The following is a 144,179-nucleotide window of genomic DNA, read 5'->3' on the forward strand; positions in this document are numbered from 1 at the left end:
AAATGAGCATAAGCACAATGAAATTAATGCTGGAATCATCTTCAGGATGCTAGAATACACTGAATACAGCAAAAATTTTGAGTCTACAACGTTTAGTTTAGGTGTGAGAGCCAAAATTAACTTTTTATTGCTTTAAACGCGTTTTCAGCCCCTGATTGTACACTTAAGGTGAAAATGTCAAAATCTTCAAAATGAGCATAAGCACAATGAAAATAATGCTGGAATCATCTTCAGGATGCTAGAATACACTAAATACAGCAAAAATTTTGAGTCTACAACGTTTAGTTTAGGTGTGAGAGCCAAAATGAACTTTTTATTGCTTTAAATGCGTTTTAAGCCTGATTGTGCACTTTAGGTGAAAATGTCAAAATCTTAAAAATGAGCATAAGCACAATGAAATTAATGCTGGAATCATCTTCAGGATGCTAGAATACACTAAATACAGCAAAAATTTTGAGTCTACAACGTTTAGTTTAGGTGTGAGAGCCAAAATGAACTTTTTATTGCTTTAAACGCGTTTTCAGCCCCTGATTGTACACTTAAGGTGAAAATGTCAAAATCTTCAAAATGAGCATAAGCACAATGAAATTAATGCTGGAATCATCTTCAGGATGCTAGAATACACTAAATACAGCAACAATTTTGAGTCTACAACGTTTAGTTTAGGTGTGAGAGCCAAAATGAACTTTTTATTGCTTTAAATGCGTTTTCAGCCTGATTGTGCACTTTAGGTGAAAATGTCAAAATCTTAAAAATGAGCATAAGCACAATGAAATTAATGCTGGAATCATCTTCAGGATGCTAGAATACACTAAATACAGCAAAAATTTTGAGTCTACAACGTTTAGTTTAGGTGTGAGAGAGCCAAAATGAACTTTTTATTGCTTTAAACGCGTTTTCAGCCCCTGATTGTACACTTAAGGTGAAAATGTCAAAATCTTCAAAATGAGCATAAGCACAATGAAATTAATGCTGGAATCATCTTCAGGATGCTAGAATACAGCAAAAATTTTGAGTCTACAACGTTTATTTTAGGTGTGTGAGCCAAAATGAACTTTTTATTGCTTTAAATGCGTTTTCAGCCTGATTGTGCACTTTAGGTTAAAATGTCAAAATCTTCAAAATGAGCATAAGCACGATGAAATTAATGCTGGAATCATCTTCAGGATGCTAGAATACACTAAATACAGCAAAAATTTTGAGTCTACAACGTTTAGTTTAGGTGTGAGAGCCAAAATGAACTTTTTATTGCTTTAAATGCGTTTTCAGCCTGATTGTGCACTTTAGGTGAAAATGTCAAAATCTTAAAAATGAGCATAAGCACAATGGAATTAATGCTGGAATCATCTTCAGGATGCTAGAATACACTAAATACAGCAAAAATTTTGAGTCTACAACGTTTAGTTTAGGTGTGAGAGCCAAAATGAACTTTTTATTGCTTTAAATGCGTTTTCAGCCTGATTGTGCACTTTAGGTGAAAATGTCAAAATCTTAAAAATGAGCATAAGCACAATGAAATTAATGCTGGAATCATCTTCAGGATGCTAGAATACACTAAATACAGCAAAAATTTTGAGTCTACAACGTTTAGTTTAGGTGTGAGAGCCAAAATGAACTTTTTATTGCTTTAAACGCGTTTTCAGCCCCTGATTGTACACTTAAGGTGAAAATGTCAAAATCTTAAAAATGAGCATAAGCACAATGAAATTAATGCTGGAATCATCTTCAGGATGTTAAAATACACTAAATACAGCAAAAATTTTGAGTCTACAACGTTTAGTTTAGGTGTGAGAGCCAAAATGAACTTTTTATTGCTTTAAATGCGTTTTCAGCCTGATTGTGCACTTTAGGTGAAAATGTCAAAATCTTAAAAATGAGCATAAGCACAATGAAATTAATGCTGGAATCATCTTCAGGATGCTAGAATACACTGAATCCAGCAAAAATTTTGAGTCTACAACGTTTAGTTTAGGTGTGAGAGCCAAAATGAACTTTTTATTGCTTTAAACGCGTTTTCAGCCCCTGATTGTACACTTAAGGTGAAAATGTCAAAATCTTCAAAATGAGCATAAGCACAATGAAATTAATGCTGGAATCATCTTCAGGATGCTAGAATACACTAAATACAGCAAAAATTTTGAGTCTACAACGTTTAGTTTAGGTGTGAGAGCCAAAATGAACTTTTTATTGCTTTAAATGCGTTTTCAGCCTGATTGTGCACTTTAGGTGAAAATGTCAAAATCTTAAAAATGAGCATAAGCACAATGAAATTAATGCTGGAATCATCTTCAGGATGCTAGAATACACTAAATACAGCAAAAATTTTGAGTCTACAACGTTTATTTTAGGTGTGTGAGCCAAAATGAACTTTTTATTGCTTTAAATGCGTTTTCAGCCTGATTGTGCACTTTAGGTGAAAATGTCAAAATCTTCAAAATGAGCATAAGCACAATGAAATTAATGCTGGAATCATCTTCAGGATGCTAGAATACACTAAATACAGCAAAAAATTTGAGTCTACAACGTTTAGTTTAGGTGTGAGAGCCAAAATGAACTTTTTATTGCTTTAAACGCGTTTTGAGCCCCTGATTGTACACTTAAGGTGAAAATGTCAAAATCTTCAAAATGAGCATAAGCACAATGAAATTAATGCTGGAATCATCTTCAGGATGCTAGAATACACTAAATACAGCAAAAATTTTGAGTCTACAACGTTTAGTTTAGGTGTGAGAGCCAAAATGAACTTTTTATTGCTTTAAATGCGTTTTCAGCCTGATTGTGCACTTTAGGTGAAAATGTCAAAATCTTAAAAATGAGCATAAGCACAATGAAATTAATGCTGGAATCATCTTCAGGATGCTAGAATACACTAAATACAGCAAAAATTTTGAGTCTACAACGTTTAGTTTAGGTGTGAGAGCCAAAATGAACTTTTTATTGCTTTAAACGCGTTTTCAGCCCCTGATTGTACACTTAAGGTGAAAATGTCAAAATCTTAAAAATGAGCATAAGCACAATGAAATTAATGCTGGAATCATCTTCAGGATGCTAGATTACACTTGAATACAGCAAAAATTTTGAGTCTACAACGTTTAGTTTAGGTGTGAGAGCCAAAATGAACTTTTTATTGCTTTAAACGCGTTTTCAGCCCCTGATTGTACACTTAAGGTGAAAATGTCAAAATCTTAAAAATGAGCATAAGCACAATGAAATTAATGCTGGAATCATCTTCAGGATGCCCCGCGACCCTTGTGAGGAAAAGCGGTCAAGAAAATGGATGGATGGATGGATCTTCAGGATGCTAAAATACACTAAATACAGCAAAAATTTTGAGTCTACAACGTTTAGTTTAGGTGTGAGAGACAAAATGAACTTTTTATTGCTTTAAATGCGTTTTCAGCCTGATTGTGCACTTTAGGTGAAAATGTCAAAATCTTAAAAATGAGCATAAGCACAATGAAATTAATGCTGGAATCATCTTCAGGATGCTAGAATACACTAAATACAGCAAAAATTTTGAGTCTACAACGTTTAGTTTAGGTGTGAGAGCCAAAATGAACTTTTTATTGCTTTAAACGCGTTTTCAGCCCCTGATTGTACACTTAAGGTGAAAATGTCAAAATCTTCAAAATGAGCATAAGCACAATGAAATTAATGCTGGAATCATCTTCAGGATGCTAGAATACACTAAATACAGCAACAATTTTGAGTCTACAACGTTTAGTTTAGGTGTGAGAGCCAAAATGAACTTTTTATTGCTTTAAATGCGTTTTCAGCCTGATTGTGCACTTTAGGTGAAAATGTCAAAATCTTAAAAATGAGCATAAGCACAATGAAATTAATGCTGGAATCATCTTCAGGATGCTAGAATACACTAAATACAGCAAAAATTTTGAGTCTACAACGTTTAGTTTAGGTGTGAGAGAGCCAAAATGAACTTTTTATTGCTTTAAACGCGTTTTCAGCCCCTGATTGTACACTTAAGGTGAAAATGTCAAAATCTTCAAAATGAGCATAAGCACAATGAAATTAATGCTGGAATCATCTTCAGGATGCTAGAATACACTGAATACAGCAAAAATTTTGAGTCTACAACGTTTATTTTAGGTGTGTGAGCCAAAATGAACTTTTTATTGCTTTAAATGCGTTTTCAGCCTGATTGTGCACTTTAGGTTAAAATGTCAAAATCTTCAAAATGAGCATAAGCACGATGAAATTAATGCTGGAATCATCTTCAGGATGCTAGAATACACTAAATACAGCAAAAATTTTGAGTCTACAACGTTTAGTTTAGGTGTGAGAGCCAAAATGAACTTTTTATTGCTTTAAATGCGTTTTCAGCCTGATTGTGCACTTTAGGTGAAAATGTCAAAATCTTAAAAATGAGCATAAGCACAATGGAATTAATGCTGGAATCATCTTCAGGATGCTAGAATACACTAAATACAGCAAAAATTTTGAGTCTACAACGTTTAGTTTAGGTGTGAGAGCCAAAATGAACTTTTTATTGCTTTAAATGCGTTTTCAGCCTGATTGTGCACTTTAGGTGAAAATGTCAAAATCTTAAAAATGAGCATAAGCACAATGAAATTAATGCTGGAATCATCTTCAGGATGCTAGAATACACTAAATACAGCAAAAATTTTGAGTCTACAACGTTTAGTTTAGGTGTGAGAGCCAAAATGAACTTTTTATTGCTTTAAACGCGTTTTCAGCCCCTGATTGTACACTTAAGGTGAAAATGTCAAAATCTTAAAAATGAGCATAAGCACAATGAAATTAATGCTGGAATCATCTTCAGGATGTTAAAATACACTAAATACAGCAAAAATTTTGAGTCTACAACGTTTAGTTTAGGTGTGAGAGCCAAAATGAACTTTTTATTGCTTTAAATGCGTTTTCAGCCTGATTGTGCACTTTAGGTGAAAATGTCAAAATCTTAAAAATGAGCATAAGCACAATGAAATTAATGCTGGAATCATCTTCAGGATGCTAGAATACACTGAATCCAGCAAAAATTTTGAGTCTACAACGTTTAGTTTAGGTGTGAGAGCCAAAATGAACTTTTTATTGCTTTAAACGCGTTTTCAGCCCCTGATTGTACACTTAAGGTGAAAATGTCAAAATCTTCAAAATGAGCATAAGCACAATGAAATTAATGCTGGAATCATCTTCAGGATGCTAGAATACACTAAATACAGCAAAAATTTTGAGTCTACAACGTTTAGTTTAGGTGTGAGAGCCAAAATGAACTTTTTATTGCTTTAAATGCGTTTTCAGCCTGATTGTGCACTTTAGGTGAAAATGTCAAAATCTTAAAAATGAGCATAAGCACAATGAAATTAATGCTGGAATCATCTTCAGGATGCTAGAATACACTAAATACAGCAAAAATTTTGAGTCTACAACGTTTAGTTTAGGTGTGAGAGCCAAAATGAACTTTTTATTGCTTGAAACGCGTTTTCAGCCCCTGATTGTACACTTAAGGTGAAAATGTCAAAATCTTAAAAATGAGCATAAGCACAATGAAATTAATGCTGGAATCATCTTCAGGATGCTAGAATACACTGAATACAGCAAAAATTTTGAGTCTACAACGTTTAGTTTAGGTGTGAGAGCCAAAATGAACTTTTTATTGCTTTAAACGTGTTTTCAGCCCCTGATTGTACACTTAAGGTGAAAATGTCAAAATCTTCAAAATGAGCATAAGCACAATGAAATTAATGCTGGAATCATCTTCAGGATGCTAGAATACACTAAATACAGCAAAAATTTTGAGTCTACAACGTTTAGTTTAGGTGTGAGAGCCAAAATGAACTTTTTATTGCTTTAAATGCGTTTTCAGCCTGATTGTGCACTTTAGGTGAAAATGTCAAAATCTTAAAAATGAGCATAAGCACAATGAAATTAATGCTGGAATCATCTTCAGGATGCTAGAATACACTAAATACAGCAAAAATTTTGAGTCTACAACGTTTAGTTTAGGTGTGAGAGAGCCAAAATGAACTTTTTATTGCTTTAAACGCGTTTTCAGCCCCTGATTGTATACACTTAAGGTGAAAATGTCAAAATCTTCAAAATGAGCATAAGCACAATGAAATTAATGCTGGAATCATCTTCAGGATGCTAGAATACAATGAATACAGCAAAAATTTTGAGCCTACAACGTTTATTTTAGGTGTGTGAGCCAAAATGAACTTTTTATTGCTTTAAATGCGTTTTCAGCCTGATTGTGCACTTTAGGTTAAAATGTCAAAATCTTCAAAATGAGCATAAGCACGATGAAATTAATGCTGGAATCATCTTCAGGATGCTAGAATACACTAAATACAGCAAAAATTTTGAGTCTACAACGTTTAGTTTAGGTGTGAGAGCCAAAATGAACTTTTTATTGCTTTAAACGCGTTTTCAGCCCCTGATTGTGCACTTTAGGTGAAAATGTCAAAATCTTAAAAATGAGCATAAGCACAATGAAATTAATGCTGGAATCATCTTCAGGATGCTAGAATACACTGAATACAGCACAAATTTTGAGTCTACAACGTTTAGTTTAGGTGTGAGAGCCAAAATGAACTTTTTATTGCTTTAAACGCGTTTTCAGCCCCTGATTGTACACTTAAGGTGAAAATGTCAAAATCTTAAAAATGAGAATAAGCACAATGAAATTAATGCTGGAATCATCTTCAGGATGCTAAAATACACTAAATACAGCAAAAATTTTGAGTCTACAACGTTTAGTTTAGGTGTGAGAGCCAAAATGAACTTTTTATTGCTTTAAATGTGTTTTCAGCCTGATTGTGCACTTTAGGTGAAAATGTCAAAATCTTAAAAATGAGCATAAGCACAATGAAATTAATGCTGGAATCATCTTCAGGATGCTAGAATACACTGAATACAGCAAAAATTTTGAGTCTACAACGTTTAGTTTAGGTGTGAGAGCCAAAATGAACTTTTTATTGCTTTAAACGCGTTTTCAGCCCCTGATTGTACACTTAAGGTGAAAATGTCAAAATCTTCAAAATGAGCATAAGCACAATGAAATTAATGCTGGAATCATCTTCAGGATGCTAGAATACACTAAATACAGCAAAAATTTTGAGTCTACAACGTTTAGTTTAGGTGTGAGAGCCAAAATGAACTTTTTATTGCTTTTAATGCGTTTTCAGCCTGATTGTGCACTTTTAGGTGAAAATGTCAAAATCTTAAAAATGAGCATAAGCACAATGAAATTAATGCTGGAATCATCTTCAGGATGCTAGAATACACTGAATACAGCAAAAATTTTGAGTCTACAACGTTTAGTTTAGGTGTGAGAGCCAAAATGAACTTTTTATTGCTTTAAATGCGTTTTCAGCCTGATTGTGCACTTTAGGTGAAAATGTCAAAATCTTAAAAATGAGCATAAGCACAATGAAATTAATGCTGGAATCATCTTCAGGATGCTAGAATACACTAAATACAGCAAAAATTTTGAGTCTACAACGTTTAGTTTAGGTGTGAGAGCCAAAATGAACTTTTTATTGCTTTAAACGCGTTTTCAGCCCCTGATTGTACACTTAAGGTGAAAATGTCAAAATCTTAAAAATGAGCATAAGCACAATGAAATTAATGCTGGAATCATCTTCAGGATGCTAGAATACACTGAATACAGCAAAAATTTTGAGTCTACAACGTTTAGTTTAGGTGTGAGAGCCAAAATGAACTTTTTATTGCTTTAAACGCGTTTTCAGCCCCTGATTGTACACTTAAGGTGAAAATGTCAAAATCTTAAAAATGAGCATAAGCACAATGAAATTAATGCTGGAATCATCTTCAGGATGCTAAAATACACTAAATACAGGAAAAATTTTGAGTCTACAACGTTTAGTTTAGGTGTGAGAGCCAAAATGAACTTTTTATTGCTTTAAATGCGTTTTCAGCCTGATTGTGCACTTTAGGTGAAAATGTCAAAATCTTAAAAATGAGCATAAGCACAATGAAATTAATGCTGGAATCATCTTCAGGATGCTAGAATACACTAAATACAGCAAAAATTTTGAGTCTACAACGTTTAGTTTAGGTGTGAGAGCCAAAATGAACTTTTTATTGCTTTAAACGCGTTTTCAGCCCCTGATTGTACACTTTAGGTGAAAATGTCAAAATCTTAAAAATGAGCATAAGCACAATGAAATTAATGCTGGAATCATCTTCAGGATGCTAGAATACACTGAATACAGCAAAAATTTTGAGTCTACAACGTTTAGTTTAGTTGTGAGAGCCAAAATGAACTTTTTATTGCTTTAAACGCGTTTTCAGCCCCTGATTGTACACTTAAGGTGAAAATGTCAAAATCTTCAAAATGAGCATAAGCACAATGAAATTAATGCTGGAATCATCTTCAGGATGCTAGAATACACTAAATACAGCAAAAATTTTGAGTCTACAAAGTTTAGTTTAGGTGTGTGAGCCAAAATGAACTTTTTATTGCTTTAAATGCGTTTTCAGCCTGATTGTGCACTTTAGGTGAAAATGTCAAAATCTTCAAAATGAGCATAAGCACGATGAAATTAATGCTGGAATCATCTTCAGGATGCTAGAATACACTGAATACAGCAAAAATTTTGAGTCTACAACGTTTAGTTTAGGTGTGAGAGCCAAAATGAACTTTTTATTGCTTTAAACGCGTTTTCAGCCCCTGATTGTACACTTAAGGTGAAAATGTCAAAATCTTCAAAATGAGCATAAGCACAATGAAATTAATGCTGGAATCATCTTCAGGATGCTAGAATACACTAAATACAGCAAAAATTTTGAGTCTACAACGTTTATTTTAGGTGTGTCAGCCAAAATGAACTTTTTATTGCTTTAAATGCGTTTTCAGCCTGATTGTGCACTTTAGGTGAAAATGTCAAAATCTTCAAAATGAGCATAAGCACGATGAAATTAATGCTTGAATCATCTTCAGGATGCTAGAATACACTGAATACAGCAAAAATTTTGAGTCTACAACGTTTAGTTTAGGTGTGAGAGCCAAAATGAACTTTTTATTGCTTTAAACGTGTTTTCAGCCCCTGATTGTACACTTAAGGTGAAAATGTCAAAATCTTAAAAATGAACATAAGCACAATGAAATTAATGCTGGAATCATCTTCAGGATGCTAAAATACACTAAATACAGCAAAAATTTTGAGTCTACAACGTGTAGTTTAGGTGTGAGAGCCAAAATGAACTTTTTATTGCTTTAAATGCGTTTTCAGCCTGATTGTGCACTTTAGGTGAAAATGTCAAAATCTTAAAAATGAGCATAAGCACAATGAAATTAATGCTGGAATCATCTTCAGGATGCTAGAATACACTGAATACAGCAAAAATTTTGAGTCTACAACGTTTAGTTTAGGTGTGAGAGCCAAAATGAACTTTTTATTGCTTTAAACGCGTTTTCAGCCCCTGATTGCACACTTAAGGTGAAAATGTCAAAATCTTAAAAATGAGCATAAGCACAATGAAATTAATGCTGGAATCATCTTCAGGATGCTAAAATACACTAAATACAGCAAAAATTTTGAGTCTACAACGTTTAGTTTAGGTGTGAGAGCCAAAATGAACTTTTTACTGCTTTAAATGCGTTTTCAGCCTGATTGTGCACTTTAGGTGAAAATGTCAAAATCTTAAAAATGAGCATAAGCACAATGAAATTAATGCTGGAATCATCTTCAGGATGCTAGAATACACTAAATACAGCAAAAATTTTGAGTCTACAACGTTTAGTTTAGGTGTGAGAGGCAAAATGAACTTTTTATTGTTTTAAACGCGTTTTCAGCCCCTGATTGTACACTTAAGGTGAAAATGTCAAAATCTTCAAAATGAGCATAAGCACGATGAAATTAATGCTGGAATCATCTTCAGGATGCTAGAATACACTGAATACAGCAAAATTTTTGAGTCTACAACGTTTAGTTTAGGTGTGAGAGCCAAAATGAACTTTTTATTGCTTCAAACGCGTTTTCAGCCCCTGATTGTACACTTAAGGTGAAAATGTCAAAATCTTAAAAATGAGCATAAGCACAATGAAATTAATGCTGGAATCATCTTCAGGATGCTAAAATACACTAAATAGAGCAAAAATTTTGAGTCTACAACGTTTAGTTTAGGTGTGAGAGCCAAAATGAACTTTTTATTGCTTTAAACGCGTTTTCAGCCCCTGATTGTACACTTAAGGTGAAAATGTCAAAATCTTAAAAATGAGCATAAGCACAATGAAATTAATGCTGGAATCATCTTCAGGATGTTAAAATACACTAAATACAGCAAAAATTTTGAGTCTACAACGTTTAGTTTAGGTGTGAGAGCCAAAATGAACTTTTTATTGCTTTAAATGCGTTTTCAGCCTGATTGTGCACTTTAGGTGAAAATGTCAAAATCTTAAAAATGAGCATAAGCACAATGAAATTAATGCTGGAATCATCTTCAGGATGCTAAAATACACTGAATACAGCAAAAATTTTGAGTCTACAACGTTTAGTTTAGGTGTGAGAGCCAAAATTAACTTTTTATTGCTTTAAACGCGTTTTCAGCCCCTGATTGTACACTTAAGGTGAAAATGTCAAAATCTTCAAAATGAGCATAAGCACAATGAAATTAATGCTGGAATCATCTTCAGGATGCTAGAATACACTAAATACAGCAAAAATTTTGAGTCTACAACGTTTAGTTTAGGTGTGAGAGCCAAAATGAACTTTTTATTGCTTTAAATGCGTTTTCAGCCTGATTGTGCACTTTAGGTGAAAATGTCAAAATCTTAAAAATGAGCATAAGCACAATGAAATTAATGCTGGAATCATCTTCAGGATGCTAGAATACACTAAATACAGCAAAAATTTTGAGTCTACAACGTTTAGTTTAGGTGTGAGAGCCAAAATGAACTTTTTATTGCTTTAAATGCGTTTTCAGCCTGATTGTGCACTTTAGGTGAAAATGTCAAAATCTTAAAAATGAGCATAAGCACAATGAAATTAATGCTGGAATCATCTTCAGGATGCTAGAATACACTAAATACAGCAAAAATTTTGAGTCTACAACGTTTATTTTAGGTGTGTGAGCCAAAATGAACTTTTTATTGCTTTAAATGCGTTTTGAGCCCCTGATTGTACACTTAAGGTGAAAATGTCAAAATCTTCAAAATGAGCATAAGCACAATGAAATTAATGCTGGAATCATCTTCTGGATGCTAGAATACACTAAATACAGCAAAAATTTTGAGTCTACAACGTTTAGTTTAGGTGTGAGAGCCAAAATGAACTTTTTATTGCTTTAAATAAGTTTTCAGCCTGATTGTGCACTTTAGGTGAAAATGTCAAAATCTTAAAAATGAGCATAAGCACAATGAAATTAATGCTGGAATCATCTTCAGGATGCTAGAATACACTAAACACAGCAAAAATTTTGAGTCTACAACGTTTAGTTTAGGTGTGAGAGCCAAAATGAACTTTTTATTGCTTTAAACGCGTTTTCAGCCCCTGATTGTACACTTAAGGTGAAAATGTCAAAATCTTAAAAATGAGCATAAGCACAATGAAATTAATGCTGGAATCATCTTCAGGATGCTAGATTACACTTGAATACAGCAAAAATTTTGAGTCTACAACGTTTAGTTTAGGTGTGAGAGCCAAAATGAACTTTTTTTTTTTAAACGCGTTTTCAGCCCCTGATTGTACACTTAAGGTGAAAATGTCAAAATCTTAAAAATGAGCATAAGCACAATGAAATTAATGCTGGAATCATCTTCAGGATGCTAAAATACACTAAATACAGCAAAAATTTTGAGTCTACAACGTTTAGTTTAGGTGTGAGAGCCAAAATGAACTTTTTATTGCTTTAAATGCGTTTTCAGCCCGATTGTGCACTTTAGGTGAAAATGTCAAAATCTTAAAAATGAGCATAAGCACAATGAAATTAATGCTGGAATCATCTTCAGGATGCTAGAATACACTAAATACAGCAAAAATTTTGAGTCTACAACGTTTAGTTTAGGTGTGAGAGCCAAAATGAACTTTTTATTGCTTTAAACGCGTTTTCAGCCCCTGATTGTACACTTAAGGTGAAAATGTCAAAATCTTCAAAATGAGCATAAGCACAATGAAATTAATGCTGGAATCATCTTCAGGATGCTAGAATACACTAAATACAGCAACAATTTTGAGTCTACAACGTTTAGTTTAGGTGTGAGAGCCAAAATGAACTTTTTATTGCTTTAAATGCGTTTTCAGCCTGATTGTGCACTTTAGGTGAAAATGTCAAAATCTTAAAAATGAGCATAAGCACAATGAAATTAATGCTGGAATCATCTTCAGGATGCTAGAATACACTAAATACAGCAAAAATTTTGAGTCTACAACGTTTAGTTTAGGTGTGAGAGAGCCAAAATGAACTTTTTATTGCTTTAAACGCGTTTTCAGCCCCTGATTGTACACTTAAGGTGAAAATGTCAAAATCTTCAAAATGAGCATAAGCACAATGAAATTAATGCTGGAATCATCTTCAGGATGCTAGAATACACTGAATACAGCAAAAATTTTGAGTCTACAACGTTTATTTTAGGTGTGTGAGCCAAAATGAACTTTTTATTGCTTTAAATGCGTTTTCAGCCTGATTGTGCACTTTAGGTTAAAATGTCAAAATCTTCAAAATGAGCATAAGCACAATGAAATTAATGCTGGAATCATCTTCAGGATGCTAGAATACACTGAATACAGCAAAAATTTTGAGTCTACAACGTTTATTTTAGGTGTGTGAGCCAAAATGAACTTTTTATTGCTTTAAATGCGTTTTCAGCCTGATTGTGCACTTTAGGTTAAAATGTCAAAATCTTCAAAATGAGCATAAGCACGATGAAATTAATGCTGGAATCATCTTCAGGATGCTAGAATACACTAAATACAGCAAAAATTTTGAGTCTACAACGTTTAGTTTAGGTGTGAGAGCCAAAATGAACTTTTTATTGCTTTAAATGCGTTTTCAGCCTGATTGTGCACTTTAGGTGAAAATGTCAAAATCTTAAAAATGAGCATAAGCACAATGAAATTAATGCTGGAATCATCTTCAGGATGCTAGAATACACTAAATACAGCAAAAATTTTGAGTCTACAACGTTTAGTTTAGGTGTGAGAGCCAAAATGAACTTTTATTGCTTTAAACGCGTTTTCAGCCCCTGATTGTACACTTAAGGTGAAAATGTCAAAATCTTCAAAATGAGCATAAGCACAATGAAATTAATGCTGGAATCATCTTCAGGATTCTAGAATACACTAAATACAGAAAAAAATTTGAGTCTACAAAGTTTATTTTAGGTGTGTGAGCCAAAATGAACTTTTTATTGCTTTAAATGTGTTTTCAGCCTGATTGTGCACTTTAGGTGAAAATGTCAAAATCTTAAAAATGAGCATAAGCACAATGAAATTAATGCTGGAATCATCTTCAGGATGCTAGAATACACTGAATACAGCAAAAATTTTGAGTCTACAACGTTTAGTTTAGGTGTGAGAGCCAAAATGAACTTTTTATTGCTTTAAACGCGTTTTCAGCCCCTGATTGTACACTTAAGGTGAAAATGTCAAAATCTTCAAAATGAGCATAAGCACAATGAAATTAATGCTGGAATCATCTTCAGGATGCTAGAATACACTAAATACAGCAAAAATTTTGAGTCTACAAAGTTTAGTTTAGGTGTGTGAGCCAAAATGAACTTTTTATTGCTTTAAATGCGTTTTCAGCCTGATTGTGCACTTTAGGTGAAAATGTCAAAATCTTCAAAATGAGCATAAGCACGATGAAATTAATGCTTGAATCATCTTCAGGATGCTAGAATACATTGAATACAGCAAAAATTTTGAGTCTACAACGTTTAGTTTAGGTGTGAGAGCCAAAATGAACTTTTTATTGCTTTAAACGTGTTTTCAGCCCCTGATTGTACACTTAAGGTGAAAATGTCAAAATCTTAAAAATGAACATAAGCACAATGAAATTAATGCTGGAATCATCTTCAGGATGCTAGAATACACTGAATACAGCAAAAATTTTGAGTCTACAACGTTTAGTTTAGGTGTGAGAGCCAAAATGAACTTTTTATTGCTTTAAACGCGTTTTCAGCCCCTGATTGTACACTTATGGTGAAAAAGTCAAAATCTTCAAAATGAGCATAAGGACAATGAAATTAATGCTGGAATCGTCTTCAGGATGCTAAAATACACTAAATACAGCAAAAATTTTGAGTCTACAACGTTTAGTTTAGGTGTGAGAGCCAAAATGAACTTTTTATTGCTTTAAATGCGTTTTCAGCCTGATTGTGCACTTCAGGTGAAAATGTCAAAATCTTAAAAATGAGCATAAGCACAATGAAATTAATGCTGGAATCATCTTCAGGATGCTAGAATACACTAAATACAGCAAAAATTTTGAGTCTACAACGTTTAGTTTAGGTGTGAGAGCCAAAATGAACTTTTTATAGCTTTAAATGCGTTTTCAGCCTGATTGTGCACTTTAGTTGAAAATGTCAAAATCTTAAAAATATGCATAAGCACAATGAAATTAATGCTGGAATCATCTTCAGGATGCTAGAATACACTAAATACATCAAAAATTTTGAGTCTACATCGTTTAGTTTAGGTGTGAGAGCCAAAATGAACTTTTTATTGCTTTAAACGCGTTTTCAGCCCCTGATTGTACACTTAAGGTGAAAATGTCAAAATCTTAAAAATGAGCATAAGCACAATGAAATTAATGCTGGAATCATCTTCAGGATGCTAAAATACACTAAATACAGCAAAAATTTTGAGTCTACAACGTTTAGTTTAGGTGTGAGAGCCAAAATGAACTTTTTACTGCTTTAAATGCGTTTTCAGCCTGATTGTGCACTTTAGGTGAAAATGTCAAAATCTTAAAAATGAGCATAAGCACAATGAAATTAATGCTGGAATCATCTTCAGGATGCTAGAATACACTAAATACAGCAAAAATTTTGAGTCTACAACGTTTAGTTTAGGTGTGAGAGGCAAAATGAACTTTTTATTGTTTTAAACGCGTTTTCAGCCCCTGATTGTACACTTAAAGGTGAAAATGTCAAAATCTTCAAAATGAGCATAAGCACGATGAAATTAATGCTGGAATCATCTTCAGGATGCTAGAATACACTAAATACAGCAAAAATTTTGAGTCTACAACGTTTATTTTAGGTGTGTCAGCCAAAATGAACTTTTTATTGCTTTAAATGCGTTTTCAGCCTGATTGTGCACTTTAGGTGAAAATGTCCAAATCTTCAAAATGAGCATAAGCACGATGAAATTAATGCTGGAATCATCTTCAGGATGCTAGAATACACTGAATACAGCAAAAATTTTGAGTCTACAACGTTTAGTTTAGGTGTGAGAGCCAAAATGAACTTTTTATTGCTTTAAACGCGTTTTCAGCCCCTGATTGTACACTTAAGGTGAAAATGTCAAAATCTTAAAAATGAGCATAAGCACAATGAAATTAATGCTGGAATCATCTTCAGGATGCTAGAATACACTAAATACAGCAAAAATTTTGAGTCTACAACGTTTAGTTTAGGTGTGAGAGCCAAAATGAACTTTTTATTGCTTTAAACGCGTTTTCAGCCCCTGATTGTACACTTAAGGTGAAAATGTCAAAATCTTCAAAATGAGCATAAGCACAATGAAATTAATGCTGGAATCATCTTCAGGATGCTAGAATACACTAAATACAGCAACAATTTTGAGTCTACAACGTTTAGTTTAGGTGTGAGAGCCAAAATGAACTTTTTATTGCTTTAAATGCGTTTTCAGCCTGATTGTGCACTTTAGGTGAAAATGTCAAAATCTTAAAAATGAGCATAAGCACAATGAAATTAATGCTGGAATCATCTTCAGGATGCTAGAATACACTAAATACAGCAAAAATTTTGAGTCTACAACGTTTAGTTTAGGTGTGAGAGAGCCAAAATGAACTTTTTATTGCTTTAAACGCGTTTTCAGCCCCTGATTGTACACTTAAGGTGAAAATGTCAAAATCTTCAAAATGAGCATAAGCACAATGAAATTAATGCTGGAATCATCTTCAGGATGCTAGAATACACTGAATACAGCAAAAATTTTGAGTCTACAACGTTTATTTTAGGTGTGTGAGCCAAAATGAACTTTTTATTGCTTTAAATGCGTTTTCAGCCTGATTGTGCACTTTAGGTTAAAATGTCAAAATCTTCAAAATGAGCATAAGCACAATGAAATTAATGCTGGAATCATCTTCAGGATGCTAGAATACACTGAATACAGCAAAAATTTTGAGTCTACAACGTTTATTTTAGGTGTGTGAGCCAAAATGAACTTTTTATTGCTTTAAATGCGTTTTCAGCCTGATTGTGCACTTTAGGTTAAAATGTCAAAATCTTCAAAATGAGCATAAGCACGATGAAATTAATGCTGGAATCATCTTCAGGATGCTAGAATACACTAAATACAGCAAAAATTTTGAGTCTACAACGTTTAGTTTAGGTGTGAGAGCCAAAATGAACTTTTTATTGCTTTAAATGCGTTTTCAGCCTGATTGTGCACTTTAGGTGAAAATGTCAAAATCTTAAAAATGAGCATAAGCACAATGAAATTAATGCTGGAATCATCTTCAGGATGCTAGAATACACTAAATACAGCAAAAATTTTGAGTCTACAACGTTTAGTTTAGGTGTGAGAGCCAAAATGAACTTTTATTGCTTTAAACGCGTTTTCAGCCCCTGATTGTACACTTAAGGTGAAAATGTCAAAATCTTCAAAATGAGCATAAGCACAATGAAATTAATGCTGGAATCATCTTCAGGATTCTAGAATACACTAAATACAGAAAAAAATTTGAGTCTACAAAGTTTATTTTAGGTGTGTGAGCCAAAATGAACTTTTTATTGCTTTAAATGTGTTTTCAGCCTGATTGTGCACTTTAGGTGAAAATGTCAAAATCTTAAAAATGAGCATAAGCACAATGAAATTAATGCTGGAATCATCTTCAGGATGCTAGAATACACTGAATACAGCAAAAATTTTGAGTCTACAACGTTTAGTTTAGGTGTGAGAGCCAAAATGAACTTTTTATTGCTTTAAACGCGTTTTCAGCCCCTGATTGTACACTTAAGGTGAAAATGTCAAAATCTTCAAAATGAGCATAAGCACAATGAAATTAATGCTGGAATCATCTTCAGGATGCTAGAATACACTAAATACAGCAAAAATTTTGAGTCTACAAAGTTTAGTTTAGGTGTGTGAGCCAAAATGAACTTTTTATTGCTTTAAATGCGTTTTCAGCCTGATTGTGCACTTTAGGTGAAAATGTCAAAATCTTCAAAATGAGCATAAGCACGATGAAATTAATGCTTGAATCATCTTCAGGATGCTAGAATACATTGAATACAGCAAAAATTTTGAGTCTACAACGTTTAGTTTAGGTGTGAGAGCCAAAATGAACTTTTTATTGCTTTAAACGTGTTTTCAGCCCCTGATTGTACACTTAAGGTGAAAATGTCAAAATCTTAAAAATGAACATAAGCACAATGAAATTAATGCTGGAATCATCTTCAGGATGCTAGAATACACTGAATACAGCAAAAATTTTGAGTCTACAACGTTTAGTTTAGGTGTGAGAGCCAAAATGAACTTTTTATTGCTTTAAACGCGTTTTCAGCCCCTGATTGTACACTTATGGTGAAAAAGTCAAAATCTTCAAAATGAGCATAAGGACAATGAAATTAATGCTGGAATCGTCTTCAGGATGCTAAAATACACTAAATACAGCAAAAATTTTGAGTCTACAACGTTTAGTTTAGGTGTGAGAGCCAAAATGAACTTTTTATTGCTTTAAATGCGTTTTCAGCCTGATTGTGCACTTCAGGTGAAAATGTCAAAATCTTAAAAATGAGCATAAGCACAATGAAATTAATGCTGGAATCATCTTCAGGATGCTAGAATACACTAAATACAGCAAAAATTTTGAGTCTACAACGTTTAGTTTAGGTGTGAGAGCCAAAATGAACTTTTTATAGCTTTAAATGCGTTTTCAGCCTGATTGTGCACTTTAGTTGAAAATGTCAAAATCTTAAAAATATGCATAAGCACAATGAAATTAATGCTGGAATCATCTTCAGGATGCTAGAATACACTAAATACATCAAAAATTTTGAGTCTACATCGTTTAGTTTAGGTGTGAGAGCCAAAATGAACTTTTTATTGCTTTAAACGCGTTTTCAGCCCCTGATTGTACACTTAAGGTGAAAATGTCAAAATCTTAAAAATGAGCATAAGCACAATGAAATTAATGCTGGAATCATCTTCAGGATGCTAAAATACACTAAATACAGCAAAAATTTTGAGTCTACAACGTTTAGTTTAGGTGTGAGAGCCAAAATGAACTTTTTACTGCTTTAAATGCGTTTTCAGCCTGATTGTGCACTTTAGGTGAAAATGTCAAAATCTTAAAAATGAGCATAAGCACAATGAAATTAATGCTGGAATCATCTTCAGGATGCTAGAATACACTAAATACAGCAAAAATTTTGAGTCTACAACGTTTAGTTTAGGTGTGAGAGGCAAAATGAACTTTTTATTGTTTTAAACGCGTTTTCAGCCCCTGATTGTACACTTAAAGGTGAAAATGTCAAAATCTTCAAAATGAGCATAAGCACGATGAAATTAATGCTGGAATCATCTTCAGGATGCTAGAATACACTAAATACAGCAAAAATTTTGAGTCTACAACGTTTATTTTAGGTGTGTCAGCCAAAATGAACTTTTTATTGCTTTAAATGCGTTTTCAGCCTGATTGTGCACTTTAGGTGAAAATGTCCAAATCTTCAAAATGAGCATAAGCACGATGAAATTAATGCTGGAATCATCTTCAGGATGCTAGAATACACTGAATACAGCAAAAATTTTGAGTCTACAACGTTTAGTTTAGGTGTGAGAGCCAAAATGAACTTTTTATTGCTTTAAACGCGTTTTCAGCCCCTGATTGTACACTTAAGGTGAAAATGTCAAAATCTTAAAAATGAGCATAAGCACAATGAAATTAATGCTGGAATCATCTTCAGGATGCTAAAATACACTAAATAGAGCAAAAATTTTGAGTCTACAACGTTTAGTTTAGGTGTGAGAGCCAAAATGAACTTTTTATTGCTTTAAACGCGTTTTCAGCCCCTGATTGTACACTTAAGGTGAAAATGTCAAAATCTTAAAAATGAGCATAAGCACAATGAAATTAATGCTGGAATCATCTTCAGGATGTTAAAATACACTAAATACAGCAAAAATTTTGAGTCTACAACGTTTAGTTTAGGTGTGAGAGCCAAAATGAACTTTTTATTGTTTAAATGCGTTTTCAGCCTGATTGTGCACTTTAGGTGAAAATGTCAAAATCTTAAAAATGAGCATAAGCACAATGAAATTAATGCTGGAATCATCTTCAGGATGCTAGAATACACTGAATACAGCAAAAATTTTGAGTCTACAACGTTTAGTTTAGGTGTGAGAGCCAAAATTAACTTTTTATTGCTTTAAACGCGTTTTCAGCCCCTGATTGTACACTTAAGGTGAAAATGTCAAAATCTTCAAAATGAGCATAAGCACAATGAAAATAATGCTGGAATCATCTTCAGGATGCTAGAATACACTAAATACAGCAAAAATTTTGAGTCTACAACGTTTAGTTTAGGTGTGAGAGCCAAAATGAACTTTTTATTGCTTTAAATGCGTTTTAAGCCTGATTGTGCACTTTAGGTGAAAATGTCAAAATCTTAAAAATGAGCATAAGCACAATGAAATTAATGCTGGAATCATCTTCAGGATGCTAGAATACACTAAATACAGCAAAAATTTTGAGTCTACAACGTTTAGTTTAGGTGTGAGAGCCAAAATGAACTTTTTATTGCTTTAAATGCGTTTTCAGCCTGATTGTGCACTTTAGGTGAAAATGTCAAAATCTTAAAAATGAGCATAAGCACAATGAAATTAATGCTGGAATCATCTTCAGGATGCTAGAATACACTAAATACAGCAAAAATTTTGAGTCTACAACGTTTATTTTAGGTGTGTGAGCCAAAATGAACTTTTTATTGCTTTAAATGCGTTTTCAGCCTGATTGTGCACTTTAGGTGAAAATGTCAAAATCTTCAAAATGAGCATAAGCACAATGAAATTAATGCTGGAATCATCTTCAGGATGCTAGAATACACTAAATACAGCAAAAAATTTGAGTCTACAACGTTTAGTTTAGGTGTGAGAGCCAAAATGAACTTTTTATTGCTTTAAACGCGTTTTGAGCCCCTGATTGTACACTTAAGGTGAAAATGTCAAAATCTTCAAAATGAGCATAAGCACAATGAAATTAATGCTGGAATCATCTTCAGGATGCTAGAATACACTAAATACAGCAAAAATTTTGAGTCTACAACGTTTAGTTTAGGTGTGAGAGCCAAAATGAACTTTTTATTGCTTTAAATGCGTTTTCAGCCTGATTGTGCACTTTAGGTGAAAATGTCAAAATCTTAAAAATGAGCATAAGCACAATGAAATTAATGCTGGAATCATCTTCAGGATGCTAGAATACACTAAATACAGCAAAAATTTTGAGTCTACAACGTTTAGTTTAGGTGTGAGAGCCAAAATGAACTTTTTATTGCTTTAAACGCGTTTTCAGCCCCTGATTGTACACTTAAGGTGAAAATGTCAAAATCTTAAAAATGAGCATAAGCACAATGAAATTAATGCTGGAATCATCTTCAGGATGCTAGATTACACTTGAATACAGCAAAAATTTTGAGTCTACAACGTTTAGTTTAGGTGTGAGAGCCAAAATGAACTTTTTATTGCTTTAAACGCGTTTTCAGCCCCTGATTGTACACTTAAGGTGAAAATGTCAAAATCTTAAAAATGAGCATAAGCACAATGAAATTAATGCTGGAATCATCTTCAGGATGCCCCGCGACCCTTGTGAGGAAAAGCGGTCAAGAAAATGGATGGATGGATGGATCTTCAGGATGCTAAAATACACTAAATACAGCAAAAATTTTGAGTCTACAACGTTTAGTTTAGGTGTGAGAGAGAAAATGAACTTTTTATTGCTTTAAATGCGTTTTCAGCCAGATTGTGCACTTTAGGTGAAAATGTCAAAATCTTAAAAATGAGCATAAGCACAATGAAATTAATGCTGGAATCATCTTCAGGATGCTAGAATACACTAAATACAGCAAAAATTTTGAGTCTACAACGTTTAGTTTAGGTGTGAGAGCCAAAATGAACTTTTTATTGCTTTAAACGCGTTTTCAGCCCCTGATTGTACACTTAAGGTGAAAATGTCAAAATCTTCAAAATGAGCATAAGCACAATGAAATTAATGCTGGAATCATCTTCAGGATGCTAGAATACACTAAATACAGCAACAATTTTGAGTCTACAACGTTTAGTTTAGGTGTGAGAGCCAAAATGAACTTTTTATTGCTTTAAATGCGTTTTCAGCCTGATTGTGCACTTTAGGTGAAAATGTCAAAATCTTAAAAATGAGCATAAGCACAATGAAATTAATGCTGGAATCATCTTCAGGATGCTAGAATACACTAAATACAGCAAAAATGTTGAGTCTACAACGTTTAGTTTAGGTGTGAGAGAGCCAAAATGAACTTTTTATTGCTTTAAACGCGTTTTCAGCCCCTGATTGTACACTTAAGGTGAAAATGTCAAAATCTTCAAAATGAGCATAAGCACAATGAAATTAATGCTGGAATCATCTTCAGGATGCTAGAATACAGCAAAAATTTTGAGTCTACAACGTTTATTTTAGGTGTGTGAGCCAAAATGAACTTTTTATTGCTTTAAATGCGTTTTCAGCCTGATTGTGCACTTTAGGTTAAAATGTCAAAATCTTCAAAATGAGCATAAGCACGATGAAATTAATGCTGGAATCATCTTCAGGATGCTAGAATACACTAAATACAGCAAAAATTTTGAGTCTACAACGTTTAGTTTAGGTGTGAGAGCCAAAATGAACTTTTTATTGCTTTAAATGCGTTTTCAGCCTGATTGTGCACTTTAGGTGAAAATGTCAAAATCTTAAAAATGAGCATAAGCACAATGGAATTAATGCTGGAATCATCTTCAGGATGCTAGAATACACTAAATACAGCAAAAATTTTGAGTCTACAACGTTTAGTTTAGGTGTGAGAGCCAAAATGAACTTTTTATTGCTTTAAATGCGTTTTCAGCCTGATTGTGCACTTTAGGTGAAAATGTCAAAATCTTAAAAATGAGCATAAGCACAATGAAATTAATGCTGGAATCATCTTCAGGATGCTAGAATACACTAAATACAGCAAAAATTTTGAGTCTACAACGTTTAGTTTAGGTGTGAGAGCCAAAATGAACTTTTTATTGCTTTAAACGCGTTTTCAGCCCCTGATTGTACACTTAAGGTGAAAATGTCAAAATCTTAAAAATGAGCATAAGCACAATGAAATTAATGCTGGAATCATCTTCAGGATGTTAAAATACACTAAATACAGCAAAAATTTTGAGTCTACAACGTTTAGTTTAGGTGTGAGAGCCAAAATGAACTTTTTATTGCTTTAAATGCGTTTTCAGCCTGATTGTGCACTTTAGGTGAAAATGTCAAAATCTTAAAAATGAGCATAAGCACAATGAAATTAATGCTGGAATCATCTTCAGGATGCTAGAATACACTGAATCCAGCAAAAATTTTGAGTCTACAACGTTTAGTTTAGGTGTGAGAGCCAAAATGAACTTTTTATTGCTTTAAACGCGTTTTCAGCCCCTGATTGTACACTTAAGGTGAAAATGTCAAAATCTTCAAAATGAGCATAAGCACAATGAAATTAATGCTGGAATCATCTTCAGGATGCTAGAATACACTAAATACAGCAAAAATTTTGAGTCTACAACGTTTAGTTTAGGTGTGAGAGCCAAAATGAACTTTTTATTGCTTTAAATGCGTTTTCAGCCTGATTGTGCACTTTAGGTGAAAATGTCAAAATCTTAAAAATGAGCATAAGCACAATGAAATTAATGCTGGAATCATCTTCAGGATGCTAGAATACACTAAATACAGCAAAAATTTTGAGTCTACAACGTTTAGTTTAGGTGTGAGAGCCAAAATGAACTTTTTATTGCTTGAAACGCGTTTTCAGCCCCTGATTGTACACTTAAGGTGAAAATGTCAAAATCTTAAAAATGAGCATAAGCACAATGAAATTAATGCTGGAATCATCTTCAGGATGCTAGAATACACTGAATACAGCAAAAATTTTGAGTCTACAACGTTTAGTTTAGGTGTGAGAGCCAAAATGAACTTTTTATTGCTTTAAACGCGTTTTCAGCCCCTGATTGTACACTTAAGGTGAAAATGTCAAAATCTTCAAAATGAGCATAAGCACAATGAAATTAATGCTGGAATCATCTTCAGGATGCTAGAATACACTAAATACAGCAAAAATTTTGAGTCTACAACGTTTAGTTTAGGTGTGAGAGCCAAAATGAACTTTTTATTGCTTTAAATGCGTTTTCAGCCTGATTGTGCACTTTAGGTGAAAATGTCAAAATCTTAAAAATGAGCATAAGCACAATGAAATTAATGCTGGAATCATCTTCAGGATGCTAGAATACACTAAATACAGCAAAAATTTTGAGTCTACAACGTTTAGTTTAGGTGTGAGAGAGCCAAAATGAACTTTTTATTGCTTTAAACGCGTTTTCAGCCCCTGATTGTATACACTTAAGGTGAAAATGTCAAAATCTTCAAAATGAGCATAAGCACAATGAAATTAATGCTGGAATCATCTTCAGGATGCTAGAATACAATGAATACAGCAAAAATTTTGAGCCTACAACGTTTATTTTAGGTGTGTGAGCCAAAATGAACTTTTTATTGCTTTAAATGCGTTTTCAGCCTGATTGTGCACTTTAGGTTAAAATGTCAAAATCTTCAAAATGAGCATAAGCACGATGAAATTAATGCTGGAATCATCTTCAGGATGCTAGAATACACTAAATACAGCAAAAATTTTGAGTCTACAACGTTTAGTTTAGGTGTGAGAGCCAAAATGAACTTTTTATTGCTTTAAACGCGTTTTCAGCCCCTGATTGTGCACTTTAGGTGAAAATGTCAAAATCTTAAAAATGAGCATAAGCACAATGAAATTAATGCTGGAATCATCTTCAGGATGCTAGAATACACTGAATACAGCACAAATTTTGAGTCTACAACGTTTAGTTTAGGTGTGAGAGCCAAAATGAACTTTTTATTGCTTTAAACGCGTTTTCAGCCCCTGATTGTACACTTAAGGTGAAAATGTCAAAATCTTAAAAATGAGCATAAGCACAATGAAATTAATGCTGGAATCATCTTCAGGATGCTAAAATACACTAAATACAGCAAAAATTTTGAGTCTACAACGTTTAGTTTAGGTGTGAGAGCCAAAATGAACTTTTTATTGCTTTAAATGTGTTTTCAGCCTGATTGTGCACTTTAGGTGAAAATGTCAAAATCTTAAAAATGAGCATAAGCACAATGAAATTAATGCTGGAATCATCTTCAGGATGCTAGAATACACTGAATACAGCAAAAATTTTGAGTCTACAACGTTTAGTTTAGGTGTGAGAGCCAAAATGAACTTTTTATTGCTTTAAACGCGTTTTCAGCCCCTGATTGTACACTTAAGGTGAAAATGTCAAAATCTTCAAAATGAGCATAAGCACAATGAAATTAATGCTGGAATCATCTTCAGGATGCTAGAATACACTAAATACAGCAAAAATTTTGAGTCTACAACGTTTAGTTTAGGTGTGAGAGCCAAAATGAACTTTTTATTGCTTTTAATGCGTTTTCAGCCTGATTGTGCACTTTTAGGTGAAAATGTCAAAATCTTAAAAATGAGCATAAGCACAATGAAATTAATGCTGGAATCATCTTCAGGATGCTAGAATACACTGAATACAGCAAAAATTTTGAGTCTACAACGTTTAGTTTAGGTGTGAGAGCCAAAATGAACTTTTTATTGCTTTAAATGCGTTTTCAGCCTGATTGTGCACTTTAGGTGAAAATGTCAAAATCTTAAAAATGAGCATAAGCACAATGAAATTAATGCTGGAATCATCTTCAGGATGCTAGAATACACTAAATACAGCAAAAATTTTGAGTCTACAACGTTTAGTTTAGGTGTGAGAGCCAAAATGAACTTTTTATTGCTTTAAACGCGTTTTCAGCCCCTGATTGTACACTTAAGGTGAAAATGTCAAAATCTTAAAAATGAGCATAAGCACAATGAAATTAATGCTGGAATCATCTTCAGGATGCTAGAATACACTGAATACAGCAAAAATTTTGAGTCTACAACGTTTAGTTTAGGTGTGAGAGCCAAAATGAACTTTTTATTGCTTTAAACGCGTTTTCAGCCCCTGATTGTACACTTAAGGTGAAAATGTCAAAATCTTAAAAATGAGCATAAGCACAATGAAATTAATGCTGGAATCATCTTCAGGATGCTAAAATACACTAAATACAGGAAAAATTTTGAGTCTACAACGTTTAGTTTAGGTGTGAGAGCCAAAATGAACTTTTTATTGCTTTAAATGCGTTTTCAGCCTGATTGTGCACTTTAGGTGAAAATGTCAAAATCTTAAAAATGAGCATAAGCACAATGAAATTAATGCTGGAATCATCTTCAGGATGCTAGAATACACTAAATACAGCAAAAATTTTGAGTCTACAACGTTTAGTTTAGGTGTGAGAGCCAAAATGAACTTTTTATTGCTTTAAACGCGTTTTCAGCCCCTGATTGTACACTTAAGGTGAAAATGTCAAAATCTTCAAAATGAGCATAAGCACAATGAAATTAATGCTGGAATCATCTTCGGGATGCTAGAATACACTGAATACAGCAAAAATTTTGAGTCTACAACGTTTAGTTTAGGTGTGAGAGCCAAAATGAACTTTTTATTGCTTTAAACGCGTTTTCAGCCCCTGATTGTACACTTAAGGTGAAAATGTCAAAATCTTAAAAATGAGCATAAGCACAATGAAATTAATGCTGGAATCATCTTCAGGATGCTAAAATACACTAATTACAGCAAACATTTTGAGTCTACAACGTTTAGTTTAGGTGTGAGAGCCAAAATGAACTTTTTATTGCTTTAAATGCGTTTTCAGCCTGATTGTGCACTTTAGGTGAAAATGTCAAAATCTTAAAAATGAGCATAAGCACAATGAAATTAATGCTGGAATCATCTTCAGGATGCTAGAATACACTAAATACAGCAAAAATTTTGAGTCTACAACGTTTAGTTCAGGTGTGAGAGCCAAAATGAACTTTTTATTGCTTTAAACGCGTTTTCAGCCCCTGATTGTACACTTAAGGTGAAAATGTCAAAATCTTAAAAATGAGCATAAGCACAATGAAATTAATGCTGGAATCATCTTCAGGATGCTAAAATACACTAAATACAGCAAAAATTTTGAGTCTACAACGTTTAGTTTAGGTGTGAGAGCCAAAATGAACTTTTTATTGCTTTAAATGAGTTTTCAGCCTGATTGTGCACTTTAGGTGAAAATGTCAAAATCTTAAAAATGAGCATAAGCACAATGAAATTAATGCTGGAATCATCTTCAGGATGCTAGAATACACTAAATACAGCAAAAATTTTGAGTCTACAACGTTTATTTAGGTGTGTGAGCCAAAATGAACTTTTTATTGCTTTAAATGCGTTTTCAGCCTGATTGTGCACTTTAGGTGAAAATGTCAAAATCTTCAAAATGAGCATAAGCACAATGAAATTAATGCTGGAATCATCTTCAGGATGCTAGAATACACTAAATACAGCAAAAAATTTGAGTCTACAACGTTTAGTTTAGGTGTGAGAGCCAAAATGAACTTTTTATTGCTTTAAACGTGTTTTGAGCCCCTGATTGTACACTTAAGGTGAAAATGTCAAAATCTTCAAAATGAGCATAAGCACAATGAAATTAATGCTGGAATCATCTTCAGGATGCTAGAATACACTAAATACAGCAAAAATTTTGAGTCTACAACGTTTAGTTTAGGTGTGAGAGCCAAAATGAACTTTTTATTGCTTTAAATGCGTTTTCAGCCTGATTGTGCACTTTAGGTGAAAATGTCAAAATCTTAAAAATGAGCATAAGCACAATGAAATTAATGCTGGAATCATCTTCAGGATGCTAGAATACACTAAATACAGCAAAAATTTTGAGTCTACAACGTTTAGTTTAGGTGTGAGAGCCAAAATGAACTTTTTATTGCTTTAAACGCGTTTTCAGCCACTGATTGTACACTTAAGGTGAAAATGTCAAAATCTTAAAAATGAGCATAAGCACAATGAAATTAATGCTGGAATCATCTTCAGGATGCTAGATTACACTTGAATACAGCAAAAATTTTGAGTCTACAACGTTTAGTTTAGGTGTGAGAGCCAAAATGAACTTTTTATTGCTTTAAACGCGTTTTCAGCCCCTGATTGTACACTTAAGGTGAAAATGTCAAAATCTTAAAAATGAGCATAAGCACAATGAAATTAATGCTGGAATCATCTTCAGGATGCCCCGCGACCCTTGTGAGGAAAAGCGGTCAAGAAAATGGATGGATGGATGGATCTTCAGGATGCTAAAATACACTAAATACAGCAAAAATTTTGAGTCTACAACGTTTAGTTTAGGTGTGAGAGACAAAATGAACTTTTTATTGCTTTAAATGCGTTTTCAGCCTGATTGTGCACTTTAGGTGAAAATGTCAAAATCTTAAAAATGAGCATAAGCACAATGAAATTAATGCTGGAATCATCTTCAGGATGCTAGAATACACTAAATACAGCAAAAATTTTGAGTCTACAACGTTTAGTTTAGGTGTGAGAGCCAAAATGAACTTTTTATTGCTTTAAACGCGTTTTCAGCCCCTGATTGTACACTTAAGGTGAAAATGTCAAAATCTTCAAAATGAGCATAAGCACAATGAAATTAATGCTGGAATCATCTTCAGGATGCTAGAATACACTAAATACAGCAACAATTTTGAGTCTACAACGTTTAGTTTAGGTGTGAGAGCCAAAATGAACTTTTTATTGCTTTAAATGCGTTTTCAGCCTGATTGTGCACTTTAGGTGAAAATGTCCAAATCTTCAAAATGAGCATAAGCACGATGAAATTAATGCTGGAATCATCTTCAGGATGCTAGAATACACTGAATACAGCAAAAATTTTGAGTCTACAACGTTTAGTTTAGGTGTGAGAGCCAAAATGAACTTTTTATTGCTTTAAACGCGTTTTCAGCCCCTGATTGTACACTTAAGGTGAAAATGTCAAAATCTTAAAAATGAGCATAAGCACAATGAAATTAATGCTGGAATCATCTTCAGGATGCTAAAATACACTAAATAGAGCAAAAATTTTGAGTCTACAACGTTTAGTTTAGGTGTGAGAGCCAAAATGAACTTTTTATTGCTTTAAACGCGTTTTCAGCCCCTGATTGTACACTTAAGGTGAAAATGTCAAAATCTTAAAAATGAGCATAAGCACAATGAAATTAATGCTGGAATCATCTTCAGGATGTTAAAATACACTAAATACAGCAAAAATTTTGAGTCTACAACGTTTAGTTTAGGTGTGAGAGCCAAAATGAACTTTTTATTGTTTAAATGCGTTTTCAGCCTGATTGTGCACTTTAGGTGAAAATGTCAAAATCTTAAAAATGAGCATAAGCACAATGAAATTAATGCTGGAATCATCTTCAGGATGCTAGAATACACTGAATACAGCAAAAATTTTGAGTCTACAACGTTTAGTTTAGGTGTGAGAGCCAAAATTAACTTTTTATTGCTTTAAACGCGTTTTCAGCCACTGATTGTACACTTAAGGTGAAAATGTCAAAATCTTAAAAATGAGCATAAGCACAATGAAATTAATGCTGGAATCATCTTCAGGATGCTAGATTACACTTGAATACAGCAAAAATTTTGAGTCTACAACGTTTAGTTTAGGTGTGAGAGCCAAAATGAACTTTTTATTGCTTTAAACGCGTTTTCAGCCCCTGATTGTACACTTAAGGTGAAAATGTCAAAATCTTAAAAATGAGCATAAGCACAATGAAATTAATGCTGGAATCATCTTCAGGATGCCCCGCGACCCTTGTGAGGAAAAGCGGTCAAGAAAATGGATGGATGGATGGATCTTCAGGATGCTAAAATACACTAAATACAGCAAAAATTTTGAGTCTACAACGTTTAGTTTAGGTGTGAGAGACAAAATGAACTTTTTATTGCTTTAAATGCGTTTTCAGCCTGATTGTGCACTTTAGGTGAAAATGTCAAAATCTTAAAAATGAGCATAAGCACAATGAAATTAATGCTGGAATCATCTTCAGGATGCTAGAATACACTAAATACAGCAAAAATTTTGAGTCTACAACGTTTAGTTTAGGTGTGAGAGCCAAAATGAACTTTTTATTGCTTTAAACGCGTTTTCAGCCCCTGATTGTACACTTAAGGTGAAAATGTCAAAATCTTCAAAATGAGCATAAGCACAATGAAATTAATGCTGGAATCATCTTCAGGATTCTAGAATACACTAAATACAGCAACAATTTTGAGTCTACAACGTTTAGTTTAGGTGTGAGAGCCAAAATGAACTTTTTATTGCTTTAAATGCGTTTTCAGCCTGATTGTGCACTTTAGGTGAAAATGTCCAAATCTTCAAAATGAGCATAAGCACGATGAAATTAATGCTGGAATCATCTTCAGGATGCTAGAATACACTGAATACAGCAAAAATTTTGAGTCTACAACGTTTAGTTTAGGTGTGAGAGCCAAAATGAACTTTTTATTGCTTTAAACGCGTTTTCAGCCCCTGATTGTACACTTAAGGTGAAAATGTCAAAATCTTAAAAATGAGCATAAGCACAATGAAATTAATGCTGGAATCATCTTCAGGATGCTAAAATACACTAAATAGAGCAAAAATTTTGAGTCTACAACGTTTAGTTTAGGTGTGAGAGCCAAAATGAACTTTTTATTGCTTTAAACGCGTTTTCAGCCCCTGATTGTACACTTAAGGTGAAAATGTCAAAATCTTAAAAATGAGCATAAGCACAATGAAATTAATGCTGGAATCATCTTCAGGATGTTAAAATACACTAAATACAGCAAAAATTTTGAGTCTACAACGTTTAGTTTAGGTGTGAGAGCCAAAATGAACTTTTTATTGTTTAAATGCGTTTTCAGCCTGATTGTGCACTTTAGGTGAAAATGTCAAAATCTTAAAAATGAGCATAAGCACAATGAAATTAATGCTGGAATCATCTTCAGGATGCTAGAATACACTGAATACAGCAAAAATTTTGAGTCTACAACGTTTAGTTTAGGTGTGAGAGCCAAAATTAACTTTTTATTGCTTTAAACGCGTTTTCAGCCCCTGATTGTACACTTAAGGTGAAAATGTCAAAATCTTCAAAATGAGCATAAGCACAATGAAAATAATGCTGGAATCATCTTCAGGATGCTAGAATACACTAAATACAGCAAAAATTTTGAGTCTACAACGTTTAGTTTAGGTGTGAGAGCCAAAATGAACTTTTTATTGCTTTAAATGCGTTTTCAGCCTGATTGTGCACTTTAGGTTAAAATGTCAAAATCTTAAAAATGAGCATAAGCACAATGAAATTAATGCTGGAATCATCTTCAGGATGCTAGAATACACTAAATACAGCAAAAATTTTGAGTCTACAACGTTTAGTTTAGGTGTGAGAGCCAAAATGAACTTTTTATTGCTTTAAATGCGTTTTCAGCCTGATTGTGCACTTTAGGTGAAAATGTCAAAATCTTAAAAATGAGCATAAGCACAATGAAATTAATGCTGGAATCATCTTCAGGATGCTAGAATACACTAAATACAGCAAAAATTTTGAGTCTACAACGTTTATTTTAGGTGTGTGAGCCAAAATGAACTTTTTATTGCTTTAAATGCGTTTTCAGCCTGATTGTGCACTTTAGGTGAAAATGTCAAAATCTTCAAAATGAGCATAAGCACAATGAAATTAATGCTGGAATCATCTTCAGGATGCTAGAATACACTAAATACAGCAAAAAATTTGAGTCTACAACGTTTAGTTTAGGTGTGAGAGCCAAAATGAACTTTTTATTGCTTTAAACGCGTTTTGAGCCCCTGATTGTACACTTAAGGTGAAAATGTCAAAATCTTCAAAATGAGCATAAGCACAATGAAATTAATGCTGGAATCATCTTCAGGATGCTAGAATACACTAAATACAGCAAAAATTTTGAGTCTACAACGTTTAGTTTAGGTGTGAGAGCCAAAATGAACTTTTTATTGCTTTAAATGCGTTTTCAGCCTGATTGTGCACTTTAGGTGAAAATGTCAAAATCTTAAAAATGAGCATAAGCACAATGAAATTAATGCTGGAATCATCTTCAGGATGCTAGAATACACTAAATACAGCAAAAATTTTGAGTCTACAACGTTTAGTTTAGGTGTGAGAGCCAAAATGAACTTTTTATTGCTTTAAACGCGTTTTCAGCCCCTGATTGTACACTTAAGGTGAAAATGTCAAAATCTTAAAAATGAGCATAAGCACAATGAAATTAATGCTGGAATCATTTTCAGGATGCTAGATTACACTTGAATACAGCAAAAATTTTGAGTCTACAACGTTTAGTTTAGGTGTGAGAGCCAAAATGAACTTTTTATTGCTTTAAACGCGTTTTCAGCCCCTGATTGTACACTTAAGGTGAAAATGTCAAAATCTTAAAAATGAGCATAAGCACAATGAAATTAATGCTGGAATCATCTTCAGGATGCTAGAATACACTAAATACAGCAAAAATTTTGAGTCTACAACGTTTAGTTTAGGTGTGAGAGCCAAAATGAACTTTTTATTGCTTTAAATGCGTTTTCAGCCTGATTGTGCACTTTAGGTGAAAATGTCAAAATCTTAAAAATGAGCATAAGCACAATGAAATTAATGCTGGAATCATCTTCAGGATGCTAGAATACACTAAATACAGCAAAAATTTTGAGTCTACAACGTTTAGTTTAGGTGTGAGAGAGCCAAAATGAACTTTTTATTGCTTTAAACGCGTTTTCAGCCCCTGATTGTATACACTTAAGGTGAAAATGTCAAAATCTTCAAAATGAGCATAAGCACAATGAAATTAATGCTGGAATCATCTTCAGGATGCTAGAATACAATGAATACAGCAAAAATTTTGAGCCTACAACGTTTATTTTAGGTGTGTGAGCCAAAATGAACTTTTTATTGCTTTAAATGCGTTTTCAGCCTGATTGTGCACTTTAGGTTAAAATGTCAAAATCTTCAAAATGAGCATAAGCACGATGAAATTAATGCTGGAATCATCTTCAGGATGCTAGAATACACTAAATACAGCAAAAATTTTGAGTCTACAACGATTAGTTTAGGTGTGAGAGCCAAAATGAACTTTTTATTGCTTTAAACGCGTTTTCAGCCCCTGATTGTGCACTTTAGGTGAAAATGTCAAAATCTTAAAAATGAGCATAAGCACAATGAAATTAATGCTGGAATCATCTTCAGGATGCTAGAATACACTGAATACAGCAAAAATTTTGAGTCTACAACGTTTAGTTTAGGTGTGAGAGCCAAAATGAACTTTTTATTGCTTTAAACGCGTTTTCAGCCCCTGATTGTACACTTAAGGTGAAAATGTCAAAATCTTAAAAATGAGCATAAGCACAATGAAATTAATGCTGGAATCATCTTCAGGATGCTAAAATACACTAAATACAGCAAAAATTTTGAGTCTACAACGTTTAGTTTAGGTGTGAGAGCCAAAATGAACTTTTTATTGCTTTAAATGTGTTTTCAGCCTGATTGTGCACTTTAGGTGAAAATGTCAAAATCTTAAAAATGAGCATAAGCACAATGAAATTAATGCTGGAATCATCTTCAGGATGCTAGAATACACTAAATACAGCAAAAATTTTGAGTCTACAACGTTTAGTTTAGGTGTGAGAGCCAAAATGAACTTTTTATTGCTTTAAACGCGTTTTCAGCCCCTGATTGTACACTTAAGGTGAAAATGTCAAAATCTTCAAAATGAGCATAAGCACAATGAAATTAATGCTGGAATCATCTTCAGGATGCTAGAATACACTAAATACAGCAAAAATTTTGAGTCTACAACGTTTAGTTTAGGTGTGAGAGCCAAAATGAACTTTTTATTGCTTTTAATGCGTTTTCAGCCTGATTGTGCACTTTTAGGTGAAAATGTCAAAATCTTAAAAATGAGCATAAGCACAATGAAATTAATGCTGGAATCATCTTCAGGATGCTAGAATACACTAAATACAGCAAAAAATTTGAGTCTACAACGTTTAGTTTAGGTGTGAGAGCCAAAATGAACTTTTTATTGCTTTAAACGCGTTTTGAGCCCCTGATTGTACACTTAAGGTGAAAATGTCAAAATCTTCAAAATGAGCATAAGCACAATGAAATTAATGCTGGAATCATCTTCAGGATGCTAGAATACACTAAATACAGCAAAAATTTTGAGTCTACAACGTTTAGTTTAGGTGTGAGAGCCAAAATGAACTTTTTATTGCTTTAAATGCGTTTTCAGCCTGATTGTGCACTTTAGGTGAAAATGTCAAAATCTTAAAAATGAGCATAAGCACAATGAAATTAATGCTGGAATCATCTTCAGGATGCTAGAATACACTAAATACAGCAAAAATTTTGAGTCTACAACGTTTAGTTTAGGTGTGAGAGCCAAAATGAACTTTTTATTGCTTTAAACGCGTTTTCAGCCCCTGATTGTACACTTAAGGTGAAAATGTCAAAATCTTAAAAATGAGCATAAGCACAATGAAATTAATGCTGGAATCATCTTCAGGATGCTAGATTACACTTGAATACAGCAAAAATTTTGAGTCTACAACGTTTAGTTTAGGTGTGAGAGCCAAAATGAACTTTTTATTGCTTTAAATGCGTTTTCAGCCTGATTGTGCACTTTAGGTGAAAATGTCAAAATCTTAAAAATGAGCATAAGCACAATGAAATTAATGCTGGAATCATCTTCAGGATGCCCCGCGACCCTTGTGAGGAAAAGCGGTCAAGAAAATGGATGGATGGATGGATCTTCAGGATGCTAAAATACACTAAATACAGCAAAAATTTTGAGTCTACAACGTTTAGTTTAGGTGTGAGAGCCAAAATGAACTTTTTATTGCTTTAAATGCGTTTTCAGCCTGATTGTGCACTTTAGGTGAAAATGTCAAAATCTTAAAAATGAGCATAAGCACAATGAAATTAATGCTGGAATCATCTTCAGGATGCTAGAATACACTAAATACAGCAACAATTTTGAGTCTACAACGTTTAGTTTAGGTGTGAGAGCCAAAATGAACTTTTTATTGCTTTAAATGCGTTTTCAGCCTGATTGTGCACTTTAGGTGAAAATGTCAAAATCTTAAAAATGAGCATAAGCACAATGAAATTAATGCTGGAATCATCTTCAGGATGCTAAAATACACTAAATACAGCAAAAATTTTGAGTCTACAACGTTTAGTTTAGGTGTGAGAGCCAAAATGAACTTTTTATTGCTTTAAATGTGTTTTCAGCCTGATTGTGCACTTTAGGTGAAAATGTCAAAATCTTCAAAATGAGCATAAGCACAATGAAATTAATGCTGGAATCATCTTCAGGATGCTAGAATACACTAAATACAGCAACAATTTTGAGTCTACAACGTTTAGTTTAGGTGTGAGAGCCAAAATGAACTTTTTATTGCTTTAAATGCGTTTTCAGCCTGATTGTGCACTTTAGGTGAAAATGTCAAAATCTTAAAAATGAGCATAAGCACAATGAAATTAATGCTGGAATCATCTTCAGGATGCTAGAATACACTAAATACAGCAAAAATTTTGAGTCTACAACGTTTAGTTTAGGTGTGAGAGAGCCAAAATGAACTTTTTATTGCTTTAAACGCGTTTTCAGCCCCTGATTGTACACTTAAGGTGAAAATGTCAAAATCTTCAAAATGAGCATAAGCACAATGAAATTAATGCTGGAATCATCTTCAGGATGCTAGAATACACTGAATACAGCAAAAATTTTGAGTCTACAACGTTTATTTTAGGTGTGTGAGCCAAAATGAACTTTTTATTGCTTTAAATGCGTTTTCAGCCTGATTGTGCACTTTAGGTTAAAATGTCAAAATCTTCAAAATGAGCATAAGCACGATGAAATTAATGCTGGAATCATCTTCAGGATGCTAGAATACACTAAATACAGCAAAAATTTTGAGTCTACAACGTTTAGTTTAGGTGTGAGAGCCAAAATGAACTTTTTATTGCTTTAAATGCGTTTTCAGCCTGATTGTGCACTTTAGGTGAAAATGTCAAAATCTTAAAAATGAGCATAAGCACAATGGAATTAATGCTGGAATCATCTTCAGGATGCTAGAATACACTAAATACAGCAAAAATTTTGAGTCTACAACGTTTAGTTTAGGTGTGAGAGCCAAAATGAACTTTTTATTGCTTTAAATGCGTTTTCAGCCTGATTGTGCACTTTAGGTGAAAATGTCAAAATCTTAAAAATGAGCATAAGCACAATGAAATTAATGCTGGAATCATCTTCAGGATGCTAGAATACACTAAATACAGCAAAAATTTTGAGTCTACAACGTTTAGTTTAGGTGTGAGAGCCAAAATGAACTTTTTATTGCTTTAAACGCGTTTTCAGCCCCTGATTGTACACTTAAGGTGAAAATGTCAAAATCTTAAAAATGAGCATAAGCACAATGAAATTAATGCTGGAATCATCTTCAGGATGTTAAAATACACTAAATACAGCAAAAATTTTGAGTCTACAACGTTTAGTTTAGGTGTGAGAGCCAAAATGAACTTTTTATTGCTTTAAATGCGTTTTCAGCCTGATTGTGCACTTTAGGTGAAAATGTCAAAATCTTAAAAATGAGCATAAGCACAATGAAATTAATGCTGGAATCATCTTCAGGATGCTAGAATACACTGAATCCAGCAAAAATTTTGAGTCTACAACGTTTAGTTTAGGTGTGAGAGCCAAAATGAACTTTTTATTGCTTTAAACGCGTTTTCAGCCCCTGATTGTACACTTAAGGTGAAAATGTCAAAATCTTCAAAATGAGCATAAGCACAATGAAATTAATGCTGGAATCATCTTCAGGATGCTAGAATACACTAAATACAGCAAAAATTTTGAGTCTACAACGTTTAGTTTAGGTGTGAGAGCCAAAATGAACTTTTTATTGCTTTAAATGCGTTTTCAGCCTGATTGTGCACTTTAGGTGAAAATGTCAAAATCTTAAAAATGAGCATAAGCACAATGAAATTAATGCTGGAATCATCTTCAGGATGCTAGAATACACTAAATACAGCAAAAATTTTGAGTCTACAACGTTTAGTTTAGGTGTGAGAGAGCCAAAATGAACTTTTTATTGCTTTAAACGCGTTTTCAGCCCCTGATTGTATACACTTAAGGTGAAAATGTCAAAATCTTCAAAATGAGCATAAGCACAATGAAATTAATGCTGGAATCATCTTCAGGATGCTAGAATACAATGAATACAGCAAAAATTTTGAGCCTACAACGTTTATTTTAGGTGTGTGAGCCAAAATGAACTTTTTATTGCTTTAAATGCGTTTTCAGCCTGATTGTGCACTTTAGGTTAAAATGTCAAAATCTTCAAAATGAGCATAAGCACGATGAAATTAATGCTGGAATCATCTTCAGGATGCTAGAATACACTAAATACAGCAAAAATTTTGAGTCTACAACGTTTAGTTTAGGTGTGAGAGCCAAAATGAACTTTTTATTGCTTTAAACGCGTTTTCAGCCCCTGATTGTGCACTTTAGGTGAAAATGTCAAAATCTTAAAAATGAGCATAAGCACAATGAAATTAATGCTGGAATCATCTTCAGGATGCTAGAATACACTGAATACAGCAAAAATTTTGAGTCTACAACGTTTAGTTTAGGTGTGAGAGCCAAAATGAACTTTTTATTGCTTTAAACGCGTTTTCAGCCCCTGATTGTACACTTAAGGTGAAAATGTCAAAATCTTAAAAATGAGCATAAGCACAATGAAATTAATGCTGGAATCATCTTCAGGATGCTAAAATACACTAAATACAGCAAAAATTTTGAGTCTACAACGTTTAGTTTAGGTGTGAGAGCCAAAATGAACTTTTTATTGCTTTAAATGTGTTTTCAGCCTGATTGTGCACTTTAGGTGAAAATGTCAAAATCTTAAAAATGAGCATAAGCACAATGAAATTAATGCTGGAATCATCTTCAGGATGCTAGAATACACTAAATACAGCAAAAATTTTGAGTCTACAACGTTTAGTTTAGGTGTGAGAGCCAAAATGAACTTTTTATTGCTTTAAACGCGTTTTCAGCCCCTGATTGTACACTTAAGGTGAAAATGTCAAAATCTTCAAAATGAGCATAAGCACAATGAAATTAATGCTGGAATCATCTTCAGGATGCTAGAATACACTAAATACAGCAAAAATTTTGAGTCTACAACGTTTAGTTTAGGTGTGAGAGCCAAAATGAACTTTTTATTGCTTTTAATGCGTTTTCAGCCTGATTGTGCACTTTTAGGTGAAAATGTCAAAATCTTAAAAATGAGCATAAGCACAATGAAATTAATGCTGGAATCATCTTCAGGATGCTAGAATACACTAAATACAGCAAAAATTTTGAGTCTACAACGTTTAGTTTAGGTGTGAGAGCCAAAATGAACTTTTTATTGCTTTAAATGCGTTTTCAGCCTGATTGTGCACTTTAGGTGAAAATGTCAAAATCTTAAAAATGAGCATAAGCACAATGAAATTAATGCTGGAATCATCTTCAGGATGCTAGAATACACTGAATACAGCAAAAATTTTGAGTCTACAACGTTTATTTTAGGTGTGTGAGCCAAAATGAACTTTTTATTGCTTTAAATGCGTTTTCAGCCTGATTGTGCACTTTAGGTTAAAATGTCAAAATCTTCAAAATGAGCATAAGCACGATGAAATTAATGCTGGAATCATTTTCAGGATGCTAGAATACACTAAATACAGCAAAAATTTTGAGTCTACAACGTTTAGTTTAGGTGTGAGAGCCAAAATGAACTTTTTATTGCTTTAAATGCGTTTTCAGCCTGATTGTGCACTTTAGGTGAAAATATCAAAATCTTAAAAATGAGCATAAGCACAATGAAATTAATGCTGGAATCATCTTCAGGATGCTAGAATACACTAAATACAGCAAAAATTTTGAGTCTACAACGTTTAGTTTAGGTGTGAGAGCCAAAATGAACTTTTTATTGCTTTAAACGCGTTTTCAGCCCCTGATTGTGCACTTTAGGTGAAAATGTCAAAATCTTAAAAATGAGCATAAGCACAATGAAATTAATGCTGGAATCATCTTCAGGATGCTAGAATACACTGAATACAGCAAAAATTTTGAGTCTACAACGTTTAGTTTAGGTGTGAGAGCCAAAATGAACTTTATATTGCTTTAAACGCGTTTTCAGCCCCTGATTGTACACTTAAGGTGAAAATGTCAAAATCTTCAAAATGAGCATAAGCACAATGAAATTAATGCTGGAATCATCTTCAGGATGCTAGAATACACTAAATACAGCAAAAATTTTGAGTCTACAACGTATAGTTTAGGTGTGAGAGCCAAAATGAACTTTTTATTGCTTTAAATGCGTTTTCAGCCTGATTGTGCACTTTAGGTGAAAATGTCAAAATCTTAAAAATGAGCATAAGCACAATGAAATTAATGCTGGAATCATCTTCAGGATGCTAGAATACACTGAATACAGCAAAAATTTTGAGTCTACAACGTTTATTTTAGGTGTGTGAGCCAAAATGAACTTTTTATTGCTTTAAATGCGTTTTCAGCCTGATTGTGCACTTTAGGTTAAAATGTCAAAATCTTCAAAATGAGCATAAGCACGATGAAATTAATGCTGGAATCATCTTCAGGATGCTAGAATACACTAAATACAGCAAAAATTTTGAGTCTACAACGTTTAGTTTAGGTGTGAGAGCCAAAATGAACTTTTTATTGCTTTAAACGCGTTTTCAGCCCCTGATTGTACACTTAAGGTGAAAATGTCAACATCTTAAAAATGAGCATAAGCACAATGAAATTAATGCTGGAATCATCTTCAGGATGCTAGAATACACTGAATACAGCAAAAATTTTGAGTCTACAACGTTTAGTTTAGGTGTGAGAGCCAAAATGAACTTTTTATTGCTTTAAACGCGTTTTCAGCCCCTGATTGTACACTTAAGGTGAAAATGTCAAAATCTTAAAAATGAGCATAAGCACAATGAAATTAATGCTGGAATCATCTTCAGGATGCTAAAATACACTAAATACAGGAAAAATTTTGAGTCTACAACGTTTAGTTTAGGTGTGAGAGCCAAAATGAACTTTTTATTGCTTTAAATGCGTTTTCAGCCTGATTGTGCACTTTAGGTGAAAATGTCAAAATCTTAAAAATGAGCATAAGCACAATGAAATTAATGCTGGAATCATCTTCAGGATGCTAGAATACACTAAATACAGCAAAAATTTTGAGTCTACAACGTTTAGTTTAGGTGTGAGAGCCAAAATGAACTTTTTATTGCTTTAAACGCGTTTTCAGCCCCTGATTGTACACTTAAGGTGAAAATGTCAAAATCTTCAAAATGAGCATAAGCACAATGAAATTAATGCTGGAATCATCTTCGGGATGCTAGAATACACTGAATACAGCAAAAATTTTGAGTCTACAACGTTTAGTTTAGGTGTGAGAGCCAAAATGAACTTTTTATTGCTTTAAACGCGTTTTCAGCCCCTGATTGTACACTTAAGGTGAAAATGTCAAAATCTTAAAAATGAGCATAAGCACAATGAAATTAATGCTGGAATCATCTTCAGGATGCTAAAATACACTAATTACAGCAAACATTTTGAGTCTACAACGTTTAGTTTAGGTGTGAGAGCCAAAATGAACTTTTTATTGCTTTAAATGCGTTTTCAGCCTGATTGTGCACTTTAGGTGAAAATGTCAAAATCTTAAAAATGAGCATAAGCACAATGAAATTAATGCTGGAATCATCTTCAGGATGCTAGAATACACTAAATACAGCAAAAATTTTGAGTCTACAACGTTTAGTTTAGGTGTGAGAGCCAAAATGAACTTTTTATTGCTTTAAACGCGTTTTCAGCCCCTGATTGTACACTTAAGGTGAAAATGTCAAAATCTTAAAAATGAGCATAAGCACAATGAAATTAATGCTGGAATCATCTTCAGGATGCTAAAATACACTAAATACAGCAAAAATTTTGAGTCTACAACGTTTAGTTTAGGTGTGAGAGCCAAAATGAACTTTTTATTGCTTTAAATGAGTTTTCAGCCTGATTGTGCACTTTAGGTGAAAATGTCAAAATCTTAAAAATGAGCATAAGCACAATGAAATTAATGCTGGAATCATCTTCAGGATGCTAGAATACACTAAATACAGCAACAATTTTGAGTCTACAACGTTTATTTTAGGTGTGTGAGCCAAAATGAACTTTTTATTGCTTTAAATGCGTTTTCAGCCTGATTGTGCACTTTAGGTGAAAATGTCAAAATCTTCAAAATGAGCATAAGCACAATGAAATTAATGCTGGAATCATCTTCAGGATGCTAGAATACACTAAATACAGCAAAAAATTTGAGTCTACAACGTTTAGTTTAGGTGTGAGAGCCAAAATGAACTTTTTATTGCTTTAAACGCGTTTTGAGCCCCTGATTGAACACTTAAGGTGAAAATGTCAAAATCTTCAAAATGAGCATAAGCACAATGAAATTAATGCTGGAATCATCTTCAGGATGCTAGAATACACTAAATACAGCAAAAATTTTGAGTCTACAACGTTTAGTTTAGGTGTGAGAGCCAAAATGAACTTTTTATTGCTTTAAATGCGTTTTCAGCCTGATTGTGCACTTTAGGTGAAAATGTCAAAATCTTAAAAATGAGCATAAGCACAATGAAATTAATGCTGGAATCATCTTCAGGATGCTAGAATACACTAAATACAGCAAAAATTTTGAGTCTACAACGTTTAGTTTAGGTGTGAGAGCCAAAATGAACTTTTTATTGCTTTAAACGCGTTTTCAGCCCCTGATTGTACACTTAAGGTGAAAATGTCAAAATCTTAAAAATGAGCATAAGCACAATGAAATTAATGCTGGAATCATCTTCAGGATGCTAGATTACACTTGAATACAGCAAAAATTTTGAGTCTACAACGTTTAGTTTAGGTGTGAGAGCCAAAATGAACTTTTTATTGCTTTAAACGCGTTTTCAGCCCCTGATTGTACACTTAAGGTGAAAATGTCAAAATCTTAAAAATGAGCATAAGCACAATGAAATTAATGCTGGAATCATCTTCAGGATGCCCCGCGACCCTTGTGAGGAAAAGCGGTCAAGAAAATGGATGGATGGATGGATCTTCAGGATGCTAAAATACACTAAATACAGCAAAAATTTTGAGTCTACAACGTTTAGTTTAGGTGTGAGAGACAAAATGAACTTTTTATTGCTTTAAATGCGTTTTCAGCCTGATTGTGCACTTTAGGTGAAAATGTCAAAATCTTAAAAATGAGCATAAGCACAATGAAATTAATGCTGGAATCATCTTCAGGATGCTAGAATACACTAAATACAGCAAAAATTTTGAGTCTACAACGTTTAGTTTAGGTGTGAGAGCCAAAATGAACTTTTTATTGCTTTAAACGCGTTTTCAGCCCCTGATTGTACACTTAAGGTGAAAATGTCAAAATCTTCAAAATGAGCATAAGCACAATGAAATTAATGCTGGAATCATCTTCAGGATGCTAGAATACACTAAATACAGCAACAATTTTGAGTCTACAACGTTTAGTTTAGGTGTGAGAGCCAAAATGAACTTTTTATTGCTTTAAATGCGTTTTCAGCCTGATTGTGCACTTTAGGTGAAAATGTCCAAATCTTCAAAATGAGCATAAGCACGATGAAATTAATGCTGGAATCATCTTCAGGATGCTAGAATACACTGAATACAGCAAAAATTTTGAGTCTACAACGTTTAGTTTAGGTGTGAGAGCCAAAATGAACTTTTTATTGCTTTAAACGCGTTTTCAGCCCCTGATTGTACACTTAAGGTGAAAATGTCAAAATCTTAAAAATGAGCATAAGCACAATGAAATTAATGCTGGAATCATCTTCAGGATGCTAAAATACACTAAATAGAGCAAAAATTTTGAGTCTACAACGTTTAGTTTAGGTGTGAGAGCCAAAATGAACTTTTTATTGCTTTAAACGCGTTTTCAGCCCCTGATTGTACACTTAAGGTGAAAATGTCAAAATCTTAAAAATGAGCATAAGCACAATGAAATTAATGCTGGAATCATCTTCAGGATGTTAAAATACACTAAATACAGCAAAAATTTTGAGTCTACAACGTTTAGTTTAGGTGTGAGAGCCAAAATGAACTTTTTATTGTTTAAATGCGTTTTCAGCCTGATTGTGCACTTTAGGTGAAAATGTCAAAATCTTAAAAATGAGCATAAGCACAATGAAATTAATGCTGGAATCATCTTCAGGATGCTAGAATACACTGAATACAGCAAAAATTTTGAGTCTACAACGTTTAGTTTAGGTGTGAGAGCCAAAATGAACTTTTTATTGCTTTAAACGCGTTTTCAGCCCCTGATTGTACACTTAAGGTGAAAATGTCAAAATCTTCAAAATGAGCATAAGCACAATGAAAATAATGCTGGAATCATCTTCAGGATGCTAGAATACACTAAATACAGCAAAAATTTTGAGTCTACAACGTTTAGTTTAGGTGTGAGAGCCAAAATGAACTTTTTATTGCTTTAAATGCGTTTTCAGCCTGATTGTGCACTTTAGGTGAAAATGTCAAAATCTTAAAAATGAGCATAAGCACAATGAAATTAATGCTGGAATCATCTTCAGGATGCTAGAATACACTAAATACAGCAAAAATTTTGAGTCTACAACGTTTAGTTTAGGTGTGAGAGCCAAAATGAACTTTTTATTGCTTTAAATGCGTTTTCAGCCTGATTGTGCACTTTAGGTGAAAATGTCAAAATCTTAAAAATGAGCATAAGCACAATGAAATTAATGCTGGAATCATCTTCAGGATGCTAGAATACACTAAATACAGCAAAAATTTTGAGTCTACAACGTTTATTTTAGGTGTGTGAGCCAAAATGAACTTTTTATTGCTTTAAATGCGTTTTCAGCCTGATTGTGCACTTTAGGTGAAAATGTCAAAATCTTCAAAATGAGCATAAGCACAATGAAATTAATGCTGGAATCATCTTCAGGATGCTAGAATACACTAAATACAGCAAAAAATTTGAGTCTACAACGTTTAGTTTAGGTGTGAGAGCCAAAATGAACTTTTTATTGCTTTAAACGCGTTTTGAGCCCCTGATTGTACACTTAAGGTGAAAATGTCAAAATCTTCAAAATGAGCATAAGCACAATGAAATTAATGCTGGAATCATCTTCAGGATGCTAGAATACACTAAATACAGCAAAAATTTTGAGTCTACAACGTTTAGTTTAGGTGTGAGAGCCAAAATGAACTTTTTATTGCTTTAAATGCGTTTTCAGCCTGATTGTGCACTTTAGGTGAAAATGTCAAAATCTTAAAAATGAGCATAAGCACAATGAAATTAATGCTGGAATCATCTTCAGGATGCTAGAATACACTAAATACAGCAAAAATTTTGAGTCTACAACGTTTAGTTTAGGTGTGAGAGCCAAAATGAACTTTTTATTGCTTTAAACGCGTTTTCAGCCCCTGATTGTACACTTAAGGTGAAAATGTCAAAATCTTAAAAATGAGCATAAGCACAATGAAATTAATGCTGGAATCATCTTCAGGATGCCCCGCGACCCTTGTGAGGAAAAGCGGTCAAGAAAATGGATGGATGGATGGATCTTCAGGATGCTAAAATACACTAAATACAGCAAAAATTTTGAGTCTACAACGTTTAGTTTAGGTTTGAGAGCCAAAATGAACTTTTTATTGCTTTAAATGCGTTTTCAGCCTGATTGTGCACTTTAGGTGAAAATGTCAAAATCTTAAAAATGAGCATAAGCACAATGAAATTAATGCTGGAATCATCTTCAGGATGCTAGAATACACTAAATACAGCAAAAATTTTGAGTCTACAACGTTTAGTTTAGGTGTGAGAGCCAAAATGAACTTTTTATTGCTTTAAACGCGTTTTCAGCCCCTGATTGTACACTTAAGGTGAAAATGTCAAAATCTTCAAAATGAGCATAAGCACAATGAAATTAATGCTGGAATCATCTTCAGGATGCTAGAATACACTAAATACAGCAACAATTTTGAGTCTACAACGTTTAGTTTAGGTGTGAGAGCCAAAATGAACTTTTTATTGCTTTAAATGCGTTTTCAGCCTGATTGTGCACTTTAGGTGAAAATGTCAAAATCTTAAAAATGAGCATAAGCACAATGAAATTAATGCTGGAATCATCTTCAGGATGCTAGAATACACTAAATACAGCAAAAATTTTGAGTCTACAACGTTTAGTTTAGGTGTGAGAGCCAAAATGAACTTTTTATTGCTTTAAACGCGTTTTCAGCCCCTGATTGTACACTTAAGGTGAAAATGTCAAAATCTTCAAAATGAGCATAAGCACAATGAAATTAATGCTGGAATCATCTTCAGGATGCTAGAATACACTGAATACAGCAAAAATTTTGAGTCTACAACGTTTATTTTAGGTGTGTGAGCCAAAATGAACTTTTTATTGCTTTAAATGCGTTTTCAGCCTGATTGTGCACTTTAGGTTAAAATGTCAAAATCTTCAAAATGAGCATAAGCACGATGAAATTAATGCTGGAATCATCTTCAGGATGCTAGAATACACTAAATACAGCAAAAATTTTGAGTCTACAACGTTTAGTTTAGGTGTGAGAGCCAAAATGAACTTTTTATTGCTTTAAATGCGTTTTCAGCCTGATTGTGCACTTTAGGTGAAAATGTCAAAATCTTAAAAATGAGCATAAGCACAATGGAATTAATGCTGGAATCATCTTCAGGATGCTAGAATACACTAAATACAGCAAAAATTTTGAGTCTACAACGTTTAGTTTAGGTGTGAGAGCCAAAATGAACTTTTTATTGCTTTAAACGCGTTTTCAGCCCCTGATTGTACACTTAAGGTGAAAATGTCAAAATCTTCAAAATGAGCATAAGCACAATGAAATTAATGCTGGAATCATCTTCAGGATGCTAGAATACACTAAATACAGCAACAATTTTGAGTCTACAACGTTTAGTTTAGGTGTGAGAGCCAAAATGAACTTTTTATTGCTTTAAATGCGTTTTCAGCCTGATTGTGCACTTTAGGTGAAAATGTCAAAATCTTAAAAATGAGCATAAGCACAATGAAATTAATGCTGGAATCATCTTCAGGATGCTAGAATACACTAAATACAGCAAAAATTTTGAGTCTACAACGTTTAGTTTAGGTGTGAGAGCCAAAATGAACTTTTTATTGCTTTAAACGCGTTTTCAGCCCCTGATTGTACACTTAAGGTGAAAATGTCAAAATCTTCAAAATGAGCATAAGCACAATGAAATTAATGCTGGAATCATCTTCAGGATGCTAGAATACACTGAATACAGCAAAAATTTTGAGTCTACAACGTTTATTTTAGGTGTGTGAGCCAAAATGAACTTTTTATTGCTTTAAATGCGTTTTCAGCCTGATTGTGCACTTTAGGTTAAAATGTCAAAATCTTCAAAATGAGCATAAGCACGATGAAATTAATGCTGGAATCATCTTCAGGATGCTAGAATACACTAAATACAGCAAAAATTTTGAGTCTACAACGTTTAGTTTAGGTGTGAGAGCCAAAATGAACTTTTTATTGCTTTAAATGCGTTTTCAGCCTGATTGTGCACTTTAGGTGAAAATGTCAAAATCTTAAAAATGAGCATAAGCACAATGGAATTAATGCTGGAATCATCTTCAGGATGCTAGAATACACTAAATACAGCAACAATTTTGAGTCTACAACGTTTAGTTTAGGTGTGAGAGCCAAAATGAACTTTTTATTGCTTTAAATGCGTTTTCAGCCTGATTGTGCACTTTAGGTGAAAATGTCAAAATCTTAAAAATGAGCATAAGCACAATGAAATTAATGCTGGAATCATCTTCAGGATGCTAGAATACACTAAATACAGCAAAAATTTTGAGTCTACAACGTTTAGTTTAGGTGTGAGAGCCAAAATGAACTTTTTATTGCTTTAAACGCGTTTTCAGCCCCTGATTGTACACTTAAGGTGAAAATGTCAAAATCTTAAAAATGAGCATAAGCACAATGAAATTAATGCTGGAATCATCTTCAGGATGTTAAAATACACTAAAAACAGCAAAAATTTTGAGTCTACAACGTTTAGTTTAGGTGTGAGAGCCAAAATGAACTTTTTATTGCTTTAAATGCGTTTTCAGCCTGATTGTGCACTTTAGGTGAAAATGTCAAAATCTTAAAAATGAGCATAAGCACAATGAAATTAATGCTGGAATCATCTTCAGGATGCTAGAATACACTGAATCCAGCAAAAATTTTGAGTCTACAACGTTTAGTTTAGGTGTGAGAGCCAAAATGAACTTTTTATTGCTTTAAACGCGTTTTCAGCCCCTGATTGTACACTTAAGGTGAAAATGTCAAAATCTTCAAAATGAGCATAAGCACAATGAAATTAATGCTGGAATCATCTTCAGGATGCTAGAATACACTAAATACAGCAAAAATTTTGAGTCTACAACGTTTAGTTTAGGTGTGAGAGCCAAAATGAACTTTTTATTGCTTTAAATGCGTTTTCAGCCTGATTGTGCACTTTAGGTGAAAATGTCAAAATCTTAAAAATGAGCATAAGCACAATGAAATTAATGCTGGAATCATCTTCAGGATGCTAGAATACACTAAATACAGCAAAAATTTTGAGTCTACAACGTTTAGTTTAGGTGTGAGAGCCAAAATGAACTTTTTATTGCTTGAAACGCGTTTTCAGCCCCTGATTGTACACTTAAGGTGAAAATGTCAAAATCTTAAAAATGAGCATAAGCACAATGAAATTAATGCTGGAATCATCTTCAGGATGCTAGAATACACTGAATACAGCAAAAATTTTGAGTCTACAACGTTTAGTTTAGGTGTGAGAGCCAAAATGAACTTTTTATTGCTTTAAACGCGTTTTCAGCCCCTGATTGTACACTTAAGGTGAAAATGTCAAAATCTTCAAAATGAGCATAAGCACAATGAAATTAATGCTGGAATCATCTTCAGGATGCTAGAATACACTAAATACAGCAAAAATTTTGAGTCTACAACGTTTAGTTTAGGTGTGAGAGCCAAAATGAACTTTTTATTGCTTTAAATGCGTTTTCAGCCTGATTGTGCACTTTAGGTGAAAATGTCAAAATCTTAAAAATGAGCATAAGCACAATGAAATTAATGCTGGAATCATCTTCAGGATGCTAGAATACACTAAATACAGCAAAAATTTTGAGTCTACAACGTTTAGTTTAGGTGTGAGAGAGCCAAAATGAACTTTTTATTGCTTTAAACGCGTTTTCAGCCCCTGATTGTATACACTTAAGGTGAAAATGTCAAAATCTTCAAAATGAGCATAAGCACAATGAAATTAATGCTGGAATCATCTTCAGGATGCTAGAATACAATGAATACAGCAAAAATTTTGAGCCTACAACGTTTATTTTAGGTGTGTGAGCCAAAATGAACTTTTTATTGCTTTAAATGCGTTTTCAGCCTGATTGTGCACTTTAGGTTAAAATGTCAAAATCTTCAAAATGAGCATAAGCACGATGAAATTAATGCTGGAATCATCTTCAGGATGCTAGAATACACTAAATACAGCAAAAATTTTGAGTCTACAACGATTAGTTTAGGTGTGAGAGCCAAAATGAACTTTTTATTGCTTTAAACGCGTTTTCAGCCCCTGATTGTGCACTTTAGGTGAAAATGTCAAAATCTTAAAAATGAGCATAAGCACAATGAAATTAATGCTGGAATCATCTTCAGGATGCTAGAATACACTGAATACAGCAAAAATTTTGAGTCTACAACGTTTAGTTTAGGTGTGAGAGCCAAAATGAACTTTTTATTGCTTTAAACGCGTTTTCAGCCCCTGATTGTACACTTAAGGTGAAAATGTCAAAATCTTAAAAATGAGCATAAGCACAATGAAATTAATGCTGGAATCATCTTCAGGATGCTAAAATACACTAAATACAGCAAAAATTTTGAGTCTACAACGTTTAGTTTAGGTGTGAGAGCCAAAATGAACTTTTTATTGCTTTAAATGTGTTTTCAGCCTGATTGTGCACTTTAGGTGAAAATGTCAAAATCTTAAAAATGAGCATAAGCACAATGAAATTAATGCTGGAATCATCTTCAGGATGCTAGAATACACCAAATACAGCAAAAATTTTGAGTCTACAACGTTTAGTTTAGGTGTGAGAGCCAAAATGAACTTTTTATTGCTTTAAACGCGTTTTCAGCCCCTGATTGTACACTTAAGGTGAAAATGTCAAAATCTTCAAAATGAGCATAAGCACAATGAAATTAATGCTGGAATCATCTTCAGGATGCTAGAATACACTAAATACAGCAAAAATTTTGAGTCTACAACGTTTAGTTTAGGTGTGAGAGCCAAAATGAACTTTTTATTGCTTTTAATGCGTTTTCAGCCTGATTGTGCACTTTTAGGTGAAAATGTCAAAATCTTAAAAATGAGCATAAGCACAATGAAATTAATGCTGGAATCATCTTCAGGATGCTAGAATACACTAAATACAGCAAAAAATTTGAGTCTACAACGTTTAGTTTAGGTGTGAGAGCCAAAATGAACTTTTTATTGCTTTAAACGCGTTTTGAGCCCCTGATTGTACACTTAAGGTGAAAATGTCAAAATCTTCAAAATGAGCATAAGCACAATGAAATTAATGCTGGAATCATCTTCAGGATGCTAGAATACACTAAATACAGCAAAAATTTTGAGTCTACAACGTTTAGTTTAGGTGTGAGAGCCAAAATGAACTTTTTATTGCTTTAAATGCGTTTTCAGCCTGATTGTGCACTTTAGGTGAAAATGTCAAAATCTTAAAAATGAGCATAAGCACAATGAAATTAATGCTGGAATCATCTTCAGGATGCTAGAATACACTAAATACAGCAAAAATTTTGAGTCTACAACGTTTAGTTTAGGTGTGAGAGCCAAAATGAACTTTTTATTGCTTTAAACGCGTTTTCAGCCCCTGATTGTACACTTAAGGTGAAAATGTCAAAATCTTAAAAATGAGCATAAGCACAATGAAATTAATGCTGGAATCATCTTCAGGATGCTAGATTACACTTGAATACAGCAAAAATTTTGAGTCTACAACGTTTAGTTTAGGTGTGAGAGCCAAAATGAACTTTTTATTGCTTTAAACGCGTTTTCAGCCCCTGATTGTACACTTAAGGTGAAAATGTCAAAATCTTAAAAATGAGCATAAGCACAATGAAATTAATGCTGGAATCATCTTCAGGATGCTAGAATACACTAAATACAGCAAAAATTTTGAGTCTACAACGTTTAGTTTAGGTGTGAGAGCCAAAATGAACTTTTTATTGCTTTAAACGCGTTTTCAGCCCCTGATTGTACACTTAAGGTGAAAATGTCAAAATCTTAAAAATGAGCATAAGCACAATGAAATTAATGCTGGAATCATCTTCAGGATGCTAAAATACACTAAATACAGCAAAAATTTTGAGTCTACAACGTTTAGTTTAGGTGTGAGAGCCAAAATGAACTTTTTATTGCTTTAAATGTGTTTTCAGCCTGATTGTGCACTTTAGGTGAAAATGTCAAAATCTTAAAAATGAGCATAAGCACAATGAAATTAATGCTGGAATCATCTTCAGGATGCTAGAATACACTAAATACAGCAAAAATTTTGAGTCTACAACGTTTAGTTTAGGTGTGAGAGCCAAAATGAACTTTTTATTGCTTTAAACGCGTTTTCAGCCCCTGATTGTACACTTAAGGTGAAAATGTCAAAATCTTCAAAATGAGCATAAGCACAATGAAATTAATGCTGGAATCATCTTCAGGATGCTAGAATACACTAAATACAGCAAAAATTTTGAGTCTACAACGTTTAGTTTAGGTGTGAGAGCCAAAATGAACTTTTTATTGCTTTTAATGCGTTTTCAGCCTGATTGTGCACTTTTAGGTGAAAATGTCAAAATCTTAAAAATGAGCATAAGCACAATGAAATTAATGCTGGAATCATCTTCAGGATGCTAGAATACACTAAATACAGCAAAAATTTTGAGTCTACAACGTTTAGTTTAGGTGTGAGAGCCAAAATGAACTTTTTATTGCTTTAAATGCGTTTTCAGCCTGATTGTGCACTTTAGGTGAAAATGTCAAAATCTTAAAAATGAGCATAAGCACAATGAAATTAATGCTGGAATCATCTTCAGGATGCTAGAATACACTAAATACAGCAAAAATTTTGAGTCTACAACGTTTAGTTTAGGTGTGAGAGAGCCAAAATGAACTTTTTATTGCTTTAAACGCGTTTTCAGCCCCTGATTGTATACACTTAAGGTGAAAATGTCAAAATCTTCAAAATGAGCATAAGCACAATGAAATTAATGCTGGAATCATCTTCAGGATGCTAGAATACAATGAATACAGCAAAAATTTTGAGCCTACAACGTTTATTTTAGGTGTGTGAGCCAAAATGAACTTTTTATTGCTTTAAATGCGTTTTCAGCCTGATTGTGCACTTTAGGTTAAAATGTCAAAATCTTCAAAATGAGCATAAGCACGATGAAATTAATGCTGGAATCATCTTCAGGATGCTAGAATACACTAAATACAGCAAAAATTTTGAGTCTACAACGATTAGTTTAGGTGTGAGAGCCAAAATGAACTTTTTATTGCTTTAAACGCGTTTTCAGCCCCTGATTGTGCACTTTAGGTGAAAATGTCAAAATCTTAAAAATGAGCATAAGCACAATGAAATTAATGCTGGAATCATCTTCAGGATGCTAGAATACACTGAATACAGCAAAAATTTTGAGTCTACAACGTTTAGTTTAGGTGTGAGAGCCAAAATGAACTTTTTATTGCTTTAAACGCGTTTTCAGCCCCTGATTGTACACTTAAGGTGAAAATGTCAAAATCTTAAAAATGAGCATAAGCACAATGAAATTAATGCTGGAATCATCTTCAGGATGCTAAAATACACTAAATACAGCAAAAATTTTGAGTCTACAACGTTTAGTTTAGGTGTGAGAGCCAAAATGAACTTTTTATTGCTTTAAATGTGTTTTCAGCCTGATTGTGCACTTTAGGTGAAAATGTCAAAATCTTAAAAATGAGCATAAGCACAATGAAATTAATGCTGGAATCATCTTCAGGATGCTAGAATACACTAAATACAGCAAAAATTTTGAGTCTACAACGTTTAGTTTAGGTGTGAGAGCCAAAATGAACTTTTTATTGCTTTAAACGCGTTTTCAGCCCCTGATTGTACACTTAAGGTGAAAATGTCAAAATCTTCAAAATGAGCATAAGCACAATGAAATTAATGCTGGAATCATCTTCAGGATGCTAGAATACACTAAATACAGCAAAAATTTTGAGTCTACAACGTTTAGTTTAGGTGTGAGAGCCAAAATGAACTTTTTATTGCTTTTAATGCGTTTTCAGCCTGATTGTGCACTTTTAGGTGAAAATGTCAAAATCTTAAAAATGAGCATAAGCACAATGAAATTAATGCTGGAATCATCTTCAGGATGCTAGAATACACTAAATACAGCAAAAAATTTGAGTCTACAACGTTTAGTTTAGGTGTGAGAGCCAAAATGAACTTTTTATTGCTTTAAACGCGTTTTGAGCCCCTGATTGTACACTTAAGGTGAAAATGTCAAAATCTTCAAAATGAGCATAAGCACAATGAAATTAATGCTGGAATCATCTTCAGGATGCTAGAATACACTAAATACAGCAAAAATTTTGAGTCTACAACGTTTAGTTTAGGTGTGAGAGCCAAAATGAACTTTTTATTGCTTTAAATGCGTTTTCAGCCTGATTGTGCACTTTAGGTGAAAATGTCAAAATCTTAAAAATGAGCATAAGCACAATGAAATTAATGCTGGAATCATCTTCAGGATGCTAGAATACACTAAATACAGCAAAAATTTTGAGTCTACAACGTTTAGTTTAGGTGTGAGAGCCAAAATGAACTTTTTATTGCTTTAAACGCGTTTTCAGCCCCTGATTGTACACTTAAGGTGAAAATGTCAAAATCTTAAAAATGAGCATAAGCACAATGAAATTAATGCTGGAATCATCTTCAGGATGCTAGATTACACTTGAATACAGCAAAAATTTTGAGTCTACAACGTTTAGTTTAGGTGTGAGAGCCAAAATGAACTTTTTATTGCTTTAAACACGTTTTCAGCCCCTGATTGTACACTTAAGGTGAAAATGTCAAAATCTTAAAAATGAGCATAAGCACAATGAAATTAATGCTGGAATCATCTTCAGGATGCCCCGCGACCCTTGTGAGGAAAAGCGGTCAAGAAAATGGATGGATGGATGGATCTTCAGGATGCTAAAATACACTAAATACAGCAAAAATTTTGAGTCTACAACGTTTAGTTTAGGTGTGAGAGCCAAAATGAACTTTTTATTGCTTTAAATGCGTTTTCAGCCTGATTGTGCACTTTAGGTGAAAATGTCAAAATCTTAAAAATGAGCATAAGCACAATGAAATTAATGCTGGAATCATCTTCAGGATGCTAGAATACACTAAATACAGCAAAAATTTTGAGTCTACAACGTTTAGTTTAGGTGTGAGAGCCAAAATGAACTTTTTATTGCTTTAAACACGTTTTCAGCCCCTGATTGTACACTTAAGGTGAAAATGTCAAAATCTTCAAAATGAGCATAAGCACAATGAAATTAATGCTGGAATCATCTTCAGGATGCTAGAATACACTAAATACAGCAACAATTTTGAGTCTACAACGTTTAGTTTAGGTGTGAGAGCCAAAATGAACTTTTTATTGCTTTAAATGCGTTTTCAGCCTGATTGTGCACTTTAGGTGAAAATGTCAAAATCTTAAAAATGAGCATAAGCACAATGAAATTAATGCTGGAATCATCTTCAGGATGCTAGAATACACTAAATACAGCAAAAATTTTGAGTCTACAACGTTTAGTTTAGGTGTGAGAGAGCCAAAATGAACTTTTTATTGCTTTAAACGCGTTTTCAGCCCCTGATTGTACACTTAAGGTGAAAATGTCAAAATCTTCAAAATGAGCATAAGCACAATGAAATTAATGCTGGAATCATCTTCAGGATGCTAGAATACACTGAATACAGCAAAAATTTTGAGTCTACAACGTTTATTTTAGGTGTGTGAGCCAAAATGAACTTTTTATTGCTTTAAATGCGTTTTCAGCCTGATTGTGCACTTTAGGTTAAAATGTCAAAATCTTCAAAATGAGCATAAGCACGATGAAATTAATGCTGGAATCATCTTCAGGATGCTAGAATACACTAAATACAGCAAAAATTTTGAGTCTACAACGTTTAGTTTAGGTGTGAGAGCCAAAATGAACTTTTTATTGCTTTAAATGCGTTTTCAGCCTGATTGTGCACTTTAGGTGAAAATGTCAAAATCTTAAAAATGAGCATAAGCACAATGGAATTAATGCTGGAATCATCTTCAGGATGCTAGAATACACTAAATACAGCAAAAATTTTGAGTCTACAACGTTTAGTTTAGGTGTGAGAGCCAAAATGAACTTTTTATTGCTTTAAATGCGTTTTCAGCCTGATTGTGCACTTTAGGTGAAAATGTCAAAATCTTAAAAATGAGCATAAGCACAATGAAATTAATGCTGGAATCATCTTCAGGATGCTAGAATACACTAAATACAGCAAAAATTTTGAGTCTACAACGTTTAGTTTAGGTGTGAGAGCCAAAATGAACTTTTTATTGCTTTAAACGCGTTTTCAGCCCCTGATTGTACACTTAAGGTGAAAATGTCAAAATCTTAAAAATGAGCATAAGCACAATGAAATTAATGCTGGAATCATCTTCAGGATGTTAAAATACACTAAAAACAGCAAAAATTTTGAGTCTACAACGTTTAGTTTAGGTGTGAGAGCCAAAATGAACTTTTTATTGCTTTAAATGCGTTTTCAGCCTGATTGTGCACTTTAGGTGAAAATGTCAAAATCTTAAAAATGAGCATAAGCACAATGAAATTAATGCTGGAATCATCTTCAGGATGCTAGAATACACTGAATCCAGCAAAAATTTTGAGTCTACAACGTTTAGTTTAGGTGTGAGAGCCAAAATGAACTTTTTATTGCTTTAAACGCGTTTTCAGCCCCTGATTGTACACTTAAGGTGAAAATGTCAAAATCTTCAAAATGAGCATAAGCACAATGAAATTAATGCTGGAATCATCTTCAGGATGCTAGAATACACTAAATACAGCAAAAATTTTGAGTCTACAACGTTTAGTTTAGGTGTGAGAGCCAAAATGAACTTTTTATTGCTTTAAATGCGTTTTCAGCCTGATTGTGCACTTTAGGTGAAAATGTCAAAATCTTAAAAATGAGCATAAGCACAATGAAATTAATGCTGGAATCATCTTCAGGATGCTAGAATACACTAAATACAGCAAAAATTTTGAGTCTACAACGTTTAGTTTAGGTGTGAGAGCCAAAATGAACTTTTTATTGCTTGAAACGCGTTTTCAGCCCCTGATTGTACACTTAAGGTGAAAATGTCAAAATCTTAAAAATGAGCATAAGCACAATGAAATTAATGCTGGAATCATCTTCAGGATGCTAGAATACACTGAATACAGCAAAAATTTTGAGTCTACAACGTTTAGTTTAGGTGTGAGAGCCAAAATGAACTTTTTATTGCTTTAAACGTGTTTTCAGCCCCTGATTGTACACTTAAGGTGAAAATGTCAAAATCTTCAAAATGAGCATAAGCACAATGAAATTAATGCTGGAATCATCTTCAGGATGCTAGAATACACTAAATACAGCAAAAATTTTGAGTCTACAACGTTTAGTTTAGGTGTGAGAGCCAAAATGAACTTTTTATTGCTTTAAATGCGTTTTCAGCCTGATTGTGCACTTTAGGTGAAAATGTCAAAATCTTAAAAATGAGCATAAGCACAATGAAATTAATGCTGGAATCATCTTCAGGATGCTAGAATACACTAAATACAGCAAAAATTTTGAGTCTACAACGTTTAGTTTAGGTGTGAGAGAGCCAAAATGAACTTTTTATTGCTTTAAACGCGTTTTCAGCCCCTGATTGTATACACTTAAGGTGAAAATGTCAAAATCTTCAAAATGAGCATAAGCACAATGAAATTAATGCTGGAATCATCTTCAGGATGCTAGAATACAATGAATACAGCAAAAATTTTGAGCCTACAACGTTTATTTTAGGTGTGTGAGCCAAAATTAACTTTTTATTGCTTTAAATGCGTTTTCAGCCTGATTGTGCACTTTAGGTTAAAATGTCAAAATCTTCAAAATGAGCATAAGCACGATGAAATTAATGCTGGAATCATCTTCAGGATGCTAGAATACACTAAATACAGCAAAAATTTTGAGTCTACAACGATTAGTTTAGGTGTGAGAGCCAAAATGAACTTTTTATTGCTTTAAACGCGTTTTCAGCCCCTGATTGTGCACTTTAGGTGAAAATGTCAAAATCTTAAAAATGAGCATAAGCACAATGAAATTAATGCTGGAATCATCTTCAGGATGCTAGAATACACTGAATACAGCAAAAATTTTGAGTCTACAACGTTTAGTTTAGGTGTGAGAGCCAAAATGAACTTTTTATTGCTTTAAACGCGTTTTCAGCCCCTGATTGTACACTTAAGGTGAAAATGTCAAAATCTTAAAAATGAGCATAAGCACAATGAAATTAATGCTGGAATCATCTTCTGGATGCTAAAATACACTAAATACAGCAAAAATTTTGAGTCTACAACGTTTAGTTTAGGTGTGAGAGCCAAAATGAACTTTTTATTGCTTTAAATGTGTTTTCAGCCTGATTGTGCACTTTAGGTGAAAATGTCAAAATCTTAAAAATGAGCATAAGCACAATGAAATTAATGCTGGAATCATCTTCAGGATGCTAGAATACACTAAATACAGCAAAAATTTTGAGTCTACAACGTTTAGTTTAGGTGTGAGAGCCAAAATGAACTTTTTATTGCTTTAAACGCGTTTTCAGCCCCTGATTGTACACTTAAGGTGAAAATGTCAAAATCTTCAAAATGAGCATAAGCACAATGAAATTAATGCTGGAATCATCTTCAGGATGCTAGAATACACTAAATACAGCAAAAATTTTGAGTCTACAACGTTTAGTTTAGGTGTGAGAGCCAAAATGAACTTTTTATTGCTTTTAATGCGTTTTCAGCCTGATTGTGCACTTTTAGGTGAAAATGTCAAAATCTTAAAAATGAGCATAAGCACAATGAAATTAATGCTGGAATCATCTTCAGGATGCTAGAATACACTAAATACAGCAAAAAATTTGAGTCTACAACGTTTAGTTTAGGTGTGAGAGCCAAAATGAACTTTTTATTGCTTTAAACGCGTTTTGAGCCCCTGATTGTACACTTAAGGTGAAAATGTCAAAATCTTCAAAATGAGCATAAGCACAATGAAATTAATGCTGGAATCATCTTCAGGATGCTAGAATACACTAAATACAGCAAAAATTTTGAGTCTACAACGTTTAGTTTAGGTGTGAGAGCCAAAATGAACTTTTTATTGCTTTAAATGCGTTTTCAGCCTGATTGTGCACTTTAGGTGAAAATGTCAAAATCTTAAAAATGAGCATAAGCACAATGAAATTAATGCTGGAATCATCTTCAGGATGCTAGAATACACTAAATACAGCAAAAATTTTGAGTCTACAACGTTTAGTTTAGGTGTGAGAGCCAAAATGAACTTTTTATTGCTTTAAACGCGTTTTCAGCCCCTGATTGTACACTTAAGGTGAAAATGTCAAAATCTTAAAAATGAGCATAAGCACAATGAAATTAATGCTGGAATCATCTTCAGGATGCTAGATTACACTTGAATACAGCAAAAATTTTGAGTCTACAACGTTTAGTTTAGGTGTGAGAGCCAAAATGAACTTTTTATTGCTTTAAACACGTTTTCAGCCCCTGATTGTACACTTAAGGTGAAAATGTCAAAATCTTAAAAATGAGCATAAGCACAATGAAATTAATGCTGGAATCATCTTCAGGATGCCCCGCGACCCTTGTGAGGAAAAGCGGTCAAGAAAATGGATGGATGGATGGATCTTCAGGATGCTAAAATACACTAAATACAGCAAAAATTTTGAGTCTACAACGTTTAGTTTAGGTGTGAGAGCCAAAATGAACTTTTTATTGCTTTAAATGCGTTTTCAGCCTGATTGTGCACTTTAGGTGAAAATGTCAAAATCTTAAAAATGAGCATAAGCACAATGAAATTAATGCTGGAATCATCTTCAGGATGCTAGAATACACTAAATACAGCAAAAATTTTGAGTCTACAACGTTTAGTTTAGGTGTGAGAGCCAAAATGAACTTTTTACTGCTTTAAACACGTTTTCAGCCCCTGATTGTACACTTAAGGTGAAAATGTCAAAATCTTCAAAATGAGCATAAGCACAATGAAATTAATGCTGGAATCATCTTCAGGATGCTAGAATACACTAAATACAGCAAAAATTTTGAGTCTACAACGTTTAGTTTAGGTGTGAGAGCCAAAATGAACTTTTTATTGCTTTAAATGCGTTTTCAGCCTGATTGTGCACTTTAGGTGAAAATGTCAAAATCTTAAAAATGAGCATAAGCACAATGGAATTAATGCTGGAATCATCTTCAGGATGCTAGAATACACTAAATACAGCAAAAATTTTGAGTCTACAACGTTTAGTTTAGGTGTGAGAGCCAAAATGAACTTTTTATTGCTTTAAATGCGTTTTCAGCCTGATTGTGCACTTTAGGTGAAAATGTCAAAATCTTAAAAATGAGCATAAGCACAATGAAATTAATGCTGGAATCATCTTCAGGATGCTAGAATACACTAAATACAGCAAAAATTTTGAGTCTACAACGTTTAGTTTAGGTGTGAGAGCCAAAATGAACTTTTTATTGCTTTAAACGCGTTTTCAGCCCCTGATTGTACACTTAAGGTGAAAATGTCAAAATCTTAAAAATGAGCATAAGCACAATGAAATTAATGCTGGAATCATCTTCAGGATGTTAAAATACACTAAATACAGCAAAAATTTTGAGTCTACAACGTTTAGTTTAGGTGTGAGAGCCAAAATGAACTTTTTATTGCTTTAAATGCGTTTTCAGCCTGATTGTGCACTTTAGGTGAAAATGTCAAAATCTTAAAAATGAGCATAAGCACAATGAAATTAATGCTGGAATCATCTTCAGGATGCTAGAATACACTGAATCCAGCAAAAATTTTGAGTCTACAACGTTTAGTTTAGGTGTGAGAGCCAAAATGAACTTTTTATTGCTTTAAACGCGTTTTCAGCCCCTGATTGTACACTTAAGGTGAAAATGTCAAAATCTTCAAAATGAGCATAAGCACAATGAAATTAATGCTGGAATCATCTTCAGGATGCTAGAATACACTAAATACAGCAAAAATTTTGAGTCTACAACGTTTAGTTTAGGTGTGAGAGCCAAAATGAACTTTTTATTGCTTTAAATGCGTTTTCAGCCTGATTGTGCACTTTAGGTGAAAATGTCAAAATCTTAAAAATGAGCATAAGCACAATGAAATTAATGCTGGAATCATCTTCAGGATGCTAGAATACACTAAATACAGCAAAAATTTTGAGTCTACAACGTTTAGTTTAGGTGTGAGAGAGCCAAAATGAACTTTTTATTGCTTTAAACGCGTTTTCAGCACCTGATTGTATACACTTAAGGTGAAAATGTCAAAATCTTCAAAATGAGCATAAGCACAATGAAATTAATGCTGGAATCATCTTCAGGATGCTAGAATACAATGAATACAGCAAAAATTTTGAGCCTACAACGTTTATTTTAGGTGTGTGAGCCAAAATGAACTTTTTATTGCTTTAAATGCGTTTTCAGCCTGATTGTGCACTTTAGGTTAAAATGTCAAAATCTTCAAAATGAGCATAAGCACGATGAAATTAATGATGGAATCATCTTCAGGATGCTAGAATACACTAAATACAGCAAAAATTTTGAGTCTACAACGTTTAGTTTAGGTGTGAGAGCCAAAATGAACTTTTTATTGCTTTAAACGCGTTTTCAGCCCCTGATTGTGCACTTTAGGTGAAAATGTCAAAATCTTAAAAATGAGCATAAGCACAATGAAATTAATGCTGGAATCATCTTCAGGATGCTAGAATACACTGAATACAGCAAAAATTTTGAGTCTACAACGTTTAGTTTAGGTGTGAGAGCCAAAATGAACTTTTTATTGCTTTAAACGCGTTTTCAGCCCCTGATTGTACACTTAAGGTGAAAATGTCAAAATCTTAAAAATGAGCATAAGCACAATGAAATTAATGCTGGAATCATCTTCAGGATGCTAAAATACACTAAATACAGCAAAAATTTTGAGTCTACAACGTTTAGTTTAGGTGTGAGAGCCAAAATGAACTTTTTATTGCTTTAAATGTGTTTTCAGCCTGATTGTGCACTTTAGGTGAAAATGTCAAAATCTTAAAAATGAGCATAAGCACAATGAAATTAATGCTGGAATCATCTTCAGGATGCTAGAATACACTAAATACAGCAAAAATTTTGAGTCTACAACGTTTAGTTTAGGTGTGAGAGCCAAAATGAACTTTTTATTGCTTTAAACGCGTTTTCAGCCCCTGATTGTACACTTAAGGTGAAAATGTCAAAATCTTCAAAATGAGCATAAGCACAATGAAATTAATGCTGGAATCATCTTCAGGATGCTAGAATACACTAAATACAGCAACAATTTTGAGTCTACAACGTTTAGTTTAGGTGTGAGAGCCAAAATGAACTTTTTATTGCTTTTAATGCGTTTTCAGCCTGATTGTGCACTTTTAGGTGAAAATGTCAAAATCTTAAAAATGAGCATAAGCACAATGAAATTAATGCTGGAATCATCTTCAGGATGCTAGAATACACTAAATACAGCAAAAATTTTGAGTCTACAACGTTTAGTTTAGGTGTGAGAGCCAAAATGAACTTTTTATTGCTTTAAATGCGTTTTCAGCCTGATTGTGCACTTTAGGTGAAAATGTCAAAATCTTAAAAATGAGCATAAGCACAATGAAATTAATGCTGGAATCATCTTCAGGATGCTAGAATACACTGAATACAGCAAAAATTTTGAGTCTACAACGTTTATTTTAGGTGTGTGAGCCAAAATGAACTTTTTATTGCTTTAAATGCGTTTTCAGCCTGATTGTGCACTTTAGGTTAAAATGTCAAAATCTTCAAAATGAGCATAAGCACGATGAAATTAATGCTGGAATCATTTTCAGGATGCTAGAATACACTAAATACAGCAAAAATTTTGAGTCTACAACGTTTAGTTTAGGTGTGAGAGCCAAAATGAACTTTTTATTGCTTTAAATGCGTTTTCAGCCTGATTGTGCACTTTAGGTGAAAATATCAAAATCTTAAAAATGAGCATAAGCACAATGAAATTAATGCTGGAATCATCTTCAGGATGCTAGAATACACTAAATACAGCAAAAATTTTGAGTCTACAACGTTTAGTTTAGGTGTGAGAGCCAAAATGAACTTTTTATTGCTTTAAACGCGTTTTCAGCCCCTGATTGTGCACTTTAGGTGAAAATGTCAAAATCTTAAAAATGAGCATAAGCACAATGAAATTAATGCTGGAATCATCTTCAGGATGCTAGAATACACTGAATACAGCAAAAATTTTGAGTCTACAACGTTTAGTTTAGGTGTGAGAGCCAAAATGAACTTTATATTGCTTTAAACGCGTTTTCAGCCCCTGATTGTACACTTAAGGTGAAAATGTCAAAATCTTCAAAATGAGCATAAGCACAATGAAATTAATGCTGGAATCATCTTCAGGATGCTAGAATACACTAAATACAGCAAAAATTTTGAGTCTACATTGTATAGTTTAGGTGTGAGAGCCAAAATGAACTTTTTATTGCTTTAAATGCGTTTTCAGCCTGATTGTGCACTTTAGGTGAAAATGTCAAAATCTTAAAAATGAGCATAAGCACAATGAAATTAATGCTGGAATCATCTTCAGGATGCTAGAATACACTGAATACAGCAAAAATTTTGAGTCTACAACGTTTATTTTAGGTGTGTGAGCCAAAATGAACTTTTTATTGCTTTAAATGCGTTTTCAGCCTGATTGTGCACTTTAGGTTAAAATGTCAAAATCTTCAAAATGAGCATAAGCACGATGAAATTAATGCTGGAATCATCTTCAGGATGCTAGAATACACTAAATACAGCAAAAATTTTGAGTCTACAACGTTTAGTTTAGGTGTGAGAGCCAAAATGAACTTTTTATTGCTTTAAACGCGTTTTCAGCCCCTGATTGTACACTTAAGGTGAAAATGTCAACATCTTAAAAATGAGCATAAGCACAATGAAATTAATGCTGGAATCATCTTCAGGATGCTAGAATACACTGAATACAGCAAAAATTTTGAGTCTACAACGTTTAGTTTAGGTGTGAGAGCCAAAATGAACTTTTTATTGCTTTAAACGCGTTTTCAGCCCCTGATTGTACACTTAAGGTGAAAATGTCAAAATCTTAAAAATGAGCATAAGCACAATGAAATTAATGCTGGAATCATCTTCAGGATGCTAAAATACACTAAATACAGGAAAAATTTTGAGTCTACAACGTTTAGTTTAGGTGTGAGAGCCAAAATGAACTTTTTATTGCTTTAAATGCGTTTTCAGCCTGATTGTGCACTTTAGGTGAAAATGTCAAAATCTTAAAAATGAGCATAAGCACAATGAAATTAATGCTGGAATCATCTTCAGGATGCTAGAATACACTAAATACAGCAAAAATTTTGAGTCTACAACGTTTAGTTTAGGTGTGAGAGCCAAAATGAACTTTTTATTGCTTTAAACGCGTTTTCAGCCCCTGATTGTACACTTAAGGTGAAAATGTCAAAATCTTCAAAATGAGCATAAGCACAATGAAATTAATGCTGGAATCATCTTCGGGATGCTAGAATACACTGAATACAGCAAAAATTTTGAGTCTACAACGTTTAGTTTAGGTGTGAGAGCCAAAATGAACTTTTTATTGCTTTAAACGCGTTTTCAGCCCCTGATTGTACACTTAAGGTGAAAATGTCAAAATCTTAAAAATGAGCATAAGCACAATGAAATTAATGCTGGAATCATCTTCAGGATGCTAAAATACACTAATTACAGCAAACATTTTGAGTCTACAACGTTTAGTTTAGGTGTGAGAGCCAAAATGAACTTTTTATTGCTTTAAATGCGTTTTCAGCCTGATTGTGCACTTTAGGTGAAAATGTCAAAATCTTAAAAATGAGCATAAGCACAATGAAATTAATGCTGGAATCATCTTCAGGATGCTAGAATACACTAAATACAGCAAAAATTTTGAGTCTACAACGTTTAGTTTAGGTGTGAGAGCCAAAATGAACTTTTTATTGCTTTAAACGCGTTTTCAGCCCCTGATTGTACACTTAAGGTGAAAATGTCAAAATCTTAAAAATGAGCATAAGCACAATGAAATTAATGCTGGAATCATCTTCAGGATGCTAAAATACACTAAATACAGCAAAAATTTTGAGTCTACAACGTTTAGTTTAGGTGTGAGAGCCAAAATGAACTTTTTATTGCTTTAAATGAGTTTTCAGCCTGATTGTGCACTTTAGGTGAAAATGTCAAAATCTTAAAAATGAGCATAAGCACAATGAAATTAATGCTGGAATCATCTTCAGGATGCTAGAATACACTAAATACAGCAAAAATTTTGAGTCTACAACGTTTATTTAGGTGTGTGAGCCAAAATGAACTTTTTATTGCTTTAAATGCGTTTTCAGCCTGATTGTGCACTTTAGGTGAAAATGTCAAAATCTTCAAAATGAGCATAAGCACAATGAAATTAATGCTGGAATCATCTTCAGGATGCTAGAATACACTAAATACAGCAAAAAATTTGAGTCTACAACGTTTAGTTTAGGTGTGAGAGCCAAAATGAACTTTTTATTGCTTTAAACGTGTTTTGAGCCCCTGATTGTACACTTAAGGTGAAAATGTCAAAATCTTCAAAATGAGCATAAGCACAATGAAATTAATGCTGGAATCATCTTCAGGATGCTAGAATACACTAAATACAGCAAAAATTTTGAGTCTACAACGTTTAGTTTAGGTGTGAGAGCCAAAATGAACTTTTTATTGCTTTAAATGCGTTTTCAGCCTGATTGTGCACTTTAGGTGAAAATGTCAAAATCTTAAAAATGAGCATAAGCACAATGAAATTAATGCTGGAATCATCTTCAGGATGCTAGAATACACTAAATACAGCAAAAATTTTGAGTCTACAACGTTTAGTTTAGGTGTGAGAGCCAAAATGAACTTTTTATTGCTTTAAACGCGTTTTCAGCCACTGATTGTACACTTAAGGTGAAAATGTCAAAATCTTAAAAATGAGCATAAGCACAATGAAATTAATGCTGGAATCATCTTCAGGATGCTAGATTACACTTGAATACAGCAAAAATTTTGAGTCTACAACGTTTAGTTTAGGTGTGAGAGCCAAAATGAACTTTTTATTGCTTTAAACGCGTTTTCAGCCCCTGATTGTACACTTAAGGTGAAAATGTCAAAATCTTAAAAATGAGCATAAGCACAATGAAATTAATGCTGGAATCATCTTCAGGATGCCCCGCGACCCTTGTGAGGAAAAGCGGTCAAGAAAATGGATGGATGGATGGATCTTCAGGATGCTAAAATACACTAAATACAGCAAAAATTTTGAGTCTACAACGTTTAGTTTAGGTGTGAGAGACAAAATGAACTTTTTATTGCTTTAAATGCGTTTTCAGCCTGATTGTGCACTTTAGGTGAAAATGTCAAAATCTTAAAAATGAGCATAAGCACAATGAAATTAATGCTGGAATCATCTTCAGGATGCTAGAATACACTAAATACAGCAAAAATTTTGAGTCTACAACGTTTAGTTTAGGTGTGAGAGCCAAAATGAACTTTTTATTGCTTTAAACGCGTTTTCAGCCCCTGATTGTACACTTAAGGTGAAAATGTCAAAATCTTCAAAATGAGCATAAGCACAATGAAATTAATGCTGGAATCATCTTCAGGATGCTAGAATACACTAAATACAGCAACAATTTTGAGTCTACAACGTTTAGTTTAGGTGTGAGAGCCAAAATGAACTTTTTATTGCTTTAAATGCGTTTTCAGCCTGATTGTGCACTTTAGGTGAAAATGTCCAAATCTTCAAAATGAGCATAAGCACGATGAAATTAATGCTGGAATCATCTTCAGGATGCTAGAATACACTGAATACAGCAAAAATTTTGAGTCTACAACGTTTAGTTTAGGTGTGAGAGCCAAAATGAACTTTTTATTGCTTTAAACGCGTTTTCAGCCCCTGATTGTACACTTAAGGTGAAAATGTCAAAATCTTAAAAATGAGCATAAGCACAATGAAATTAATGCTGGAATCATCTTCAGGATGCTAAAATACACTAAATAGAGCAAAAATTTTGAGTCTACAACGTTTAGTTTAGGTGTGAGAGCCAAAATGAACTTTTTATTGCTTTAAACGCGTTTTCAGCCCCTGATTGTACACTTAAGGTGAAAATGTCAAAATCTTAAAAATGAGCATAAGCACAATGAAATTAATGCTGGAATCATCTTCAGGATGTTAAAATACACTAAATACAGCAAAAATTTTGAGTCTACAACGTTTAGTTTAGGTGTGAGAGCCAAAATGAACTTTTTATTGTTTAAATGCGTTTTCAGCCTGATTGTGCACTTTAGGTGAAAATGTCAAAATCTTAAAAATGAGCATAAGCACAATGAAATTAATGCTGGAATCATCTTCAGGATGCTAGAATACACTGAATACAGCAAAAATTTTGAGTCTACAACGTTTAGTTTAGGTGTGAGAGCCAAAATTAACTTTTTATTGCTTTAAACGCGTTTTCAGCCCCTGATTGTACACTTAAGGTGAAAATGTCAAAATCTTCAAAATGAGCATAAGCACAATGAAAATAATGCTGGAATCATCTTCAGGATGCTAGAATACACTAAATACAGCAAAAATTTTGAGTCTACAACGTTTAGTTTAGGTGTGAGAGCCAAAATGAACTTTTTATTGCTTTAAATGCGTTTTCAGCCTGATTGTGCACTTTAGGTTAAAATGTCAAAATCTTAAAAATGAGCATAAGCACAATGAAATTAATGCTGGAATCATCTTCAGGATGCTAGAATACACTAAATACAGCAAAAATTTTGAGTCTACAACGTTTAGTTTAGGTGTGAGAGCCAAAATGAACTTTTTATTGCTTTAAATGCGTTTTCAGCCTGATTGTGCACTTTAGGTGAAAATGTCAAAATCTTAAAAATGAGCATAAGCACAATGAAATTAATGCTGGAATCATCTTCAGGATGCTAGAATACACTAAATACAGCAAAAATTTTGAGTCTACAACGTTTATTTTAGGTGTGTGAGCCAAAATGAACTTTTTATTGCTTTAAATGCGTTTTCAGCCTGATTGTGCACTTTAGGTGAAAATGTCAAAATCTTCAAAATGAGCATAAGCACAATGAAATTAATGCTGGAATCATCTTCAGGATGCTAGAATACACTAAATACAGCAAAAAATTTGAGTCTACAACGTTTAGTTTAGGTGTGAGAGCCAAAATGAACTTTTTATTGCTTTAAACGCGTTTTGAGCCCCTGATTGTACACTTAAGGTGAAAATGTCAAAATCTTCAAAATGAGCATAAGCACAATGAAATTAATGCTGGAATCATCTTCAGGATGCTAGAATACACTAAATACAGCAAAAATTTTGAGTCTACAACGTTTAGTTTAGGTGTGAGAGCCAAAATGAACTTTTTATTGCTTTAAATGCGTTTTCAGCCTGATTGTGCACTTTAGGTGAAAATGTCAAAATCTTAAAAATGAGCATAAGCACAATGAAATTAATGCTGGAATCATCTTCAGGATGCTAGAATACACTAAATACAGCAAAAATTTTGAGTCTACAACGTTTAGTTTAGGTGTGAGAGCCAAAATGAACTTTTTATTGCTTTAAACGCGTTTTCAGCCCCTGATTGTACACTTAAGGTGAAAATGTCAAAATCTTAAAAATGAGCATAAGCACAATGAAATTAATGCTGGAATCATTTTCAGGATGCTAGATTACACTTGAATACAGCAAAAATTTTGAGTCTACAACGTTTAGTTTAGGTGTGAGAGCCAAAATGAACTTTTTATTGCTTTAAACGCGTTTTCAGCCCCTGATTGTACACTTAAGGTGAAAATGTCAAAATCTTAAAAATGAGCATAAGCACAATGAAATTAATGCTGGAATCATCTTCAGGATGCTAGAATACACTAAATACAGCAAAAATTTTGAGTCTACAACGTTTAGTTTAGGTGTGAGAGCCAAAATGAACTTTTTATTGCTTTAAATGTGTTTTCAGCCTGATTGTGCACTTTAGGTGAAAATGTCAAAATCTTAAAAATGAGCATAAGCACAATGAAATTAATGCTGGAATCATCTTCAGGATGCTAGAATACACTAAATACAGCAAAAATTTTGAGTCTACAACGTTTAGTTTAGGTGTGAGAGCCAAAATGAACTTTTTATTGCTTTAAACGCGTTTTCAGCCCCTGATTGTACACTTAAGGTGAAAATGTCAAAATCTTCAAAATGAGCATAAGCACAATGAAATTAATGCTGGAATCATCTTCAGGATGCTAGAATACACTAAATACAGCAAAAATTTTGAGTCTACAACGTTTAGTTTAGGTGTGAGAGCCAAAATGAACTTTTTATTGCTTTTAATGCGTTTTCAGCCTGATTGTGCACTTTTAGGTGAAAATGTCAAAATCTTAAAAATGAGCATAAGCACAATGAAATTAATGCTGGAATCATCTTCAGGATGCTAGAATACACTAAATACAGCAAAAAATTTGAGTCTACAACGTTTAGTTTAGGTGTGAGAGCCAAAATGAACTTTTTATTGCTTTAAACGCGTTTTGAGCCCCTGATTGTACACTTAAGGTGAAAATGTCAAAATCTTCAAAATGAGCATAAGCACAATGAAATTAATGCTGGAATCATCTTCAGGATGCTAGAATACACTAAATACAGCAAAAATTTTGAGTCTACAACGTTTAGTTTAGGTGTGAGAGCCAAAATGAACTTTTTATTGCTTTAAATGCGTTTTCAGCCTGATTGTGCACTTTAGGTGAAAATGTCAAAATCTTAAAAATGAGCATAAGCACAATGAAATTAATGCTGGAATCATCTTCAGGATGCTAGAATACACTAAATACAGCAAAAATTTTGAGTCTACAACGTTTAGTTTAGGTGTGAGAGCCAAAATGAACTTTTTATTGCTTTAAACGCGTTTTCAGCCCCTGATTGTACACTTAAGGTGAAAATGTCAAAATCTTAAAAATGAGCATAAGCACAATGAAATTAATGCTGGAATCATCTTCAGGATGCTAGATTACACTTGAATACAGCAAAAATTTTGAGTCTACAACGTTTAGTTTAGGTGTGAGAGCCAAAATGAACTTTTTATTGCTTTAAATGCGTTTTCAGCCTGATTGTGCACTTTAGGTGAAAATGTCAAAATCTTAAAAATGAGCATAAGCACAATGAAATTAATGCTGGAATCATCTTCAGGATGCTAGAATACACTAAATACAGCAAAAATTTTGAGTCTACAACGTTTAGTTTAGGTGTGAGAGAGCCAAAATGAACTTTTTATTGCTTTAAACGCGTTTTCAGCCCCTGATTGTACACTTAAGGTGAAAATGTCAAAATCTTCAAAATGAGCATAAGCACAATGAAATTAATGCTGGAATCATCTTCAGGATGCTAGAATACACTAAATACAGCAAAAAATTTGAGTCTACAACGTTTAGTTTAGGTGTGAGAGCCAAAATGAACTTTTTATTGCTTTAAATGAGTTTTCAGCCTGATTGTGCACTTTAGGTGAAAATGTCAAAATCTTAAAAATGAGCATAAGCACAATGAAATTAATGCTGGAATCATCTTCAGGATGCTAGAATACACTAAATACAGCAAAAATTTTGAGTCTACAACGTTTATTTTAGGTGTGTGAGCCAAAATGAACTTTTTATTGCTTTAAATGCGTTTTCAGCCTGATTGTGCACTTTAGGTGAAAATGTCAAAATCTTCAAAATGAGCATAAGCACAATGAAATTAATGCTGGAATCATCTTCAGGATGCTAGAATACACTAAATACAGCAAAAAATTTGAGTCTACAACGTTTAGTTTAGGTGTGAGAGCCAAAATGAACTTTTTATTGCTTTAAACGCGTTTTGAGCCCCTGATTGAACACTTAAGGTGAAAATGTCAAAATCTTCAAAATGAGCATAAGCACAATGAAATTAATGCTGGAATCATCTTCAGGATGCTAGAATACACTAAATACAGCAAAAATTTTGAGTCTACAACGTTTAGTTTAGGTGTGAGAGCCAAAATGAACTTTTTATTGCTTTAAATGCGTTTTCAGCCTGATTGTGCACTTTAGGTGAAAATGTCAAAATCTTAAAAATGAGCATAAGCACAATGAAATTAATGCTGGAATCATCTTCAGGATGCTAGAATACACTAAATACAGCAAAAATTTTGAGTCTACAACGTTTAGTTTAGGTGTGAGAGCCAAAATGAACTTTTTATTGCTTTAAACGCGTTTTCAGCCCCTGATTGTACACTTAAGGTGAAAATGTCAAAATCTTAAAAATGAGCATAAGCACAATGAAATTAATGCTGGAATCATCTTCAGGATGCTAGATTACACTTGAATACAGCAAAAATTTTGAGTCTACAACGTTTAGTTTAGGTGTGAGAGCCAAAATGAACTTTTTATTGCTTTAAACGCGTTTTCAGCCCCTGATTGTACACTTAAGGTGAAAATGTCAAAATCTTAAAAATGAGCATAAGCACAATGAAATTAATGCTGGAATCATCTTCAGGATGCCCCGCGACCCTTGTGAGGAAAAGCGGTCAAGAAAATGGATGGATGGATGGATCTTCAGGATGCTAAAATACACTAAATACAGCAAAAATTTTGAGTCTACAACGTTTAGTTTAGGTGTGAGAGACAAAATGAACTTTTTATTGCTTTAAATGCGTTTTCAGCCTGATTGTGCACTTTAGGTGAAAATGTCAAAATCTTAAAAATGAGCATAAGCACAATGAAATTAATGCTGGAATCATCTTCAGGATGCTAGAATACACTAAATACAGCAAAAATTTTGAGTCTACAACGTTTAGTTTAGGTGTGAGAGCCAAAATGAACTTTTTATTGCTTTAAACGCGTTTTCAGCCCCTGATTGTACACTTAAGGTGAAAATGTCAAAATCTTCAAAATGAGCATAAGCACAATGAAATTAATGCTGGAATCATCTTCAGGATGCTAGAATACACTAAATACAGCAACAATTTTGAGTCTACAACGTTTAGTTTAGGTGTGAGAGCCAAAATGAACTTTTTATTGCTTTAAATGCGTTTTCAGCCTGATTGTGCACTTTAGGTGAAAATGTCCAAATCTTCAAAATGAGCATAAGCACGATGAAATTAATGCTGGAATCATCTTCAGGATGCTAGAATACACTGAATACAGCAAAAATTTTGAGTCTACAACGTTTAGTTTAGGTGTGAGAGCCAAAATGAACTTTTTATTGCTTTAAACGCGTTTTCAGCCCCTGATTGTACACTTAAGGTGAAAATGTCAAAATCTTAAAAATGAGCATAAGCACAATGAAATTAATGCTGGAATCATCTTCAGGATGCTAAAATACACTAAATAGAGCAAAAATTTTGAGTCTACAACGTTTAGTTTAGGTGTGAGAGCCAAAATGAACTTTTTATTGCTTTAAACGCGTTTTCAGCCCCTGATTGTACACTTAAGGTGAAAATGTCAAAATCTTAAAAATGAGCATAAGCACAATGAAATTAATGCTGGAATCATCTTCAGGATGTTAAAATACACTAAATACAGCAAAAATTTTGAGTCTACAACGTTTAGTTTAGGTGTGAGAGCCAAAATGAACTTTTTATTGTTTAAATGCGTTTTCAGCCTGATTGTGCACTTTAGGTGAAAATGTCAAAATCTTAAAAATGAGCATAAGCACAATGAAATTAATGCTGGAATCATCTTCAGGATGCTAGAATACACTGAATACAGCAAAAATTTTGAGTCTACAACGTTTAGTTTAGGTGTGAGAGCCAAAATGAACTTTTTATTGCTTTAAACGCGTTTTCAGCCCCTGATTGTACACTTAAGGTGAAAATGTCAAAATCTTCAAAATGAGCATAAGCACAATGAAAATAATGCTGGAATCATCTTCAGGATGCTAGAATACACTAAATACAGCAAAAATTTTGAGTCTACAACGTTTAGTTTAGGTGTGAGAGCCAAAATGAACTTTTTATTGCTTTAAATGCGTTTTCAGCCTGATTGTGCACTTTAGGTGAAAATGTCAAAATCTTAAAAATGAGCATAAGCACAATGAAATTAATGCTGGAATCATCTTCAGGATGCTAGAATACACTAAATACAGCAAAAATTTTGAGTCTACAACGTTTAGTTTAGGTGTGAGAGCCAAAATGAACTTTTTATTGCTTTAAATGCGTTTTCAGCCTGATTGTGCACTTTAGGTGAAAATGTCAAAATCTTAAAAATGAGCATAAGCACAATGAAATTAATGCTGGAATCATCTTCAGGATGCTAGAATACACTAAATACAGCAAAAATTTTGAGTCTACAACGTTTATTTTAGGTGTGTGAGCCAAAATGAACTTTTTATTGCTTTAAATGCGTTTTCAGCCTGATTGTGCACTTTAGGTGAAAATGTCAAAATCTTCAAAATGAGCATAAGCACAATGAAATTAATGCTGGAATCATCTTCAGGATGCTAGAATACACTAAATACAGCAAAAAATTTGAGTCTACAACGTTTAGTTTAGGTGTGAGAGCCAAAATGAACTTTTTATTGCTTTAAACGCGTTTTGAGCCCCTGATTGTACACTTAAGGTGAAAATGTCAAAATCTTCAAAATGAGCATAAGCACAATGAAATTAATGCTGGAATCATCTTCAGGATGCTAGAATACACTAAATACAGCAAAAATTTTGAGTCTACAACGTTTAGTTTAGGTGTGAGAGCCAAAATGAACTTTTTATTGCTTTAAATGCGTTTTCAGCCTGATTGTGCACTTTAGGTGAAAATGTCAAAATCTTAAAAATGAGCATAAGCACAATGAAATTAATGCTGGAATCATCTTCAGGATGCTAGAATACACTAAATACAGCAAAAATTTTGAGTCTACAACGTTTAGTTTAGGTGTGAGAGCCAAAATGAACTTTTTATTGCTTTAAACGCGTTTTCAGCCCCTGATTGTACACTTAAGGTGAAAATGTCAAAATCTTAAAAATGAGCATAAGCACAATGAAATTAATGCTGGAATCATCTTCAGGATGCCCCGCGACCCTTGTGAGGAAAAGCGGTCAAGAAAATGGATGGATGGATGGATCTTCAGGATGCTAAAATACACTAAATACAGCAAAAATTTTGAGTCTACAACGTTTAGTTTAGGTGTGAGAGCCAAAATGAACTTTTTATTGCTTTAAATGCGTTTTCAGCCTGATTGTGCACTTTAGGTGAAAATGTCAAAATCTTAAAAATGAGCATAAGCACAATGAAATTAATGCTGGAATCATCTTCAGGATGCTAGAATACACTAAATACAGCAAAAATTTTGAGTCTACAACGTTTAGTTTAGGTGTGAGAGCCAAAATGAACTTTTTATTGCTTTAAACGCGTTTTCAGCCCCTGATTGTACACTTAAGGTGAAAATGTCAAAATCTTCAAAATGAGCATAAGCACAATGAAATTAATGCTGGAATCATCTTCAGGATGCTAGAATACACTAAATACAGCAACAATTTTGAGTCTACAACGTTTAGTTTAGGTGTGAGAGCCAAAATGAACTTTTTATTGCTTTAAATGCGTTTTCAGCCTGATTGTGCACTTTAGGTGAAAATGTCAAAATCTTAAAAATGAGCATAAGCACAATGAAATTAATGCTGGAATCATCTTCAGGATGCTAGAATACACTAAATACAGCAAAAATTTTGAGTCTACAACGTTTAGTTTAGGTGTGAGAGCCAAAATGAACTTTTTATTGCTTTAAACGCGTTTTCAGCCCCTGATTGTACACTTAAGGTGAAAATGTCAAAATCTTCAAAATGAGCATAAGCACAATGAAATTAATGCTGGAATCATCTTCAGGATGCTAGAATACACTGAATACAGCAAAAATTTTGAGTCTACAACGTTTATTTTAGGTGTGTGAGCCAAAATGAACTTTTTATTGCTTTAAATGCGTTTTCAGCCTGATTGTGCACTTTAGGTTAAAATGTCAAAATCTTCAAAATGAGCATAAGCACGATGAAATTAATGCTGGAATCATCTTCAGGATGCTAGAATACACTAAATACAGCAAAAATTTTGAGTCTACAACGTTTAGTTTAGGTGTGAGAGCCAAAATGAACTTTTTATTGCTTTAAATGCGTTTTCAGCCTGATTGTGCACTTTAGGTGAAAATGTCAAAATCTTAAAAATGAGCATAAGCACAATGGAATTAATGCTGGAATCATCTTCAGGATGCTAGAATACACTAAATACAGCAAAAATTTTGAGTCTACAACGTTTAGTTTAGGTGTGAGAGCCAAAATGAACTTTTTATTGCTTTAAACGCGTTTTCAGCCCCTGATTGTACACTTAAGGTGAAAATGTCAAAATCTTCAAAATGAGCATAAGCACAATGAAATTAATGCTGGAATCATCTTCAGGATGCTAGAATACACTAAATACAGCAACAATTTTGAGTCTACAACGTTTAGTTTAGGTGTGAGAGCCAAAATGAACTTTTTATTGCTTTAAATGCGTTTTCAGCCTGATTGTGCACTTTAGGTGAAAATGTCAAAATCTTAAAAATGAGCATAAGCACAATGAAATTAATGCTGGAATCATCTTCAGGATGCTAGAATACACTAAATACAGCAAAAATTTTGAGTCTACAACGTTTAGTTTAGGTGTGAGAGCCAAAATGAACTTTTTATTGCTTTAAACGCGTTTTCAGCCCCTGATTGTACACTTAAGGTGAAAATGTCAAAATCTTCAAAATGAGCATAAGCACAATGAAATTAATGCTGGAATCATCTTCAGGATGCTAGAATACACTGAATACAGCAAAAATTTTGAGTCTACAACGTTTATTTTAGGTGTGTGAGCCAAAATGAACTTTTTATTGCTTTAAATGCGTTTTCAGCCTGATTGTGCACTTTAGGTTAAAATGTCAAAATCTTCAAAATGAGCATAAGCACGATGAAATTAATGCTGGAATCATCTTCAGGATGCTAGAATACACTAAATACAGCAAAAATTTTGAGTCTACAACGTTTAGTTTAGGTGTGAGAGCCAAAATGAACTTTTTATTGCTTTAAATGCGTTTTCAGCCTGATTGTGCACTTTAGGTGAAAATGTCAAAATCTTAAAAATGAGCATAAGCACAATGGAATTAATGCTGGAATCATCTTCAGGATGCTAGAATACACTAAATACAGCAAAAATTTTGAGTCTACAACGTTTAGTTTAGGTGTGAGAGCCAAAATGAACTTTTTATTGCTTTAAATGCGTTTTCAGCCTGATTGTGCACTTTAGGTGAAAATGTCAAAATCTTAAAAATGAGCATAAGCACAATGAAATTAATGCTGGAATCATCTTCAGGATGCTAGAATACACTAAATACAGCAAAAATTTTGAGTCTACAACGTTTAGTTTAGGTGTGAGAGCCAAAATGAACTTTTTATTGCTTGAAACGCGTTTTCAGCCCCTGATTGTACACTTAAGGTGAAAATGTCAAAATCTTAAAAATGAGCATAAGCACAATGAAATTAATGCTGGAATCATCTTCAGGATGCTAGAATACACTGAATACAGCAAAAATTTTGAGTCTACAACGTTTAGTTTAGGTGTGAGAGCCAAAATGAACTTTTTATTGCTTTAAACGCGTTTTCAGCCCCTGATTGTACACTTAAGGTGAAAATGTCAAAATCTTCAAAATGAGCATAAGCACAATGAAATTAATGCTGGAATCATCTTCAGGATGCTAGAATACACTAAATACAGCAAAAATTTTGAGTCTACAACGTTTAGTTTAGGTGTGAGAGCCAAAATGAACTTTTTATTGCTTTAAATGCGTTTTCAGCCTGATTGTGCACTTTAGGTGAAAATGTCAAAATCTTAAAAATGAGCATAAGCACAATGAAATTAATGCTGGAATCATCTTCAGGATGCTAGAATACACTAAATACAGCAAAAATTTTGAGTCTACAACGTTTAGTTTAGGTGTGAGAGAGCCAAAATGAACTTTTTATTGCTTTAAACGCGTTTTCAGCCCCTGATTGTATACACTTAAGGTGAAAATGTCAAAATCTTCAAAATGAGCATAAGCACAATGAAATTAATGCTGGAATCATCTTCAGGATGCTAGAATACAATGAATACAGCAAAAATTTTGAGCCTACAACGTTTATTTTAGGTGTGTGAGCCAAAATGAACTTTTTATTGCTTTAAATGCGTTTTCAGCCTGATTGTGCACTTTAGGTTAAAATGTCAAAATCTTCAAAATGAGCATAAGCACGATGAAATTAATGCTGGAATCATCTTCAGGATGCTAGAATACACTAAATACAGCAAAAATTTTGAGTCTACAACGATTAGTTTAGGTGTGAGAGCCAAAATGAACTTTTTATTGCTTTAAACGCGTTTTCAGCCCCTGATTGTGCACTTTAGGTGAAAATGTCAAAATCTTAAAAATGAGCATAAGCACAATGAAATTAATGCTGGAATCATCTTCAGGATGCTAGAATACACTGAATACAGCAAAAATTTTGAGTCTACAACGTTTAGTTTAGGTGTGAGAGCCAAAATGAACTTTTTATTGCTTTAAACGCGTTTTCAGCCCCTGATTGTACACTTAAGGTGAAAATGTCAAAATCTTAAAAATGAGCATAAGCACAATGAAATTAATGCTGGAATCATCTTCAGGATGCTAAAATACACTAAATACAGCAAAAATTTTGAGTCTACAACGTTTAGTTTAGGTGTGAGAGCCAAAATGAACTTTTTATTGCTTTAAATGTGTTTTCAGCCTGATTGTGCACTTTAGGTGAAAATGTCAAAATCTTAAAAATGAGCATAAGCACAATGAAATTAATGCTGGAATCATCTTCAGGATGCTAGAATACACCAAATACAGCAAAAATTTTGAGTCTACAACGTTTAGTTTAGGTGTGAGAGCCAAAATGAACTTTTTATTGCTTTAAACGCGTTTTCAGCCCCTGATTGTACACTTAAGGTGAAAATGTCAAAATCTTCAAAATGAGCATAAGCACAATGAAATTAATGCTGGAATCATCTTCAGGATGCTAGAATACACTAAATACAGCAAAAATTTTGAGTCTACAACGTTTAGTTTAGGTGTGAGAGCCAAAATGAACTTTTTATTGCTTTTAATGCGTTTTCAGCCTGATTGTGCACTTTTAGGTGAAAATGTCAAAATCTTAAAAATGAGCATAAGCACAATGAAATTAATGCTGGAATCATCTTCAGGATGCTAGAATACACTAAATACAGCAAAAAATTTGAGTCTACAACGTTTAGTTTAGGTGTGAGAGCCAAAATGAACTTTTTATTGCTTTAAACGCGTTTTGAGCCCCTGATTGTACACTTAAGGTGAAAATGTCAAAATCTTCAAAATGAGCATAAGCACAATGAAATTAATGCTGGAATCATCTTCAGGATGCTAGAATACACTAAATACAGCAAAAATTTTGAGTCTACAACGTTTAGTTTAGGTGTGAGAGCCAAAATGAACTTTTTATTGCTTTAAATGCGTTTTCAGCCTGATTGTGCACTTTAGGTGAAAATGTCAAAATCTTAAAAATGAGCATAAGCACAATGAAATTAATGCTGGAATCATCTTCAGGATGCTAGAATACACTAAATACAGCAAAAATTTTGAGTCTACAACGTTTAGTTTAGGTGTGAGAGCCAAAATGAACTTTTTATTGCTTTAAACGCGTTTTCAGCCCCTGATTGTACACTTAAGGTGAAAATGTCAAAATCTTAAAAATGAGCATAAGCACAATGAAATTAATGCTGGAATCATCTTCAGGATGCTAGATTACACTTGAATACAGCAAAAATTTTGAGTCTACAACGTTTAGTTTAGGTGTGAGAGCCAAAATGAACTTTTTATTGCTTTAAACGCGTTTTCAGCCCCTGATTGTACACTTAAGGTGAAAATGTCAAAATCTTAAAAATGAGCATAAGCACAATGAAATTAATGCTGGAATCATCTTCAGGATGCTAGAATACACTAAATACAGCAAAAATTTTGAGTCTACAACGTTTAGTTTAGGTGTGAGAGCCAAAATGAACTTTTTATTGCTTTAAACGCGTTTTCAGCCCCTGATTGTACACTTAAGGTGAAAATGTCAAAATCTTAAAAATGAGCATAAGCACAATGAAATTAATGCTGGAATCATCTTCAGGATGCTAAAATACACTAAATACAGCAAAAATTTTGAGTCTACAACGTTTAGTTTAGGTGTGAGAGCCAAAATGAACTTTTTATTGCTTTAAATGTGTTTTCAGCCTGATTGTGCACTTTAGGTGAAAATGTCAAAATCTTAAAAATGAGCATAAGCACAATGAAATTAATGCTGGAATCATCTTCAGGATGCTAGAATACACTAAATACAGCAAAAATTTTGAGTCTACAACGTTTAGTTTAGGTGTGAGAGCCAAAATGAACTTTTTATTGCTTTAAACGCGTTTTCAGCCCCTGATTGTACACTTAAGGTGAAAATGTCAAAATCTTCAAAATGAGCATAAGCACAATGAAATTAATGCTGGAATCATCTTCAGGATGCTAGAATACACTAAATACAGCAAAAATTTTGAGTCTACAACGTTTAGTTTAGGTGTGAGAGCCAAAATGAACTTTTTATTGCTTTTAATGCGTTTTCAGCCTGATTGTGCACTTTTAGGTGAAAATGTCAAAATCTTAAAAATGAGCATAAGCACAATGAAATTAATGCTGGAATCATCTTCAGGATGCTAGAATACACTAAATACAGCAAAAATTTTGAGTCTACAACGTTTAGTTTAGGTGTGAGAGCCAAAATGAACTTTTTATTGCTTTAAATGCGTTTTCAGCCTGATTGTGCACTTTAGGTGAAAATGTCAAAATCTTAAAAATGAGCATAAGCACAATGAAATTAATGCTGGAATCATCTTCAGGATGCTAGAATACACTAAATACAGCAAAAATTTTGAGTCTACAACGTTTAGTTTAGGTGTGAGAGAGCCAAAATGAACTTTTTATTGCTTTAAACGCGTTTTCAGCCCCTGATTGTATACACTTAAGGTGAAAATGTCAAAATCTTCAAAATGAGCATAAGCACAATGAAATTAATGCTGGAATCATCTTCAGGATGCTAGAATACAATGAATACAGCAAAAATTTTGAGCCTACAACGTTTATTTTAGGTGTGTGAGCCAAAATGAACTTTTTATTGCTTTAAATGCGTTTTCAGCCTGATTGTGCACTTTAGGTTAAAATGTCAAAATCTTCAAAATGAGCATAAGCACGATGAAAATAATGCTGGAATCATCTTCAGGATGCTAGAATACACTAAATACAGCAAAAATTTTGAGTCTACAACGATTAGTTTAGGTGTGAGAGCCAAAATGAACTTTTTATTGCTTTAAACGCGTTTTCAGCCCCTGATTGTGCACTTTAGGTGAAAATGTCAAAATCTTAAAAATGAGCATAAGCACAATGAAATTAATGCTGGAATCATCTTCAGGATGCTAGAATACACTGAATACAGCAAAAATTTTGAGTCTACAACGTTTAGTTTAGGTGTGAGAGCCAAAATGAACTTTTTATTGCTTTAAACGCGTTTTCAGCCCCTGATTGTACACTTAAGGTGAAAATGTCAAAATCTTAAAAATGAGCATAAGCACAATGAAATTAATGCTGGAATCATCTTCAGGATGCTAAAATACACTAAATACAGCAAAAATTTTGAGTCTACAACGTTTAGTTTAGGTGTGAGAGCCAAAATGAACTTTTTATTGCTTTAAATGTGTTTTCAGCCTGATTGTGCACTTTAGGTGAAAATGTCAAAATCTTAAAAATGAGCATAAGCACAATGAAATTAATGCTGGAATCATCTTCAGGATGCTAGAATACACTAAATACAGCAAAAATTTTGAGTCTACAACGTTTAGTTTAGGTGTGAGAGCCAAAATGAACTTTTTATTGCTTTAAACGCGTTTTCAGCCCCTGATTGTACACTTAAGGTGAAAATGTCAAAATCTTCAAAATGAGCATAAGCACAATGAAATTAATGCTGGAATCATCTTCAGGATGCTAGAATACACTAAATACAGCAAAAATTTTGAGTCTACAACGTTTAGTTTAGGTGTGAGAGCCAAAATGAACTTTTTATTGCTTTTAATGCGTTTTCAGCCTGATTGTGCACTTTTAGGTGAAAATGTCAAAATCTTAAAAATGAGCATAAGCACAATGAAATTAATGCTGGAATCATCTTCAGGATGCTAGAATACACTAAATACAGCAAAAAATTTGAGTCTACAACGTTTAGTTTAGGTGTGAGAGCCAAAATGAACTTTTTATTGCTTTAAACGCGTTTTGAGCCCCTGATTGTACACTTAAGGTGAAAATGTCAAAATCTTCAAAATGAGCATAAGCACAATGAAATTAATGCTGGAATCATCTTCAGGATGCTAGAATACACTAAATACAGCAAAAATTTTGAGTCTACAACGTTTAGTTTAGGTGTGAGAGCCAAAATGAACTTTTTATTGCTTTAAATGCGTTTTCAGCCTGATTGTGCACTTTAGGTGAAAATGTCAAAATCTTAAAAATGAGCATAAGCACAATGAAATTAATGCTGGAATCATCTTCAGGATGCTAGAATACACTAAATACAGCAAAAATTTTGAGTCTACAACGTTTAGTTTAGGTGTGAGAGCCAAAATGAACTTTTTATTGCTTTAAACGCGTTTTCAGCCCCTGATTGTACACTTAAGGTGAAAATGTCAAAATCTTAAAAATGAGCATAAGCACAATGAAATTAATGCTGGAATCATCTTCAGGATGCTAGATTACACTTGAATACAGCAAAAATTTTGAGTCTACAACGTTTAGTTTAGGTGTGAGAGCCAAAATGAACTTTTTATTGCTTTAAACACGTTTTCAGCCCCTGATTGTACACTTAAGGTGAAAATGTCAAAATCTTAAAAATGAGCATAAGCACAATGAAATTAATGCTGGAATCATCTTCAGGATGCCCCGCGACCCTTGTGAGGAAAAGCGGTCAAGAAAATGGATGGATGGATGGATCTTCAGGATGCTAAAATACACTAAATACAGCAAAAATTTTGAGTCTACAACGTTTAGTTTAGGTGTGAGAGCCAAAATGAACTTTTTATTGCTTTAAATGCGTTTTCAGCCTGATTGTGCACTTTAGGTGAAAATGTCAAAATCTTAAAAATGAGCATAAGCACAATGAAATTAATGCTGGAATCATCTTCAGGATGCTAGAATACACTAAATACAGCAAAAATTTTGAGTCTACAACGTTTAGTTTAGGTGTGAGAGCCAAAATGAACTTTTTATTGCTTTAAACACGTTTTCAGCCCCTGATTGTACACTTAAGGTGAAAATGTCAAAATCTTCAAAATGAGCATAAGCACAATGAAATTAATGCTGGAATCATCTTCAGGATGCTAGAATACACTAAATACAGCAACAATTTTGAGTCTACAACGTTTAGTTTAGGTGTGAGAGCCAAAATGAACTTTTTATTGCTTTAAATGCGTTTTCAGCCTGATTGTGCACTTTAGGTGAAAATGTCAAAATCTTAAAAATGAGCATAAGCACAATGAAATTAATGCTGGAATCATCTTCAGGATGCTAGAATACACTAAATACAGCAAAAATTTTGAGTCTACAACGTTTAGTTTAGGTGTGAGAGAGCCAAAATGAACTTTTTATTGCTTTAAACGCGTTTTCAGCCCCTGATTGTACACTTAAGGTGAAAATGTCAAAATCTTCAAAATGAGCATAAGCACAATGAAATTAATGCTGGAATCATCTTCAGGATGCTAGAATACACTGAATACAGCAAAAATTTTGAGTCTACAACGTTTATTTTAGGTGTGTGAGCCAAAATGAACTTTTTATTGCTTTAAATGCGTTTTCAGCCTGATTGTGCACTTTAGGTTAAAATGTCAAAATCTTCAAAATGAGCATAAGCACGATGAAATTAATGCTGGAATCATCTTCAGGATGCTAGAATACACTAAATACAGCAAAAATTTTGAGTCTACAACGTTTAGTTTAGGTGTGAGAGCCAAAATGAACTTTTTATTGCTTTAAATGCGTTTTCAGCCTGATTGTGCACTTTAGGTGAAAATGTCAAAATCTTAAAAATGAGCATAAGCACAATGGAATTAATGCTGGAATCATCTTCAGGATGCTAGAATACACTAAATACAGCAAAAATTTTGAGTCTACAACGTTTAGTTTAGGTGTGAGAGCCAAAATGAACTTTTTATTGCTTTAAATGCGTTTTCAGCCTGATTGTGCACTTTAGGTGAAAATGTCAAAATCTTAAAAATGAGCATAAGCACAATGAAATTAATGCTGGAATCATCTTCAGGATGCTAGAATACACTAAATACAGCAAAAATTTTGAGTCTACAACGTTTAGTTTAGGTGTGAGAGCCAAAATGAACTTTTTATTGCTTTAAACGCGTTTTCAGCCCCTGATTGTACACTTAAGGTGAAAATGTCAAAATCTTAAAAATGAGCATAAGCACAATGAAATTAATGCTGGAATCATCTTCAGGATGTTAAAATACACTAAAAACAGCAAAAATTTTGAGTCTACAACGTTTAGTTTAGGTGTGAGAGCCAAAATGAACTTTTTATTGCTTTAAATGCGTTTTCAGCCTGATTGTGCACTTTAGGTGAAAATGTCAAAATCTTAAAAATGAGCATAAGCACAATGAAATTAATGCTGGAATCATCTTCAGGATGCTAGAATACACTGAATCCAGCAAAAATTTTGAGTCTACAACGTTTAGTTTAGGTGTGAGAGCCAAAATGAACTTTTTATTGCTTTAAACGCGTTTTCAGCCCCTGATTGTACACTTAAGGTGAAAATGTCAAAATCTTCAAAATGAGCATAAGCACAATGAAATTAATGCTGGAATCATCTTCAGGATGCTAGAATACACTAAATACAGCAAAAATTTTGAGTCTACAACGTTTAGTTTAGGTGTGAGAGCCAAAATGAACTTTTTATTGCTTTAAATGCGTTTTCAGCCTGATTGTGCACTTTAGGTGAAAATGTCAAAATCTTAAAAATGAGCATAAGCACAATGAAATTAATGCTGGAATCATCTTCAGGATGCTAGAATACACTAAATACAGCAAAAATTTTGAGTCTACAACGTTTAGTTTAGGTGTGAGAGCCAAAATGAACTTTTTATTGCTTGAAACGCGTTTTCAGCCCCTGATTGTACACTTAAGGTGAAAATGTCAAAATCTTAAAAATGAGCATAAGCACAATGAAATTAATGCTGGAATCATCTTCAGGATGCTAGAATACACTGAATACAGCAAAAATTTTGAGTCTACAACGTTTAGTTTAGGTGTGAGAGCCAAAATGAACTTTTTATTGCTTTAAACGCGTTTTCAGCCCCTGATTGTACACTTAAGGTGAAAATGTCAAAATCTTCAAAATGAGCATAAGCACAATGAAATTAATGCTGGAATCATCTTCAGGATGCTAGAATACACTGAATACAGCAAAAATTTTGAGTCTACAACGTTTAGTTTAGGTGTGAGAGCCAAAATGAACTTTTTATTGCTTTAAACGCGTTTTCAGCCCCTGATTGTACACTTAAGGTGAAAATGTCAAAATCTTAAAAATGAGCATAAGCACAATGAAATTAATGCTGGAATCATCTTCAGGATGCTAGAATACACTAAATACAGCAAAAATTTTGAGTCTACAACGTTTAGTTTAGGTGTGAGAGCCAAAATGAACTTTTTATTGCTTTAAATGCGTTTTCAGCCTGATTGTGCACTTTAGGTGAAAATGTCAAAATCTTAAAAATGAGCATAAGCACAATGAAATTAATGCTGGAATCATCTTCAGGATGCTAGAATACACTAAATACAGCAAAAATTTTGAGTCTACAACGTTTAGTTTAGGTGTGAGAGCCAAAATGAACTTTTTATTGCTTGAAACGCGTTTTCAGCCCCTGATTGTACACTTAAGGTGAAAATGTCAAAATCTTAAAAATGAGCATAAGCACAATGAAATTAATGCTGGAATCATCTTCAGGATGCTAGAATACACTGAATACAGCAAAAATTTTGAGTCTACAACGTTTAGTTTAGGTGTGAGAGCCAAAATGAACTTTTTATTGCTTTAAACGCGTTTTCAGCCCCTGATTGTACACTTAAGGTGAAAATGTCAAAATCTTAAAAATGAGCATAAGCACAATGAAATTAATGCTGGAATCATCTTCAGGATGCTAGAATACACTAAATACAGCAAAAATTTTGAGTCTACAACGTTTAGTTTAGGTGTGAGAGCCAAAATGAACTTTTTATTGCTTTAAATGCGTTTTCAGCCTGATTGTGCACTTTAGGTGAAAATGTCAAAATCTTAAAAATGAGCATAAGCACAATGAAATTAATGCTGGAATCATCTTCAGGATGCTAGAATACACTAAATACAGCAAAAATTTTGAGTCTACAACGTTTAGTTTAGGTGTGAGAGCCAAAATGAACTTTTTATTGCTTGAAACGCGTTTTCAGCCCCTGATTGTACACTTAAGGTGAAAATGTCAAAATCTTAAAAATGAGCATAAGCACAATGAAATTAATGCTGGAATCATCTTCAGGATGCTAGAATACACTGAATACAGCAAAAATTTTGAGTCTACAACGTTTAGTTTAGGTGTGAGAGCCAAAATGAACTTTTTATTGCTTTAAACGCGTTTTCAGCCCCTGATTGTACACTTAAGGTGAAAATGTCAAAATCTTCAAAATGAGCATAAGCACAATGAAATTAATGCTGGAATCATCTTCAGGATGCTAGAATACACTGAATACAGCAAAAATTTTGAGTCTACAACGTTTAGTTTAGGTGTGAGAGCCAAAATGAACTTTTTATTGCTTTAAACGCGTTTTCAGCCCCTGATTGTACACTTAAGGTGAAAATGTCAAAATCTTAAAAATGAGCATAAGCACAATGAAATTAATGCTGGAATCATCTTCAGGATGCTAAAATACACTAAATACAGCAAAAATTTTGAGTCTACAACGTTTAGTTTAGGTGTGAGAGCCAAAATGAACTTTTTATTGCTTTAAATGTGTTTTCAGCCTGATTGTGCACTTTAGGTGAAAATGTCAAAATCTTAAAAATGAGCATAAGCACAATGAAATTAATGCTGGAATCATCTTCAGGATGCTAGAATACACTAAATACAGCAAAAATTTTGAGTCTACAACGTTTAGTTTAGGTGTGAGAGCCAAAATGAACTTTTTATTGCTTTAAACGCGTTTTCAGCCCCTGATTGTACACTTAAGGTGAAAATGTCAAAATCTTCAAAATGAGCATAAGCACAATGAAATTAATGCTGGAATCATCTTCAGGATGCTAGAATACACTAAATACAGCAAAAATTTTGAGTCTACAACGTTTAGTTTAGGTGTGAGAGCCAAAATGAACTTTTTATTGCTTTTAATGCGTTTTCAGCCTGATTGTGCACTTTTAGGTGAAAATGTCAAAATCTTAAAAATGAGCATAAGCACAATGAAATTAATGCTGGAATCATCTTCAGGATGCTAGAATACACTAAATACAGCAAAAAATTTGAGTCTACAACGTTTAGTTTAGGTGTGAGAGCCAAAATGAACTTTTTATTGCTTTAAACGCGTTTTGAGCCCCTGATTGTACACTTAAGGTGAAAATGTCAAAATCTTCAAAATGAGCATAAGCACAATGAAATTAATGCTGGAATCATCTTCAGGATGCTAGAATACACTAAATACAGCAAAAATTTTGAGTCTACAACGTTTAGTTTAGGTGTGAGAGCCAAAATGAACTTTTTATTGCTTTAAATGCGTTTTCAGCCTGATTGTGCACTTTAGGTGAAAATGTCAAAATCTTAAAAATGAGCATAAGCACAATGAAATTAATGCTGGAATCATCTTCAGGATGCTAGAATACACTAAATACAGCAAAAATTTTGAGTCTACAACGTTTAGTTTAGGTGTGAGAGCCAAAATGAACTTTTTATTGCTTTAAACGCGTTTTCAGCCCCTGATTGTACACTTAAGGTGAAAATGTCAAAATCTTAAAAATGAGCATAAGCACAATGAAATTAATGCTGGAATCATCTTCAGGATGCTAGATTACACTTGAATACAGCAAAAATTTTGAGTCTACAACGTTTAGTTTAGGTGTGAGAGCCAAAATGAACTTTTTATTGCTTTAAACACGTTTTCAGCCCCTGATTGTACACTTAAGGTGAAAATGTCAAAATCTTAAAAATGAGCATAAGCACAATGAAATTAATGCTGGAATCATCTTCAGGATGCCCCGCGACCCTTGTGAGGAAAAGCGGTCAAGAAAATGGATGGATGGATGGATCTTCAGGATGCTAAAATACACTAAATACAGCAAAAATTTTGAGTCTACAACGTTTAGTTTAGGTGTGAGAGCCAAAATGAACTTTTTATTGCTTTAAATGCGTTTTCAGCCTGATTGTGCACTTTAGGTGAAAATGTCAAAATCTTAAAAATGAGCATAAGCACAATGAAATTAATGCTGGAATCATCTTCAGGATGCTAGAATACACTAAATACAGCAAAAATTTTGAGTCTACAACGTTTAGTTTAGGTGTGAGAGCCAAAATGAACTTTTTATTGCTTTAAACACGTTTTCAGCCCCTGATTGTACACTTAAGGTGAAAATGTCAAAATCTTCAAAATGAGCATAAGCACAATGAAATTAATGCTGGAATCATCTTCAGGATGCTAGAATACACTAAATACAGCAACAATTTTGAGTCTACAACGTTTAGTTTAGGTGTGAGAGCCAAAATGAACTTTTTATTGCTTTAAATGCGTTTTCAGCCTGATTGTGCACTTTAGGTGAAAATGTCAAAATCTTAAAAATGAGCATAAGCACAATGAAATTAATGCTGGAATCATCTTCAGGATGCTAGAATACACTAAATACAGCAAAAATTTTGAGTCTACAACGTTTAGTTTAGGTGTGAGAGAGCCAAAATGAACTTTTTATTGCTTTAAACGCGTTTTCAGCCCCTGATTGTACACTTAAGGTGAAAATGTCAAAATCTTCAAAATGAGCATAAGCACAATGAAATTAATGCTGGAATCATCTTCAGGATGCTAGAATACACTGAATACAGCAAAAATTTTGAGTCTACAACGTTTATTTTAGGTGTGTGAGCCAAAATGAACTTTTTATTGCTTTAAATGCGTTTTCAGCCTGATTGTGCACTTTAGGTTAAAATGTCAAAATCTTCAAAATGAGCATAAGCACGATGAAATTAATGCTGGAATCATCTTCAGGATGCTAGAATACACTAAATACAGCAAAAATTTTGAGTCTACAACGTTTAGTTTAGGTGTGAGAGCCAAAATGAACTTTTTATTGCTTTAAATGCGTTTTCAGCCTGATTGTGCACTTTAGGTGAAAATGTCAAAATCTTAAAAATGAGCATAAGCACAATGGAATTAATGCTGGAATCATCTTCAGGATGCTAGAATACACTAAATACAGCAAAAATTTTGAGTCTACAACGTTTAGTTTAGGTGTGAGAGCCAAAATGAACTTTTTATTGCTTTAAATGCGTTTTCAGCCTGATTGTGCACTTTAGGTGAAAATGTCAAAATCTTAAAAATGAGCATAAGCACAATGAAATTAATGCTGGAATCATCTTCAGGATGCTAGAATACACTAAATACAGCAAAAATTTTGAGTCTACAACGTTTAGTTTAGGTGTGAGAGCCAAAATGAACTTTTTATTGCTTTAAACGCGTTTTCAGCCCCTGATTGTACACTTAAGGTGAAAATGTCAAAATCTTAAAAATGAGCATAAGCACAATGAAATTAATGCTGGAATCATCTTCAGGATGTTAAAATACACTAAAAACAGCAAAAATTTTGAGTCTACAACGTTTAGTTTAGGTGTGAGAGCCAAAATGAACTTTTTATTGCTTTAAATGCGTTTTCAGCCTGATTGTGCACTTTAGGTGAAAATGTCAAAATCTTAAAAATGAGCATAAGCACAATGAAATTAATGCTGGAATCATCTTCAGGATGCTAGAATACACTGAATCCAGCAAAAATTTTGAGTCTACAACGTTTAGTTTAGGTGTGAGAGCCAAAATGAACTTTTTATTGCTTTAAACGCGTTTTCAGCCCCTGATTGTACACTTAAGGTGAAAATGTCAAAATCTTCAAAATGAGCATAAGCACAATGAAATTAATGCTGGAATCATCTTCAGGATGCTAGAATACACTAAATACAGCAAAAATTTTGAGTCTACAACGTTTAGTTTAGGTGTGAGAGCCAAAATGAACTTTTTATTGCTTTAAATGCGTTTTCAGCCTGATTGTGCACTTTAGGTGAAAATGTCAAAATCTTAAAAATGAGCATAAGCACAATGAAATTAATGCTGGAATCATCTTCAGGATGCTAGAATACACTAAATACAGCAAAAATTTTGAGTCTACAACGTTTAGTTTAGGTGTGAGAGCCAAAATGAACTTTTTATTGCTTGAAACGCGTTTTCAGCCCCTGATTGTACACTTAAGGTGAAAATGTCAAAATCTTAAAAATGAGCATAAGCACAATGAAATTAATGCTGGAATCATCTTCAGGATGCTAGAATACACTGAATACAGCAAAAATTTTGAGTCTACAACGTTTAGTTTAGGTGTGAGAGCCAAAATGAACTTTTTATTGCTTTAAACGCGTTTTCAGCCCCTGATTGTACACTTAAGGTGAAAATGTCAAAATCTTCAAAATGAGCATAAGCACAATGAAATTAATGCTGGAATCATCTTCAGGATGCTAGAATACACTAAATACAGCAAAAATTTTGAGTCTACAACGTTTAGTTTAGGTGTGAGAGCCAAAATGAACTTTTTATTGCTTTAAATGCGTTTTCAGCCTGATTGTGCACTTTAGGTGAAAATGTCAAAATCTTAAAAATGAGCATAAGCACAATGAAATTAATGCTGGAATCATCTTCAGGATGCTAGAATACACTAAATACAGCAAAAATTTTGAGTCTACAACGTTTAGTTTAGGTGTGAGAGAGCCAAAATGAACTTTTTATTGCTTTAAACGCGTTTTCAGCCCCTGATTGTATACACTTAAGGTGAAAATGTCAAAATCTTCAAAATGAGCATAAGCACAATGAAATTAATGCTGGAATCATCTTCAGGATGCTAGAATACAATGAATACAGCAAAAATTTTGAGCCTACAACGTTTATTTTAGGTGTGTGAGCCAAAATTAACTTTTTATTGCTTTAAATGCGTTTTCAGCCTGATTGTGCACTTTAGGTTAAAATGTCAAAATCTTCAAAATGAGCATAAGCACGATGAAATTAATGCTGGAATCATCTTCAGGATGCTAGAATACACTAAATACAGCAAAAATTTTGAGTCTACAACGATTAGTTTAGGTGTGAGAGCCAAAATGAACTTTTTATTGCTTTAAACGCGTTTTCAGCCCCTGATTGTGCACTTTAGGTGAAAATGTCAAAATCTTAAAAATGAGCATAAGCACAATGAAATTAATGCTGGAATCATCTTCAGGATGCTAGAATACACTGAATACAGCAAAAATTTTGAGTCTACAACGTTTAGTTTAGGTGTGAGAGCCAAAATGAACTTTTTATTGCTTTAAACGCGTTTTCAGCCCCTGATTGTACACTTAAGGTGAAAATGTCAAAATCTTAAAAATGAGCATAAGCACAATGAAATTAATGCTGGAATCATCTTCAGGATGCTAAAATACACTAAATACAGCAAAAATTTTGAGTCTACAACGTTTAGTTTAGGTGTGAGAGCCAAAATGAACTTTTTATTGCTTTAAATGTGTTTTCAGCCTGATTGTGCACTTTAGGTGAAAATGTCAAAATCTTAAAAATGAGCATAAGCACAATGAAATTAATGCTGGAATCATCTTCAGGATGCTAGAATACACTAAATACAGCAAAAATTTTGAGTCTACAACGTTTAGTTTAGGTGTGAGAGCCAAAATGAACTTTTTATTGCTTTAAACGCGTTTTCAGCCCCTGATTGTACACTTAAGGTGAAAATGTCAAAATCTTCAAAATGAGCATAAGCACAATGAAATTAATGCTGGAATCATCTTCAGGATGCTAGAATACACTAAATACAGCAAAAATTTTGAGTCTACAACGTTTAGTTTAGGTGTGAGAGCCAAAATGAACTTTTTATTGCTTTTAATGCGTTTTCAGCCTGATTGTGCACTTTTAGGTGAAAATGTCAAAATCTTAAAAATGAGCATAAGCACAATGAAATTAATGCTGGAATCATCTTCAGGATGCTAGAATACACTAAATACAGCAAAAAATTTGAGTCTACAACGTTTAGTTTAGGTGTGAGAGCCAAAATGAACTTTTTATTGCTTTAAACGCGTTTTGAGCCCCTGATTGTACACTTAAGGTGAAAATGTCAAAATCTTCAAAATGAGCATAAGCACAATGAAATTAATGCTGGAATCATCTTCAGGATGCTAGAATACACTAAATACAGCAAAAATTTTGAGTCTACAACGTTTAGTTTAGGTGTGAGAGCCAAAATGAACTTTTTATTGCTTTAAATGCGTTTTCAGCCTGATTGTGCACTTTAGGTGAAAATGTCAAAATCTTAAAAATGAGCATAAGCACAATGAAATTAATGCTGGAATCATCTTCAGGATGCTAGAATACACTAAATACAGCAAAAATTTTGAGTCTACAACGTTTAGTTTAGGTGTGAGAGCCAAAATGAACTTTTTATTGCTTTAAACGCGTTTTCAGCCCCTGATTGTACACTTAAGGTGAAAATGTCAAAATCTTAAAAATGAGCATAAGCACAATGAAATTAATGCTGGAATCATCTTCAGGATGCTAGATTACACTTGAATACAGCAAAAATTTTGAGTCTACAACGTTTAGTTTAGGTGTGAGAGCCAAAATGAACTTTTTATTGCTTTAAACACGTTTTCAGCCCCTGATTGTACACTTAAGGTGAAAATGTCAAAATCTTAAAAATGAGCATAAGCACAATGAAATTAATGCTGGAATCATCTTCAGGATGCCCCGCGACCCTTGTGAGGAAAAGCGGTCAAGAAAATGGATGGATGGATGGATCTTCAGGATGCTAAAATACACTAAATACAGCAAAAATTTTGAGTCTACAACGTTTAGTTTAGGTGTGAGAGCCAAAATGAACTTTTTATTGCTTTAAATGCGTTTTCAGCCTGATTGTGCACTTTAGGTGAAAATGTCAAAATCTTAAAAATGAGCATAAGCACAATGAAATTAATGCTGGAATCATCTTCAGGATGCTAGAATACACTAAATACAGCAAAAATTTTGAGTCTACAACGTTTAGTTTAGGTGTGAGAGCCAAAATGAACTTTTTATTGCTTTAAACACGTTTTCAGCCCCTGATTGTACACTTAAGGTGAAAATGTCAAAATCTTCAAAATGAGCATAAGCACAATGAAATTAATGCTGGAATCATCTTCAGGATGCTAGAATACACTAAATACAGCAACAATTTTGAGTCTACAACGTTTAGTTTAGGTGTGAGAGCCAAAATGAACTTTTTATTGCTTTAAATGCGTTTTCAGCCTGATTGTGCACTTTAGGTGAAAATGTCAAAATCTTAAAAATGAGCATAAGCACAATGAAATTAATGCTGGAATCATCTTCAGGATGCTAGAATACACTAAATACAGCAAAAATTTTGAGTCTACAACGTTTAGTTTAGGTGTGAGAGAGCCAAAATGAACTTTTTATTGCTTTAAACGCGTTTTCAGCCCCTGATTGTACACTTAAGGTGAAAATGTCAAAATCTTCAAAATGAGCATAAGCACAATGAAATTAATGCTGGAATCATCTTCAGGATGCTAGAATACACTGAATACAGCAAAAATTTTGAGTCTACAACGTTTATTTTAGGTGTGTGAGCCAAAATGAACTTTTTATTGCTTTAAATGCGTTTTCAGCCTGATTGTGCACTTTAGGTTAAAATGTCAAAATCTTCAAAATGAGCATAAGCACGATGAAATTAATGCTGGAATCATCTTCAGGATGCTAGAATACACTAAATACAGCAAAAATTTTGAGTCTACAACGTTTAGTTTAGGTGTGAGAGCCAAAATGAACTTTTTATTGCTTTAAATGCGTTTTCAGCCTGATTGTGCACTTTAGGTGAAAATGTCAAAATCTTAAAAATGAGCATAAGCACAATGGAATTAATGCTGGAATCATCTTCAGGATGCTAGAATACACTAAATACAGCAAAAATTTTGAGTCTACAACGTTTAGTTTAGGTGTGAGAGCCAAAATGAACTTTTTATTGCTTTAAATGCGTTTTCAGCCTGATTGTGCACTTTAGGTGAAAATGTCAAAATCTTAAAAATGAGCATAAGCACAATGAAATTAATGCTGGAATCATCTTCAGGATGCTAGAATACACTAAATACAGCAAAAATTTTGAGTCTACAACGTTTAGTTTAGGTGTGAGAGCCAAAATGAACTTTTTATTGCTTTAAACGCGTTTTCAGCCCCTGATTGTACACTTAAGGTGAAAATGTCAAAATCTTAAAAATGAGCATAAGCACAATGAAATTAATGCTGGAATCATCTTCAGGATGTTAAAATACACTAAAAACAGCAAAAATTTTGAGTCTACAACGTTTAGTTTAGGTGTGAGAGCCAAAATGAACTTTTTATTGCTTTAAATGCGTTTTCAGCCTGATTGTGCACTTTAGGTGAAAATGTCAAAATCTTAAAAATGAGCATAAGCACAATGAAATTAATGCTGGAATCATCTTCAGGATGCTAGAATACACTGAATCCAGCAAAAATTTTGAGTCTACAACGTTTAGTTTAGGTGTGAGAGCCAAAATGAACTTTTTATTGCTTTAAACGCGTTTTCAGCCCCTGATTGTACACTTAAGGTGAAAATGTCAAAATCTTCAAAATGAGCATAAGCACAATGAAATTAATGCTGGAATCATCTTCAGGATGCTAGAATACACTAAATACAGCAAAAATTTTGAGTCTACAACGTTTAGTTTAGGTGTGAGAGCCAAAATGAACTTTTTATTGCTTTAAATGCGTTTTCAGCCTGATTGTGCACTTTAGGTGAAAATGTCAAAATCTTAAAAATGAGCATAAGCACAATGAAATTAATGCTGGAATCATCTTCAGGATGCTAGAATACACTAAATACAGCAAAAATTTTGAGTCTACAACGTTTAGTTTAGGTGTGAGAGCCAAAATGAACTTTTTATTGCTTGAAACGCGTTTTCAGCCCCTGATTGTACACTTAAGGTGAAAATGTCAAAATCTTAAAAATGAGCATAAGCACAATGAAATTAATGCTGGAATCATCTTCAGGATGCTAGAATACACTGAATACAGCAAAAATTTTGAGTCTACAACGTTTAGTTTAGGTGTGAGAGCCAAAATGAACTTTTTATTGCTTTAAACGCGTTTTCAGCCCCTGATTGTACACTTAAGGTGAAAATGTCAAAATCTTCAAAATGAGCATAAGCACAATGAAATTAATGCTGGAATCATCTTCAGGATGCTAGAATACACTAAATACAGCAAAAATTTTGAGTCTACAACGTTTAGTTTAGGTGTGAGAGCCAAAATGAACTTTTTATTGCTTTAAATGCGTTTTCAGCCTGATTGTGCACTTTAGGTGAAAATGTCAAAATCTTAAAAATGAGCATAAGCACAATGAAATTAATGCTGGAATCATCTTCAGGATGCTAGAATACACTAAATACAGCAAAAATTTTGAGTCTACAACGTTTAGTTTAGGTGTGAGAGAGCCAAAATGAACTTTTTATTGCTTTAAACGCGTTTTCAGCCCCTGATTGTATACACTTAAGGTGAAAATGTCAAAATCTTCAAAATGAGCATAAGCACAATGAAATTAATGCTGGAATCATCTTCAGGATGCTAGAATACAATGAATACAGCAAAAATTTTGAGCCTACAACGTTTATTTTAGGTGTGTGAGCCAAAATGAACTTTTTATTGCTTTAAATGCGTTTTCAGCCTGATTGTGCACTTTAGGTTAAAATGTCAAAATCTTCAAAATGAGCATAAGCACGATGAAATTAATGCTGGAATCATCTTCAGGATGCTAGAATACACTAAATACAGCAAAAATTTTGAGTCTACAACGATTAGTTTAGGTGTGAGAGCCAAAATGAACTTTTTATTGCTTTAAACGCGTTTTCAGCCCCTGATTGTGCACTTTAGGTGAAAATGTCAAAATCTTAAAAATGAGCATAAGCACAATGAAATTAATGCTGGAATCATCTTCAGGATGCTAGAATACACTGAATACAGCAAAAATTTTGAGTCTACAACGTTTAGTTTAGGTGTGAGAGCCAAAATGAACTTTTTATTGCTTTAAACGCGTTTTCAGCCCCTGATTGTACACTTAAGGTGAAAATGTCAAAATCTTAAAAATGAGCATAAGCACAATGAAATTAATGCTGGAATCATCTTCAGGATGCTAAAATACACTAAATACAGCAAAAATTTTGAGTCTACAACGTTTAGTTTAGGTGTGAGAGCCAAAATGAACTTTTTATTGCTTTAAATGTGTTTTCAGCCTGATTGTGCACTTTAGGTGAAAATGTCAAAATCTTAAAAATGAGCATAAGCACAATGAAATTAATGCTGGAATCATCTTCAGGATGCTAGAATACACTAAATACAGCAAAAATTTTGAGTCTACAACGTTTAGTTTAGGTGTGAGAGCCAAAATGAACTTTTTATTGCTTTAAACGCGTTTTCAGCCCCTGATTGTACACTTAAGGTGAAAATGTCAAAATCTTCAAAATGAGCATAAGCACAATGAAATTAATGCTGGAATCATCTTCAGGATGCTAGAATACACTAAATACAGCAAAAATTTTGAGTCTACAACGTTTAGTTTAGGTGTGAGAGCCAAAATGAACTTTTTATTGCTTTTAATGCGTTTTCAGCCTGATTGTGCACTTTTAGGTGAAAATGTCAAAATCTTAAAAATGAGCATAAGCACAATGAAATTAATGCTGGAATCATCTTCAGGATGCTAGAATACACTAAATACAGCAAAAATTTTGAGTCTACAACGTTTAGTTTAGGTGTGTGAGCCAAAATGAACTTTTTATTGCTTTAAATGCGTTTTCAGCCTGATTGTGCACTTTAGGTTAAAATGTCAAAATCTTCAAAATGAGCATAAGCACGATGAAATTAATGCTGGAATCATCTTCAGGATGCTAGAATACACTAAATACAGCAAAAATTTTGAGTCTACAACGTTTAGTTTAGGTGTGAGAGCCAAAATGAACTTTTTATTGCTTTAAACGCGTTTTCAGCCCCTGATTGTGCACTTTAGGTGAAAATGTCAAAATCTTAAAAATGAGCATAAGCACAATGAAATTAATGCTGGAATCATCTTCAGGATGCTAGAATACACTGAATACAGCAAAAATTTTGAGTCTACAACGTTTAGTTTAGGTGTGAGAGCCAAAATGAACTTTTTATTGCTTTAAACGCGTTTTCAGCCCCTGATTGTACACTTAAGGTGAAAATGTCAAAATCTTAAAAATGAGCATAAGCACAATGAAATTAATGCTGGAATCATCTTCAGGATGCTAAAATACACTAAATACAGCAAAAATTTTGAGTCTACAACGTTTAGTTTAGGTGTGAGAGCCAAAATGAACTTTTTATTGCTTTAAATGTGTTTTCAGCCTGATTGTGCACTTTAGGTGAAAATGTCAAAATCTTAAAAATGAGCATAAGCACAATGAAATTAATGCTGGAATCATCTTCAGGATGCTAGAATACACTAAATACAGCAAAAATTTTGAGTCTACAACGTTTAGTTTAGGTGTGAGAGCCAAAATGAACTTTTTATTGCTTTAAACGCGTTTTCAGCCCCTGATTGTACACTTAAGGTGAAAATGTCAAAATCTTCAAAATGAGCATAAGCACAATGAAATTAATGCTGGAATCATCTTCAGGATGCTAGAATACACTAAATACAGCAAAAATTTTGAGTCTACAACGTTTAGTTTAGGTGTGAGAGCCAAAATGAACTTTTTATTGCTTTTAATGCGTTTTCAGCCTGATTGTGCACTTTTAGGTGAAAATGTCAAAATCTTAAAAATGAGCATAAGCACAATGAAATTAATGCTGGAATCATCTTCAGGATGCTAGAATACACTAAATACAGCAAAAATTTTGAGTCTACAACGTTTAGTTTAGGTGTGAGAGCCAAAATGAACTTTTTATTGCTTTAAATGCGTTTTCAGCCTGATTGTGCACTTTAGGTGAAAATGTCAAAATCTTAAAAATGAGCATAAGCACAATGAAATTAATGCTGGAATCATCTTCAGGATGCTAGAATACACTGAATACAGCAAAAATTTTGAGTCTACAACGTTTATTTTAGGTGTGTGAGCCAAAATGAACTTTTTATTGCTTTAAATGCGTTTTCAGCCTGATTGTGCACTTTAGGTTAAAATGTCAAAATCTTCAAAATGAGCATAAGCACGATGAAATTAATGCTGGAATCATCTTCAGGATGCTAGAATACACTAAATACAGCAAAAATTTTGAGTCTACAACGTTTAGTTTAGGTGTGAGAGCCAAAATGAACTTTTTATTGCTTTAAATGCGTTTTCAGCCTGATTGTGCACTTTAGGTGAAAATATCAAAATCTTAAAAATGAGCATAAGCACAATGAAATTAATGCTGGAATCATCTTCAGGATGCTAGAATACACTAAATACAGCAAAAATTTTGAGTCTACAACGTTTAGTTTAGGTGTGAGAGCCAAAATGAACTTTTTATTGCTTTAAACGCGTTTTCAGCCCCTGATTGTGCACTTTAGGTGAAAATGTCAAAATCTTAAAAATGAGCATAAGCACAATGAAATTAATGCTGGAATCATCTTCAGGATGCTAGAATACACTGAATACAGCAAAAATTTTGAGTCTACAACGTTTAGTTTAGGTGTGAGAGCCAAAATGAACTTTATATTGCTTTAAACGCGTTTTCAGCCCCTGATTGTACACTTAAGGTGAAAATGTCAAAATCTTAAAAATGAGCATAAGCACAATGAAATTAATGCTGGAATCATCTTCAGGATGCTAAAATACACTAAATACAGCAAAAATTTTGAGTCTACAACGTTTAGTTTAGGTGTGAGAGCCAAAATGAACTTTTTATTGCTTTAAATGCGTTTTCAGCCTGATTGTGCACTTTAGGTGAAAATGTCAAAATCTTAAAAATGAGCATAAGCACAATGAAATAAATGCTGGAATCATCTTCAGGATGCTAGAATACACTAAATACAGCAAAAATTTTGAGTCTACAACGTTTAGTTTAGGTGTGAGAGCCAAAATGAACTTTTTATTGCTTTAAACGCGTTTTCAGCCCCTGATTGTACACTTAAGGTGAAAATGTCAAAATCTTCAAAATGAGCATAAGCACAATGAAATTAATGCTGGAATCATCTTCAGGATGCTAGAATACACTAAATACAGCAAAAATTTTGAGTCTACAACGTATAGTTTAGGTGTGAGAGCCAAAATGAACTTTTTATTGCTTTAAATGCGTTTTCAGCCTGATTGTGCACTTTAGGTGAAAATGTCAAAATCTTACAAATGAGCATAAGCAAAATGAAATTAATGCTGGAATCATCTTCAGGAAGCTAGAATACACTAAATACAGCAAAAAATTTGAGTCTACAACGTTTAGTTTAGGTGTGAGAGCCAAAATGAACTTTTTATTGCTTTAAACGCGTTTTCAGCCCCTGATTGTACACTTAAGGTGAAAATGTCAAAATCTTCAAAATGAGCATAAGCACAATGAAATTAATGCTGGAATCATCTTCAGGATGCTAGAATACACTGAATACAGCAAAAATTTTGAGTCTACAACGTTTATTTTAGGTGTGTGAGCCAAAATGAACTTTTTATTGCTTTAAATGCGTTTTCAGCCTGATTGTGCACTTCAGGTTAAAATGTCAAAATCTTCAAAATGAGCATAAGCACGATGAAATTAATGCTGGAATCATCTTCAGGATGCTAGAATACACTAAATACAGCAAAAATTTTGAGTCTACAACGTTTAGTTTAGGTGTGAGAGCCAAAATGAACTTTTTATTGCTTTAAACGCGTTTTCAGCCCCTGATTGTACACTTAAGGTGAAAATGTCAAAATCTTAAAAATGAGCATAAGCACAATGAAATTAATGCTGGAATCATCTTCAGGATGCTAAAATACACTAAATACAGCAAAAATTTTGAGTCTACAACGTTTAGTTTAGGTGTGAGAGCCAAAATGAACTTTTTATTGCTTTAAATGCGTTTTCAGCCTGATTGTGCACTTTAGGTGAAAATGTCAAAATCTTAAAAATGAGCATAAGCACAATGAAATTAATGCTGGAATCATCTTCAGGATGCTAGAATACACTAAATACAGCAAAAATTTTGAGTCTACAACGTTTAGTTTAGGTGTGAGAGACAAAATGAACTTTTTATTGCTTTAAACGCGTTTTCAGCCCCTGATTGTACACTTAAGGAGAAAATGTCAAAATCTTCAAAATGAGCATAAGCACGATGAAATTAATGCTGGAATCATCTTCAGGATGCTAGATTACACTAAATACAGCAAAAATTTTGAGTCTACAACGTTTAGTTTAGGTGTGAGAGCCAAAATGAACTTTTTATTGCTTTAAATGCGTTTTCAGCCTGATTGTGCACTTTAGGTGAAAATGTCAAAATCTTAAAAATGAGCATAAGCACAATGAAATTAATGCTGGAATCATCTTCAGGATGCTAGAATACACTAAATACAGCAAAAATTTTGAGTCTACAACGTTTAGTTTAGGTGTGAGAGCCAAAATGAACTTTTTATTGCTTTAAACGCGTTTTCAGCCCCTGATTGTACACTTAAGGTGAAAATGTCAAATTCTTCAAACTGAGCATAAGCACAATGAAATTAATGCTGGAATCATCTTCAGGATGCTAGAATACACTGAATACAGCAAAAATTTTGAGTCTACAACGTTTATTTTAGGTGTGTGAGCCAAAATGAACTTTTTATTGCTTTAAATGCGTTTTCAGCCTGATTGTGCACTTTAGGTGAAAATGTCAAAATCTTAAAAATGAGCATAAGCACAATGAAATTATTGCTGGAATCATCTTCAGGATGCTAGAATACACTAAATACAGCAAAAATTTTGAGTCTACAACGTTTAGTTTAGGTGTGAGAGCCAAAATGAACTTTTTATTGCTTTAAACGCGTTTTCAGCCCCTGATTGTACACTTAAGGTGAAAATGTCAAAATCTTCAAAATGAGCATAAGCACAATGAAATTAATGCTGGAATCATCTTCAGGATGCTAGAATACACTGAATACAGCAAAAATTTTGAGTCTACAACGTTTAGTTTAAGTGTGAGAGCCAAAATGAACTTTTTATTGCTTTAAACGCGTTTTCAGCCCCTGATTGTACACTTAAGGTGAAAATGTCAAAATCTTCAAAATGAGCATAAGCACAATGAAATTAATGCTGGAATCATCTTCAGGATGCTAGAATACACTAAATACAGCAACAATTTTGAGTCTACAACGTTTAGTTTAGGTGTGAGAACCAAAATGAACTTTTTATTGCTTTAAACGCGTTTTCAGCCCCTGATTGTACACTTAAGGTGAAAATGTCAAAATCTTCAAAATGAGCATAAGCACAATGAAATTAATGCTGGAATCATCTTCAGGATGCTAGAATACACTGAATACAGCAAAAATTTTGAGTCTACAACGTTTATTTTAGGTGTGTGAGCCAAAATGAACTTTTTATTGCTTTAAATGCGTTTTCAGCCTGATTGTGCACTTTAGGTTAAAATGTCAAAATCTTCAAAATGAGCATAAGCACGATGAAATTAATGCTGGAATCATCTTCAGGATGCTAGAATACACTAAATACAGCAAAAATTTTGAGTCTACAACGTTTAGTTTAGGTGTGAGAGCCAAAATGAACTTTTTATTGCTTTAAATGCGTTTTCAGCCTGATTGTGCACTTTAGGTGAAAATGTCAAAATCTTAAAAATGAGCATAAGCACAATGAAATTAATGCTGGAATCATCTTCAGGATGCTAGAATGCACTGAATACAGCAAAAATTTTGAGTCTACAACGTTTATTTTAGGTGTGTGAGCCAAAATGAACTTTTTATTGCTTTAAATGCGTTTTCAGCCTGATTGTGCACTTTAGGTTAAAATGTCAAAATCTTCAAAATGAGCATAAGCACGATGAAATTAATGCTGGAATCATCTTCAGGATGCTAGAATACACTAAATACAGCAAAAATTTTGAGTCTACAACGTTTAGTTTAGGTGTGAGAGCCAAAATGAACTTTTTATTGCTTTAAACGCGTTTTCAGCCCCTGATTGTACACTTAAGGTGAAAATGTCAAAATCTTAAAAATGAGCATAAGCACAATGAAATTAATGCTGGAATCATCTTCAGGATGCTAGAATACACTGAATACAGCAAAAATTTTGAGTCTACAACGTTTAGTTTAGGTGTGAGAGCCAAAACGAACTTTTTATTGCTTTAAACGCGTTTTCAGCCCCTGATTGTACACTTAAGGTGAAAATGTCAAAATCTCAAAAATGAGCATAAGCACAATGAAATTAATGCTGGAATCATCTTTAGGATGCTAAAATACACTAAATAGAGCAAAAATTTTGAGTCTACAACGTTTAGTTTAGGTGTGAGAGCCAAAATGAACTTTTTATTGCTTTAAACGCGTTTTCAGCCCCTGATTGTACACTTAAGGTGAAAATGTCAAAATCTTAAAAATGAGCATAAGCACAATGAAATTAATGCTGGAATCATCTTCAGGATGCTAAAATACACTAAATACAGCAAAAATTTTGAGTCTACAACGTTTAGTTTAGGTGTGAGAGCCAAAATGAACTTTTTATTGCTTTAAATGCGTTTTCAGCCTGATTGTGCACTTTAGGTGAAAATGTCAAAATCTTAAAAATGAGCATAAGCACAATGAAATTAATGCTGGAATCATCTTCAGGATGCTAGAATACACTAAATACAGCAAAAATTTTGAGTCTACAACGTTTAGTTTAGGTGTGAGAGACAAAATGAACTTTTTATTGCTTTAAACGCGTTTTCAGCCCCTGATTGTACACTTAAGGTGAAAATGTCAAAATCTTCAAAATGAGCATAAGCACGATGAAATTAATGCTGGAATCATCTTCAGGATGCTAGATTACACTAAATACAGCAAAAATTTTGAGTCTACAACGTTTAGTTTAGGTGTGAGAGCCAAAATGAACTTTTTATTGCTTTAAACGCGTTTTCAGCCCCTGATTGTGCACTTTAGGTGAAAATGTCAAAATCTTAAAAATGAGCATAAGCACAATGAAATTAATGCTGGAATCATCTTCAGGATGCTAGAATACACTGAATACAGCAAAAATTTTGAGTCTACAACGTTTAGTTTAGGTGTGAGAGCCAAAATGAACTTTATATTGCTTTAAACGCGTTTTCAGCCCCTGATTGTACACTTAAGGTGAAAATGTCAAAATCTTAAAAATGAGCATAAGCACAATGAAATTAATGCTGGAATCATCTTCAGGATGCTAAAATACACTAAATACAGCAAAAATTTTGAGTCTACAACGTTTAGTTTAGGTGTGAGAGCCAAAATGAACTTTTTATTGCTTTAAATGCGTTTTCAGCCTGATTGTGCACTTTAGGTGAAAATGTCAAAATCTTAAAAATGAGCATAAGCACAATGAAATAAATGCTGGAATCATCTTCAGGATGCTAGAATACACTAAATACAGCAAAAATTTTGAGTCTACAACGTTTAGTTTAGGTGTGAGAGCCAAAATGAACTTTTTATTGCTTTAAACGCGTTTTCAGCCCCTGATTGTACACTTAAGGTGAAAATGTCAAAATCTTCAAAATGAGCATAAGCACAATGAAATTAATGCTGGAATCATCTTCAGGATGCTAGAATACACTAAATACAGCAAAAATTTTGAGTCTACAACGTATAGTTTAGGTGTGAGAGCCAAAATGAACTTTTTATTGCTTTAAATGCGTTTTCAGCCTGATTGTGCACTTTAGGTGAAAATGTCAAAATCTTACAAATGAGCATAAGCAAAATGAAATTAATGCTGGAATCATCTTCAGGAAGCTAGAATACACTAAATACAGCAAAAAATTTGAGTCTACAACGTTTAGTTTAGGTGTGAGAGCCAAAATGAACTTTTTATTGCTTTAAACGCGTTTTCAGCCCCTGATTGTACACTTAAGGTGAAAATGTCAAAATCTTCAAAATGAGCATAAGCACAATGAAATTAATGCTGGAATCATCTTCAGGATGCTAGAATACACTGAATACAGCAAAAATTTTGAGTCTACAACGTTTATTTTAGGTGTGTGAGCCAAAATGAACTTTTTATTGCTTTAAATGCGTTTTCAGCCTGATTGTGCACTTCAGGTTAAAATGTCAAAATCTTCAAAATGAGCATAAGCACGATGAAATTAATGCTGGAATCATCTTCAGGATGCTAGAATACACTAAATACAGCAAAAATTTTGAGTCTACAACGTTTAGTTTAGGTGTGAGAGCCAAAATGAACTTTTTATTGCTTTAAACGCGTTTTCAGCCCCTGATTGTACACTTAAGGTGAAAATGTCAAAATCTTAAAAATGAGCATAAGCACAATGAAATTAATGCTGGAATCATCTTCAGGATGCTAAAATACACTAAATACAGCAAAAATTTTGAGTCTACAACGTTTAGTTTAGGTGTGAGAGCCAAAATGAACTTTTTATTGCTTTAAATGCGTTTTCAGCCTGATTGTGCACTTTAGGTGAAAATGTCAAAATCTTAAAAATGAGCATAAGCACAATGAAATTAATGCTGGAATCATCTTCAGGATGCTAGAATACACTAAATACAGCAAAAATTTTGAGTCTACAACGTTTAGTTTAGGTGTGAGAGACAAAATGAACTTTTTATTGCTTTAAACGCGTTTTCAGCCCCTGATTGTACACTTAAGGAGAAAATGTCAAAATCTTCAAAATGAGCATAAGCACGATGAAATTAATGCTGGAATCATCTTCAGGATGCTAGATTACACTAAATACAGCAAAAATTTTGAGTCTACAACGTTTAGTTTAGGTGTGAGAGCCAAAATGAACTTTTTATTGCTTTAAATGCGTTTTCAGCCTGATTGTGCACTTTAGGTGAAAATGTCAAAATCTTAAAAATGAGCATAAGCACAATGAAATTAATGCTGGAATCATCTTCAGGATGCTAGAATACACTAAATACAGCAAAAATTTTGAGTCTACAACGTTTAGTTTAGGTGTGAGAGCCAAAATGAACGTTTTATTGCTTTAAACGCGTTTTCAGCCCCTGATTGTACACTTAAGGTGAAAATGTCAAATTCTTCAAACTGAGCATAAGCACAATGAAATTAATGCTGGAATCATCTTCAGGATGCTAGAATACACTGAATACAGCAAAAATTTTGAGTCTACAACGTTTATTTTAGGTGTGTGAGCCAAAATGAACTTTTTATTGCTTTAAATGCGTTTTCAGCCTGATTGTGCACTTTAGGTGAAAATGTCAAAATCTTAAAAATGAGCATAAGCACAATGAAATTATTGCTGGAATCATCTTCAGGATGCTAGAATACACTAAATACAGCAAAAATTTTGAGTCTACAACGTTTAGTTTAGGTGTGAGAGCCAAAATGAACTTTTTATTGCTTTAAACGCGTTTTCAGCCCCTGATTGTACACTTAAGGTGAAAATGTCAAAATCTTCAAAATGAGCATAAGCACAATGAAATTAATGCTGGAATCATCTTCAGGATGCTAGAATACACTGAATACAGCAAAAATTTTGAGTCTACAACGTTTAGTTTAAGTGTGAGAGCCAAAATGAACTTTTTATTGCTTTAAACGCGTTTTCAGCCCCTGATTGTACACTTAAGGTGAAAATGTCAAAATCTTCAAAATGAGCATAAGCACAATGAAATTAATGCTGGAATCATCTTCAGGATGCTAGAATACACTAAATACAGCAACAATTTTGAGTCTACAACGTTTAGTTTAGGTGTGAGAACCAAAATGAACTTTTTATTGCTTTAAACGCGTTTTCAGCCCCTGATTGTACACTTAAGGTGAAAATGTCAAAATCTTCAAAATGAGCATAAGCACAATGAAATTAATGCTGGAATCATCTTCAGGATGCTAGAATACACTGAATACAGCAAAAATTTTGAGTCTACAACGTTTATTTTAGGTGTGTGAGCCAAAATGAACTTTTTATTGCTTTAAATGCGTTTTCAGCCTGATTGTGCACTTTAGGTTAAAATGTCAAAATCTTCAAAATGAGCATAAGCACGATGAAATTAATGCTGGAATCATCTTCAGGATGCTAGAATACACTAAATACAGCAAAAATTTTGAGTCTACAACGTTTAGTTTAGGTGTGAGAGCCAAAATGAACTTTTTATTGCTTTAAATGCGTTTTCAGCCTGATTGTGCACTTTAGGTGAAAATGTCAAAATCTTAAAAATGAGCATAAGCACAATGAAATTAATGCTGGAATCATCTTCAGGATGCTAGAATGCACTGAATACAGCAAAAATTTTGAGTCTACAACGTTTATTTTAGGTGTGTGAGCCAAAATGAACTTTTTATTGCTTTAAATGCGTTTTCAGCCTGATTGTGCACTTTAGGTTAAAATGTCAAAATCTTCAAAATGAGCATAAGCACGATGAAATTAATGCTGGAATCATCTTCAGGATGCTAGAATACACTAAATACAGCAAAAATTTTGAGTCTACAACGTTTAGTTTAGGTGTGAGAGCCAAAATGAACTTTTTATTGCTTTAAACGCGTTTTCAGCCCCTGATTGTACACTTAAGGTGAAAATGTCAAAATCTTAAAAATGAGCATAAGCACAATGAAATTAATGCTGGAATCATCTTCAGGATGCTAGAATACACTGAATACAGCAAAAATTTTGAGTCTACAACGTTTAGTTTAGGTGTGAGAGCCAAAACGAACTTTTTATTGCTTTAAACGCGTTTTCAGCCCCTGATTGTACACTTAAGGTGAAAATGTCAAAATCTCAAAAATGAGCATAAGCACAATGAAATTAATGCTGGAATCATCTTTAGGATGCTAAAATACACTAAATAGAGCAAAAATTTTGAGTCTACAACGTTTAGTTTAGGTGTGAGAGCCAAAATGAACTTTTTATTGCTTTAAACGCGTTTTCAGCCCCTGATTGTACACTTAAGGTGAAAATGTCAAAATCTTAAAAATGAGCATAAGCACAATGAAATTAATGCTGGAATCATCTTCAGGATGCTAAAATACACTAAATACAGCAAAAATTTTGAGTCTACAACGTTTAGTTTAGGTGTGAGAGCCAAAATGAACTTTTTATTGCTTTAAATGCGTTTTCAGCCTGATTGTGCACTTTAGGTGAAAATGTCAAAATCTTAAAAATGAGCATAAGCACAATGAAATTAATGCTGGAATCATCTTCAGGATGCTAGAATACACTAAATACAGCAAAAATTTTGAGTCTACAACGTTTAGTTTAGGTGTGAGAGACAAAATGAACTTTTTATTGCTTTAAACGCGTTTTCAGCCCCTGATTGTACACTTAAGGTGAAAATGTCAAAATCTTCAAAATGAGCATAAGCACGATGAAATTAATGCTGGAATCATCTTCAGGATGCTAGATTACACTAAATACAGCAAAAATTTTGAGTCTACAACGTTTAGTTTAGGTGTGAGAGCCAAAATGAACTTTTTATTGCTTTAAATGCGTTTTCAGCCTGATTGTGCACTTTAGGTGAAAATGTCAAAATCTTAAAAATGAGCATAAGCACAATGAAATTAATGCTGGAATCATCTTCAGGATGCTAGAATACACTAAATACAGCAAAAATTTTGAGTCTACAACGTTTAGTTTAGGTGTGAGAGCCAAAATGAACTTTTTATTGCTTTAAACGCGTTTTCAGCCCCTGATTGTACACTTAAGGTGAAAATGTCAAATTCTTCAAACTGAGCATAAGCACAATGAAATTAATGCTGGAATCATCTTCAGGATGCTAGAATACACTGAATACAGCAAAAATTTTGAGTCTACAACGTTTATTTTAGGTGTGTGAGCCAAAATGAACTTTTTATTGCTTTAAATGCGTTTTCAGCCTGATTGTGCACTTTAGGTGAAAATGTCAAAATCTTAAAAATGAGCATAAGCACAATGAAATTATTGCTGGAATCATCTTCAGGATGCTAGAATACACTAAATACAGCAAAAATTTTGAGTCTACAACGTTTAGTTTAGGTGTGTGAGCCAAAATGAACTTTTTATTGCTTTAAACGCGTTTTCAGCCCCTGATTGTACACTTAAGGTGAAAATGTCAAAATCTTCAAAATGAGCATAAGCACAATGAAATTAATGCTGGAATCATCTTCAGGATGCTAGAATACACTAAATACAGCAAAAATTTTGAGTCTACAACGTTTATTTTAGGTGTGAGAGCCAAAATGAACTTTTTATTGCTTTAAATGCGTTTTCAGCCTGATTGTGCACTTAAGGTGAAAATGTCAAAATCTTAAAAATGAGCATAAGCACAATGAAATTAATGCTGGAATCATCTTCAGGATGCTAGAATACACTAAATACAGCAAAAATTTTGAGTCTACAACGTTTAGTTTAGGTGTGAGAGCCAAAATGAACTTTTTATTGCTTTAAATGCGTTTTCAGCCCCTGATTGTACACTTAAAGTGAAAATGTCAAAATCTTCAAAATGAGCATAAGCACAATGAAATTAATGCTGGAATCATCTTCAGGATGCTAGAATACACTAAATACAGCAAAAATTTTGAGTCTACAACGTATAGTTTAGGTGTGAGAGCCAAAATGAACTTTTTATTGCTTTTAATGCGTTTTCAGCCTGATTGTGCACTTTAGGTGAAAATGTCAAAATCTTAAAAATGAGCATAAGCACAATGAAATTAATGCTGGAATCATCTTCAGGATGCTAGAATACACTAAATACAGCAAAAATTTTGAGTCTACAACGTTTAGTTTAGGTGTGAGAGCCAAAATGAACTTTTTATTGCTTTAAATGCGTTTTCAGCCTGATTGTGCACTTTAGGTGAAAATGTCAAAATCTTAAAAATGAGCATAAGCACAATGAAATTAATGCTGGAATCATCTTCAGGATGCTAGAATACACTGAATACAGCAAAAATTTTGAGTCTACAACGTTTATTTTAGGTGTGTGAGCCAAAATGAACTTTTTATTGCTTTAAATGCGTTTTCAGCCTGATTGTGCACTTTAGGTTAAAATGTCAAAATCTTCAAAATGAGCATAAGCACGATGAAATTAATGCTGGAATCATCTTCAGGATGCTAGAATACACTAAATACAGCAAAAATTTTGAGTCTACAACGTTTAGTTTAGGTGTGAGAGCCAAAATGAACTTTTTATTGCTTTAAATGCGTTTTCAGCCTGATTGTGCACTTTAGGTGAAAATATCAAAATCTTAAAAATGAGCATAAGCACAATGAAATTAATGCTGGAATCATCTTCAGGATGCTAGAATACACTAAATACAGCAAAAATTTTGAGTCTACAACGTTTAGTTTAGGTGTGAGAGCCAAAATGAACTTTTTATTGCTTTAAACGCGTTTTCAGCCCCTGATTGTGCACTTTAGGTGAAAATGTCAAAATCTTAAAAATGAGCATAAGCACAGTGAAATTAATGCTGGAATCATCTTCAGGATGCTAGAATACACTGAATACAGCAAAAATTTTGAGTCTACAACGTTTAGTTTAGGTGTGAGAGCCAAAATGAACTTTATATTGCTTTAAACGCGTTTTCAGCCCCTGATTGTACACTTAAGGTGAAAATGTCAAAATCTTAAAAATGAGCATAAGCACAATGAAATTAATGCTGGAATCATCTTCAGGATGCTAAAATACACTAAATACAGCAAAAATTTTGAGTCTACAACGTTTAGTTTAGGTGTGAGAGCCAAAATGAACTTTTTATTGCTTTAAATGCGTTTTCAGCCTGATTGTGCACTTTAGGTGAAAATGTCAAAATCTTAAAAATGAGCATAAGCACAATGAAATAAATGCTGGAATCATCTTCAGGATGCTAGAATACACTAAATACAGCAAAAATTTTGAGTCTACAACGTTTAGTTTAGGTGTGAGAGCCAAAATGAACTTTTTATTGCTTTAAACGCGTTTTCAGCCCCTGATTGTACACTTAAGGTGAAAATGTCAAAATCTTCAAAATGAGCATAAGCACAATGAAATTAATGCTGGAATCATCTTCAGGATGCTAGAATACACTAAATACAGCAAAAATTTTGAGTCTACAACGTATAGTTTAGGTGTGAGAGCCAAAATGAACTTTTTATTGCTTTAAATGCGTTTTCAGCCTGATTGTGCACTTTAGGTGAAAATGTCAAAATCTTACAAATGAGCATAAGCAAAATGAAATTAATGCTGGAATCATCTTCAGGAAGCTAGAATACACTAAATACAGCAAAAAATTTGAGTCTACAACGTTTAGTTTAGGTGTGAGAGCCAAAATGAACTTTTTATTGCTTTAAACGCGTTTTCAGCCCCTGATTGTACACTTAAGGTGAAAATGTCAAAATCTTCAAAATGAGCATAAGCACAATGAAATTAATGCTGGAATCATCTTCAGGATGCTAGAATACACTGAATACAGCAAAAATTTTGAGTCTACAACGTTTATTTTAGGTGTGTGAGCCAAAATGAACTTTTTATTGCTTTAAATGCGTTTTCAGCCTGATTGTGCACTTCAGGTTAAAATGTCAAAATCTTCAAAATGAGCATAAGCACGATGAAATTAATGCTGGAATCATCTTCAGGATGCTAGAATACACTAAATACAGCAAAAATTTTGAGTCTACAACGTTTAGTTTAGGTGTGAGAGCCAAAATGAACTTTTTATTGCTTTAAACGCGTTTTCAGCCCCTGATTGTACACTTAAGGTGAAAATGTCAAAATCTTAAAAATGAGCATAAGCACAATGAAATTAATGCTGGAATCATCTTCAGGATGCTAAAATACACTAAATACAGCAAAAATTTTGAGTCTACAACGTTTAGTTTAGGTGTGAGAGCCAAAATGAACTTTTTATTGCTTTAAATGCGTTTTCAGCCTGATTGTGCACTTTAGGTGAAAATGTCAAAATCTTAAAAATGAGCATAAGCACAATGAAATTAATGCTGGAATCATCTTCAGGATGCTAGAATACACTAAATACAGCAAAAATTTTGAGTCTACAACGTTTAGTTTAGGTGTGAGAGACAAAATGAACTTTTTATTGCTTTAAACGCGTTTTCAGCCCCTGATTGTACACTTAAGGTGAAAATGTCAAAATCTTCAAAATGAGCATAAGCACGATGAAATTAATGCTGGAATCATCTTCAGGATGCTAGATTACACTAAATACAGCAAAAATTTTGAGTCTACAACGTTTAGTTTAGGTGTGAGAGCCAAAATGAACTTTTTATTGCTTTAAATGCGTTTTCAGCCTGATTGTGCACTTTAGGTGAAAATGTCAAAATCTTAAAAATGAGCATAAGCACAATGAAATTAATGCTGGAATCATCTTCAGGATGCTAGAATACACTAAATACAGCAAAAATTTTGAGTCTACAACGTTTAGTTTAGGTGTGAGAGCCAAAATGAACTTTTTATTGCTTTAAACGCGTTTTCAGCCCCTGATTGTACACTTAAGGTGAAAATGTCAAATTCTTCAAACTGAGCATAAGCACAATGAAATTAATGCTGGAATCATCTTCAGGATGCTAGAATACACTGAATACAGCAAAAATTTTGAGTCTACAACGTTTATTTTAGGTGTGTGAGCCAAAATGAACTTTTTATTGCTTTAAATGCGTTTTCAGCCTGATTGTGCACTTTAGGTGAAAATGTCAAAATCTTAAAAATGAGCATAAGCACAATGAAATTATTGCTGGAATCATCTTCAGGATGCTAGAATACACTAAATACAGCAAAAATTTTGAGTCTACAACGTTTAGTTTAGGTGTGAGAGCCAAAATGAACTTTTTATTGCTTTAAACGCGTTTTCAGCCCCTGATTGTACACTTAAGGTGAAAATGTCAAAATCTTCAAAATGAGCATAAGCACAATGAAATTAATGCTGGAATCATCTTCAGGATGCTAGAATACACTGAATACAGCAAAAATTTTGAGTCTACAACGTTTAGTTTAAGTGTGAGAGCCAAAATGAACTTTTTATTGCTTTAAACGCGTTTTCAGCCCCTGATTGTACACTTAAGGTGAAAATGTCAAAATCTTCAAAATGAGCATAAGCACAATGAAATTAATGCTGGAATCATCTTCAGGATGCTAGAATACACTAAATACAGCAACAATTTTGAGTCTACAACGTTTAGTTTAGGTGTGAGAACCAAAATGAACTTTTTATTGCTTTAAACGCGTTTTCAGCCCCTGATTGTACACTTAAGGTGAAAATGTCAAAATCTTCAAAATGAGCATAAGCACAATGAAATTAATGCTGGAATCATCTTCAGGATGCTAGAATACACTGAATACAGCAAAAATTTTGAGTCTACAACGTTTATTTTAGGTGTGTGAGCCAAAATGAACTTTTTATTGCTTTAAATGCGTTTTCAGCCTGATTGTGCACTTTAGGTTAAAATGTCAAAATCTTCAAAATGAGCATAAGCACGATGAAATTAATGCTGGAATCATCTTCAGGATGCTAGAATACACTAAATACAGCAAAAATTTTGAGTCTACAACGTTTAGTTTAGGTGTGAGAGCCAAAATGAACTTTTTATTGCTTTAAATGCGTTTTCAGCCTGATTGTGCACTTTAGGTGAAAATGTCAAAATCTTAAAAATGAGCATAAGCACAATGAAATTAATGCTGGAATCATCTTCAGGATGCTAGAATACACTAAATACAGCAAAAATTTTGAGTCTACAACGTTTAGTTTAGGTGTGAGAGCCAAAATGAACTTTTTATTGCTTTAAACGCGTTTTCAGCCCCTGATTGTACACTTTAGGTGAAAATGTCAAAATCTTAAAAATGAGCATAAGCACAATGAAATTAATGCTGGAATCATCTTCAGGATGCTAGAATGCACTGAATACAGCAAAAATTTTGAGTCTACAACGTTTATTTTAGGTGTGTGAGCCAAAATGAACTTTTTATTGCTTTAAATGCGTTTTCAGCCTGATTGTGCACTTTAGGTTAAAATGTCAAAATCTTCAAAATGAGCATAAGCACGATGAAATTAATGCTGGAATCATCTTCAGGATGCTAGAATACACTAAATACAGCAAAAATTTTGAGTCTACAACGTTTAGTTTAGGTGTGAGAGCCAAAATGAACTTTTTATTGCTTTAAACGCGTTTTCAGCCCCTGATTGTACACTTAAGGTGAAAATGTCAAAATCTTAAAAATGAGCATAAGCACAATGAAATTAATGCTGGAATCATCTTCAGGATGCTAGAATACACTGAATACAGCAAAAATTTTGAGTCTACAACGTTTAGTTTAGGTGTGAGAGCCAAAACGAACTTTTTATTGCTTTAAACGCGTTTTCAGCCCCTGATTGTACACTTAAGGTGAAAATGTCAAAATCTCAAAAATGAGCATAAGCACAATGAAATTAATGCTGGAATCATCTTTAGGATGCTAAAATACACTAAATAGAGCAAAAATTTTGAGTATACAACGTTTAGTTTAGGTGTGAGAGCCAAAATGAACTTTTTATTGCTTTAAACGCGTTTTCAGCCCCTGATTGTACACTTAAGGTGAAAATGTCAAAATCTTAAAAATGAGCATAAGCACAATGAAATTAATGCTGGAATCATCTTCAGGATGCTAAAATACACTAAATACAGCAAAAATTTTGAGTCTACAACGTTTAGTTTAGGTGTGAGAGCCAAAATGAACTTTTTATTGCTTTAAATGCGTTTTCAGCCTGATTGTGCACTTTAGGTGAAAATGTCAAAATCTTAAAAATGAGCATAAGCACAATGAAATTAATGCTGGAATCATCTTCAGGATGCTAGAATACACTAAATACAGCAAAAATTTTGAGTCTACAACGTTTAGTTTAGGTGTGAGAGACAAAATGAACTTTTTATTGCTTTAAACGCGTTTTCAGCCCCTGATTGTACACTTAAGGTGAAAATGTCAAAATCTTCAAAATGAGCATAAGCACGATGAAATTAATGCTGGAATCATCTTCAGGATGCTAGATTACACTAAATACAGCAAAAATTTTGAGTCTACAACGTTTAGTTTAGGTGTGAGAGCCAAAATGAACTTTTTATTGCTTTAAATGCGTTTTCAGCCTGATTGTGCACTTTAGGTGAAAATGTCAAAATCTTAAAAATGAGCATAAGCACAATGAAATTAATGCTGGAATCATCTTCAGGATGCTAGAATACACTAAATACAGCAAAAATTTTGAGTCTACAACGTTTAGTTTAGGTGTGAGAGCCAAAATGAACTTTTTATTGCTTTAAACGCGTTTTCAGCCCCTGATTGTACACTTAAGGTGAAAATGTCAAATTCTTCAAACTGAGCATAAGCACAATGAAATTAATGCTGGAATCATCTTCAGGATGCTAGAATACACTGAATACAGCAAAAATTTTGAGTCTACAACGTTTATTTTAGGTGTGTGAGCCAAAATGAACTTTTTATTGCTTTAAATGCGTTTTCAGCCTGATTGTGCACTTTAGGTGAAAATGTCAAAATCTTAAAAATGAGCATAAGCACAATGAAATTATTGCTGGAATCATCTTCAGGATGCTAGAATACACTAAATACAGCAAAAATTTTGAGTCTACAACGTTTAGTTTAGGTGTGAGAGCCAAAATGAACTTTTTATTGCTTTAAACGCGTTTTCAGCCCCTGATTGTACACTTAAGGTGAAAATGTCAAAATCTTCAAAATGAGCATAAGCACAATGAAATTAATGCTGGAATCATCTTCAGGATGCTAGAATACACTGAATACAGCAAAAATTTTGAGTCTACAACGTTTAGTTTAAGTGTGAGAGCCAAAATGAACTTTTTATTGCTTTAAACGCGTTTTCAGCCCCTGATTGTACACTTAAGGTGAAAATGTCAAAATCTTCAAAATGAGCATAAGCACAATGAAATTAATGCTGGAATCATCTTCAGGATGCTAGAATACACTAAATACAGCAACAATTTTGAGTCTACAACGTTTAGTTTAGGTGTGAGAACCAAAATGAACTTTTTATTGCTTTAAACGCGTTTTCAGCCCCTGATTGTACACTTAAGGTGAAAATGTCAAAATCTTCAAAATGAGCATAAGCACAATGAAATTAATGCTGGAATCATCTTCAGGATGCTAGAATACACTGAATACAGCAAAAATTTTGAGTCTACAACGTTTATTTTAGGTGTGTGAGCCAAAATGAACTTTTTATTGCTTTAAATGCGTTTTCAGCCTGATTGTGCACTTTAGGTTAAAATGTCAAAATCTTCAAAATGAGCATAAGCACGATGAAATTAATGCTGGAATCATCTTCAGGATGCTAGAATACACTAAATACAGCAAAAATTTTGAGTCTACAACGTTTAGTTTAGGTGTGAGAGCCAAAATGAACTTTTTATTGCTTTAAATGCGTTTTCAGCCTGATTGTGCACTTTAGGTGAAAATGTCAAAATCTTAAAAATGAGCATAAGCACAATGAAATTAATGCTGGAATCATCTTCAGGATGCTAGAATACACTAAATACAGCAAAAATTTTGAGTCTACAACGTTTAGTTTAGGTGTGAGAGCCAAAATGAACTTTTTATTGCTTTAAACGCGTTTTCAGCCCCTGATTGTACACTTAAGGTGAAAATGTCAAATTCTTCAAACTGAGCATAAGCACAATGAAATTAATGCTGGAATCATCTTCAGGATGCTAGAATACACTGAATACAGCAAAAATTTTGAGTCTACAACGTTTATTTTAGGTGTGTGAGCCAAAATGAACTTTTTATTGCTTTAAATGCGTTTTCAGCCTGATTGTGCACTTTAGGTGAAAATGTCAAAATCTTAAAAATGAGCATAAGCACAATGAAATTATTGCTGGAATCATCTTCAGGATGCTAGAATACACTAAATACAGCAAAAATTTTGAGTCTACAACGTTTAGTTTAGGTGTGAGAGCCAAAATGAACTTTTTATTGCTTTAAACGCGTTTTCAGCCCCTGATTGTACACTTAAGGTGAAAATGTCAAAATCTTCAAAATGAGCATAAGCACAATGAAATTAATGCTGGAATCATCTTCAGGATGCTAGAATACACTGAATACAGCAAAAATTTTGAGTCTACAACGTTTAGTTTAAGTGTGAGAGCCAAAATGAACTTTTTATTGCTTTAAACGCGTTTTCAGCCCCTGATTGTACACTTAAGGTGAAAATGTCAAAATCTTCAAAATGAGCATAAGCACAATGAAATTAATGCTGGAATCATCTTCAGGATGCTAGAATACACTAAATACAGCAACAATTTTGAGTCTACAACGTTTAGTTTAGGTGTGAGAACCAAAATGAACTTTTTATTGCTTTAAACGCGTTTTCAGCCCCTGATTGTACACTTAAGGTGAAAATGTCAAAATCTTCAAAATGAGCATAAGCACAATGAAATTAATGCTGGAATCATCTTCAGGATGCTAGAATACACTGAAATCAGCAAAAATTTTGAGTCTACAACGTTTATTTTAGGTGTGTGAGCCAAAATGAACTTTTTATTGCTTTAAATGCGTTTTCAGCCTGATTGTGCACTTTAGGTTAAAATGTCAAAATCTTCAAAATGAGCATAAGCACGATGAAATTAATGCTGGAATCATCTTCAGGATGCTAGAATACACTAAATACAGCAAAAATTTTGAGTCTACAACGTTTAGTTTAGGTGTGAGAGCCAAAATGAACTTTTTATTGCTTTAAATGCGTTTTCAGCCTGATTGTGCACTTTAGGTGAAAATGTCAAAATCTTAAAAATGAGCATAAGCACAATGAAATTAATGCTGGAATCATCTTCAGGATGCTAGAATACACTAAATACAGCAAAAATTTTGAGTCTACAACGTTTAGTTTAGGTGTGAGAGCCAAAATGAACTTTTTATTGCTTTAAACGCGTTTTCAGCCCCTGATTGTACACTTTAGGTGAAAATGTCAAAATCTTCAAAATGAGCATAAGCACAATGAAATTAATGCTGGAATCATCTTCAGGATGCTAGAATGCACTGAATACAGCAAAAATTTTGAGTCTACAACGTTTATTTTAGGTGTGTGAGCCAAAATGAACTTTTTATTGCTTTAAATGCGTTTTCAGCCTGATTGTGCACTTTAGGTTAAAATGTCAAAATCTTCAAAATGAGCATAAGCACGATGAAATTAATGCTGGAATCATCTTCAGGATGCTAGAATACACTAAATACAGCAAAAATTTTGAGTCTACAACGTTTAGTTTAGGTGTGAGAGCCAAAATGAACTTTTTATTGCTTTAAACGCGTTTTCAGCCCCTGATTGTACACTTAAGGTGAAAATGTCAAAATCTTAAAAATGAGCATAAGCACAATGAAATTAATGCTGGAATCATCTTCAGGATGCTAGAATACACTGAATACAGCAAAAATTTTGAGTCTACAACGTTTAGTTTAGGTGTGAGAGCCAAAACGAACTTTTTATTGCTTTAAACGCGTTTTCAGCCCCTGATTGTACACTTAAGGTGAAAATGTCAAAATCTCAAAAATGAGCATAAGCACAATGAAATTAATGCTGGAATCATCTTTAGGATGCTAAAATACACTAAATAGAGCAAAAATTTTGAGTCTACAACGTTTAGTTTAGGTGTGAGAGCCAAAATGAACTTTTTATTGCTTTAAACGCGTTTTCAGCCCCTGATTGTACACTTAAGGTGAAAATGTCAAAATCTTAAAAATGAGCATAAGCACAATGAAATTAATGCTGGAATCATCTTCAGGATGCTAAAATACACTAAATACAGCAAAAATTTTGAGTCTACAACGTTTAGTTTAGGTGTGAGAGCCAAAATGAACTTTTTATTGCTTTAAATGCGTTTTCAGCCTGATTGTGCACTTTAGGTGAAAATGTCAAAATCTTAAAAATGAGCATAAGCACAATGAAATTAATGCTGGAATCATCTTCAGGATGCTAGAATACACTAAATACAGCAAAAATTTTGAGTCTACAACGTTTAGTTTAGGTGTGAGAGACAAAATGAACTTTTTATTGCTTTAAACGCGTTTTCAGCCCCTGATTGTACACTTAAGGTGAAAATGTCAAAATCTTCAAAATGAGCATAAGCACGATGAAATTAATGCTGGAATCATCTTCAGGATGCTAGATTACACTAAATACAGCAAAAATTTTGAGTCTACAACGTTTAGTTTAGGTGTGAGAGCCAAAATGAACTTTTTATTGCTTTAAATGCGTTTTCAGCCTGATTGTGCACTTTAGGTGAAAATGTCAAAATCTTAAAAATGAGCATAAGCACAATGAAATTAATGCTGGAATCATCTTCAGGATGCTAGAATACACTAAATACAGCAAAAATTTTGAGTCTACAACGTTTAGTTTAGGTGTGAGAGCCAAAATGAACTTTTTATTGCTTTAAACGCGTTTTCAGCCCCTGATTGTACACTTAAGGTGAAAATGTCAAATTCTTCAAACTGAGCATAAGCACAATGAAATTAATGCTGGAATCATCTTCAGGATGCTAGAATACACTGAATACAGCAAAAATTTTGAGTCTACAACGTTTATTTTAGGTGTGTGAGCCAAAATGAACTTTTTATTGCTTTAAATGCGTTTTCAGCCTGATTGTGCACTTTAGGTGAAAATGTCAAAATCTTAAAAATGAGCATAAGCACAATGAAATTATTGCTGGAATCATCTTCAGGATGCTAGAATACACTAAATACAGCAAAAATTTTGAGTCTACAACGTTTAGTTTAGGTGTGAGAGCCAAAATGAACTTTTTATTGCTTTAAACGCGTTTTCAGCCCCTGATTGTACACTTAAGGTGAAAATGTCAAAATCTTCAAAATGAGCATAAGCACAATGAAATTAATGCTGGAATCATCTTCAGGATGCTAGAATACACTGAATACAGCAAAAATTTTGAGTCTACAACGTTTATTTTAGGTGTGTGAGCCAAAATGAACTTTTTATTGCTTTAAACGCGTTTTCAGCCCCTGATTGTACACTTAAGGTGAAAATGTCAAAATCTTCAAAATGAGCATAAGCACAATGAAATTAATGCTGGAATCATCTTCAGGATGCTAGAATACACTAAATACAGCAAAAATTTTGAGTCTACAACGTTTATTTTAGGTGTGAGAGCCAAAATGAACTTTTTATTGCTTTAAATGCGTTTTCAGCCTGATTGTGCACTTAAGGTGAAAATGTCAAAATCTTAAAAATGAGCATAAGCACAATGAAATTAATGCTGGAATCATCTTCAGGATGCTAGAATACACTAAATACAGCAAAAATTTTGAGTCTACAACGTTTAGTTTAGGTGTGAGAGCCAAAATGAACTTTTTATTGCTTTAAACGCGTTTTCAGCCCCTGATTGTACACTTAAAGTGAAAATGTCAAAATCTTCAAAATGAGCATAAGCACAATGAAATTAATGCTGGAATCATCTTCAGGATGCTAGAATACACTAAATACAGCAAAAATTTTGAGTCTACAACGTATAGTTTAGGTGTGAGAGCCAAAATGAACTTTTTATTGCTTTAAATGCGTTTTCAGCCTGATTGTGCACTTTAGGTGAAAATGTCAAAATCTTAAAAATGAGCATAAGCACAATGAAATTAATGCTGGAATCATCTTCAGGATGCTAGAATACACTGAATACAGCAAAAATTTTGAGTCTACAACGTTTATTTTAGGTGTGTGAGCCAAAATGAACTTTTTATTGCTTTAAATGCGTTTTCAGCCTGATTGTGCACTTTAGGTGAAAATGTCAAAATCTTCAAAATGAGCATAAGCACGATGAAATTAATGCTGGAATCATCTTCAGGATGCTAGAATACACTAAATACAGCAAAAATTTTGAGTCTACAACGTTTAGTTTAGGTGTGAGAGCCAAAATGAACTTTTTATTGCTTTAAATGCGTTTTCAGCCTGATTGTGCACTTTAGGTGAAAATGTCAAAATCTTAAAAATGAGCATAAGCACAATGAAATTAATGCTGGAATCATCTTCAGGATGCTAGAATACACTAAATACAGCAAAAATTTTGAGTCTACAACGTTTAGTTTAGGTGTGAGAGCCAAAATGAACTTTTTATTGCTTTAAACGCGTTTTCAGCCCCTGATTGTACACTTAAGGTGAAAATGTCAAAATCTTAAAAATGAGCATAAGCACAATGAAATTAATGCTGGAATCATCTTCAGGATGCTAGAATACACTGAATACAGCAAAAATTTTGAGTCTACAACGTTTAGTTTAGGTGTGAGAGCCAAAATGAACTTTTTATTGCTTTAAACGCGTTTTCAGCCCCTGATTGTACACTTAAGGTGAAAATGTCAAAATCTCAAAAATGAGCATAAGCACAATGAAATTAATGCTGGAATCATCTTTAGGATGCTAAAATACACTAAATAGAGTCAAAATTTTGAGTCTACAACGTTTAGTTTAGGTGTGAGAGCCAAAATGAACTTTTTATTGCTTTAAACGCGTTTTCAGCCCCTGATTGTACACTTAAGGTGAAAATGTCAAAATCTTAAAAATGAGCATAAGCACAATGAAATTAATGCTGGAATCATCTTCAGGATGCTGAAATACACTAAATACAGCAAAAATTTTGAGTCTACAACGTTTAGTTTAGGTGTGAGAGCCAAAATGAACTTTTTATTGCTTTAAATGCATTTTCAGCCTGATTGTGCACTTTAGGTGAAAATGTCAAAATATTAAAAATGAGCATAAGCACAATGAAATTAATGCTGGAATCATCTTCAGGATGCTAGAATACACTAAATACAGCAAAAATTTTGAGTCTACAACGTTTAGTTTAGGTGTGAGAGCCAAAATGAACTTTTTATTGCTTTAAATGTGTTTTCAGCCCCTGATTGTACACTTAAGGTGAAAATGTCAAAATCTTCAAAATGAGCATAAGCACAATGAAATTAATGCTGGAATCATCTTCAGGATGCTAGAATACACTGAATACAGCAAAAATTTTGAGTCTACAACGTTTATTTTAGGTGTGTGAGCCAAAATGAACTTTTTATTGCTTTAAACGCGTTTTCAGCCCCTGATTGTACACTTAAGGTGAAAATGTCAAAATCTTAAAAATGAGCATAAGCACAATGAAATTAATGCTGGAATCATCTTCAGGATGCTAGAATACACTAAATACAGCAAAAATGTTGAGTCTACAACGTTTATTTTAGGTGTGAGAGCCAAAATGAACTTTTTATTGCTTTAAATGCGTTTTCAGCCTGATTGTGCACTTTAGGTGAAAATGTCAAAATCTTAAAAATGAGCATAAGCACAATGAAATTAATGCTGGAATCATCTTCAGGATGCTAGAATACACTAAATACAGCAAAAATTTTGAGTCTACAACGTTTAGTTTAGGTGTGAGAGACAAAATGAACTTTTTATTGCTTTAAACGCGTTTTCAGCCCCTGATTGTACACTTAAGGTGAAAATGTCAAAATCTTCAAAATGAGCATAAGCACAATGAAATTAATGCTGGAATCATCTTCAGGATGCTAGAATACACTAAATACAGCAAAAATTTTGAGTCTACAACGTTTAGTTTAGGTGTGAGAGCCAAAATGAACTTTTTATTGCTTTAAATGCGTTTTCAGCCTGATTGTGCACTTTAGGTGAAAATGTCAAAATCTTAAAAATGAGCATAAGCACAATGAAATTAATGCTGGAATCATCTTCAGGATGCTAGAATACACTAAATACAGCAAAATTTTTGAGTCTACAACGTTTAGTTTAGGTGTGAGAGCCAAAATGAACTTTTTATTGCTTTAAATGCGTTTTCAGCCTGATTGTGCACTTTAGGTGAAAATGTCAAAATCTTAAAAATGAGCAAAAGCACAATGAAATTAATGCTGGAATCATCTTCAGGATGCTAGAATACACTAAATACAGCAAAAATTTTGAGTCTACAACGTTTAGTTTAGGTGTGAGAGCCAAAATGAACTTTTTATTGCTTTAAACGCGTTTTCAGCCCCTGATTGTACACTCAAGGTGAAAATGTCAAAATCTTAAAAATGAGCATAAGCACAATGAAATTAATGCTGGAATCATCTTCAGGATGCTAGAATACACTGAATACAGCAAAAATTTTGAGTCTACAACGTTTAGTTTAGGTGTGAGAGCCAAAATGAACTTTTTATTGCTTTAAACGCGTTTTCAGCCCCTGATTGTACACTTAAGGTGAAAATGTCAAAATCTCAAAAATGAGCATAAGCACAATGAAATTAATGCTGGAATCATCTTTAGGATGCTAAAATACACTAAATAGAGTCAAAATTTTGAGTCTACAACGTTTAGTTTAGGTGTGAGAGCCAAAATGAACTTTTTATTGCTTTAAACGCGTTTTCAGCCCCTGATTGTACACTTAAGGTGAAAATGTCAAAATCTTAAAAATGAGCATAAGCACAATGAAATTAATGCTGGAATCATCTTCAGGATGCTGAAATACACTAAATACAGCAAAAATTTTGAGTCTACAACGTTTAGTTTAGGTGTGAGAGCCAAAATGAACTTTTTATTGCTTTAAATGCGTTTTCAGCCTGATTGTGCACTTTAGGTGAAAATGTCAAAATCTTAAAAATGAGCATAAGCACAATGAAATTAATGCTGGAATCATCTTCAGGATGCTAGAATACACTAAATACAGCAAAAATTTTGAGTCTACAACGTTTAGTTTAGGTGTGAGAGCCAAAATGAACTTTTTATTGCTTTAAATGTGTTTTCAGCCCCTGATTGTACACTTAAGGTGAAAATGTCAAAATCTTCAAAATGAGCATAAGCACAATGAAATTAATGCTGGAATCATCTTCAGGATGCTAGAATACACTGAATACAGCAAAAATTTTGAGTCTACAACGTTTATTTTAGGTGTGTGAGCCAAAATGAACTTTTTATTGCTTTAAACGCGTTTTCAGCCCCTGATTGTACACTTAAGGTGAAAATGTCAAAATCTTCAAAATGAGCATAAGCACAATGAAATTAATGCTGGAATCATCTTCAGGATGCTAGAATACACTAAATACAGCAAAAATTTTGAGCCTACAACGTTTATTTTAGGTGTGAGAGCCAAAATGAACTTTTTATTGCTTTAAATGCGTTTTCAGCCTGATTGTGCACTTTAGGTGAAAATGTCAAAATCTTAAAAATGAGCATAAGCACAATGAAATTAATGCTGGAATCATCTTCAGGATGCTAGAATACACTAAATACAGCAAAAATTTTGAGTCTACAACGTTTAGTTTAGGTGTGAGAGCCAAAATGAACTTTTTATTGCTTTAAACGCGTTTTCAGCCCCTGATTGTACACTTAAGGTGAAAATGTCAAAATTTTCAAAATGAGCATAAGCACAATGAAATTAATGCTGGAATCATCTTCAGGATGCTAGAATACACTGAATACAGCAAAAATTTTGAGTCTACAACGTTTATTTTAGGTGTGTGAGCCAAAATGAACTTTTTATTGCTTTAAACGCGTTTTCAGTCCCTGATTGTACACTTAAGGTGAAAATGTCAAAATCTTCAAAATGAGCATAAGCACAATGAAATTAATGCTGGAATCATCTTCAGGATGCTAGAATACACTAAATACAGCAAAAATTTTGAGTCTACAACGTTTAGTTTAGGTGTGAGAGCCAAAATGAACTTTTTATTGCTTTAAATGCGTTTTCAGCCTGATTGTGCACTTTAGGTGAAAATGTCAAAATCTTAAAAATGAGCATAAGCACAATGAAATTAATGCTGGAATCATCTTCAGGATGCTAGAATACACTAAATACAGCAAAAATTTTGAGTCTACAACGTTTAGTTTAGGTGTGAGAGAGCCAAAATGAACTTTTTATTGCTTTAAACGCGTTTTCAGCCCCTGATTGTACACTTAAGGTGAAAATGTCAAAATCTTCAAAATGAGCATAAGCACAATGAAATTAATGCTGGAATCATCTTCAGGATGCTAGAATACAATGAATACAGCAAAAATTTTGAGTCTACAACGTTTATTTTAGGTGTGTGAGCCAAAATGAACTTTTTATTGCTTTAAATGCGTTTTCAGCCTGATTGTGCACTTTAGGTTAAAATGTCAAAATCTTCAAAATGAGCATAAGCACGATGAAATTAATGCTGGAATCATCTTCAGGATGCTAGAATACACTAAATACAGCAAAAATTTTGAGTCTACAACGTTTAGTTTAGGTGTGAGAGCCAAAATGAACTTTTTATTGCTTTAAATGCGTTTTCAGCCTGATTGTGCACTTTAGGTGAAAATGTCAAAATCTTAAAAATGAGCATAAGCACAATGAAATTAATGCTGGAATCATCTTCAGGATGCTAGAATACACTAAATTTAGCAAAAATTTTGAGTCTACAACGTTTAGTTTAGGTGTGAGAGCCAAAATGAACTTTTTATTGCTTTAAACGCGTTTTCAGCCCCTGATTGTACACTTAAGGTGAAAATGTCAAAATCTTAAAAATGAGCATAAGCACAATGAAATTAATGCTGGAATCATCTTCAGGATGCTAGAATACACTAAATACAGCAAAAATTTTGAGTCTACAACGTTTAGTTTAGGTGTGAGAGCCAAAATGAATTTTTTATTGCTTTAAACGCGTTTTCAGCCCCTGATTGTACACTTAAGGTGAAAATGTCAAAATCTTCAAAATGAGCATAAGCACAATGAAATTAATGCTGGAATCATCTTCAGGATGCTAAAATACACTAAATACAGCAAAAATTTTGAGTCTACAACGTGTAGTTTAGGTGTGAGAGCCAAAATGAACTTTTTATTGCTTTAAATGCGTTTTCAGCCTGATTGTGCACTTTAGGTGAAAATGTCAAAATCTTAAAAATGAGCATAAGCACAATGAAATTAATGCTGGAATCATCTTCAGGATGCTAAAATACACAAAATACAGCAAAAATTTTGAGTCTACAACGTTTAGTTTAGGTGTGAGAGCCAAAATGAACTTTTTATTGCTTTAAATGCGTTTTCAGCCTGATTGTGCACTTTAGGTGAAAATGTCAAAATCTTAAAAATGAGCATAAGCACAATGAAATTAATGCTGGAATCATCTTCAGGATGCTAGAATACACTAAATACAGCAAAAATTTTGAGTCTACAACGTTTAGTTTAGGTGTGAGAGCCAAAATGAACTTTTTATTGCTTTAAACGCGTTTTCAGCCCCTGATTGTACACTTAAGGTGAAAATGTCAAAATCTTCAAAATGAGCATAAGCACAATGAAATTAATGCTGGAATCATCTTCAGGATGCTAGAATACACTGAATACAGCAAAAATTTTGAGTCTACAACGTTTATTTTAGGTGTGTGAGCCAAAATGAACTTTTTATTGCTTTAAATGCGTTTTCAGCCTGATTGTGCACTTTAGGTTAAAATGTCAAAATCTTCAAAATGAGCATAAGCACGATGAAATTAATGCTGGAATCATCTTCAGGATGCTAGAATACACTAAATACAGCAAAAATTTTGAGTCTACAACGTTTAGTTTAGGTGTGAGAGCCAAAATGAACTTTTTATTGCTTTAAACGCGTTTTCAGCCCCTGATTGTACACTTAAGGTGAAAATGTCAAAATCTTAAAAATGAGCATAAGCACAATGAAATTAATGCTGGAATCATCTTCAGGATGCTAGAATACACTGAATACAGCAAAAATTTTGAGTCTACAACGTTTAGTTTAGGTGTGAGAGCCAAAATGAACTTTTTATTGCTTTAAACGCGTTTTCAGCCCCTGATTGTACACTTAAGGTAAAAATGTCAAAATCTTAAAAATGAGCATAAGCACAATGAAATTAATGCTGGAATCATCTTCAGGATGCTAGAATACACTAAATACAGCAAAAATTTTGAGTCTACAACGTTTAGTTTAGGTGTGAGAGCCAAAATGAACTTTTTATTGCTTTAAACGCGTTTTCAGCCCCTGATTGTACACTTAAGGTCAAAATGTCAAAATCTTCAAAATGAGCATAAGCACGATGAAATTAATGCTGGAATCATCTTCAGGATGCTAGAATACACTAAATACAGCAAAATTTTGAGTCTACAACGTTTATTTTAGGTGTGAGAGCCAAAATGAACTTTTTATTGCTTTAAATGCGTTTTCAGCCTGATTGTGCACTTTAGGTGAAAATATCAAAATCTTAAAATGAGCATAAGCACAATGAAATTAATGCTGGAATCATCTTCAGGATGCTAGAATACACTAAATACAGCAAAAATTTTGAGTCTACAACGTTTAGTTTAGGTGTGAGAGCCAAAATGAACTTTTTATTGCTTTAAATGCGTTTTCAGCCTGATTGTGCACTTTAGGTGAAAATATCAAAATCTTAAAAATGAGCATAAGCACAATGAAATGAATGCTGGAATCATCTTCAGGATGCTAGAATACACTAAATACAGCAAAAATTTTGAGTCTACAACGTTTAGTTTAGGTGTGAGAGCCAAAATGAACTTTTTATTGCTTTAAACGCGTTTTCAGCCCCTGATTGTACACTTAAGGTGAAAATGTCAAAATCTTAAAAATGAGCATAAGCACAATGAAATTAATGCTGGAATCATCTTCAGGATGCTAGAATACACTGAATACAGCAAAAATTTTGAGTCTACAACGTTTATTTTAGGTGTGTGAGCCAAAATGAACTTTTTATTGCTTTAAATGCGTTTTCAGCCTGATTGTGCACTTTAGGTTTAAATGTCAAAATCTTCAAAATGAGCATAAGCACGATGAAATTAATGCTGGAATCATCTTCAGGATGCTAGAATACACTAAATACAGCAAAAATTTTGAGTCTACAACGTTTAGTTTAGGTGTGAGAGCCAAAATGAACTTTTTATTGCTTTAAACGCGTTTTCAGCCCCTGATTGTACACTTAAGGTGAAAATGTCAAAATCTTAAAAATGAGCATAAGCACAATGAAATTAATGCTGGAATCATCTTCAGGATGCTAGAATACACTGAATACAGCAAAAATTTTGAGTCTACAACGTTTAGTTTAGGTGTGAGAGCCAAAATGAACTTTTTATTGCTTTAAACGCGTTTTCAGCCCCTGATTGTACACTTAAGGTGAAAATGTCAAAATCTTAAAAATGAGCATAAGCACAATGAAATTAATGCTGGAATCATCTTCAGGATGCTAGAATACACTAAATACAGCTAACATTTTGAGTCTACAACGTTTATTTTAGGTGTGTGAGCCAAAATGAACTTTTTATTGCTTTAAATGCGTTTTCAGCCTGATTGTGCACTTTAGGTGAAAATGTCAAAATCTTCAAAATGAGCATAAGCACGATGAAATTAATGCTGGAATCATCTTCAGGATGCTAGAATACACTAAATACAGCAAAAATTTTGAGTCTACAACGTTTAGTTTAGGTGTGAGAGCCAAAATGAACTTTTTATTGCTTTAAACGCGTTTTCAGCCCCTGATTGTACACTTAAGGTGAAAATGTCAAAATCTTCAAAATGAGCATAAGCACAATGAAATTAATGCTGGAATCATCTTCAGGATGCTAGAATACACTGAATACAGCAAAAATTTTGAGTCTACAACGTTTATTTTAGGTGTGTGAGCCAAAATGAACTTTTTATTGCTTTAAATGCGTTTTCAGCCTGATTGTGCACTTTAGGTTAAAATGTCAAAATCTTCAAAATGAGCATAAGCACGATGAAATTAATGCTGGAATCATCTTCAGGATGCTAGAATACACTAAATACAGCAAAAATTTTGAGTCTACAACGTTTAGTTTAGGTGTGAGAGCCAAAATGAACTTTTTATTGCTTTAAACGCGTTTTCAGCCCGTGATTGTACACTTAAGGTGAAAATGTCAAAATCTTAAAAATGAGCATAAGCACAATGAAATTAATGCTGGAATCATCTTCAGGATGCTAGAATACACTGAATACAGCAAAAATTTTGAGTCTACAACGTTTAGTTTAGGTGTGAGAGCCAAAATGAACTTTTTATTGCTTTAAACGCGTTTTCAGCCCCTGATTGTACACTTAAGGTAAAAATGTCAAAATCTTAAAAATGAGCATAAGCACAATGAAATTAATGCTGGAATCATCTTCAGGATGCTAGAATACACTAAATACAGCAAAAATTTTGAGTCTACAACGTTTAGTTTAGGTGTGAGAGCCAAAATGAACTTTTTATTGCTTTAAACGCGTTTTCAGCCCCTGATTGTACACTTAAGGTCAAAATGTCAAAATCTTCAAAATGAGCATAAGCACGATGAAATTAATGCTGGAATCATCTTCAGGATGCTAGAATACACTAAATACAGCAAAATTTTGAGTCTACAACGTTTATTTTAGGTGTGAGAGCCAAAATGAACTTTTTATTGCTTTAAATGCGTTTTCAGCCTGATTGTGCACTTTAGGTGAAAATATCAAAATCTTAAAATGAGCATAAGCACAATGAAATTAATGCTGGAATCATCTTCAGGATGCTAGAATACACTAAATACAGCAAAAATTTTGAGTCTACAACGTTTAGTTTAGGTGTGAGAGCCAAAATGAACTTTTTATTGTTTTAAATGCGTTTTCAGCCTGATTGTGCACTTTAGGTGAAAATATCAAAATCTTAAAAATGAGCATAAGCACAATGAAATGAATGCTGGAATCATCTTCAGGATGCTAGAATACACTAAATACAGCAAAAATTTTGAGTCTACAACGTTTAGTTTAGGTGTGAGAGCCAAAATGAACTTTTTATTGCTTTAAACGCGTTTTCAGCCCCTGATTGTACACTTAAGGTGAAAATGTCAAAATCTTAAAAATGAGCATAAGCACAATGAAATTAATGCTGGAATCATCTTCAGGATGCTAGAATACACTGAATACAGCAAAAATTTTGAGTCTACAACGTTTATTTTAGGTGTGTGAGCCAAAATGAACTTTTTATTGCTTTAAATGCGTTTTCAGCCTGATTGTGCACTTTAGGTTTAAATGTCAAAATCTTCAAAATGAGCATAAGCACGATGAAATTAATGCTGGAATCATCTTCAGGATGCTAGAATACACTAAATACAGCAAAAATTTTGAGTCTACAACGTTTAGTTTAGGTGTGAGAGCCAAAATGAACTTTTTATTGCTTTAAACGCGTTTTCAGCCCCTGATTGTACACTTAAGGTGAAAATGTCAAAATCTTAAAAATGAGCATAAGCACAATGAAATTAATGCTGGAATCATCTTCAGGATGCTAGAATACACTGAATACAGCAAAAATTTTGAGTCTACAACGTTTAGTTTAGGTGTGAGAGCCAAAATGAACTTTTTATTGCTTTAAACGCGTTTTCAGCCCCTGATTGTACACTTAAGGTGAAAATGTCAAAATCTTAAAAATGAGCATAAGCACAATGAAATTAATGCTGGAATCATCTTCAGGATGCTAGAATACACTAAATACAGCTAACATTTTGAGTCTACAACGTTTATTTTAGGTGTGTGAGCCAAAATGAACTTTTTATTGCTTTAAATGCGTTTTCAGCCTGATTGTGCACTTTAGGTTAAAATGTCAAAATCTTCAAAATGAGCATAAGCACGATGAAATTAATGCTGGAATCATCTTCAGGATGCTAGAATACACTAAATACAGCAAAAATTTTGAGTCTACAACGTTTAGTTTAGGTGTGAGAGCCAAAATGAACTTTTTATTGCTTTAAACGCGTTTTCAGCCCCTGATTGTACACTTAAGGTGAAAATGTCAAAATCTTCAAAATGAGCATAAGCACAATGAAATTAATGCTGGAATCATCTTCAGGATGCTAGAATACACTGAATACAGCAAAAATTTTGAGTCTACAACGTTTATTTTAGGTGTGTGAGCCAAAATGAACTTTTTATTGCTTTAAATGCGTTTTCAGCCTGATTGTGCACTTTAGGTTAAAATGTCAAAATCTTCAAAATGAGCATAAGCACGATGAAATTAATGCTGGAATCATCTTCAGGATGCTAGAATACACTAAATATAGCAAAAATTTTGAGTCTACAACGTTTAGTTTAGGTGTGAGAGCCAAAATGAACTTTTTATTGCTTTAAACGCGTTTTCAGCCCGTGATTGTACACTTAAGGTGAAAATGTCAAAATCTTAAAAATGAGCATAAGCACAATGAAATTAATGCTGGAATCATCTTCAGGATGCTAGAATACACTGAATACAGCAAAAATTTTGAGTCTACAACGTTTAGTTTAGGTGTGAGAGCCAAAATGAACTTTTTATTGCTTTAAACGCGTTTTCAGCCCCTGATTGTACACTTAAGGTGAAAATGTCAAAATCTTAAAAATGAGCATAAGCACAATGAAATTAATGCTGGAATCATCTTCAGGATGCTAGAATACACTAAATACAGCAAAAATTTTGAGTCTACAACGTTTAGTTTATGTGTGAGAGCCAAAATGAACTTTTTATTGCTTTAAACGCGTTTTCAGCCCCTGATTGTACACTTAAGGTGAAAATGTCAAAATCTTCAAAATGAGCATAAGCACGATGAAATTAATGCTGGAATCATCTTCAGGATGCTAGAATACACTAAATACAGCAAAAATTTGAGTCTACAACGTTTATTTTAGGTGTGAGAGCCAAAATGAACTTTTTATTGCTTTAAATGCGTTTTCAGCCTGATTGTGCACTTTAGGTGAAAATATCAAAATCTTAAAATGAGCATAAGCACAATGAAATTAATGCTGGAATCATCTTCAGGATGCTAGAATACACTAAATACAGCAAAAATTTTGAGTCTACAACGTTTAGTTTAGGTGTGAGAGCCAAAATGAACTTTTTATTGCTTTAAATGCGTTTTCAGCCTGATTGTGCACTTTAGGTGAAAATATCAAAATCTTAAAAATGAGCATAAGCACAATGAAATGAATGCTGGAATCATCTTCAGGATGCTAGAATACACTAAATACAGCAAAAATTTTGAGTCTACAACGTTTAGTTTAGGTGTGAGAGCCAAAATGAACTTTTTATTGCTTTAAACGCGTTTTCAGCCCCTGATTGTGCACTTTAGGTGAAAATGTCAAAATCTTAAAAATGAGCATAAGCACAATGAAATTAATGCTGGAATCATCTTCAGGATGCTAGAATACACTGAATACAGCAAAAATTTTGAGTCTACAACGTTTAGTTTAGGTGTGAGAGCCAAAATGAACTTTTTATTGCTTTAAACGCGTTTTCAGCCCCTGATTGTACACTTAAGGTGAAAATGTCAAAATCTTAAAAATGAGCATAAGCACAATGAAATTAATGCTGGAATCATCTTCAGGATGCTAGAATACACTGAATACAGCAAAAATTTTGAGTCTACAACGTTTATTTTAGGTGTGTGAGCCAAAATGAACTTTTTATTGCTTTAAATGCGTTTTCAGCCTGATTGTGCACTTTAGGTTTAAATGTCAAAATCTTCAAAATGAGCATAAGCACGATGAAATTAATGCTGGAATCATCTTCAGGATGCTAGAATACACTAAATACAGCAAAAATTTTGAGTCTACAACGTTTAGTTTAGGTGTGAGAGCCAAAATGAACTTTTTATTGCTTTAAACGCGTTTTCAGCCCCTGATTGTACACTTAAGGTGAAAATGTCAAAATCTTCAAAATGAGCATAAGCACAATGAAATTAATGCTGGAATCATCTTCAGGATGCTAGAATACACTAAATACAGCAAAAATTTTGAGTCTACAACGTTTAGTTTAGGTGTGAGAGCCAAAATGAACTTTTTATTGCTTTAAACGCGTTTTCAGCCCCTGATTGTACACTTAAGGTGAAAATGTCAAAATCTTCAAAATGAGCATAAGCACAATGAAATTAATGCTGGAATCATCTTCAGGATGCTAGAATACACTAAATACAGCAAAAATTTTGAGTCTACAACGTTTAGTTTAGGTGTGAGAGCCAAAATGAACTTTTTATTGCTTTAAACGCGTTTTCAGACCCTGATTGTACACTTAAGGTGAAAATGTCAAAATCTTAAAAATGAGCATAAGCACAATGAAATTAATGCTGGAATCATCTTCAGGATGCTAAAATACATTAAATACATCAAAAATTTTGAGTCTACAACGTTTAGTTTAGGTGTGAGAGCCAAAATGAACTTTTTATTGCTTTAAATGCGTTTTCAGCCCCTGATTGTACACTTAAGGTGAAAATGTCAAAATCTTAAAAATGAGCATAAGCACAATGAAATTAATGCTGGAATCATCTTCAGGATGCTAAAATACACTGAATACAGCAAAAATTTTGAGTCTACAACGTTTAGTTTAGGTGTGAGAGCCAAAATGAACTTTTTATTGCTTTAAATGCGTTTTCAGACTGATTGTGCACTTTAGGTGAAAATGTCAAAATCTTAAAAATGAGCATAAGCACAATGAAATTAATGCTGGAATCATCTTCAGGATGCTAGAATACACTAAATACAGCAACAATTTTGAGTCTACAACGTTTAGTTTAGGTGTGAGAGCCAAAATGAACTTTTTATTGCTTTAAACGCGTTTTCAGCCCCTGATTGTACACTTAAGGTGAAAATGTCAACTTCTTCAAAATGAGCATAAGCACAATGAAATTAATGCTGGAATCATCTTCAGGATGCTAGAATACACTAAATACAGCAAAAATTTTGAGTCTACAACGTTTAGTTTAGGTGTGAGAGCCAAAATGAACTTTTTATTGCTTTAAATGCGTTTTCAGCCTGATTGTGCACTTTAGGTGAAAATGTCAAAATCTTAAAAATGAGCATAAGCACAATGAAATTAATGCTGGAATCATCTTCAGGATGCTAGAATACACTAAATACAGCAAAAATTTTGAGTCTACAACGTTTAGTTTAGGTGTGAGAGCCAAAATGAACTTTTTATTGCTTTAAACGCGTTTTCAGCCCCTGATTGTACACTTAAGGTGAAAATGTCAAAATCTTCAAAATGAGCATAAGCACAATGAAATTAATGCTGGAATCATCTTCAGGATGCTAGAATACACTGAATACAGCAAAAATTTTGAGTCTACAACGTTTATTTTAGGTGTGTGAGCCAAAATGAACTTTTTATTGCTTTAAATGCGTTTTCAGCCTGATTGTGCACTTTAGGTTAAAATGTCAAAATCTTCAAAATGAGCATAAGCACGATGAAATTAATGCTGGAATAATCTTCAGGATGCTAGAATACACTAAATACAGCAAAAATTTTGAGTCTACAACGTTTAGTTTAGGTGTGAGAGCCAAAATGAACTTTTTATTGCTTTAAACGCGTTTTCAGCCCCTGATTGTACACTTAAGGTGAAAATGTCAAAATCTTAAAAATGAGCATAAGCACAATGAAATTAATGCTGGAATCATCTTCAGGATGCTAGAATACACTGAATACAGCAAAAATTTTGAGTCTACAACGTTTAGTTTAGGTGTGAGAGCCAAAATGAACTTTTTATTGCTTTAAACGCGTTTTCAGCCCCTGATTGTACACTTAAGGTGAAAATGTCAAAATCTTAAAAATGAGCATAAGCACAATGAAATTAATGCTGGAATCATCTTCAGGATGCTAAAATACACTAAATACAGCAAAAATTTTGAGTCTACAACGTTTAGTTTAGGTGTGAGAGCCAAAATGAACTTTTTATTGCTTTAAATGCGTTTTCAGCCTGATTGTGCACTTTAGGTGAAAATGTCAAAATCTTAAAAATGAGCATAAGCACAATGAAATTAATGCTGGAATCATCTTCAGGATGCTAAAATACACTAAATACAGCAAAAATTTTGAGTCTACAACGTTTAGTTTAGGTGTGAGAGCCAAAATGAACTTTTTATTGCTTTAAACGCGTTTTCAGCCCCTGATTGTACACTTAAGGTGAAAATGTCAAAATCTTCAAAATGAGCATAAGCACGATGAAATTAATGCTGGAATCATCTTCAGGATGCTAGAATACACTAAATACAGCAAAATTTTGAGTCTACAACGTTTATTTTAGGTGTGAGAGCCAAAATGAACTTTTTATTGCTTTAAATGCGTTTTCAGCCTGATTGTGCACTTTAGGTGAAAATATCAAAATCTTAAAATGAGCATAAGCACAATGAAATTAATGCTGGAATCATCTTCAGGATGCTAGAATACACTAAATACAGCAAAAATTTTGAGTCTACAACGTTTAGTTTAGGTGTGAGAGCCAAAATGAACTTTTTATTGCTTTAAATGCGTTTTCAGCCTGATTGTGCACTTTAGGTGAAAATATCAAAATCTTAAAAATGAGCATAAGCACAATGAAATGAATGCTGGAATCATCTTCAGGATGCTAGAATACACTAAATACAGCAAAAATTTTGAGTCTACAACGTTTAGTTTAGGTGTGAGAGCCAAAATGAACTTTTTATTGCTTTAAACGCGTTTTCAGCCCCTGATTGTACACTTAAGGTGAAAATGTCAAAATCTTAAAAATGAGCATAAGCACAATGAAATTAATGCTGGAATCATCTTCAGGATGCTAGAATACACTGAATACAGCAAAAATTTTGAGTCTACAACGTTTATTTTAGGTGTGTGAGCCAAAATGAACTTTTTATTGCTTTAAATGCGTTTTCAGCCTGATTGTGCACTTTAGGTTTAAATGTCAAAATCTTCAAAATGAGCATAAGCACGATGAAATTAATGCTGGAATCATCTTCAGGATGCTAGAATACACTAAATACAGCAAAAATTTTGAGTCTACAACGTTTAGTTTAGGTGTGAGAGCCAAAATGAACTTTTTATTGCTTTAAACGCGTTTTCAGCCCCTGATTGTACACTTAAGGTGAAAATGTCAAAATCTTAAAAATGAGCATAAGCACAATGAAATTAATGCTGGAATCATCTTCAGGATGCTAGAATACACTGAATACAGCAAAAATTTTGAGTCTACAACGTTTAGTTTAGGTGTGAGAGCCAAAATGAACTTTTTATTGCTTTAAACGCGTTTTCAGCCCCTGATTGTACACTTAAGGTGAAAATGTCAAAATCTTAAAAATGAGCATAAGCACAATGAAATTAATGCTGGAATCATCTTCAGGATGCTAGAATACACTAAATACAGCAAAAATTTTGAGTCTACAACGTTTAGTTTAGGTGTGAGAGCCAAAATGAACTTTTTATTGCTTTAAACGCGTTTTCAGCCCCTGATTGTACACTTAAGGTGAAAATGTCAAAATCTTCAAAATGAGCATAAGCACAATGAAATTAATGCTGGAATCATCTTCAGGATGCTAGAATACACTAAATACAGCAAAAATTTTGAGTCTACAACGTTTAGTTTAGGTGTGAGAGCCAAAATGAACTTTTTATTGCTTTAAACGCGTTTTCAGCCCCTGATTGTACACTTAAGGTGAAAATGTCAAAATCTTAAAAATGAGCATAAGCACAATGAAATTAATGCTGGAATCATCTTCAGGATGCTAAAATACATTAAATACATCAAAAATTTTGAGTCTACAACGTTTAGTTTAGGTGTGAGAGCCAAAATGAACTTTTTATTGCTTTAAATGCGTTTTCAGCCTGATTGTGCACTTTAGGTGAAAATGTCAAAATCTTAAAAATGAGCATAAGCACAATGAAATTAATGCTGGAATCATCTTCAGGATGCTAGAATACACTAAATACAGCAAAAATTTTGAGTCTACAACGTTTAGTTTAGGTGTGAGAGCCAAAATGAACTTTTTATTGCTTTAAACGCGTTTTCAGCCCCTGATTGTACACTTAAGGTCAAAATGTCAAAATCTTCAAAATGAGCATAAGCACAATGAAATTAATGCTGGAATCATCTTCAGGATGCTAGAATACACTAAATACAGCAAAAATTTTGAGTCTACAACGTTTAGTTTAGGTGTGAGAGCCAAAATGAACTTTTTATTGCTTTAAACGCGTTTTCAGCCCCTGATTGTACACTTAAGGTGAAAATGTCAAAATCTTCAAAATGAGCATAAGCACAATGAAATTAATGCTGGAATCATCTTCAGGATGCTAGAATACACTAAATACAGCAAAAATTTTGAGTCTACAACGTTTAGTTTAGGTGTGAGAGCCAAAATGAACTTTTTATTGCTTTAAATGCGTTTTCAGCCTGATTGTGCACTTTAGGTTAAAATGTCAAAATCTTCAAAATGAGCATAAGCACGATGAAATTAATGCTGGAATCATCTTCAGGATGCTAGAATACACTAAATACAGCAAAAATTTTGAGTCTACAACGTTTAGTTTAGGTGTGAGAGCCAAAATGAACTTTTTATTGCTTTAAACGCGTTTTCAGCCCCTGATTGTACACTTAAGGTGAAAATGTCAAAATTTTAAAAATGAGCATAAGCACAATGAAATTAATGCTGGAATCATCTTCAGGATGCTAGAATACACTGAATACAGCAAAAATTTTGAGTCTACAACGTTTAGTTTAGGTGTGAGAGCCAAAATGAACTTTTTATTGCTTTAAACGCGTTTTCAGCCCCTGATTGTACACTTAAGGTGAAAATGTCAAAATCTTAAAAATGAGCATAAGCACAATGAAATTAATGCTGGAATCATCTTCAGGATGCTAAAATACACTAAATACAGCAAAAATTTTGAGTCTACAACGTTTAGTTTAGGTGTGAGAGCCAAAATGAACTTTTTATTGCTTTAAACACGTTTTCAGCCCCTGATTGTACACTTAAGGTGAAAATGTCAAAATCTTAAAAATGAGCATAAGCACAATGAAATTAATGCTGGAATCATCTTCAGGATGCTAAAATACACTGAATACAGCAAAAATTTTGAGTCTATAACGTTTAGTTTAGGTGTGAGAGCCAAAATGAACTTTTTATTGCTTTAAATGCGTTTTCAGCCTGATTGTGCACTTTAGGTGAAAATGTCAAAATCTTAAAAATGAGCATAAGCACAATGAAATTAATGCTGGAATCATCTTCAGGATGCTAGAATACACTAAATACAGCAACAATTTTGAGTCTACAACGTTTAGTTTAGGTGTGAGAGCCAAAATGAACTTTTTATTGCTTTAAACGCGTTTTCAGCCCCTGATTGTACACTTAAGGTGAAAATGTCAACTTCTTCAAAATGAGCATAAGCACAATGAAATTAATGCTGGAATCATCTTCAGGATGCTAGAATACACTAAATACAGCAAAAATTTTGAGTCTACAACGTTTAGTTTAGGTGTGAGAGCCAAAATGAACTTTTTATTGCTTTAAATGCGTTTTCAGCCTGATTGTGCACTTTAGGTGAAAATGTCAAAATCTTAAAAATGAGCATAAGCACAATGAAATTAATGCTGGAATCATCTTCAGGATGCTAGAATACACTAAATACAGCAAAAATTTTGAGTCTACAACGTTTAGTTTAGGTGTGAGAGCCAAAATGAACTTTTTATTGCTTTAAACGTGTTTTCAGCCCCTGATTGTACACTTAAGGTGAAAATGTCAAAATCTTAAAAATGAGCATAAGCACAATGAAATTAATGCTGGAATCATCTTCAGGATGCTAGAATACACTGAATACAGCAAAAATTTTGAGTCTACAACGTTTAGTTTAGGTGTGAGAGCCAAAATGAACTTTTTATTGCTTTAAACGCGTTTTCAGCCCCTGATTGTACACTTAAGGTGAAAATGTCAAAATCTTAAAAATGAGCATAAGCACAATGAAATTAATGCTGGAATCATCTTCAGGATGCTAGAATACACTAAATACAGCAAAATTTTGAGTCTACAACGTTTATTTTAGGTGTGAGAGCCAAAATGAACTTTTTATTGCTTTAAATGCGTTTTCAGCCTGATTGTGCACTTTAGGTGAAAATATCAAAATCTTAAAATGAGCATAAGCACAGTGAAATTAATGCTGGAATCATCTTCAGGATGCTAGAATACACTAAATACAGCAAAAATTTTGAGTCTACAACGTTTAGTTTAGGTGTGAGAGCCAAAATGAACTTTTTATTGCTTTAAATGCGTTTTCAGCCTGATTGTGCACTTTAGGTGAAAATATCAAAATCTTAAAAATGAGCATAAGCACAATGAAATGAATGCTGGAATCATCTTCAGGATGCTAGAATACACTAAATACAGCAAAAATTTTGAGTCTACAACGTTTAGTTTAGGTGTGAGAGCCAAAATGAACTTTTTATTGCTTTAAACGCGTTTTCAGCCCCTGATTGTGCACTTTAGGTGAAAATGTCAAAATCTTAAAAATGAGCATAAGCACAATGAAATTAATGCTGGAATCATCTTCAGGATGCTAGAATACACTGAATACAGCAAAAATTTTGAGTCTACAACGTTTAGTTTAGGTGTGAGAGCCAAAATGAACTTTTTATTGCTTTAAACGCGTTTTCAGCCCCTGATTGTACACTTAAGGTGAAAATATCAAAATCTTAAAAATGAGCATAAGCACAATGAAATTAATGCTGGAATCATCTTCAGGATGCTAGAATACACTAAATACAGCAAAAATTTTGAGTCTACAACGTTTATTTTAGGTGTGTGAGCCAAAATGAACTTTTTATTGCTTTAAATGCGTTTTCAGCCTAATTGTGCACTTTAGGTTTAAATGTCAATATCTTCAAAATGAGCATAAGCACGATGAAATTAATGCTGGAATCATCTTCAGGATGCTAGAATACACTAAATACAGCAAAAAATTTGAGTCTACAACGTTTAGTTTAGGTGTGAGAGCCAAAATGAACTTTTTATTGCTTTAAACGCGTTTTCAGCCCCTGATTGTACACTTAAGGTGAAAATGTCAAAATCTTCAAAATGAGCATAAGCACAATGAAATTAATGCTGGAATCATCTTCAGGATGCTAGAATACACTAAATACAGCAAAAATTTTGAGTCTACAACGTTTAGTTTAGGTGTGAGAGCCAAAATGAACTTTTTATTGCTTTAAACGCGTTTTCAGCCCCTGATTGTACACTTAAGGTGAAAATGTCAAAATCTTCAAAATGAGCATAAGCACAATGAAATTAATGCTGGAATCATCTTCAGGATGCTAGAATACACTAAATACAGCAAAAATTTTGAGTCTACAACGTTTAGTTTAGGTGTGAGAGCCAAAATGAACTTTTTATTGCTTTAAACGCGTTTTCAGCCCCTGATTGTACACTTAAGGTGAAAATGTCAACTTCTTCAAAATGAGCATAAGCAGAATGAAATTAATGCTGGAATCATCTTCAGGATGCTAGAATACACTAAATACAGCAAAAATTTTGAGTCTACAACGTTTAGTTTAGGTGTGAGAGCCAAAATGAACTTTTTATTGCTTTAAATGCGTTTTCAGCCTGATTGTGCACTTTAGGTGAAAATGTCAAAATCTTAAAAATGAGCATAAGCACAATGAAATTAATGCTGGAATCATCTTCAGGATGCTAGAATACACTAAATACAGCAAAAATTTTGAGTCTACAACGTTTAGTTTAGGTGTGAGAGCCAAAATGAACTTTTTATTGCTTTAAACGCGTTTTCAGCCCCTGATTGTACACTTAAGGTGAAAATGTCAAAATCTTCAAAATGAGCATAAGCACAATGAAATTAATGCTGGAATCATCTTCAGGATGCTAGAATACACTGAATACAGCAAAAATTTTGAGTCTACAACGTTTATTTTAGGTGTGTGAGCCAAAATGAACTTTTTATTGCTTTAAATGCGTTTTCAGCCTGATTGTGCACTTTAGGTTAAAATGTCAAAATCTTCAAAATGAGCATAAGCACGATGAAATTAATGCTGGAATAATCTTCAGGATGCTAAAATACACTAAATACAGCAAAAATTTTGAGTCTACAACGTTTAGTTTAGGTGTGAGAGCCAAAATGAACTTTTTATTGCTTTAAATGCGTTTTCAGCCTGATTGTGCACTTTAGGTGAAAATGTCAAAATCTTAAAAATGAGCATAAGCACAATGAAATTAATGCTGGAATCATCTTCAGGATGCTAAAATACACTAAATACAGCAAAAATTTTGAGTCTACAACGTTTAGTTTAGGTGTGAGAGCCAAAATGAACTTTTTATTGCTTTAAACGCGTTTTCAGCCCCTGATTGTACACTTAAGGTGAAAATGTCAAAATCTTCAAAATGAGCATAAGCACGATGAAATTAATGCTGGAATCATCTTCAGGATGCTAGAATACACTAAATACAGCAAAATTTTGAGTCTACAACGTTTATTTTAGGTGTGAGAGCCAAAATGAACTTTTTATTGCTTTAAATGCGTTTTCAGCCTGATTGTGCACTTTAGGTGAAAATATCAAAATCTTAAAATGAGCATAAGCACAATGAAATTAATGCTGGAATCATCTTCAGGATGCTAGAATACACTAAATACAGCAAAAATTTTGAGTCTACAACGTTTAGTTTAGGTGTGAGAGCCAAAATGAACTTTTTATTGCTTTAAATGCGTTTTCAGCCTGATTGTGCACTTTAGGTGAAAATATCAAAATCTTAAAAATGAGCATAAGCACAATGAAATGAATGCTGGAATCATCTTCAGGATGCTAGAATACACTAAATACAGCAAAAATTTTGAGTCTACAACGTTTAGTTTAGGTGTGAGAGCCAAAATGAACTTTTTATTGCTTTAAACGCGTTTTCAGCCCCTGATTGTACACTTAAGGTGAAAATGTCAAAATCTTAAAAATGAGCATAAGCACAATGAAATTAATGCTGGAATCATCTTCAGGATGCTAGAATACACTGAATACAGCAAAAATTTTGAGTCTACAACGTTTATTTTAGGTGTGTGAGCCAAAATGAACTTTTTATTGCTTTAAATGCGTTTTCAGCCTGATTGTGCACTTTAGGTTTAAATGTCAAAATCTTCAAAATGAGCATAAGCACGATGAAATTAATGCTGGAATCATCTTCAGGATGCTAGAATACACTAAATACAGCAAAAATTTTGAGTCTACAACGTTTAGTTTAGGTGTGAGAGCCAAAATGAACTTTTTATTGCTTTAAACGCGTTTTCAGCCCCTGATTGTACACTTAAGGTGAAAATGTCAAAATCTTAAAAATGAGCATAAGCACAATGAAATTAATGCTGGAATCATCTTCAGGATGCTAGAATACACTGAATACAGCAAAAATTTTGAGTCTACAACGTTTAGTTTAGGTGTGAGAGCCAAAATGAACTTTTTATTGCTTTAAACGCGTTTTCAGCCCCTGATTGTACACTTAAGGTGAAAATGTCAAAATCTTAAAAATGAGCATAAGCACAATGAAATTAATGCTGGAATCATCTTCAGGATGCTAGAATACACTAAATACAGCAAAAATTTTGAGTCTACAACGTTTAGTTTAGGTGTGAGAGCCAAAATGAACTTTTTATTGCTTTAAACGCGTTTTCAGCCCCTGATTGTACACTTAAGGTGAAAATGTCAAAATCTTCAAAATGAGCATAAGCACAATGAAATTAATGCTGGAATCATCTTCAGGATGCTAGAATACACTAAATACAGCAAAAATTTTGAGTCTACAACGTTTAGTTTAGGTGTGAGAGCCAAAATGAACTTTTTATTGCTTTAAACGCGTTTTCAGCCCCTGATTGTACACTTAAGGTGAAAATGTCAAAATCTTAAAAATGAGCATAAGCACAATGAAATTAATGCTGGAATCATCTTCAGGATGCTAAAATACATTAAATACATCAAAAATTTTGAGTCTACAACGTTTAGTTTAGGTGTGAGAGCCAAAATGAACTTTTTATTGCTTTAAATGCGTTTTCAGCCTGATTGTGCACTTTAGGTGAAAATGTCAAAATCTTAAAAATGAGCATAAGCACAATGAAATTAATGCTGGAATCATCTTCAGGATGCTAGAATACACTAAATACAGCAAAAATTTTGAGTCTACAACATTTAGTTTAGGTGTGAGAGCCAAAATGAACTTTTTATTGCTTTAAACGCGTTTTCAGCCCCTGATTGTACACTTAAGGTCAAAATGTCAAAATCTTCAAAATGAGCATAAGCACAATGAAATTAATGCTGGAATCATCTTCAGGATGCTAGAATACACTAAATACAGCAAAAATTTTGAGTCTACAACGTTTAGTTTAGGTGTGAGAGCCAAAATGAACTTTTTATTGCTTTAAACGCGTTTTCAGCCCCTGATTGTACACTTAAGGTGAAAATGTCAAAATCTTCAAAATGAGCATAAGCACAATGAAATTAATGCTGGAATCATCTTCAGGATGCTAGAATACACTAAATACAGCAAAAATTTTGAGTCTACAACGTTTAGTTTAGGTGTGAGAGCCAAAATGAACTTTTTATTGCTTTAAATGCGTTTTCAGCCTGATTGTGCACTTTAGGTTAAAATGTCAAAATCTTCAAAATGAGCATAAGCACGATGAAATTAATGCTGGAATCATCTTCAGGATGCTAGAATACACTAAATACAGCAAAAATTTTGAGTCTACAACGTTTAGTTTAGGTGTGAGAGCCAAAATGAACTTTTTATTGCTTTAAACGCGTTTTCAGCCCCTGATTGTACACTTAAGGTGAAAATGTCAAAATTTTAAAAATGAGCATAAGCACAATGAAATTAATGCTGGAATCATCTTCAGGATGCTAGAATACACTGAATACAGCAAAAATTTTGAGTCTACAACGTTTAGTTTAGGTGTGAGAGCCAAAATGAACTTTTTATTGCTTTAAACGCGTTTTCAGCCCCTGATTGTACACTTAAGGTGAAAATATCAAAATCTTAAAAATGAGCATAAGCACAATGAAATTAATGCTGGAATCATCTTCAGGATGCTAGAATACACTAAATACAGCAAAAATTTTGAGTCTACAACGTTTATTTTAGGTGTGTGAGCCAAAATGAACTTTTTATTGCTTTAAATGCGTTTTCAGCCTAATTGTGCACTTTAGGTTTAAATGTCAAAATCTTCAAAATGAGCATAAGCACGATGAAATTAATGCTGGAATCATCTTCAGGATGCTAGAATACACTAAATACAGCAAAAAATTTGAGTCTACAACGTTTAGTTTAGGTGTGAGAGCCAAAATGAACTTTTTATTGCTTTAAACGCGTTTTCAGCCCCTGATTGTACACTTAAGGTGAAAATGTCAAAATCTTCAAAATGAGCATAAGCACAATGAAATTAATGCTGGAATCATCTTCAGGATGCTAGAATACACTAAATACAGCAAAAATTTTGAGTCTACAACGTTTAGTTTAGGTGTGAGAGCCAAAATGAACTTTTTATTGCTTTAAACGCGTTTTCAGCCCCTGATTGTACACTTAAGGTGAAAATGTCAAAATCTTCAAAATGAGCATAAGCACAATGAAATTAATGCTGGAATCATCTTCAGGATGCTAGAATACACTAAATACAGCAAAAATTTTGAGTCTACAACGTTTAGTTTAGGTGTGAGAGCCAAAATGAACTTTTTATTGCTTTAAATGCGTTTTCAGCCTGATTGTGCACTTTAGGTTAAAATGTCAAAATCTTCAAAATGAGCATAAGCACGATGAAATTAATGCTAGAATCATCTTCAGGATGCTAGAATACACTAAATACAGCAAAAATTTTGAGTCTACAACGTTTAGTTTAGGTGTGAGAGCCAAAATGAACTTTTTATTGCTTTAAACGCGTTTTCAGCCCCTGATTGTACACTTAAGGTGAAAATGTCAAAATCTTAAAAATGAGCATAAGCACAATGAAATTAATGCTGGAATCATCTTCAGGATGCTAGAATACACTGAATACAGCAAAAATTTTGAGTCTACAACGTTTAGTTTAGGTGTGAGAGCCAAAATGAACTTTTTATTGCTTTAAACGCGTTTTCAGCCCCTGATTGTACACTTAAGGTGAAAATGTCAAAATCTTAAAAATGAGCATAAGCACAATGAAATTAATGCTGGAATCATCTTCAGGATGCTAAAATACACTAAATACAGCAAAAATTTTGAGTCTACATTGTTTAGTTTAGGTGTGAGAGCCAAAATTAACTTTTTATTGCTTTAAATGCGTTTTCAGCCTGATTGTGCACTTTAGGTGAAAATGTCAAAATCTTAAAAATGAGCATAAGCACAATGAAATTAATGCTGGAATCATCTTCAGGATGCTAGAATACACTAAATACAGCAAAAATTTTGAGTCTACAACGTTTAGTTTTGGTGTGAGAGCCAAAATGAACTTTTTATTGCTTTAAACGCGTTTTCAGCCCCTGATTGTACACTTAAGGTGAAAATGTCAAAATCTTCAAAATGAGCATAAGCACAATGAAATTAATGCTGGAATCATCTTCAGGATGCTAGAATACACTAAATACAGCAAAAATTTTGAGTCTACAACGTTTAGTTTAGGTGTGAGAGCCAAAATGAACTTTTTATTGCTTTAAATGCGTTTTCAGCCTGATTGTGCACTTTAGGTGAAAATGTCAAAATCTTAAAAATGAGCATAAGCACAATGAAATTAATGCTGGAATCATCTTCAGGATGCTAGAATACACTAAATACAGCAACAATTTTGAGTCTACAACGTTTAGTTTAGGTGTGAGAGCCAAAATGAACTTTTTATTGCTTTAAACGCGTTTTCAGCCCCTGATTGTACACTTAAGGTGAAAATGTCAACTTCTTCAAAATGAGCATAAGCACAATGAAATTAATGCTGGAATCATCTTCAGGATGCTAGAATACACTAAATACAGCAAAAATTTTGAGTCTACAACGTTTAGTTTAGGTGTGAGAGCCAAAATGAACTTTTTATTGCTTTAAATGCGTTTTCAGCCTGATTGTGCACTTTAGGTGAAAATGTCAAAATCTTAAAAATGAGCATAAGCACAATGAAATTAATGCTGGAATCATCTTCAGGATGCTAGAATACACTATATACAGCAAAAATTTTGAGTCTACAACGTTTAGTTTAGGTGTGAGAGCCAAAATGAACTTTTTATTGCTTTAAACGCGTTTTCAGCCCCTGATTGTACACTTAAGGTGAAAATGTCAAAATCTTAAAAATGAGCATAAGCACAATGAAATTAATGCTGGAATCATCTTCAGGATGCTAGAATACACTGAATACAGCAAAAATTTTGAGTCTACAACGTTTAGTTTAGGTGTGAGAGCCAAAATGAACTTTTTATTGCTTTAAACGCGTTTTCAGCCCCTGATTGTACACTTAAGGTGAAAATGTCAAAATCTTAAAAATGAGCATAAGCACAATGAAATTAATGCTGGAATCATCTTCAGGATGCTAAAATACACTAAATACAGCAAAAATTTTGAGTCTACAACGTTTAGTTTAGGTGTGAGAGCCAAAATGAACATTTTATTGCTTTAAATGCGTTTTCAGCCTGATTGTGCACTTTAGGTGAAAATGTCAAAATCTTAAAAATGAGCATAAGCACAATGAAATTAATGCTGGAATCATCTTCAGGATGCTAGAATACATTAAATACAGCAAAAATTTTGAGTCTACAACGTTTAGTTTAGGTGTGAGAGCCAAAATGAACTTTTTATTGCTTTAAACGCGTTTTCAGCCCCTGATTGTACACTTAAGGTGAAAATGTCAAAATCTTCAAAATGAGCATAAGCACAATGAAATTAATGCTGGAATCATCTTCAGGATGCTAGAATACACTGAATACAGCAAAAATTTTGAGTCTACAACGTTTATTTTAGGTGTGTGAGCCAAAATGAACTTTTTATTGCTTTAAATGCGTTTTCAGCCTGATTGTGCACTTTAGGTTAAAATGTCAAAATCTTCAAAATGAGCATAAGCACGATGAAATTAATGCTGGAATCATCTTCAGGATGCTAGAATACACTAAATACAGCAAAAATTTTGAGTCTACAACGTTTAGTTTAGGTGTGAGAGCCAAAATGAACTTTTTATTGCTTTAAACGCGTTTTCAGCCCCTGATTGTACACTTAAGGTGAAAATGTCAAAATCTTCAAAATGAGCATAAGCACAATGAAATTAATGCTGGAATCATCTTCAGGATGCTAGAATACACTAAATACAGCAAAAATTTTGAGTCTACAACGTTTAGTTTAGGTGTGTGAGCCAAAATGAACTTTTTATTGCTTTAAACGCGTTTTCAGCCCCTGATTGTACACTTAAGGTGAAAATGTCAAAATCTTCAAAATGAGCATAAGCACAATGAAATTAATGCTGGAATCATCTTCAGGATGCTAGAATACATTAAATACAGCAAAAATTTTGAGTCTACAACGTTTAGTTTAGGTGTGAGAGCCAAAATGAACTTTTTATTGCTTTAAACGCGTTTTCAGCCCCTGATTGTACACTTAAGGTGAAAATGTCAAAATCTTCAAAATGAGCATAAGCACAATGAAATTAATGCTGGAATCATCTTCAGGATGCTAGAATACACTGAATACAGCAAAAATTTTGAGTCTACAACGTTTATTTTAGGTGTGTGAGCCAAAATGAACTTTTTATTGCTTTAAATGCGTTTTCAGCCTGATTGTGCACTTTAGGTTAAAATGTCAAAATCTTCAAAATGAGCATAAGCACGATGAAATTAATGCTGGAATCATCTTCAGGATGCTAGAATACACTAAATACAGCAAAAATTTTGAGTCTACAACGTTTAGTTTAGGTGTGAGAGCCAAAATGAACTTTTTATTGCTTTAAACGCGTTTTCAGCCCCTGATTGTACACTTAAGGTGAAAATGTCAAAATCTTAAAAATGAGCATAAGCACAATGAAATTAATGCTGGAATCATCTTCAGGATGCTAAAA

The sequence above is a fragment of the Vanacampus margaritifer genome, chromosome 12, assembly GCF_051991255.1.
Source record: "Vanacampus margaritifer isolate UIUO_Vmar chromosome 12, RoL_Vmar_1.0, whole genome shotgun sequence".
Classification (NCBI taxonomy): domain Eukaryota; kingdom Metazoa; phylum Chordata; class Actinopteri; order Syngnathiformes; family Syngnathidae; genus Vanacampus; species Vanacampus margaritifer.